This window comes from Talpa occidentalis, unplaced genomic scaffold, assembly GCF_014898055.3.
Source record: "Talpa occidentalis isolate TD23 unplaced genomic scaffold, MPIMG_talOcc4v2.1 talOcc4.12, whole genome shotgun sequence".
In the NCBI taxonomy this organism is placed as follows: Eukaryota; Metazoa; Chordata; class Mammalia; order Eulipotyphla; family Talpidae; genus Talpa; species Talpa occidentalis.
Genome location: NW_023601212.1, coordinates 7,054,922 through 7,193,127, shown reverse-complemented (window position 1 = coordinate 7,193,127; position 138,206 = coordinate 7,054,922). Strand labels below are relative to the sequence as shown.

Genomic DNA, 138,206 nt, shown 5'->3' with positions numbered 1-138,206 from the left:
TCCACGATGGCAACCCCCTTCCAGCCACCACTCACACTGCGGGTGCTTCCTGAATCCCCAGGCATCTCGTCTTGGCATTTGCACATTATGTGCCCACCCAAATCTAGGCTTTAGCGCGGGGATTCGTTTCATCTCGTCACAGAGAGGATTACACTGTCTGTAACTGGCCACCTTCATATTTCTTCTTTCATATAAATATGTCTCAGCTCTCTCCCCCTGTGGGGGCTTTAGAATCCCCCAGGGATTCACAAGCGCCGTGGATTAGGGTTTATTTGGTTGATCCGCTCTTCATACACTTAGGTTAGTTCCCTGCTCCTCTGCATGAGGAGATCTCAGCGTCTCTGTGTTGATACATATTAATCTCCTGCATCCCTCAGCGAGCCTGGGTTTATTTATTTATTTGTTGTTTGTTTTTAAAGATGTATTTATTTATGCATACAAGAGCTGGGATACAGGCCAGAGATGTGGGAGGTGAGAGGATTCACCAGAGACAGAGTGGGGAACAGAGCAGGCAGATTGACTGAAATACACTGCTGAGGGGAGCAGCGGGGAGCCAGGAGAGGTCTGCTGCGCCATGTGGGTAGCTCCCTGGCCGGGGATCGAACTTGTGCTGCAGCGGCTGCAGATAGTTTCATAAGTTGCGTCCCAAGCCCTTGCGCCACCAGGGGGGCCCCACCGTTTATTTAGCCAATCCCCTACTGATGGTTACTGAGCTTAGTTTTCTCCCGCTCACCACCCCCCCCCCCCAAAGAACTGCATCTCTGCTGTCTCGTTGGAACACATGAGTCTCACGCGCCTCCTTGTGTCCACGGGAGGCAGGGGCCACAGTTCATTCAGCTGACCTCCTATTGTCCGACACTCAGTCCAGTTCTCTGTTTCAAATGACATCAAGTGGTCCGTGCCGCTGTGTTCCTGCGTGTGAGATTTTCTCAAGGAAATCTTGAGAAGGAAATCTTGAGGATACGTCGCTGCTCGTGTAGTTGCATCACGCCAGTCTGTTGTCACATGGCTTCCTCCCCTCTGTGTCTGTGTCCAAATTTCCCTCTTCTTCCAAGCACGGCAGTCATTGGATCAGGACCTCGTCTAACGTGACCTCATTTTAACCTGATTACTCTGACAAAGTACAAGCTCTTCCCAAGGCGGTTCCCTTCCCGCAGTAAGCGCACGGTTCCTCGGGGCTGCGTGTGTGCACATTCCTGCCTTAAAGATCCGGGAGGGGAGGCAGGAACTGGCCTCCCAGTGTTTAGCGGATCCGACTCTACAGTCTGGGTCCACGGCGAGCCAGGCCGAGGGAACAGCGGGGAGCAGGCAACAGGCATGAGCAGAGGGAAGTAGAGGGATGCCCGGGGGGCTTCAGCTGCTAAGATGCCAAAAATAGCTGCCTGGCAAACAGGGCAGCCGCAGTCCAGCTGCCATCTGGCTGTTTCCTCCACACCCCTATCCTGCTCAACCCCAGGGATCCAGGCTACAGCTGAGCAGAGCTGAGGGGTGCTGGGGGGTCAGCAGAACCAACAGGAGAGGAGGAACAGCTCGGAACGGCAGGCTCGAAGACCCAGGCGTGATGGCCTCTGTTCCTCCACTTCCCATGCTCTCGGCTCCCCTGTGCCCCTCTCCCCCGCGCCTCCGCCCGAAGACTTGCCCGCCGCTCCTCGGGCCTCGGGGCCTTTGCGCTAGCTGCTGCCCCAGCCTGGAAGGTAGCCCCTCGACACCCACGAGCACTCTCCTGCTCAGCTTTTTGGTGTGTATCGTTTCCTGTGGGCGCCCTAACCAAGCACCACAAACTCTGGAACTTCAAACAACAGAAATCTATTCTCACTTTCTGTAGGCTGGAAGTTCAAAACCAAGGTGTTGGAGGGGATGCGCTCCCTCGTGAAGCCCCACAGAAGGGTCCTTCCTGCTTCTCCCAGCTTCTGTTACAGCCAGAAGTCCTCAGCACCCCTTGGCTTGTAGACAAGTCGCTCCAATCCCTGCCTCTCTTCACCTGGCCCTCTCCTGTGTGTCCTCGTACAGGCCCATGGAGACAACACCCTAGCCCGGCTGACCTCGTGTGAACTAATGGCATCTGCAAAGACCCTATTTCCAAAGGAGGTAGGTCCGCTCACAGGTACCAGGGAGCCCACTCTCAGCGCTCAGCTCAAGTGTCAGCTTTCCTAATCTGCGGTCACCCCCTGCTCGCAACCGGTCAGCCCAATCCCCCACCCATGAAGCTTCCCCTCAGAGCCTGTGCACACAAATAAACAGGTAACACAGGGAGGACACGGTGGGGGACCCCAAAAGCCTATTGGTGGGGAACTGCCTGTATCCCCCCAACTGATGTGCGCCCCAGGGGGACAGGATCTACCTTTGCCTTGTTCAGATGTATTCAGAGCCCACTATACAGTGGGCATTCAATAAATAAGATTTTTTTGGTACCCCAAACTTTTACATTATATTTGTTTTGATTTTCCACTTCAATAATTGCTTTCTTTTGCAATTTTTTGGCATAAAGTCCACATGACATAAAAGCCATCCTCTTTAAGTACACATCCAGTGGGTTCTAGTATATTTACAAGCTTGTGCAACCATTGCCATTAGCGCGAGAACATCCCATCACCCCAAAAGGAAGCTCTGTCACCATCAACCATCAACAATTCCCCAATGCGCTCCCCCAGGTCCTGGCACCACCAACCCACTCTCTGCGGCTGTGCCTGTCTGGACGTTCCTCACGGCTGGACTCACACCCGTGGCCTCGTGTGTCTGGCTTCTCTCCCTGAGCGTCGTGTGTCCAGGGCCCCTCCCCAGGGTAGCAAGAGGCAGAAATGCCCCCCCTTTCACGACCAGTGATGTTCCCTGGTGTGGGGGGGCCACAGTTACGCGTACCCAGTCATTCATCTGTGGGCATTTGGGGACTTTCCTCTCTGGGCTGCTGTGAACCGCGCTGCTGGCAACGGGCAGTGCCGGCTCTGCGGTGGCGGGTGCTCAGTCCTCCTGTCAGGTGCCCAGAGCGGGGGTGTCGCGCGGTGGAGAAGCTGGACCTCTGCGCTAACGCTGCCCCACCCGCAGGTGCCCGCGAGGATGGTGGCCCGGCCCTAGGCCCTCGCTCCAAAACATGACCTGCTGGCTGTGCGTCCTGAGCCTGCAGCTCCTGCTCCTGCCCGCCGCCCCGCCGCTGGCCGCAGGCTGCCCGGCCCGCTGCGAGTGCACCGCGCAGACCCGCGCCGTGGCCTGCCCGCGGCGGCGCCTGACCTCGGTGCCCGAGGGCATCCCGGCCGAGACGCGCCTGCTGGAGCTCAGCCGCAACCGCCTGCGCTGCCTGAACCCCGGCGACCTGGCCGCGCTGCCGCTGCTGGAGGAGCTGGACCTGAGCGAGAACGTGATCGCGCACGTGGAGCCGGGCGCCTTCGCCAACCTGCCGCGCCTGCGCGTCCTGCGCCTGCGGGGCAACCTGCTCAAGCTCATCCCGCCCGGCGTGTTCACGCGCCTCGACAACCTCACGCTGCTGGACCTGAGCGAGAACAAGCTGGTCATCCTGCTGGACTACACCTTCCAGGACCTGCGCAGCCTCCGCAGGCTGGAGGTGGGCGACAATGACCTGGTGTTCATCTCGCGCCGGGCCTTCGCGGGGCTGCTGGCCCTGGAGGAGCTGACCCTGGAGCGCTGCAACCTCACCGCGCTGTCGGGCGAGTCGCTGGGCCACCTGCAGGGCCTGGGCGCGCTGCGGCTGCGGCACCTGGCCATCGCCGCCCTGGAGGACCAGAACTTCCGGCGGCTCCCGGGGCTGCTGCACCTGGAGATCGACAACTGGCCGCTGCTGGAGGAGGTGGCCGCCGGCAGCCTGCAGGGCCTCAACCTGACCTCGCTGTCGGTCACCCACACCAACATCACCGCGGTCCCCGCCGCGGCGCTGCGCCACCAGGCTCACCTCACCTGCCTCAACCTGTCCCACAACCCCATCAGCACGGTGCCCCGTGGGTCCTTCCGCGACCTCGTGCGCCTCCGGGAGCTGCACCTGGCCGGGGCCCTGCTGGCCGTGGTGGAGCCGCAGGCCTTCCTGGGGCTGCGGCAGATCCGCCTGCTCAACCTCTCCAACAACCTGCTGTCCACCCTGGAGGAGAGCACCTTCCACTCGGTCAACACGCTGGAGACGCTGCGCGTGGACGGGAACCCGCTGGCCTGCGACTGTCGCCTGCTGTGGATCGTGCAGCGCCGCAAGACCCTCAACTTCGACGGGCGGCTGCCGGCCTGCGCCACCCCGGCCGAGGTGCGCGGGGACGCCCTGCGCAACCTGCCGGACTCGGTGCTCTTCGAGTACTTCGTGTGCCGCAAGCCCAAGATCCGCGAGCGGCGGCTGCAGCACGTCACGGCGGCCGCGGGCGAGGCCGTGCGCTTCCACTGCCGCGCCGAGGGGGAGCCGGCGCCCGCCGTGGCCTGGGTGACGCCGCGGCACCAAGCGGTCACGGGCGCCAGCGCGGGGCGCGCGCGGGTGCTGCCCGGGGGCACGCTGGAGATCCAGGACGCGCGGCCCCAGGACAGCGGCACCTACACGTGCGTGGCCAGCAACGCGGGCGGCAACGACTCCTACTTCGCCACGCTGACCGTGCAGCCCGAGCCCGCCGCCAACCGCACCCCCGGCGAGGCGCGCAACGAGACGCAGGGCGCGCCGCGCTTCCCGCTGGACCTCACCACCATCCTGGTGTCCACCGCCATGGGCTGCATCACCTTCCTCGGGGTCGTCCTCTTCTGCTTCCTGCTGCTCTTCGTGTGGAGCCGCGGCCGCGGGCAGCACAAGAACAACTTCTCCGTGGAGTACTCTTTCCGCAAGGTCGACGGCCCCGCCGCGGCCGCGGGCCAGGGGGGCGCCCGCAAGTTCAACATGAAGATGATCTGAGGGCTCCGGGCCCCGGACCCCGCGGGGGGCCTGTCACCCCGCGCGCGCGCGCCCGCTGATGACACCTATGCATTTTCTAGGGGGGCAGCCTCAAGCGGGCTCCCGCAGAATCCCCCTTTTTTTGTAGATACCCACCCCCGGGACTGGTTTTTTTCCATCAGGGGCCTCTTTTGCAGTTTCTCAAACGTTTTTGTAGGGTTCACTCACGTCTGCTCACCCCTGCCGCGGTGGCTGAGCCGGGTGGAGCCCCAGGGACCCGGGGCCTCGCAGCACACAGCTGCCGCCCTGCGCCCCTGGGGGATGGTCCCGGCCCGGGACACCCCACCCAAAAGGAAGGCACACGGAATCCCACACTTTCCACACGTGGGTCCCCCACCCTGCACTCCCAGAACACACGCGTGTCCACCCCCGGGACAGTTGCAAACCCACTTCTAAGCGGGACAGCTCACGCCCAGCTGGCGCGCGCCGGAGGGCAGAGGGCAGTTCACACCCGGAACACACAGTTTACACTTGGGACACTCAGCTCACGCCCAGGACACACCCAACCCCTGAGCAGATGGCACTGCTGGGCAGGCGGCAGCAGCTGGGCCTTGTGGGGCAGGTCAGGCTCATCCTGCGGGCCCAGCTCGCGGTTGGCCTGCCTGTCCCAGTCTCCCCCGGCCTGGAGAGGCCATCTCCCTCGCTTCCCCCACTCCCTCGCAGCTGCCACTGGCTTCCACAGGGCAGGCAGTTCCTGGGGTCCTGCTGTGTGCCCTAGAGGGACAGCAAGGACAGGGCAGTGGTTCAGGGAGGCCTGGACCGTGGCCATTGGAAAGGTGACCTTTTATCTGCGACTCTGGGGAAGACGTAGGGCCAAAGGAGAGGTCCCAGGCGGAGTGTAGCTCAGCTGAGGGAAGAGCTTCCCCAAGGCTGCCGGCAGCGTGAGCGCCCTGTCACCGGGGTGAGCGCGCAGGAGCTGAGCTTGGCAGAAGTGCTCAGACTTCGGACAGGGATCTTCTGGGGCCCCGCCCCTGCCCCAGCTCTTGCCCCACCTCCACCTGGCCAGCTGACCGCTAGGTCGTTGGGGGAAGAGGCCTGGGGGAAAGTGCCTCCAGGTGACCTCCCCTAGAAAGGAACCTGGTTGCCAAGAGCCGTAGGAAGGACGGTGATCTCAAGGACCTCGTGGGGAGGCTCAGAGTCGGTCCGGTTCCCGCCCAGTGGACGCCTGAGGACCTCTTGGGCCATCGCAGTCCTCATCTGTAACATGGCTCTGAGGCCACCCCCGCTGCTGTAGATATCGGGGCCCATGGGCATGCCTGACTGCTGACAAAAGTCCTGGAACGCTCTGAGAGGAACCGGAGAGAAAGCTGCGCCAACCGTGGAGGTTTGGAGGGAGGGGTGCAGACGGGACCCGGAAGGGGACCCCGGTGTGCTCCTGGGCTGTGACCCGAACCTGCTCCTGCCTCCGCAGAGCCAGACAGACCAGCAGGGCCGAGTGGCAAGCCACGGACCACAGTCCGCCAGGGTGGGGTCCCCAAGCCCAGGTGTGGGGGGACGTGAGCGAGGGCCACAGGGGGTGTCCAGCAGCCCCAAACCCCACCCAAGTCAGGCAGAACTCCTGCCTTAGCATCTTCCTGACCTTGGTTGCCATGACCACCCCAGGGGCCCTCAAAACAACATCCAAGTGCCTTTAGCATCATCGAGGAGGGAGGGGACACTTCTCAGCAGTGTTAGGACTTGCAGAGCATCCGTGTATCGGGATCTCCCAGCCCCTTTGCCTGCCCCTGTCCAATAGGAACCAAGACACACCCCCGTGCCTGAGTGCCCCCCGCCCCCCATGCTGTATTTGGTTGGAATCCAATAAAATGAAAACTATTTAATATCAAAATTCAGATCTTCTATTTCATTCTCATGGAGGCAAGAAGGAGCAAAGGAGAGAGGCTGCTGCGGCCCTGGAGTGAAGGGCGAGTGGGGCTCCCAGAGTGAGCCCCAGAAGTGACCCCGAGCCACGGGGCGTCTGTAGAAGGAGAATGTCTGCAGCGGGGACCTCGCGGTCACAGTTCGGGCACCCCATGATGCCCCCAGGGCTGTGGCGGACACGCCGCTACTCTCGCCTTTCTCGCTCAACCCGGGCACGGCTTGCAGAGCCCGCGCTGCGGAGAGGCGAAGGCGGGTTGGCGGGGGCAGCGGACCTCGCAGGAGGTGGGCCGCTAAGAAGCTGGCAGCGCCGGGAGGTGGAGAAGCCCCAGGCGCGAGTTGGGGCCAGGGCCAGAGCCAGAGGGAGGTTCAGCCCCCTCCCCTCCCACTCTCTCCAGAAGCTGCAGCTTCCTCAGGGTTGTGGGCCTGGGGGGGTGTCTCTTCTGAAGGGGGGCCCTTCCCCTCCCTGCTCTGAGGACTCTGGGAAAAGGCGAGAGCCTTGAGTGCTGGGAATGGTCCTAACGAGGTGCGTTGTCTGCTCTAACCCCAGCTGGTGGACGGGAACCAAGACCGGACCTAGTGCCCGGGCGCAGAGTCCCCACCCCCTGGCACGCCCGTGCTCTTTCTGGAAGGGGGGCCAAGCCAGGGCAGCCTGCAGAGTCCATGGCCAAGAACCGCCTCTCGCTTGCCTCCCTGGCCTCATTTCCCCATGTGAACATGGGAAGACGATTCCTTTCCTTCCTGCAGAAGACAGAAGCAGGACAGGGAATTACCAGGGGCTCTGGAACGACCCCTCTGTGCCTGATTCCAAAGAAGCCAGAGGGATGGGTGCTGGCAGGGGACCCTTCTTGGGGGTCCCAATTCCCCTTTTCCTCCTACAACAAAGGCAAGTGATTGCCTGGTGTGCCTCATTTTCCCCATCTGCAGGGGCTGCCCAAACTTCTGATTCAAACCAGGTATAAGGCCCAGGATTTTGGGGGCCCCCTGGTGGCGCAGGGGTTAAAGACAGAGCTATCAACTATTGCCAGCCACTGCAGTACGAGTTCAATTCCCTCCCGGCCAGGGAGCTACCCACATGGCGCAGCAGATCTCTCCTGGCTCCCCGCTGCTCCCCTCAGCAGTGTGTTTCAGTAGCTCTGCCTGTTCTGCCTCCAACTCTGTCTCTGGTGAATCCTCTCACCCCTGTACCTCTGACCTGTACCCCAGTTCTTGTATGCATAAATAAATAAATCTTTTTTTAAAAAAGGAAGATTCAGGATTTCCCGAATCCTATCTCATTCTTGGGGTGCTGTGGGAATGGGAGAGACCCCACATGGGGGTCTTTCTAGGGTAACCAAGGCCCAACTAAAGTGGGACCCATCCCATTGGCAGCAGGAAATTAAAGGGGAGGCCTCTCAGACAGATGTCAATGGGGTTCCAAAAAACACAGGAGGGGGGACCTCCCCTGGTGGCGCAGCGGTTGAGCGCTGGGTTCCGAAGCTGCCCGCAGCCTCTGCAGTGCCAGTTTGATCCCCGGCCACGGCCACCCAGCGAGGGTCCCACAAAAAAAAAAACAAAAAAACACAGGATGGGGACCCAGCCATCAGCACTCCCTGGGCTGGGGGAAACCAAATACCCTTGCCTTGATGTCCCCCCAGATAGTGCAAGGATGGTATGCTGGGTCTCTCCAGCTCGCCCCGCACACTCACACACCCCAAGCCCTGTCTTCCCCATAGACACGCACTCTGGGTGCGTCTCCCTCCCCCTCCCATATCCCCTCCAGCCAGTGTTCTTTCCAGAAGACTCCTCTTGTATAAATCAACTCCCCTCCCCTAAGATCCTTTGCAGTCCCTCTCTATGGGCCGCCACGCGTGGGGGGGCCATGCCCAGGAATGCAGCCTCATTGCTGTGTGGTCTCCGGAAAGCCGCTGCCCTTCTCTGTGTTTCCATCTGTTCATCTATGAACTGTTGTCCTGTTTTGTGCAGGGACGCAGACACGCTTCTTACGGCTGCTGTGACAAGACTCAGTGGCTTGGCCCAGCACGCATGTGTCCTCTCACAGCCTCGGAGGCAGGAGTCTCTCCGGGCTAACCCTGGGCGGGGCAGCTGCGCCTCGGGGCTCCGGGGCCCCTCTCCTGCCTGGTCCAGTTTCTAGAGGAGCCGCACCGGGGTCAGGCCCTTCCTCCCTCCTCACAGCCACACGCGCCTCTTTCCGGCTCTGCCTCGGACCCTCCTCCCTCTGTGAGGACCCTCTGGCGGGCACTGGACCCCCCCCATCCTCATTGATCAGCTGTGTGACCTCAGAGCCTTGGCACGCACGTCGCACGTTCACCGGTTCTGGAGAGAGACGTCTTTGGGGCCGTGACTCTGGCAGCCACAGAAAGGCCAGTGTCACGTGAATCCATGAGCATTGACCCCAGGCTCCGTGCCAGGCGCAGCCTGAATGCAGCAGGCTGCCCCCGGGGCTGGGGCAGACACGGGGGTCATTCACATGGTGGTGGCCATCTTGGGGGTGTGCTGAGGCAAACTGGCCCCACTCTGGGCCTCAGGGGAGCATTGTCCAACAAGGTACACATTAGGGTGTTTGCTGATGTCATCTGGCAAAGAGCCCTGGGTCGCTCCAAGGAGGGGGTCCCGTGCCCCAACTGCCGACCACCCTGGGATGTCACCCTATCCCAGCTGCCCCCTCCTCACCTCCTCAGCCCACCCCAAGCTTGGCCAAGTCTCTGCCACACAGGACGGGGGCCAGGAAGCAAGGGAGTGAGACACCTCAGGGCCTCAGGCATAAAATCTAAGAGGGGACAGACTCCTTGCAGCTGTCAAGTTGAAGGCCTTCGTGGCCCAGGATCTCACCGGGCCTGGCTCAACCCTGCCTGGCTCTCCTCACCCTAATCCCAGCCCTTGTTCCAACAAAACTGGATTTATAAAACCAGTGCTCGTGGGCCTCCCTGATGGCACAAGTGATTAAGATGCAGCACTATGAAGCTAGCCGCAGCCTCTGCAGCACGAGTTCGATCCCCGGCTAGGGAGCTACCCACATGGCGCAGCAGACCTCTCCTGTCTCCCCGCTGCTCCCCTCAGCAGTGTATTTCAGTCAAACTGCCTGTTCTGTTCCCCACTCTGTCTCTGCTGAATCCTCTCACCCACCACACCTCTGGCCTGTACCCCAGCTCTTGTGTGCATAAATTTAAAAAAATCTTTAAAAAAAATAAAAACAGTCCTTGAGCCATAAGTGGGCCAGTTGGATTTTGTAAATACTACATCAAAACCTGCTCCCTGAGGGCATCTGGGGGTCACCACTATAAATCCTGTGCCTAAGGTGAGCACCTTGCTGGCCTCAACCTAATCCTGGGTGAGCTCAGTGGGGCGACCCCCCACCCCCAGGCAACCCCCAGGTGTCACCGAGGGAACACAGCCCCCAGCTGGAGAAAAGCTGGACAGTAAAGAGCCATTTCTCTGCACTTCTGGCTCCTTCCGTGACACCTGGAAGAGCCCGGAGTTGAGTGAATCCACCCTCTTGTAATTCCCATTCCCTCCCCGGAACCGCTTTCCTTCCTTGCACCCGAATCAGCAGGTGCTTCACGCATTAAAACGCCGCCGACATAAAGAAGCCAGGGGCTGGAAAAGCCCAGCGAAGCATGAAGATGCTGACTCACGCTGTGGCGTCTTGCAGGCCAGCAGGTCAGCATTGCTCAAAACGTGGCCCAGGACTCCTAGAGGGGGTGGGTTCACGGTCCTTCTCGCACGGGGGGTCGGGGTGAGGACGGGGCCAGCCACGCCCTGATCACTTATTGTCCAGCCTGGACCTGCTGTGTGACCCCCGCCCTCTCTGAGCGCCAGAGGACACGGGGCGGGGTGGGGGGCGGGGAGCCCGAGGGCGAGCCCTCCCGTAGGAAGCAAAGCCATCGGGTTTGGAGCCACTTCTCGGGGTTCTTCGCACTGTGTGGGGAGAGGCTGGGTGTGGCGCGGGGGCGGCTCTGGGTGGCTCAGGCAAGGCCCAGAGCGGCCTGACGGGCACGAGCATCAGCTGGAGTCCCTGGATCCTCATCGTTCTTGACTGTCCGTGCTGCTCCCTAGATAGCAAATGTCCTTCAAATAAACGCATTGAGGTGTGGGGAGGGCTGTGAGAGGATTAGATTTGATAAAGACAAATCCAGCTACCGTGGCTGGAAGGAAACAGCAAGTCTGTTCTCTGGAGCACGGAGGGTGGTGCCGTGCCCGACGTCACACAGTGAGTCAGGACGGAGCCCCAGGCTGCTGGCAACCCCCTGCCCGGAGCTGAGGCAAGTCACTCCTCACTCAGCACAGGGTCCTGGGCCAGGAGGGACGTGGGGTGCACGTAGCTTCTCAGACACCCCACAGAACGGGAAGTGCTTCTGGAGGAAGTGAAAGCCGCAGACCTGGTGTTTCTCCCTAAACAGTCACGGCTGGGCTTGCCGCCCGCCCCACGGTGGGGACATCTGCTGTCCAGGGCCCCGGCTCCCCACTGCCGCCCCTCAGCCTGTCTTCTGTCTCCCTCGCCCTGCTCTCAGCCCTGGAGCTCTTTGCTCTGGGTCCCATCTCCTGATGCGGCCCAGACACCGCCTGTGAGGGGTGCTGGTCCACGCGGAGGGTGGGCGGGGGCGCCCGGTCAGTGGGGAAGTGATGCAGAAGGCCCGCCCGCGGCCTGCGCTGTGGTCTAACTGCTCCCCGGCATTTCCTGCAGCGACAGGTCACACTCCTCCTGGGAGGCCCGGGGCTGCAAGCTTCTGGGAGTGTGTCTCCGAGCCCCTGTTCCGCTGACCCTCCAGCCCCCCAGGTAGGGAGCCGCAGGGGCGAGGGGGAGGCTGCGCAGGGAGTGGGCAGAAGCGACTAGGTTTTGAGATTGGGTGGCCTGGATTCGGGGGGAAGGCTGGGGGTTGTGCTCTGGAGACAAGGCCCAAGAGCCCCGGGGTATGACTGCCTACCCCTAGCTGCCCCCCAACAGCCCATCCTCCTGGCTGGACTGTCCACACCGCACAAGTACAGAGTTCACGCCCTGAAAAGTTGCGGGGTGGCCCAGAAAGGGCAAGGAGCCCACCAGGGTCACACAGTGAAGTCAAAGCTGGGCAGGAAGACCCCCCATCCTGGATACCGCACCCCGCTCACGCGTGCCCCCCGAACTTCCACAGCAGCATGAGCAGCCCTGAGCTACCTACTGAGGCCCCCGGTCCCGATGTTCCCCGCTGGGCCGCTCAGCCCACCTACAGCAACCTTGGTGAGCCACTGAGAGGCGCCCCGGGCCTTTGGCCCGGGCTGGGGGTCTGGGCTGGGGGAAGCCTGGGCTGGGGGGGGGTCTGTGCTGGGGGGGTTGTGCTGGGGGTCCTGGTTAGGGGTTGGCAGGGGGTGGCTTGTGCCTCAGTGACGGGGCGCAAGGTCGGAGTGGCCCAGTACCGCTGGAGGAGCTCTGTGCCGAAGGACGCGAAAGGCACGACGTCCACGTCCCCTGCCTTTGATAACCCTGCGCTGCGTGAATAAGCCTGTTGCCTTCGCCCGAATGAGGCAACAGGTTAAAGAGGCCGTGTAGGGAGGCAGGGTCCCTGGAGCTCCATCGCAGGAAGTTTCTCTGACCCTGACTCTTCACTCCTCTGAGCCTCAGCTTGGCGCCCCCACCTCACAGGGCACCCCGCACTTGGGGCTAGAATGATTTCCACTTCAGAGAGGAGGCCGAGGTGTGGAGCCCTGGGCGCGGGCCCCACAGTGCAGGTCCTCACCCACTTCTCCCCACACAGGTGAGATCCGGGCGCACCTGCTGCCTGCCAAGGCCTGCCGCTCGCGGGCATCTGGGTCCCTCTCCACCGACCAGGAGTCCTCACCCCCACCCCTACCCAAGAAGACCCTAGCCAGGACCAGGTCCCTGCCCCCCCGGGTGGCCGGCACTCCCAGTCCCAATCCAGGTCAGCCTCGCAGGCGCTTCCTGGGGTCCCTCAGTGTCAACGAGAGCTGGGCAGGTGCCCATAAGGCTGGGCTGGCGTGTTCCCCTGCAAACCTGCCCTTCGAGTGGCCCGATGCCCACCTGGATCTCTCTCTCCGTGACCTGTCCCGCCTGGAGGCTGTGGACGCAGCGCTGGAGGCCCGGCAGCTGAAAGGCCTCCACACCATGCACGCCCGGCTCAAGGCCCGGCTTCTGGGGGGCCACCCTGGGCCCTGCCACCCAGGCCACAGCTTCCGCCTCCTGGACAGGTCACCCTGCGTGGAGAGTGGGGACACCCTCTACTACCGTATGGTGCGAGTGGATGAGGAGGCGTGGCATGTCTTGGCTGCCAAGGTGAGCCCTCCCACCCCTCCTTGGAAGGGTCCCCCATTGTCCCCCTTGGGCAGAACCCAGAATACCTGCATCTTGGGCCTCATAGTTTATTTTGCAACTAACATATGCATTACCGGTCGGCCCTCGGACTCGTGTTTCCAACATGTGGGGCTGCCAGCATCTGAATCACCTGGGAGTCTTGTTCAAACCTCCTCCCCATCCCCCAATGGCCCGGGAACCTGCATTTTGAGTCTCCCCGTGAATTCTGGCACTAGAAAGCCGCTGACTCATTAACCACCGCCAGCTGACTGCTCCCGCTTGAAATAATAACATTCAACCGTGCTGCGGGCACTCGCTTTGGGCCTCGTGCCGCTCTAAGGGCTTTTATTTTTATTATTTGTGTGTGGGGGACCCTCGCCGGTGGCCGGGGAACGAACCGGCGCTGCAGAGGCTGTGGGCAGCCCCGCAGCCCAGCGCTCAACCGCGGCACCACCAGGGGAGGCCCTCTAAGGGCTTTTAGACGGATTTGCTCATGTTAACACTCACCTACATGGGGTCGGCCAGGAGCGTGTCACTGCGAGTCATCCGGCTCCTTTGTGCACACACTAAGAATAACACACGACTCTGTCAAACGGACCGCACCACCGAGCGCCAGGTGCCCCCAGGAGCCCCGTCTGGGTGGCAGGGTATGCTGTGGGGCCCGTTTTACAGACCTGCAGGACCTGAGTTGCTGCTGACAGAGAGCCCTTGAGGGCGGCTCCATCCTGGTTGCCGATCGCAGCCCTGGGAGTTTATTTTTAACATACCCACCCCAGGAACTGTCATTGTTAAACGCCCCCCTTTCTCTCCCAAGGTGATCTAATATAACCCCAGAACTCCACCAAGATATTCGCTGTGGGCGCCGCGAGGCGCAGGCACACGTGACCCCTGAGCAGGGTCGGGGCAGGACCCACATGTGGCAGAGTAAACAGCTGGCTGCTGGCTTCACCCTGATGACCCGTCCCGTGATAGACAGGGGACAGATCAGGTTCTAGATTATGAAAATTAACTTCACCTATTTCTTTTCACTTTTTTTTTTTAACATGGCTTGCTAGGAAACGCTAAGTGAAGGCTGGCCCTTGTATTTTATTGGACAGCAGCTCCCCGTCAACCACCAGCTCCCAGGGGCAAAAAGCCGCCCCTTGGCAGGCTGGGAGGTCGGAGCCCGGCACACCATTCTCCCCGGGGCAGTCCTGCAAACCCTCGCTCTTACGAACACCCCAGTGAACACTAACCCTACTTCGGGAGACGCCTGGCAGGAGTCCCCACCCCAGCCATGAAGGGAGTGGGCTGGGGTGGGCTGCAGGCTTCGGGGAAATGCAGGGCTTCCCTGACAGGAAAGGCTGTTTTGGTGGGGGAGGGAGGGCTCCGTGGTCTGGCCCTGATGGTCCCTTCTGCCCTGCAGGTGCCCAAACCTGGAACCAAAGAGCCACACCCGTGGGGCCTGGAGCTACAGGCTTCACTGCCCCCGCATTTCAACCTTCAGGGGCTGTGTGGCCTGGTGCCCGAGGGCGCACTACCTGACACCCCCTGGAGAGGCCCCGTGATGCTCACGGCAGAAGTTCCTGAGCGCACTGTGGCCCAGTGGCTGGCGGAGGTGCACGCCCAGCGGCCCTCAGAGTTGGCATGGGCCATCGCCCTGATGCTGCTGCAGCTGAGCGCCGCCCTGGAGCACCTGGAGGATCGAGGCGCGGTCCTGACCGAACTTCGGCCCGAGAACCTACTGCTAGCAGTGCCTCGGGGCTGCCCGACTCATGGACCCCCGCGCCTGCTGCTCGCAGACTCTGGCCATGCCCGCCCGCAGCCTCCAGGACTGCCCGGCACCCACGCATTGCAGCTGGGCCGCTTGCTCCATGAGCTGCTTGGGCCCTCCATGCCGGTGGCCACACCCTTGGCCCTGGGCCTGAGGCACCTGGCGGCCCAGCTGTTGCACTTGAGGCCCTCAGCCGCCCAGACGCGCTGCGCACTCCAGACTCTGCTCTGGGGACCCGGACCGGAACTCAACAGTCACACGGCACCACTAGGCTCCTGGCTTCGGGTCAGGCGTACCTTGTTGGTTCTGCACCTGGCTGAGCGGGCCGCGGGTGGGGAGGCCCCTGGCCTGGAAGACTGGCTGTGCTGTGAATACCTCACCGAGGCCACTGAAGCCTCGTTGGGGCACGCCCTGGCCCTGCTGTGGCATTAACCTCTGCGGAGAGGGACAGGACTGTTCTGGGCATCGCCAAGACGCAGGCACCTTCCACAGGTCTGGTGCTGGTGGTCAGCATGGTGGGGTGGATGCCCACCCTCAGGGGGTTAAAATCTCATCGGCGATGCAGGGGTGTGCACCCCTCCCCTCCAAAGCCTGTCTTCTTATATGCTGAGGGCTTAGGCCCAAGGCCTCTCTGAGAATGCAGGTGCCACCCCACTCCTTTCAGATACAAGGGCCAATGCCTCCTGAGGCTTTCTGATGCCAGGGCAGCTCAACCCACTTCCGGGTGTGGACAACCCCTGCCAATCAACATCTGAGTATGCAGATCTCTCTCCCACCTTCCAGAAGATGCTGGGGTACTCTTCTGATGCCAGGGTCTGCTGGGCACTGTAAGAGTGGACACTGCCCTTCTGAGGCCAGCAATCGCAGTCTCTAGCCCAGGAGCACCCCTTGTCCTTAGTGCCAACATCCTTGTCAGGAACCGCCTGAGGCCTTCAGGGAGGTGGGAAACCCTGTGGCCCCAGCACAGACTGCCCTTTGGTCCCCAAGCCCTGCTACCTCCCCAATCTCCCTTACAGGCGTCCCCACACTGATCCTCTGTCGCAGGCTAAATTCTGTCCAGTCTCTACTCTAAGCCTTTGGATGAGATGCTCCATCTGACAGACCTTTCAATGTCACCTGCTCTAAATAAGTTCCCCGTCCCGGCCCTCTCTGGCTCATGAGGTGGCCTAGGGCAAGGACAGGAGCCCTGAGGGGTCCCACTGCCCTTGAGCGCAGTTTGCGCCCCAACACCCTCCTGGATGGGTCTAATCCCAATATAAGTAGATCCCTCTCCTGCTCAGACATCTATAGCTCCCTAGGGCCCTCAAAATAGACACCCTCTCCAAAGCTCTGCAAGCTGCCACCCCTCCTGCTCATTGCTCACCCCTGGCTGCGCTTTCAGAGCCGGCCCGGATTGTTTCCTCACCGGAAACACTGTTCCTTCTACTCCTCTGCTGCACACCTACTCATCAAACAACCTGGCCCTGCCCACATACTTGGGGACAAAGGGAGTCTCTGTCCCCGCAGACCTTTAAAGGCTGGTTCCATCATCACTCAGATGGCCCCCCACCTGCCCCCGCCCCCAACCACACACACCTGGGTATACTGGAATCCCTGAGCTGTTTCCCAGCAAGGCCCAGATAGCAATCTCTGGGCCACGTTCCCAGATGCCGCCAGCAGGTGGCGCCGCCACCCCACCAACTTTAGAGGAGTATCACTCACCACCTCCGCCTTCAGCTCCCCTTCTTCCCAGCCTGGCACCTGTGACCCAGCTACTTCCACCCCAGAAGTGCTTCTGCTCCCGCAAGCCGCTGCCAAGTCCAACGGCCACTGGGCTGCAGTCACACCCCGTGTAAAAGTCCCAATGGGCCCTGGCCCTACCCCAACCATCCCAAAAGGCCGAGTGACTGGTGAGATCAAGGGCACCACCTCCTGGTGAGATCAAGGGCACCACCTCGATCGGTGGGCAGGAACCCCCCCCCACCCCAGGGAGGAGTGGCACAGCTTGCTGCTGTGAGACCAGCGCCTCTGGGAAGGAAACTGCCTTCCACAGCCTTTCCAAGCCCCGGCAGCCCAAGGTGCAGTACTGGGGCGGATACCACTCAGATACCACTCGACCCGCCCTGGAGGCAAAGGGAGTGAGGCGTGGAAGCTGCCAGGAGTTCTGCCACAGCATGACTAAGAGCTGAAGGGCCCTGGAGTCCACAGAAACCAGCTGTAGCCAGGAGTGCAAGCCCTCAGCCACCCCTCTGAAAAATGGGGCCAAGTCAGCTCTGACATGCTGCGCAACCCCCACCCACCTCGGGAAACAAAGGACACCTTCCCTGGACCCAAGACCCACCCTCTTCCAGCCTCCCAGTCCCCAGGTTAACACCACTGAGCCAACATGGTCTTGGAGATGTCATCACTTTATTCAGAATTTTGATAGTAGTAATTAGTATCCATCTTTCCAAGTTAAGAGACCTAGGATTATTTCCAAAAGACTTCAAATAAGAAACTCCTCAAAGTACAAGGATAATCTGAATCACCTTAAACCAGCAATAAAAAAGTAAAATATAAATTTTTATTTAGAATTAAAGCAAATACTTCAGTATCACAAACACAATATTAAACTTCAAGAAATATACGGCTAATTTGGAGTGAGCGTTTATTTGCACAATTACAACATGCGGACAAACCCAGTAACGAGCAGGCCTGACGGCAGAGCACAGAGCTGTCGCCACCCCACAGAAAAGCTTGACAGGGAAGGGGCTGCAGTGAGGGTGCCAGCAGGGGAGGAGCCGGGCGGGCCTGTCCACTACCCCTCCTCCTCACCCGAGGACTCTCTCTCGAATGTGTAGGCCATGAAGCAAGCGTCGGGTCTCTTGGGGACAAGGGGATGCCCTGGTCTCACAATCTCAAAGCCCAAAAAACTGAAGGTACGGAGCAAGGCAGCTGCAGGAGAAAAGGCCATCAGAGCTGCCCCACCGACCCGTGCCAACACCCCTCCCCACACGTGCCCAAAGGCCCAGGGCGCAGCAGGACCCGGGCCTGCGCCGCCTTTCCTCCCTGCGGGGGAGGGGCAGTCACTTACCTCTGTCATCACGATTTTTGTGGAAGCAGATGAAGACGTGGTCAGCGTGGAGCTGCTCCTCCGCGAACTCAAGAAGAACTGCAAAGCTGAAGCCAGCTGTCAGCACCGGCTGACTCGAGCGCCCCACTGCCCCCTCCTGCCCATCCACTGGGTGCGCCCCCACTCTTCCCTGTCCAGTCTGGATCCCAAGGCCCCCCCACTCCCAGGACAAGATCACCTCTGTGGGACTGTGCTGGGCACTATCGGATGCCGAGCCACAACCCAGGCACCACCAACTCAACACCAAGACGACCCAGCATTCCCCCAAGGTGAATACTTGCGTTAGTCCACTGTTCAATAAGGGGTCCCCAGTCTGACTCTAGACCTGGGCGGCCCTCCTTCCCCAAGGGGTAGCAGCACACCCTCACCTGTCTTTGCTCCCCTCGGGCAGGGCCCCACCAGGGATCTCGATGTAGAGGCAGCCGCTGCTCAGCACCGCTCTCCAGTGAATGTGTTTGGTGTCTGTGAGCCTGGACTGGACATTGAGAATCCTTGTCTTGTTATTAGACGTTAGTTCCTCTGTTACATTCAGCCGATTATCCTGCAGAGGGAGCGCACCAAACCCACACTTGCACCCACATCCACGGGCAGATCATTCTCCCCTGCAGCTGCACCAAAATTTGGAAAATCCCCCCAAAGCACCCAGTCACCAGCCCCCGCAGTGCCGTTTGGCTGAGTGTGGAAATGCAGGGAGTGGGAGCAGAGACTACAGTTGTGTGGGACAAGGCCAACCCGATCTGCTGTTTGTGTCATGAACCCCGTGGGTACCTGGTAGGTACACAAGTCTCCAGCAAGTGGGGCCACACACCATCCTCTCCCCCCAACCTTGCAGCAGAGGACCCAAGATACTTACTGAGTAAAATAAATTAGCTGAAAGATTGTGATCCCTCTGACTATTCCCTCGCCCACCTGGGATCTTCAGGGGTGGGTGAGGGACATCAGGAGCACCACCGAGGCCCCGGACCCAGGTTACTACAGCAGTTGAGGGAGACCCTGGAACTGGAGAAAAATGAGCTGGTCAGCAGCAGGCAGGCTAGGCATTCCAGGAGTCCCTCCTTCCCTGCTGCCTGCTAAGTCTAAAAGTCAATGTCCACCTCCTGGGGCAGCTCAGGCTCCGCCCTGACCAGTCTGAGAAAGGACCAGTGACTGAGACAGGCCACGGTGGCGATATGGGTCACGGGCCCAACATCCCTTTAGCAGGTCCTTTATGATCTCAGGAAGATAAGCACTTGGTCTCCCCCCTCATCCCATTCTGCCTCAAGTTGTGTTCCTGAGCCTAACTGCAGGAAACACCTGACACCCCAGGTCCTGGGAGCCCACAAACTTGTCTTCACTAGCAGCCCCTGCCCAGAGCGGCTCCTCTGTTTCACAGGGTCACCAGGCAGCGCACACCGCAGACTGTCTGGGTTTGTGACCTCCAGCAATAACGAAGTGGGGGGGAGGGGGCAGGGCCCTGCGAGGTTGCGTCATTTTGGAGTCTGAGGCCCTGGCCTCGGGGGAGAGATTTTCACAATCGCTCGTTCCAGCACCAGCAGCCATTTGCTGCGCAACGTAAACAGGTCTCCCAAAGTCGCCTCCATTTTGCATGGCTACTATCGGGGCCCCCCCAAACACTCATCTTGAAGGATACCCCAGGGGCCAGGAAAGCGCTCGCAACATCTTGCCAACCACAACAGCAGCGCACTTCCTGCAGGCCCCTGGCCGACAGCACTTTCACCCGAAACCTTCTCTTCAAGAGACCGCGCACCCCGGGCTGGGACGCCCCGACGCCTCCCCCAGAATCAACGCGGAGCCTTTCCGGGGGCGGTGGCCGCCCGGACCCAAGGACTAACAGGGCGCCCGCCTCTTGGGCCACGGCGGGGCCGGGCCTTCTCCGCACCGCACGGCGCTCGCGAAACCCGCGGCCGGGGCTGGATGGCCGCGCCCGGAAAACGCAGATTCACGGGACTCGCGGGCCCGACCAGGCCTGGGGCTAAGTCAGCCCCCAAATCTGACCAGGTAGACCTCAGGGGCCCCCAACTCGCCTAAGTACCCCTGCCCTGCCCCCGCCCCCACCGGGAACCCGCCCGGCGCGACTGTGGTCTTGACAAAGGGGCGGCCCTCGCGCTCGGGACGGGGGCGGCATCGCGGCGGCTCCAGCGGGCCAGCGCTTCTGGAAGCTTCGGGCGGGGGCGGGGTGCTCACCTCTCGCTGCTGCGGCCGCCGCTGCTGTGCAAACTGAGGAGCGGCATGGTGTAGCTGGCGTGGACGGTAGCGCTGGGTTTCTCCCCCTCCTTCTCTCTGGCGAAGCAGTGGCTGTTGAGGATCCGCTGCAGGGAGGATTTCACCATCCGGCCGCTGGGGTCCGAAACCAGGAAAACCTCCGCTGCGCCTCTCCGCGCCGCCGCCGCAGCTCGCCGTTCGCAAAATGGCGCTGCCGCCGCCGCCCGCCTTTATAGGCAACTCGCCCAGGCCACGCCCCTCACGCCGCCGGGAACGCGGCCGCACGAGGGGGAGGGGCATCGGGGCCGCCGGGAAAACCTGGCGTGCCCGCCCCTCCTGGCGCCTGATAGGCGGACAACTTGAGATAGGCGCTGGGGAGGCGTTCAGGATTGGTCCAGATGTTTCGGGTCCGCCCCTTCTGTATGGCGTCGCTCTGCGGGCTCCTAGGGGGCGGAGCCATCCTGTCTCCGGGAGCGCGCCGCGCGCGCCCCGCCCTGCCCCCACGGCCGGACCTTGGAGCCCGGGTCTTCGTCGGGGCGGGTTTCGGGGACCCTCGGAGCGGCCCAGGCTTCGCTCTGGTCGCGGTCACTCTCGCCGGGGTCCGTTTCCCCAGCGGGACCCCTCCCGCCCCCGGCAGCTGGGAGCGACAAAGGCCCCGAGTATTTGGGGGTGGGGGGTCCAGTGCCGCCGTCCGCCGCGCGGGGGACACGGTAGTGTCCGGCCGCGCCCGCGCGGGTGATGGCGGGGCGGGTGACTGCTGCCTGGCCCGGTCGCTCGTGTTTTACAGAGATGCTGTGTAAATTTAGGAAAATTCTATGCATACCATTTGGATTTACCGAGCAAAAATATTACTCCTGGCAGGTGAAGTCAGATACTTTGTGTGAACTAAAATTTGCCCCAAGCAAAATTCACCTCAGATTCACTAATATTTCACGTCTAAACTAGATTTTGCATTTACTGAGCAAAAATATTATTCTTTTCAGGTTCTACTTTTTCTCATGGCTCTACTCTTTAGGGACAAATAGAAACACCAAAGTTGCGTAGATTTGAAGGAACGCCTGTTTTTTGTCTTTTTTTGTCCTCACAATTCCTGCCTCTGATTTTTAATTTCCTATCTACTGTGACCGTTTGGGTTAAAAACACACACTTTTTCCCCAAAGGGACCCTAATTATTACGAAACTAACAATTTCCTCTCCATAGTATGCAGCTGTGTCTCCAAGTTGCCTTTCATCTGGAATGCGGTATTTCTTATCTATATAGTATTTATAAGAAATAAAAATGCCTGCAGCTTTCATATAACGTCTCTGGGTGTATAAGAGAGAGAGTGATTAAACTCCACAGAAACTAATGATTGCAAATATTAGGCCAACCAAAGAAATTTCCCAGGGACAGAATATTTAATCATGTCATTGTTTATAATTGCTGCTAATGGTGAAAACTAAAAGTAGATGGGTTTTTATTTAACTTTATATGCAACTATTTCAATCTCTCTACAGAGGTATATGCATTCATCCAGGGCACTCAGCCACCCACCATGGGTATGTTTCACTATCCTCTGTATTTGTAGGATTAATATCTTTGTTATTATAGAGCCCTGTTTTCTGGAGGCTGAAAGTGCCTCCAGGTTTTGAAATCTGGTTTTTGTTTCTTGGTAGCTTTCTGGTGTCCTGCACAGATGGGCAGTTCTGAGGCAAGAATCCAAGATCCAGACCTGCCAATGACTGGCCACTCAGCACCCAATCACCGTGTTTAACCCCTAGGACTGAGGCCCTGTAGAGAAATTGAAATAGTTACATATAAAGTTAAATAAAAATCCATCTACTTTAAGTTTTCACCATTAGCTGCAATTCTAAACAATGACATGATTAAATATTCTGTCCCTGGGAAATTTCTTTGGTTGGCCTAATATTTGCAATCATTAGTTTCTGTGGAGTTTTAATCACTCTCTTACACACCCAGAGACATTATATGACTCCCCAGTACAGAGGGTGTGAGGCTAGATGCAGAAGTTGTGTAGTGGGGTGTCTCCAGGAGCTCCCCCTCACCCAGTGGGCCAGAATCTGGGGAACAAATTCAAGCAATAGCTAGGCCTCTTTGGTTCACAAAGAACCCTCAAAAGGACCAAGACTCCAGGTAGGGGACTTTTGTCACTGGCAGGCCTTGTGCCAACCCAGGTATGCTTTTGTTTGGACTCATTGTGGTTGGAGAGAAAATAATTAGCCTTCTGGTAAAAATCAAGCTGATCAGCTTGTTTAAAAAAAAAAAAGCCTCCCTGGTGGCGCAAGGGATTAAGCACCGCACTATGAAGCAATAGCCTCTGTAGCAAGAGTTCAGTCCCCAGCCGGCCAGGGAGCAACCCACATGGCCAGGCAGACCTCTCCTGTCTCACCCACTGCTTCCCTCAGCAGTGTTTTTCAGTCAAACTGCCTGTTCTGTTCCCCTCTCTGTCTCTGGTGGATCCTCTCACCCCCTGCATCTCCGGCCTGTACCCCAGCTGCTTGTATGCATAAATAAATAAATTTCTTTTAAAAAAAAAAAAAAAGGCAGGGGCTGGAGGACCAAAGGGAGTGCAGGGTTGGACAGGGAACTTCACCACAGGTGCACCTGAGGGCTCCCAGCCCAGGGTGGGAATGAGGGCAGTATCCCATCTGCCTGGTCAGGAGCGGGGGTTCTGACAGCTCCCTCTGGGCCGCCAGGGAGGCAGGATGTCTGGGTGCAGGTGAGGACCATTTTCAGCAGTGTTACTCACTGGGAAGCCGGGGGGAAGCGCCTGTTACCACTAAGATTATAAACACTGAGGCCAGAACAAAATCTTCCTGACGTCCTCCAGCACTAACAGGCTTACTTGTGTTGGGTCTCGGGTCTTGAATTTATGGTGCTGGGACACTGAGGTAGACATTAATTCCCACTTTCCACATTTGGGGCTGGTGACTCTGTTGGGGCTCTCCTGGACTGTGGGGTCTTGAACAGCATCTCTGACCCCCATCCACTTAATGCCAGGAGCACCCACCATTGCAATGACCACAGATGTCCCAGATAATACCCAGTGACCCCCAATGTCACTTTCTCTGTCTCACCTGAGGGAATAGGCAGATGACGTCACCTGTGCCTGTGACGAACTCAGCAGGCCATGCTGACAAGACTCCAGATCAGCACAGGTGTCCAAGGCAATCACCCAGTGGTCTTGGGGGCCAAGAGAGAAAGCAGTGTGAGTGGGGAGCATGTAGGAGGTGAAAGATCCTGGGCTGTACAAGGGATAGAGGGCTTCCAGGAGGTGGTGAGTGCTGAGTTGCTGGGAAAGGATAGCAGAGGGTATAAGACAGGCAGGTGGGGGGCCCAGCCTGATTGTCCCAGTATGGCCAAGTTAAGCATCTGGGGCAGGAGAGGCTGGGAATCTCATATGAATTTTTTTAAAGATTTATTTATTTATGCATACAAGCACCAGGTACAGGACAGAGCGGGGGAGGCAGGTGAGAGGATTCACCAGAGACAGAGTGGGGAGCAGAACAGGCAGATCCACTGAAATACACTGCTGAGGGGAGCAGCAGGTGAGTCAGGAGAGGTCTGCTGCGCCATGTGGGTTGCTCCCTGGCCAGGGATTGAACTCGTGCTGCAGTGGCTGCAGACAGCTTCATAGGTTGTGTCTCAACCCCTTGCACCACCAGGGAGGTTCTCATATGATTTTTAAAAAGAATTGATGAAGTATAATCAGATGAACAGTGCCTTCAAAGACACCCACAACATAAATGGTGATGTCACTTGATGTGGTAAAGGGATTTTGCAGGTAATATTGAGTTGAGGACCCTGAGATGGAGAAGGGTCTTGGATTCCTGGGGACCCAGAGTTTTCACAAGTGTCCTTACAGAGGGAGGAGGCAGACCCCACTGGAGCCTTGGAGGAACCAGCCTGCCACATCTGGGTTTAGCTCCAGGGGCCCATTTCAAACTTCTGATTGCTACAACGGTGAGAAAACAAATTTGACTTGTTTTAAGTCAGAGGTGGGTGACGGTTCCTTCCAGAACCCCCAGGACACTCCTGCATGGAGTGTGCAAAGTTTAGGCTCTGCCTCTGCGTGGCCCTCTGCGTGAAGACTTGTCCATCTTCCTCCATGGAAATCTCAGCAGTACAGCGAAGCCACGACATACATTGATCTCTATAATCCATGGTGTGTGCAGGCTAAAGTGTGTCACATCTGCAATGCCTTTAAAAGGAAACTTTAGGGGACCGCCCTGGAGGTTAAGTCTCAGCACTATCACCACTGGGGGCTGAGTTGGATCCCTGGCCAGGGAGCTGACCCACATGGCACAGCAGACCTCTCTTGTCTCATCCACTGCTCCCTCAGCAGTGTATTTCAGTGGCTCCACCTGTTCTGCTCCCCATTCTGTCTCTGGGGATTCCTCTCATCCCCTGTACCTTTGGCCTACACCCCAGTTCTTCTATGTACAAAAACTCAAAATAAAATGAAACTTTAAATGTAGCTGCATAGACAAACCACGAATAGGCGAGCACAGATGTGGCAGAGGAACACAGCAGGTATTTCTGGTGGAATCTTAAGAGGCAGGTGTTGGGCATTCACTGCGACATATTGACACTTCTGTACACATGAAAGTTTTCGTAATAAAATGCTAAAAAGTAAAAAGAATTGAGTCTCCTTTTATTGCCCTTCAATGTTGTTTTCCAGCTTGGCCTTCCTGCTGTCTTGACTCAGCGGAACAAATAGTCAGCAGGCCTCTGCACTCTCCAGCAAGCAGCAAGAAAAAGGGAAGTGAGCTAGAAGCAGCCATGTCTGATACGTGTCCAACAGCTGGGGCAAGAAGCAGGCTCAGGAAGGCGTGGACGGTGCCGGGCCCCACATTCGCACACACAGCTGCTGGCACTTGATAAAGAGCAGCCCCGGTGCCAAACCGTCTCTTGCCTCCTGACAACTGGTGAACCACACACTCACTCCTGGGGCAGAACCAACGGGTTTATCTCACGCTGGTGGCTTATTATTTTATCTAATTTACATTTTGTATTTTTTATGCCCCTTCGTACACTTTGCAACATTTGAAATGTCTTTCCAATGATTTGTCCTTTTCACTGGCTAAATGTAATTGCTCTGCCAGATTTCCTGCCCCCACATTCCCAGGCCTCTGCTTCCACAATCTTATCTTCATTTCCATGAAATTTTTATTACTAAATATAAGGACAATAGATGCTCTTTGAGAAATTAGATACAGAGTTACATTGTACTGGGTGTTTTCTTGTATGTATTTTTATTTTTAAAAAATTTATTTTATGCATACAAGAGCTGGGGTACAGGCCGGACATGTGGGGGATAAGAGGATTCACCAGAGACAGAGTGGGGAGCAGAACCGGCAGACTGACTGAGATACACTACTGAGGGGAACAGCAGGGAGACAGGAGAGGTCTGCTGTGCCATGTGGGTAGCTCCCTGGCTGGGGATTGAACTCGTGCTGCAGTGGCTGCAGAAAGCTTCATTGTGCTCTGTCTTAACCCCTTGCGCCACCAGGGAGGTCCTGAATCTGGTAGTTTTCATTGTATAAGTTCCTCATTTCCTGGGTTAGGTTATTCCTAGGTATTTGATTCTTTTTTGATGTGACTGTGATAGAATTATTTTTAAGTTTATTTCTCTTCATTCTCATTTGTACAACAAAATGCAATAGATTTTGGTATGTTGGTTTTGCCACTTTGCTGTCGTCATTCATTGTTTCTCATGCCTTTTTGGTAGCGGTTTTAAGATTTTCCGTGTATGGCACCGTAACTTCTGCAAATAATGAGTTTCACTTCTTTTCTTCCAACCTGGGTTCCTTTTTTTTCCTTTCCCCACCACCCTCTCTCCAGCCCCTTTGTCCCTTTTCCTCCCCACTCAGAGTTCCAAGCTAGTCTCTGTCTTCTCTGAGAACCGTGCCAAGATAATTTTTTTAAAAAGATTTCTTTATTTATGCATACAAGCACCGGGGTACAGGCCAGAGGAGTGGGGGTGAGAGGATTCACCAGAGATAAGAGTGGGGAGCAGAACAGGTGGACCCACTGAAACACACTGCTAAGGGAGGGTCCTGGGCGAGTCAGGAGAGGTCTGCTGCGCCCTGTGGGTTCCTCCCTGGCCGAGGATTGAACTCATGCTACAGTGGCTGTGGACAGCTTTATCGGTTGCGTCTTAACCCCTTGCATCACCAGGGAGGCCCCCCCAAGATAATTTTTCTTTTTCTTTCTTCATAGTAACCAAGGCCAGTTTGAGCAAAAGACAATGAGGTGTAAGAAATGTCATCTGTAGCCAACCCTAATTTTTGCAGTTCTATTCTTCTATCTTTTTTTTTTTTTAAGATTTATTTTTTATTTATGTATGTACACAAGAGCTGGGGTATAGGCCAGAGGTGTGGGGGGGTGAGAAGATTCACCAGAGACAGAGTGGGGAACAGAACAGGCAGACTGACTGAAATACACTGCTGAGGGGAGCAGCGGGGAGACAGGAGAGGTCTGCTGCGCCATGTGGGTAGCTCCCTGGCTGGGGATGGACCTCAGGCTGTGATGGCTGGAGATGGCTTGATAGCAGTGAGACTTTAACCCCAGCACCACCAGGGAGACCCTCTTCTATTTTTTTTCCTTTAAACTCCTCTGAAATAATGATCCAAGTAGAACATAATTTGGACTGATACCTGAGTTTTGCTGTCAAACAATATCAGGCCCCAACTGAACCTTATTATTTTAAGTCTTGTATTTTTCTACATCAACTACCATGTATGTTAGAAAAATGAACAGATTTTAAAAGCCACCATTTTAAGTTGCATAACTTTGACCACTGTCCATTTTCAGAACTTTGTCGTCTCTTACACAGAAATTCTATTCCTGCAAAGCTTCCAGGCTCACACCGCGCCCCCCGCCCCGCCATGTGCATTCCGTGTCAGACCCCCCTCTGCTAGGGACACGACCTGTTGGATCAGATACAACTCCCCGTTCCAGCGCCATCTCCTTGAACGTTTACGTTTACCACCCTGTGTCAGTTCACGCAAGCTGCTGCCACAGCCCGCCACAAACTGGAGGGACGACACGCAGCAGACATTTATTTCTCATGGTTCTAGGGGCTGAAAATCCAAGATTGAGCCTCCAGCAGATTCCATGTCTGGCGAGGAGCTCCCTTCCCCATTCGTAGAGGTTTTCTTCCTTGTCCTCCCACGATGGAAGGGGACAGGGCCCCTTTTAGGCCATTCCCAAGGGCCATCCCGTTCCCCATTCACCCTGCAAAGGCCCCGCCTAGTGATCTCGTTGCCTGGGTGGGGGAGGTAAGGACAAGAACATTCAGCCTCCAGCAGGCGTGTTCCCACATAAGGAAATAATCAACCCGCATCCTGAGGCTCTGGAGGGGAGACGCCACGATATGTTTTGGGGTTTCAGTGAACCCATAACACAGTAAGAGGAGTCTGGAAAATGAGCCTCTGACTAAAAAAAAGGCTTTGTGTCAGTCATGGGGGAGACCAAGAAATGGGCTACTTTCCCTTCCCAGGTGCCCCAACGTTGGAACCCCACTACTCCTGCTCTCCAAAAGCCAGTCCCGAACACTGCTTCTGCCTCCCCAGGGGTGAGGAGGGCTGTCTCCTCAGCTCCACGCCCAGAAGCAAAGGGATCTGGTGAAAGGCAAAGGAGGCCGTTCCTGCAGAGAAATGCCCTTTCCCTCGGAATCCCCCCAAGACCGAGAGTCCACACAGTCCTCCCTCGGCATGAACTGGACTCAAAATTGAGCCTCCTGCCGCTGGACACGGAGGCCCCCCCTCAGCCAGGTGGGCAGGGTGGACGGGTGGATGCCGGGGACCCCCTGGTGTGCCGTGACCCGGAGGCGCCTGCTTCCCTGTGGCCTTTCCCCAAACCACAAACCCGATTTGATCGCGAGAAAATCTCAGACCGAGCCGGCTCAGCCCAGACACCGGCCCAGCCTCACAGCTGCCCGGGGCAGGGAGACAAGGGACAAACGGGAAGCCTGTCCCGCCCTGGAGAGCGCCGCGGGTCCAGGACAGAGCGGCCGGCAGGACAGAGGCGGGGGCCCCAGGGTCAGGGGGGGTGAGAGGCGTCCGCAGCCTCCAGGGCGCTGTCAGGCCAGGTGGACGCGCCCTGGGCGCTCTGGCAGCTCTTCTGTAAACCTGAAGTTCCCTCCAAAGGAAAAGGTGATTAACACATTTCAGCCAGACCCTGCCCCTTCTCTGCCCACAGGCGCCCAGGGCCCCGCCCAGCAGGCCCCCCACCCCTCCCGCCAGCGCTTCCCGCCTCTCTCCCTCCAGCTCCCGCTGCTCCACACTCTCCTGTTCCTGGACGCGCCGGCCCGTCCTGCCCCGCCCCGGACCTGTGCCAGGGCTGTGCCTGCTGCCCGGGCACCTTCCCCGGACGTCCGGGACTCACTCCCACTGGGCTTTGTCTTCGCTCAGATCACAGCAGTTCCTCCGCAGCTGCTCCCTCTCCCCATGGGAGAAGGGGACACCCCCGCCAGGGCTTGTGTCTGTGTGTCCATCGCCCCAGCACCTAGAGCTCCAGGCGTCGTGTGCGGCTCCTGACGCAGCTGGGACAAATCACAGATTTCGTGCCTTGTCATCTCACGGTCCTGGAAGTCAAGAGTCTGACATGACCTCATGGGGCTACATTAAACCAGGGTGCGGGCAGGCTGCCCCACCAAGGCCCCAGGGGCCCGTCTCCCGCCTATCCCAGCTCCTAGGGGCTCCACATCCCGGGAGCAGGCCCTTCCTGCGTCCTCACAGCCAGCCGTGCTGTGAGTCCCCTCCCTACTCTCTGCCTTGGACACCCTCCTCCCTCTATGAGGACCCTCATGAGGACCCCACCCCCACCCCCACCCAGGAATCCAGGACCTTCCCATCTCAGGGGCTTCAACTCATCCCCTCTGCTAAGTGCCTTCTGCCACGTGTGGTAACGTGTCCCCTGGTCCTGGAACTAGGACATGGGTTGTCTTTGAGGCCTGTACTCCATACCACAGTGCATAATCAATACTCAAGTAACGAGGGCTTTCCTGGTGGTGCAGCAGGTTGAACGCAGCGGTTTTAAGCTGTCCACAGCCTCTGCAGTGCAGGTTTGATTCCCGGCCATGGAGATTCACACATGGCGTGGCAGATACCTCCTGTCGCGCCCTCCACTCCCCTCAGCAGTGTATTTTGGTCATCTGCCTGTTCTGCTCCCCACTCTGACTCTGGTGAATCTCTCACCCTCCTGTGCCTCTGGCCAGTACCCCAGTTCTTGGATGCATAAATTTAAAAAAATCTTTAAAAAAATAATCAAGTAATGAATGAGTGAGTAAAGGAAGGAATATTTGTGATGAAGCACCCAGTGAGAGAGGTACCAGGAAATGCTGAGTCTCAGATGACGCCTACATGAGGTTAATCCAGGCAGGCTTCCTAGAAGAGGTGGCATATAGGCTGGTGACATCAAACACAGCATCCCCAGTAGGAACATAGGGACACGTGTGTGAGCAGGCAAGGACAGGCCTGGAGATTCGAGTGAAGGGAGGCATACGTGCTATACTCTGTGGGGGCACAGGGGCTCCCTGAACCTTGAGCTTATGGATCCTGCAAACCCTTTCTCAGAGCTGGAGACTGAGACCGGGGAGGGTGGGAATGCACACTCCACCCTGCTCAGCATCGAAGGACACAGAATCTAAAGGAGAGCCAACAACACAGTTGTGGACAGAGAGAGTATTGTTACACAGCCTTCTTTAACCTAAAGATACAGAGGAGCGTGGGGCCTCCCGGTGGCGGAGGGGTTAAGTCTCAGCACTATCAAGCTGTCACTAGCCACTGCACCATGAGTTTGATCCCCAACCAGGGAGTTACCCACAGGGTGCAGCAGACCTCTCCTGTCTCCCCGCAGCTCCCCTCAGCAGTGTGTTTTAGTCAGTCTGCCTGTTCTGTTCCTCACTCTGTCTCTGGTGAATCCTCTCACCCCCACACCTCTAGCCTGTACCCCAGTTCTTGTAGGCATAAATAAATCTTTAACAACAAAAAAAAATCTGACTAGCATTACTGCAGAAGTCTGGAATTGAACCCGGGAGGTCTCCCTGGGAGGCCTGTATGTTGGGTTCAGTGTTGGAAAAACCTTACATTGCTTTTCTAGTACTTGTCATTGATCATGACCCTAATGAAGCCCAGCCTCGAGATCAGGTCCTGCAGAAACCTTTCCTCACCTAGCCGTTCCCATGATCACTCAGAGACGGGTGTGCCCCGGTATGTGATGCTGAACTTATACCGCCACAGTGAGAACTGATGGGGTCCCTTTGGCGTCTCTGACTCCAGAGCCACTGTCTTGCGCTCCCACACTGGCCCCAGGCCCTGCTTCATCGGGTCCAGCAAAGTGCTAGAACTTAGTAGCCAATTTCTGTTGCGATAGCATTTCATACCTTATCGTGTCTCCACCAGCTTACACAGGGGTTCTCAACCTTGACACTGTTGCCAATTGGGGGCAGATAACTCTTAGTTGAGGGAGGGGGGCTGTCCTGGGCACTGTGGGGTCTGAGCAGCATCCCCGCCCCCACCTGCTGGATGCCAGGGAGACCCCCAATGTCACGATCACACAAGTGCCGGGATATCACCCAGGGTCCCCTGCGAGCAGCGGCAGCCCTCATGGAGAGGCACTGACCTAAAATTATGGAAGTCAGGTCCTGTTACACATTTTAAAATATACAGTTCACCTGGAGTATTTAAAAATCTCTTGGTGCTTTAGAGGCAAGCTTGTCGCTTTTTACCTGGTCAGGGTTAGTGTGTACAGACAGGCCCTGTGGAAAGTGATTATGGCATTTATATGCCATCTTGGTAACTACCAATGGATATGGTAGTAATTACCAGCCAAAGTGGTATTTTAAGATTACACCTGAGGCCCTCCCCGGTGGCGCAGCGGGTTGAGCGCAGTGCTATGAAGCTGTCCACAGCCTCTGCGGTGCGGGTTCAATCCCGGCCGACTGGCAAGAATCCACATCACACAGCAGGCCTCTCCTGTCACGCCTGCTTCTCCCCTCAGCAGTGTCTTTCGGTCACTCTGCCTGTTCTGCTCCCCACTCTGTCTCTGGTGAATCCTCTCACCCTCCTGCGCCTCTGGCCTGTACCCCAGCTCTTGTATAAAAATAAATCTTTTATATATATATATATATAAAAGATTATACCTGAACTCACAGGGCTGGAGCTGTTAGATTTATTTATGCATACAAGAGCTGGGTACAGCCCAGAGATGCGGGGGGGCGGGGGTGAGAGGATTCACCAGAGACAGAGCAGGGAGCAGAACAGGCAGACTGACCGAAAGACACTGTTGCGGGGAGCAGCAGCAGAGACCGGAGAGGCCTGCTGTGCCATGTGGGTTGCTCCCTGGCCGGCCGGGGATCGAACTCGTGCTGCAGAGGCTGCGGATTGCTTCATAGTGTGGTGCTTAACCTCTTATGCCACCAGGGAGGCCCAGTTCAACCATATTATATGGAATTCATTGTTACGTAGCTCTCAGGCCATCTGAACTCTTCAATATTAAAAACTATGCTTTTTATAGGTGACGGGTATGACGTATGGATCAGATCTCACAAAACCGGTATTAAAAAAAGGAGAGCAGGGACTGAAGCCACAGACACCCGTGTGCAGAGTGGTGCACTCGCAACAGCCATCTGTGAATGGACACATGCAATGGACCCCCACATGGGCCCATCACTCAGCATGAAAGGGGGGGGCAGCTCTGACCCTCGTGACCACGGGAGGGACCCTGCACAGAAGATGCTCAGGAAGAGAAGCAGACACGCGAGGCCACGTGGTGTGAGTCCCTGACGAGAGACGTCCAGGACAGGCCCAGGCACGGGGAGAGTCCCTCCGAGGACAGGGACTCAGTTGGTCGAGCTGTTGCTGCGTCTGGCACCAAATCAGAGGGAGAAGAAAGGCAAGGCCTGGCAACTACATTTTATGGGTGTTGTCATCCATGGTACCCCCTTTTCCAAGGCTCAGAGACAGGAAGCAAGGGCTTCTGGGCCAAAGAGGCCAGCTGACATGGCTCTGTGCTACGTGGGCGTGGGGTCACCCCTCAGCTAGTGCCCAGTCATGGGGCCCTCCTCCCCCTCTTGCTCTGGCTGCCGAGCTGATTGGCCTCGCCTGCTGCCACCGGCCACCTGCTGCTGTCCGTCCCAGGCCACCCGCCCAGAGTTCCAGCCCGTCCATCCCGTCCAGGCGCGGAGGCTGCAGGGTAAGTGGGGCTGGGGAGGTCTAGGCAGAAATGGGGGTCCTTAGGGGCTGGGGAGGTCGTCTCCGAGGCCGATGGGAGTCCTCAACTCCTGTGACTCCCCCACCCCCGCCACATACACTGAGATCTGCCCATTGGGCCCCTCCCCACGGCTGTGCCCCAGCCCCAGGGGAGGGTCCCCTCTCTACTCAGGAAAGGGGTTCCCTAATGCTAGCAGCTAGTGGTGCCGGGCCCCCCAGTAAACAAGCTTTGGGAAGATGACAGGTTTGGGCTTGACCTCCTGCTCTCCGTGACCTCTGATCAAGCGGCCACTGCCGATCTCGGTCTCCCCGCCCCGTGGGAGAAGGCACAGCGCGGAGGCGGGGCCCCCAGAGTGGGATCAGGCGCCTCCCGGGGGCCCGCTCCTGCCTGTCACACAGAGTACGGCTGGCCCCGGCTGCCAGCACGAATGCTTAGAACTTGGGTTCCAGCTATGGCAGGTGATGATGGTCCAGGAGGAGACCCCTTGGGTCCAAGGCCTGGGAGAGGCTGGGCCGCGCGCCTGCGTGTCTTGCTGACCTCAGGCACCAGATAAAAATAGTCCCTGGTCTCAGAGACATGAGCTGACCCCAGGCTCGGGCTCCTGGTTTGCGATGTCTGCGTGCCCTCTACGGGCCCCCACAGCCTCTGCCGTAAGCTCAGGGGTTCTGGGGCTCTGGGAAGTCTGGCCTATAGGGAGGGGCCCCAAGGCAGGTGGGGCAGGAGCAGGGCCGCGAAGGCACCCGGCAGGCTGCTGGGCTGCCCCGTGCGTGTGCAAGGGGCTCCGGGCAGCGGGACAAGCAAGGGCTGGCAGGGAGGTGGGGACGGTGCAGCTGGAGGGCATGGAGCCTTTCCCCAGGCAGGCCAGGCCCCCCGCAGGGCTCAGTGAACGCCAGACACCTCTCCCCACGCTCCCCCACCCCAGCCTGACTCTGGACCTGGCCTTCTAGGAAGACACCATGGCAACCAGGACCTTGGAGGATGGCGTCCCGGGCGGCTGCCAGGCAAGTAAGGACCTCACTACAGTGGCTGACTCCCACCTAGGCCAGCCCCAGAGGACGGGTGGCGAGGTACCTGCAGGGGTGTGGGCAGGACGAAGCCCATTCTCCCCTGGGCAGGCGGCTCACCTTCAGAGGCCGGACTTGGACCGGCACACGGACGTGGGTTATGTTCTGCTGCTTTTTCCAACCTCTGTGCCCATTAGTGCCCGGGGGGTCTGCAAGGAGCCCAGGAACACAGGTGTTGGGTCACATGGAGGGGGTGCAACTCCAGCTTGCCAGTGAAGCTGCGTGCCTCGGGCAGGGCCGCCTCTTAGCCTGCCTGCTCGCTAATCTGGGACACGGGAGAAGGCACCCCCATTGCCCCACACAGCGCCAGAGGAGGGTGGGCTTGGCCTGGGGGACCCCACCGTCTTCAGTCTCCCTCTTTTCCCATTGACAGCGATGCCCAGACAGGCCACTTCCAGCCGCTGGCCCCCCGTGAGTAGCTGGGGCTGTCGGGCTTTAGCCCAGGATACCCCTGGGGTTGGGGACCCACAGGCCAAGGGGGTGGGTTTCTACCACCCACGGGACTGGTTCCGGGTCCCTCCAAGGAAAGGCCAACTCAGGACTCCCCATAGGATTCCCAGGAGCCGGCGGCTGAGGGCCGCCCCGCAGGAGGCACGGAGGCGGGGCTCAAGAAGACAGACCGGGAGCCTGAGGCCACGCTGGCCCGGGGGTCAGGGAAGGAGAAGATGAAAGCAGGGGCAAGTGGGTTCGCAGAAGGCAGGGTGAGGTGGGGCGGGTGGGCAGGGACTGGCAGGGGAGGATATGTGGACTGGGCCCTTGGGTCCCAAGGGAGTGGGGAGCCGGCCCGCGGGTCCCAGCCGAGCCAGCGTGTGGGGAGCTGTGCTAACCCAACCCCAGGGGAGCTGTGCTAAGGCACCTGTGCTAACCCAACCCCAGGGGAGCTGTGCTAAGGCACCCTCGCGCCAGCTGAAGTGCTGCCCAGCCCCGGCTAATCACCTCCGAGCCGGTCTCGGCACCTCAGTGAAGCTGCCAGACACCCACACGGGTGCGCAGCACAGCCAGCCCCGGGGAGCTGAGTGTGGGGCGCAGGTTTGCACTTTGCTGGGGGCTCTCAGCCCCGCACTTGCTCCCACAGCGCCCCGGAGCCCCGCGAGGAAGAGGACGCAGCCGGCGCCACCCCCGCAGCCACCGCTGCCCCCAGGCGCGGGCGAGGAGCTGCCCTGGGGAGACCTGTCTCTCAACAAGTGTCTGGTGCTCGCCTCGCTGCTGGCGCTGCTGGGCTGGGCTGTCCAGCTGTGCCGCGGTGAGCGGGGGCCTGAGCCCCAGAGGGGACTCCGCCTGGGCGCCCACTCCCCCCGCCAAGCGCCTGCACCCCCAAGGATGGGGTCTGGGAGCCTCAAATCCGCAGATGGGTCTTGTGCGGGGGTCCTACTTCTCCCTGCCCCGCCCTGTGCACCCCCTAATCAGGAAAGGCCCTCGTGTGCCCCATGGTCGGGCCTGGGCTTCTCTGCAGGATGGGTAGTGCGTGCCCGTTCCCCTCCTCTGTGGCCCTTCTGCACCCCCTCCGGGCGAAGAGGCTCTCCCGCGCCCCTGAGTCATGCAGTCCAACCCGGGTGCGGAGACCTTACCCCACCCCATCCCGTGGAGCGCCACCGTCCTCGCTCATCGGGCATTCCTGCAGCCTAGCGAGGCCAATGACGGATGGTTTTGCAATCTGGATGAGGGAGGTTTGAAGGGAAGGGGCACCCCCAGTGCAGAGACCCGGAGCCCCTTCAGAGGGCCGGAGTCCAGCTCGGAGAGCCCGATGGAGCCCAGCCGGCCCCCTGGCCCGTCCCCAGCACGGGGGCGCTAGGAATGAGGACCGGGTGGCCCGCGGGGTCGGCCCCTGCCCCTAGACTGACCCGCGTCCCTCCCCCCCCACCCCAGACTCCATGACGTGGGAGGCGAGCGCCCCTGCACCGGCCCCCGAGCCATGGGTCCCCCCAGCTCGGCCCCCGGGGAAGCAGAGTTGCCCCAGGTAAGCGCTTCCCCCACACGAGCGCGGCGGGGCGCGTGGCCCGGGCCGCGGGGCTCTGCCTGACCCTGCTCTTCCCCTCCAAGCCGGAGCCCCGCGCCCGGGCCCTGCCGGCGGGGCTGCCCGAGGCGGCCGAGCGCGCTGCGGGCCCCGGGAGCAGGGAGGCGGCAGAGAAGGCCCGAGGGCAGCCCGGAGGAGACGCGGAGGAGGGCGCTGAGCCGCGCGCGCGCCGAGGGCCCAAGGAGCGGCGGGCGCAGCCGGGGGCCGCGGAGCAGCGGCCGCGCGAGGAGAAGCGCCGGCGGGAGCAGATGCCGCGCCAGGAGAAGCCCCGGGAGCCCCCGGAGGCCCGGGAGGCGCCGCCCCGGCGCCGGGAGGCAGCGGGAGGGGGCCCGGGGCCGGGGGCGCGGGGCTCCGGAGACCGCAGGCCCAGGAAGAGGCCGGCGTGGGCCTCGGAGGAGGAGGACCGGCCCCCGGGCCGTCAGAAGCGCCGCCCCGGCAGGGGGAGGAGCTGAGCCGAGCTCCCGCCGCGTCCCCGACGTCGGAGGTTCCAGCACAATAAAGCGGTGAGCGGCTCCCGCGACGCCTGCTCCTTCGCGCCCGGCCCCGGAGCCGCTCTAGGCCCCCGACCGGGATGGGGAGCGGCGGGCGGGCGGGGCGGGCTGTGGGCGCCTGGGGCCTGACCCGGCCCTGCGCCCCAGCACCGTCGGGTGGAGCCCGCGCCCTCGCCGCCTCCACCGGCTCGCGACACCGGGACACCGCAGCGGAGCTTGCTGGGCTTTATTGATCGATCGGCTCGGAATAAATAGGGGCGGGGCCCCCTGGCCGCCGGGTCGGGGTCCGCGGCGGGGGCGTCAGCGGCAGCCGCACTCGGTGGCCACCATGTTGGGCACGTGGTGCGCGCTGATGCGCTCCCCCGCCAGGCTGACGAGCAGCTTCCCCGCGTAGGCCGTGGGCACGCAGCAGGGCGGGCGCGCCAGCGCGGCGCCGCGCGCCTGCATCTTGAGCAGCAGCACCACGTGGTTGCCGTAGCGCGGGTTGCGGTCGGACTGCGGCCACCCGCACGTGCCCTGGCAGTTGTTGGCCTGGTACGTCTCGGGGATGAGCACCGAGCGCTCGGCGCGCAGGTCCACCCGCAGCTCCCGCAGCGCGCAGGGCCCGTCCCCGGCCGCCGCGCCGCGCCTTGCCCGCAGGGGCCCGCCGCCCTCCCGCCCGCGCCACTCGGCCCGCAGGCCCTGCAGCGCCTTCAGGAGCAGCAGCGCGCGCAGCGGGCCGCCCGGGGCCCCGGGCTCCCCGGGCACAGCGCGAGCAGCCGCGCCAGCAGCGGTGCGGCGGCCGCCGGCAGCCCCGAGAGCGCGCGCAGCTCGGCGGCCAAGGCATGCAGCTCGGCGGCCACGCGGCGCGCCAGACCCGCGGCCCACGGCGCCGACGCGGGCTCGGGGGGCGGCGCGGGGCCTCCGGCGGCGGCCGCGGCGGGCGGCAGCAGCAGCAGCAGCGGCTCCTCGCCGTGGAGCAGGCGTTCCAGCGCTGCGGGGTCCGACAGGTTGACCAGGCCCTGCGGGAAGCCGGCCAGCGCTCCCGGGTCCAGGGCCAGGCGCGGCGGCGAGGCCCGGGCCGGGGCCCCGCGCAGCACGCGCACCAGGCGCGCGAGCGTCTCCAGGAAGGGGTCGGCAGTCGGCGGTGGCTCCTCAGGCTCCGGGGACGGCCTGCAACGCCGGTGGCGGGGTCGTGAGCCGGCGCTGGGCCTCGTCCTCCCCCACCCTCCCCGCCCACGCGGGGCCGGCGCGCACCTGGGCGGCGGGAAGGGCACGGTGTCCAGCCGACCGTGCGCCGGGAGCGGCGTGTGCCTGGACCAGGGCAGCAGGAGCAGGACCGGCGTCATCCGCCTGAAGGTGCGGGGGTCGGCGCCGAACAACAGCGCCTGCAGCTGGGCGATGCTCAGGGGGACACCTACTGGGGGGCGCCAGGGACGGACTCAGGCTGGGGAACAAGGGCGGCCAGCCCCACCCGGCCCCTCTTGACGCCCCCCTACCGTCTCCGCGGAGCCGCAGGGTCAGGGTGAGCCCAGGGCCACGCCAGGCTTCCGCGGGGCCATCCACGACCAGCACCAGGTAGCGGGTGTCCCGGGAAGGGCAGAGGCTCTGTGGAGACGGGCAACCGGGGCGCTGGAGCCTCATCCCGAAGCCCGCCTCTCAAATTCCCTCCCCTATGCTGAGGGCTCCAAGTGGTGCCCCCGCTGCCCCCTCAACTCCCTAGTACCTGGGTGCCAGGCAGCCCAGCCACGGTGATGGTGACCGCGGGACCGGTCCCAGGGTACAGCACCAGCAGCGCCAGCTCTGGGGGGCTGGGTCCTCCAGGTGGGGGCTCCTGGAACCTCAGGGAGGGTGTTGGCTTCCATGTCACTGCAGCAGGGACAGGACGTGGTAAGGGGGACATGTGAACCAGACGCCTGAGTCTCTCCCCTAAGCACATCAGGTAGTCCTGTAGGGAGCCCCCCTCACCCCCTAGCATGCCTTGGAGAGTCTGGTGAGAGGGCCTGGAGGGCTGCGGGGCACAGGGGCAGCCCTGGAGGAGAAACGTATGCAGTGAGACAGTGCCGGCAATCCCTGAGCCCTTGGGGTCGGTATGGGGGTCTTCTGGGTAGCCCCTTCCCTGGCAGTGGGTTCCCAAGGCCCTTGGAACCTCCCACCCCTGCTGCCTTGTGTGCGGAAAGGGGCACACCTCGGGGAACCCTGAGGTTTTACAAGCTCCATATCTTCCTGTGCGAAGGGGGCATGCAAGAGGAGCATTGGGGGCACCCGGCCTAGAGATGGCAAAGATCACGGTGCCCACCTCCGTGGTCACAGACTGGCAGCCCAGCCTAGGGAGCAGGCTGGGGTGGGGCCAGCCCCATTTGACCTGGCAGGAGGGTGGTCGTGGTGTCCTGAAGGAGCTGTTGAGAATGACAGCAAGACTCACCCGGCCACCACCATCCCTGCCAGCGGGCCCCAGACCTACCTTCTTCCAGGTGCAGGACCACCAGCGGTTGCCCCCCAGGTGCCCCCAGCCAAGTTCCCAGACGTTGTAGAGATGGCAGGGCTGCCTGCCTGTGGCCGGGGGAACAGAGCCCGAAGGTGGCCAGGTCATGCGGGTCCCAGTGGGCTTGCTGCACGGCCTCCAGGAAGGCCTGCTCATAGCTGCTTGGCACCCCCACCACCTGCAGGAGGGGGGTGCTGCTGCCATTGCTGCCCGGGTCCAGTGTCACTAGGCACAGGGGATCCCGCAAGTGGTCTGGCAGCCAGTTGCCTCCAGGAGGCCAGTCCCAGTCTTGGCGGAAGATGAGACCCCCGGTGTCCACGGCTGGCTCCTGGGACAGGGTCTGGGCCCCCGACACCGCTTCTTCTGGGACTGCAGCCCCCAACAGAGCCCCCATCGCCAACAGCACCAGGGCCAACAGGGAAAAATGCAAGCCCTGCATGGTGGGTGCTGTGAGGGGCCGTGAGCCCCAACTTATATGGGCTGAGCTGGAATGTGTGCGTGAGAAGGCAGCCCTATCTCCTCTGGGATGTGACCTTGGGGGACTGAGGTCCAGAGCCCCACTGTGAACCCTGCAGGCGCCTTCTCAAAGCCCCTCTGTTCCCCAGGGCAGCCTATCTCGGCAGCAGCAGCGATACAGAGCCCGGCCTACTGACCCACTCGTCCTTGAGTCCTTCCCTCCTGCAGTCAGGGCTGGGAATGGAGCGGCTATCAACACGCCTGGGGGCAAGGCAGGTGGGCCTGGGGGTGCAAGGCCCCAGCCCCATTGTTCCTACCACTGGGTAGGTGGGCAGACCCAGCTGGAGGGCAGCCACCTGCTCCTCAGCCTGCTGGGTGGGCCGGGGCGCAGGAGCACCAGCACCTAGGCTGCGGAAGCCAAGCAGCAGGGAGCCTTGACCGGCTCGGCTTGCCTCCCTGCCCCTGCTGGCAGGGCTTGTTCTCCAGTCAGCAACTTCCTGCCCAGGCCCTGAAGCACTACCAGCCCCGTTCCCCCCCCACCTCCCCCTCTGACTCCAACACAGCAAACCATCCAGGCAGCGGGTAACTGTTTAATGGGCTCTGAGGCACCAACACTTTTTCGTGGAAAAACACAGGGAAAAAAAAAGCCCAGCCTTGCTTGGGGGCAGCGGAAAGGAGCGTTTCAGTTGGTGGGGGGAGGGGGAGGAATATTCCCAGGGCCTTCGGAGGGCAGTGGGGGCCTCAGCATTGGGGGCATGGGGGCTGGGGGATGTACACCAGGGTTTGAGGGGTGAACTCCAGGAGGCTGAGGGTGGACCCCAGGAGCTGGAGGATGGACTCCAGGAGCTGCTGGGTGGACCCCAGGGGGTGGGGGATGGACCCCAGGAGGCTGGGGGTGGATCCCTGGGGCTGGTGGATGAACCCCAGGAGCTGGTGGATGGACCCCTGGAGCCTGGGGGTGAACTGCAGGAGCGGGTGGGTGCACCCCTGGAGCCTGGGGGTGAACCCCAGCAGCTGGGGGAGGGTGAACCCCTGGGGCTGGCGGATGGACCCCTGGGGCTGGAGGATGGACACCGGGAGCAGGGGGGTGGACCCCAGAAGTGGGTGGGTGGACCACTGGTGCTGGGGGGTGAACCCCAGGAGCAGGAGGGTGGACTCCAGAGGTTGGAGGGTGGACTACTGGAGCAGGGGGGTGGACCCCAGGAGCAGGAGGGGGTAGCTGGGGAGGGCCTGGGGGCCCCGAAGGAGCGGGCCCACTGGGGGGCATGGGTGGCAGCGGCAGGCCTCCCGGCGGGGGTGGAGGCAGAGACTCAGGTAGCGGGGGACGAGGGGGCAGGCCATTCATCAGCGGGGGTGGGGGCCGCTTCACCCCAGGAGGCCCGGCAGGCAGGCTCGGAGGGGCCGGGGGCTTCTCCATCTTAAAGTGGAACTGCAGGAAGAACTGGAGAAAGAACAGAATGAGCAGGAACCCTCCAGGCCTTGGGCAGGGGCAGTGTGGCCACTGGAAGGCCCTGGACCCAGAGCCACTACTCACCTGCTTGGTTTCCCGGTTCCAGTGAGTCCAAAATTTGCCTTCAGCCTTGTCAATCTCCCTGCTGGGCACCTGTGAGCAGGGCAAAGGGGATCTTTAGGGCTGCCCCCCTGCCCCAGAGAGGATCCACAGGAGGAGGCGGCCCTACTAAAAGGGGACAAGTCGCATTTTGGGGAAGTGCACTTTGTGCCGCTTTGTCCTTGCTGAAGTAATGCCTTCAAACCTCCCCCTTCGTGCCCTCTACACGCCTCAGACGCAGAGGCCTGACAGGAGGGGCGCACGAGTGGCTGGAGTTCCCGCAGGGCTACCTTGAAGGCAATGGTCTCATAGGGCTCAGCAGCCATCAACAGGTACTGCCAGCGCCGGTCCGGGGGTTCGATCCTCTGCTCATAGGCGGACATGAAGCGGTGGCGGGGCATGATGCCCTCGGCAATCTCAGGGTAGTCGATCTGCAGGGACACAGACAGTGGCAACAGCACCTTATGGGGGTCCAAAACCACCCCCCCCACGCCCGGACCAGGCCCCATCTCACCTGGAAGAGGAGACTCTGCTGGCCCATGTCCGTGTCCCTCTGCTTCGTCACTGCAACACCCAAGGGTCTTAAGTCCAGGCCACTCTACACCTGAAGCTCAGGGGCCCCAGGTGATCTGACACTGGGGAGGCACTGGTGGGGTGAGTGGAACTATCGCAGCAGGAAGGTGTTCCTGCTGGGCTGGAGTGGGGGTCAGCCGGTGGTGCAGGTACGGGGGGTGGGAATATGGGTTCTCTGTGGCCTTTACCCCCAGAAGCCTGGGACAGCACCAAGGCATGTGGGGCAAGCAAGATCTGTCCCCCAATTCCAGGAATGAGTACCCTTTGTATTGAAGTTCAGTGGCTTGGTCAGTGACCACCTGGCCCCCAGCTGTTCTCCACAATCTAGACAGGCCATGCACCCCTGAGGTCCTCCAAACCAGAACCACCCCTTCCCCCCAGCACCACCCCTGAGACAGACCACATGGCCTAATGTGGCCATCTTTGGTGGGCGCCCCCTGCTAGCCCGAGCTCATCAAGTACCCACCTCAGGACCTGGGACGCCAGTCACACAGGACGTGCCCACCATATTAGGAGCACTTGCCAGGGGCTTTCCTTCCTTCCTAATTCCCAGCAACCGTGTCCTGTATTCCAGCTGGGTCAGCCAGCTTCTGAATCAGGTGGCCCTCCTCGAGGTGCCGCCAACATAGCCTCTCTTCTGCCCTGCCTCTCTCTTTCAGGGTAAAGGGGAGCCAGTCTCCAGGTCCAGGGTCAAAGGAAAGGGATGCACCCTCTCCCCCCTTCATCTTCACATGGAGCAGAAAGAATTAAGAGCTTTTGTGACACCCGAAACACAGCCTGAAGGAAAGTCTACGTCAAGAAGATGGGGCCCAAGGCGAGATGGGATGGGTTCCAGGGCTGTGGGGACCCACAAGTAGGAGCTGCTTCCAGACAGGCTTACCTTTGTAGCCAGGGCGGCCGATCTTCACAAACTTCTTTACCTCCACCTTGACCTTCTCTGGTGCCGGCTGGGCAGGGGCCTCCTTAGCCTCCTTGGCCGCTCGCCGGGCCCTGCAGGTGGGATGAAAAAGGAACTGTGGCCTCTCCACAGGCGCCAAGGCCACAAGTCCAGGTGCTGGGAGCCAGCCCTCACCCCCACACCAGCCTTGGAGCTGTCTGAGAGGTGAGAGGGGGATGGGGCCCAGGCTTGAATGACAGCGAGGAGGGAGCACTGGGCACTGGAAGGGGATGAGGTACTCACAGGTTAGTCTGATGCTTTTTCCCTTGGGTGTGTGCAAGGTAACTGCCCTGGAGAAGGAAGAAGCCACAGTCAAGAAGACATGAGCAGGGGGCTGGATGCCCCTGGCCAGATCTCCCTGTCACACCTATGGGGACGAGGACCACAGAGCTGGCCTCTGTCCACAGGGACAAGTGACTGGGACCTGATGCTGGACACCCCCATAGCAGAACCACACAGAGCGGAAGGAAATGGACGTGGAGCCTGCGACGATGACGTCTCAGGTGCCGGGTGTCAGCACGCAGGCGTGGAGCAACCCCACTCCGGAGGGAGAGGAGCCAGCAGAGCTGCCAAGCTGAGGACACCTGGCAATGGCTGCTGGCGCTGACCTGACTCCAGGGAACTTCTCCCGCAGGACAGGATGAAACGTGTCGGGTTCCCAACGAAGGGACTGCTCTGACTGCCCAGAGGACACTGGACATGGGGACATCTGTGGCTGTCACGCTGGGTGTGCTCTTCACAGGTGGGTGTGTCAGGGACTCTACCCACACCTCACAGTGCCCAGGAGAGCTCCCCAGAGAGACAACCAGCCCCAGTGTCAGCAGTGCTGAGACGAGCCTGGGCATACAGAGAGGCCAGGCTAGCACCACCTGTCGTGTGGCTGTGACAAATGGAGTGTCGGACAGCGTGGAAACGGTGAGCGAGAACGACTCGTTGCTGCATGAATTAACCCAACCCAAGCATGCGTCCAGGCCATCTCAGTTGTTAAGAGAAACCAACTGGACCCACAGACTGATGGGATCTCAGAAGCACAAGGTGGTTTCTGGGTGGATGCCGCGTTCACAGACGCACACGCACATCGCAAGGCTGCCCTGGTCTCCGGGGACTGCGAGTGCAGGACGCAGACTGGGGGGACTCAGCCTTCCTCTGGTACGGCCAGTGGTTCTCCCAGAGATGCTCTCTGAAGCCCGTGCTCAAGGGACTGAGCGGCGCTTTGCGCGGTGTGCCAAGGCCAGAGCACCTACCCTCTCGTCTTCTGACTGAGATCTTGAGAGCCCTGCGAGCTGGACGGGACCCCGGGGCTGGCTGGACCGGCAGGGCCACTGGGATGGAATGCTGGACGGGCAGGGATGCAGAGCTGAGAACATACCTCGTTGTTGTGCAGGGTCAGGCAGAGCTTGCATTCGTAGGAGCCCAGGTGGTTTTTCATGAAGTAAGGGTCCTGGGGAGGGAACGCACCCCGTCAGACAGTGAAGGCGGCACCTTGCACCCCGCCTGTCTACTGTGCAAGGTGAAAGCCTCCATTTTGAGAAACATGGCGCTGAGTAGAGGTGGCCTTTACTTCAGGACCAATATTTCGATGACCATGGACGAGAACTCAGGGCTGGGGCTGGCAGGAGAGTCTAAGGCAGCACCGCGTGGACCACTAGGTGCAGTGGGAATGCAGCGTTCTCTCAGAAGGGCTGGAGTTCCTGACACTCTACCAGACCCCGCCCCCTACTCTGAGGAGTGAGGGCCTTTGGGAACCCTGGCCCCCAAGGCAGAGCTCCAACAGTACTGCTGGTAACCAAGGCCAAGGCTCCATGCTGTACCCGACCAGCATCCTGAGTGTTGCAGTGCGAGCTGGATGTGGGCAAAGCACATGAGTCAAACCAAAAACCATACAGACCCACAGCTGTGCGCACCCTGTGAGCAGGACAGGGGCTCCGGGGCTGAACAGGTGATGCTCCATAAACAGAGGTACCAGGCTGGGCACCTCTGACCTCAGGTGGGATGCAAATGGCTCGGGGCCCAAATTCTGCCTCCATGTCCCCATGGCTGTGTCATATGTGGCAACATCCCTCTCCCCGTTTCCTCATCTGGGACACAGGGGTACAACAGAACTGACCTCACAGTGACACTCTAGGAGTGCCTGGCACAGAGCAAACAGTCAACACATTTCAGTATCTAAGGGGAACCAGACACTGGTCCTGTCTTACCCAGGGTGATTCTGCCCCCGGGAACACAAGGGTGACTGGGAACATCTGTGGCTGTCAAGCAGGGTATCTATAAGGGGCCCCCTTGGCCTACCTTATTGATGTCGATGGTCTCTAGGGCCAGCTGACGGAGCCGCTCCCTGCGGTCCCGGTTGCTCTCAGAGGAGGAGGCCACCCCCCCACTCCCGGTCTTGCCCCCAGGGCGATGCTGGAAGTCCATGGTGACGGTCTTGGGGCTTTACTGGATGTGGTGAGAAATCTGTGGAGGTAAAGGGGAGTTCGTGATGATGTGGTGGCTGTCGATGAGGCTTGCCTGGATCTGGTGACGGGGGAAGGGTAGGTGGGAAGAAATGCCCTCTCTCATGTCAGCCTCTCACCCCCAATCGTACGAGTCTAACAAACAAGGACAAGTGTCTGATGACCCTGGGGTGGACTGGAGAAGAAATCACTCCAGCTGGAGGTGCACAAAGGCTCAGAGACTCATTATATAACAGCAATGAAAAAGAGCTATAAAAAGTTGCACCTCCTCCAGGAAGTCTTCCCAGACTGCCCCATCCCACAGATTTGAGTCTCTTCTCCCAGCCTCAATTCTACTTCTCTGGCTGAGCTGTAAACTTGTGGGAAGCCAGGAAGACATCTATGTTAGAGTCCCGACTACTTAATATACAAACGAAACTCAGGACATGCTTGTGAGGATCCCATTTCTGGTAATCAACAAACTGCTAGCTACAGAACCAGAGGGTCACTCCCCTTAGAGGTAAGAACTATTTCACGTGAGTTCATCTAGAGCTACCAGCTTTTTGGTGTTGTCAGGCAAAATATGAAAGACCACCGGGGTCAACTACTGCCATCACTTTGTAAGACAAACTAGAAAAAGAATGTCTTACTGAGACTAGAAGAGGCAGGACAGCAGGGAAACCATCCTTTGCCAGAAAGGCAAGCACATTCTGCTCCTGTGTCCTGCCGCCTGGCCAGATCCAATGGGTCCCGGGGAAACTGTACCAATCGCCTAAGGGGGCCCAACTGCAGTTGCTCAGAACAGTGATTCTCACTGCGAGCGTCCTCAGCAGATCCTGAGGCGAGGCCCTGCCTTCAGTGGCCACAGATGCATGTGGCCTACACTGCCAGTGAAGTGTCCAACTTTCCCTGCAGCAGCCCCTGCACTGCTGGTGAATGATGTGAAACTCGAACGGAGTACAGCCGTCCTCCAGCTTCTACAACAGCATGGAGCCAGGATCCCAGGAGTCAGCATCCCCGAGTCAGTCACAGGCCTCCCTGTGGGAGAGGACAGTTCCTTCCCAGACCACCAAAGGAGCCACTGACCAAAACACTGAAAACTAAGCGGGTGCTGACCCAGCAGCTAGCTGACAGGTACCTCGGCGCCTCAGTTAACTCTGCTCAACAGCATTTCTTCATAACGCCAATGAGAAAAAAAGAATCCCAGCTGATGTTAAATGAACCATTATTTAAGGAGCTGGTTTCTAGTTTCATTCCACATTCCAGTTCCCAGGAACTAAAGACACTGAGTGAGGACTTATTGTAGTGAATATGTACTCAACATCACTAATCATCAGTGCACTGAATGAAAATCGTGGTGAAATATCACCTCACCCCATTTAGGATGGCCATTATCAAAAACCCCAAAGACCACAAGCATTATCCAAAACGAGGGCTGCAGCTCAGGAGGGACCTGTGCCCTGTTCCTCTGTGAAAGTGGCAGAAAGTCTGGGGCCAGAAGAGTACCACCAATCCATGCTGATGTCCTTACTTCCTGTGACATTTCCAGAACATTCTATGGGCCAACAGAACTAGAAAAGTGATTCAGGAAACACATTAAGAATCAAGAATTCCAAAGAGTTTGGGGATGACCTGCTCCTTCTTAAATGGCCAGAATGAGCTCCTAGGTCACTTCCTGGATGGCTGGGAGACTCCATGCCATTGGAGTCTCAAAGAGCAAGAGCAACCACTAACAGAACCTAATTGGCTCAAGGAAGCATAAACAAATATTGACCTGCTCCCCAAATGAGAACAAAACAGAACCAACACTGTTGCTTACGTATAGTCCATTGAACACTGTCCCCTATCCCCCCAGTAAAGCACTGCCTCCCACCCCAATGAGATGAGTGCTTACTCATCAGAATTTCATTCTCAGAAATGCTTAGAGAGACAGGCACAGTGGGGTGAAAAAGCAGAGAAGAGGGGGATTCCATTAAAACCTGCCTACTGCACAGTAGGCTATCCCTTCCCCTACGTCACACACAGAAGGCAGCCCAGACCAGGGGAAGCAGGCTTGTCTGGAGAGAATGACAGAGAAAGTTTCTTAGACACTTACAGCAGGGGTTCCCCACAACTTAAAGAAAACTTGCTAGACTCACTCATGAGGAGCACAGTCTCACACGCAGGGCTGGCCACTAAGCACATACAAATGCAAAGAATCACCACGTATCCCAGAAAAAAACACAGCCAACAGAAACCTCCATGGAAGACGTTAAAGTTCTCCTTACTAACTGAAGAAATCAACGTACCTTGCAACCAGAATAGGATGCCAAATGTTAAGAAGGTGAATAAAAACAAAACCTTAGAAAAGAAAGATGTGGGGTCTCCCTGGTGGTGCAGGCGATTGAGCCAGACTGTGAAGTTCTCCACAGCCTCTGCAACGTGGGTTCCATCCCGGCCAGCCAGCGAGAATCCCACATGGGGCGCAGCAGACCTCTCCTGTCTCGCCCGCTGCTCCCCTCAGCAGTGTATTTCGTCAGTCAGCCTGTTCTGTTCCCCACTCTGTCTCTGGTGAATCCTCTCACCCTCCCGCACGTCTGGCCTGTACCCCAGCTCTTGTATAAATAAGTCTTAGAAAAGAAAAGAAAAGAAAGATGTGATGATTCAAGCAAATAACTGAATGCAACTTCAGAGATAAGAGTCCAATCTTTCATGGAAAAAAAAGATGAAAAAACAGAAAGCAAAGTAAGAAGCGGATGCAATTCCAAAAACAGGGAAAACATGTAGCATGGGGTAAAAGGAACATTATCAAAGAGATAAAAGAAAACATGTCAGGGCAGAGAGGACCTAACTCTTCACCCCCAAAACTTTAAACAAACTGTAAAATTTTAATGACATCCAGGAAGAGCTTAAATTTCTACTAGACAGAAAGAAAAACCAGAATTGGGTGGCCTTCCAGAGAAGCAATAGAAAGGTTAAGAAAAGCCACACTTTTAAATCTGTGAGAAAATACAATCTGTAGGCGTGTGAGTTGTTGGAGCGTCAAGGGAAAATTAACAGCTAATGGACAAAAGGGAAATTAAATTTACCCTAGAGGAGAAAATAATATACAAAAAAAGTAGCACAGATGAATGCTTTATTTACAAGGTTTTAAGCCTCAAAATAGGACTCCTATCTGACTAAGATGATGAGATTAAAAACTCTCAGGGTAGCAGAGAGAAGATGGGGTAGGTGGGTGGAAGGGAGGCAGAACTAAGACCTCACCAATCACAGTAAAGGTTAGCCTATCAAGTCTAAAAGTCACACATCCCCAAAAAGTTGTCTACTAAGGTAAAAACTGCCTTGCAGAACTAAGAAGAGGTGGTGGGCTCTGGGGAAGAATGTGAGCAGGGATGGAGGATTTGGGGGAACAGACCACTGGAGGGAAAATCTGGGATGATTCCCCCCTCACCCTCTTTGCTTTAGGCTGGCCTGATAATAAACTGACACAAGTGAGATGAGCATGAGAAATGACAAATTTAATGAGGTGGGCAGGACGGCTGTATAGTTTTTAGAATGGGGGTAATACATTCGGGAGGGGAAAAATGTAACAAAAGAAACGCTGCAACTTAAAGAGAAAGTTTTGCAGCCAGACCTCGGAAACTCTAGCCCAGGGTGATGAGGTTGTCTCTCACCGCCAGGAGGAGAGAAAATTATTTGCAGCTTTTAGGGAGATGGACACTTGGGCAAAGCATCATTCTTGGATCTGTTTCTTAGCTGCTTTCCATTTAGAATAGCCAGCACGCCAAGGGACACCCCTCCCTGGGCCGGGACACTAGGCCCTCAAATCCGGCAAGCACGGGGTCATCAGAGCCCCTCTCGGTTCCGCGCTGCCGGGGGCAGAGAGAAGCTGCGGCGCATCCGAGTCCGACGGGCGGGCCTCGCCTGCAAAACGAAGCGAGTCCTGACTCTGCCGCCCGGGAAGCGGTGCTGACCACTGCCCGCAGGACTCGGTCCGGCTCCAGCGACCGCCCGCGGCCCGAGCCGGTCCGTCACCCGCTCCGAGGAGTCCCGGTCGCACAAAGGCCTCCGGGAGCACGTGAGCGGCGACCACCGACGCCCCCCGCCCCCACGGGCGCTGGGGGAAGAATTCTGAGGGAGCCGGAGGAGTCGGGAGCCGCGGCCGCCACTCTTGCGTCCGCGCCTCCAGCCCACGTCCGCCTCCCAGCCAGGGACCCTGGGCGCCGCGGCCCAGCACCCCCGCCCCGCGTCGCACCTCACCCGCGCCGAGGCCCGCGCCGCTGTCGTTTTTTCCAGTTGCCGCCACGACTTCGCTCCGCGCATGCGCGCTGCGAGCAAAGGAAGCACTTCCGAGGGCAAATAGGGCGGGACTTCTCTCTTGCGCATGCCCGGCGCGGCCAGCGTCGCCCGCAGCTTCAAGGGAAGGGAAAGGGGCCGGGGCTGACGCGGCCCGGAAGGCGACGTGCGCGTGCGCGCCAGGTTGTCCTTGGCCTCCCCTGCGGGGTCCAGCTCGGGCGTAGCCAGTTCTCGCGGGAGGGCGGGCCGCATTTCTTTGAGCTCAGCGGGCTCCTGTCGGCATCAGTAAAAGAGCGTGGGGGCACTTTCTGTTTCCACCCTAGCTTAATTTACTTCATCCGTGAATGATAAAACAATCCACCTCGCTGCTAGTCCGTGAACCCCATGAAGCCTCCGCCGGGCGCGGGGGCCCCCGGGTTGTCAGCGCCACGGCCGATGATTGACAGGCGCAGGGGCCTGGGCGCACGCAGGCGCAGTATCGCCGTCAACGCTTCCGCCACCGCGCCTGCGACTTTTTTGGCGCCGACGGCGGCGCGAGCGGGGACGGCAGCCGGGAGGCTCTCGCGTTCGCGCCGTCGCCGTCGTGCCCGGCGGCACTATGCGCTACAACGAGAAGGAGCTGCAGGCGCTGTCCCGGCAGCCGGCCGAGCTGGCAGCCGAGCTGGGCATGCGGGGCCCCAAGAAGGGCAGCGGTGAGCGGGGCGAGGCCGGGCGGCGAGGGGGGCGGGGGTCGGGGCCGGGCCGGACTGGGGGCCGCCGCCGAGCCCGCGCGAGCCCGCACTGTGCCCGCAGTGGTGAAGCGGCGGCTGGTGAAGCTGGTGGTCAATTTCCTCTTCTACTTCCGGACGGACGAGGCCGAGGTAGGGCGGCGGGGCGGGCGGGGCCGGGTCGGCGCGTAGGCCGCGCCCGGGAGGGCCTGGCCCGCCCCCACGCCTCCCCATGCGACCCCGTGTGCCCCCAGCCCGTCGGAGCCCTTCTGCTGGAGCACTGCAGAGTCACCCAGGAAGAGCCCTGCGGCTTCTCCATCAGTGAGTGGGTCCCCTCGCCCGCCCCGCCCCTGCCCGGCCTCCTGCTCCTGCGCTCACCCTGCCCCGCAGGCGGCCCCCCTCGGGCGCGGCTCCTGTGCCTGGGGCCCGGCCGTGCGCACCTCCCCGGGGCCTCTTCCTGGCACCACCCAAACGCCCCACGGCTTTTTTTGCTCGGCGCGCGGTTTCAGGGCGCCTTGCTTTCATAATCCTTTCATAATCCTTCCTCGCCGCCCGGCCTGTGTTCCCCCGACTCTGTGAGGGATGAGCCCGCGGGGAAAGACCAGTGAGCTCTGCTCCTGTACTGGGGCGGGGAGCAGAAATGTATCCTCTTCCAGTCTGGAGTCCAAAAGCAGCGAGCGTGCCAGTAAGGCTGGTTCTCTTCTGAGGGAGAACCCCACGTCTCTCCCAGCTTCTGGGGCTCAGTGGCAATCCTTGGCTTATAGAAACTCCCTGATCTCTGCCTCTGCTGTCAGTTGGGGTTTTCTGTATGTGTCCAGACCGGGCCTTTTTGTGAGGATACACATCCTGCTGGATTAGGGCCTCCCCACTCCAATGTAACCTCCCTTTAATTACATCTGCAGTGATCCTGTTTCCAAATAGGAAATAGTGTCACATTCCCAGGTCCCAGGGATTAGGACTTGAACACGTTCTTTTTGCTTTTATTTTTTAAATCAAATTTCTGCATTGTGAACATATCCTTTAGGGGCACAAAGTTCAACCCACAGCCTGGGCCATTGCAAGAGGAGGGGACTCTTACGGACACTGGCCACAGGAAACAGACCTGTGGCTGGTGGGATGGGAGAGTGAGGACTAATGGGTGCTCCTTCTGCAGGCTTCGTGGAGAACCCTGACAGGAAGTATCACTTTGAATGCTGCAATGAGGAGCAATGTCAGGAGTGGATGGGGGCCTTGCGGCAAGCCAGGTGGGGCCGGGTTGACCCTTAGGGCCGGGGGCAGGAATAGAGCAGAGCCCTGTGAACAAAGTTTGCTTCCCTCCCCAGCTATGAGTTCATGCGGAGGAGTCTCATCTTCTACAGGAATGAGATCCAGAAGATGACTGGCAAGGTGCGTACTGGGTCCTGAGAGACGGGGCGGTGTGGGCCTCGGGGCTCTGGGCTCACCCTCTGTGTACCCACACAGGACCCTCTGGAGCAGTTTGGCATATCTGAGGAGGCCAGGTTCCAGCTGAGTGGGTTGAAAGCCTGAATCCTTCTCTGGGGCTAGAACCAGCCTGGCCTGCTTTTGCCAGACCCTGGGTTTTCTGGTCAAGCCTGCATTTGCAGTTGTTATGACTTAAAAGACTTCAAAATCAAAAGCTCAGGACTAGGTGAAGAATCCAGCCTCCCTCCCCTGCTTGGGGGCCCACTGGACTGGCCTGACTGGCAATCCCCCCATGCCATGTGCTGCTGCCTAGGGACCCCCCCCCCCCAGTCATGTCCATTCAGGGCCTGGCAGGTGCCCTGGGCAGCTCACAAACTGAATGTATGAAGCTAAATGATGCTGTGAAAGTGTGGGGGCCTGTCTGTCTCATCAGGCCGCTGTGAATTCTGCTGATGCGCAGGTCCTGGCCAGGTGCCTTGTGCTTCTTGCTCTGTTCAAATAAAGGTACCTCTTTTCCACATAGAATGGTGTACACTGCATGCAGCAAGGACAGGTGTCCTTTGCAGGCTCCAGGGGGGAAGTGAGGGTGACAGGGGACAAAGGTCCCCTACAGGGTCATGGTTTAAATACCTGGGCAGAAAGGGCTGGGCCACCAGCATAGGGAGAGAAGATGGGGTTTAGAGGTATAAGCTGGAAAACCAGGGAGTAAGACCCCTGGCCCTGAAGGAGATGCAGCTGTGGGTGTGGCACTCACCCAAGAGGACCCCTTGACCCGCCCTGGTTTATGGGCCTCCCTGATTGAAGACAGGACCCCGTGATGGCCCATATTAGTTGGTGGCCCTTTTGGGGTCCTCATCTGGTCAAGCTCTTATGGAGCGGCAGGGCCTCCCTGTTCATAGCTACCGTCTGGGAGTGACTGCTGTCCTCCCCAACCCAGGGCACAGTTGAGTTCAACCTGGTCTTCTTTGGGCCCTCTTCAGACCTCACCATGTCGTAATTGAGGGAAATACCACATTCAGACAAAGTTCAAGTGAAAACATTTTATTACAGCGTCTAAAGGTGGAAATGCAGAATGCAGTGGGATAACCTTTGGGAGTGAGGGTCATGCCAGCAGCCTAGAGAGTTGGGCATGCCAGTGCCCTCAGCTGTGCTGAACAGTTTACCACACAGACAGAGCCAAGCCTCAGGTTACATCACGGTGGAGATAAGAGAAACAGGCCAAGCTTGGGTGAATTGTGAACGGAAATGGCAGGGTGGTTGAGATCGGGGTGAGAAGTGGACACTTCCTACAATGGGCAGCGCGGGGAGATAAAGGCGAGGGTGTCTCAATTAAGTCACAATTCATAACTTAGAAGGAAGGCTAACTCCTCCTGGCCAGGAGGGTCCTTGAGCCCACTTCCCAGTGGGCCACTTTGTTGTCACAGTTTTCCTGAGCAAAGTTAATCCCAGGCCCGCTAGACTTCCCTGACGTGCCCACGGTTAACAGCACCACCAGTCAGCCTGGAGCTGCCAGAGGGAACCAGCATCTTGTCAACCCTCCCACAGCTGGCCTGCCAACAGGCCTTAGCTTACATGTCTGGCAAGGCCTAGGGCCCCCAGAGGACTAGAGGGTCAGCGCCAGTGTGACCCACACCTCCTCCAGCCACCTGTGGTGCAGGACACTCCCATGCTGACAGCTGGGGACCCAGCTCAGCCTGTAGTTGGGCACATCCCGAGTAAGTGCTGCTCTGAACCCCAAAGCTCGGGTGCACGTGCAGACAGTTGTATAGGAAGATAATTATGGCACGTCAGTAGGAAGTCCCACACGGTCACCCTATCGCCCCTACCCCATCCCTTGGGGTGGCAACCCGAAGCAATACAACGTTGTGTAAAGGGCCACTTTGTTCTAGATCAGGGACTCCTCGTTCTGACTTCTCTACAGTGAGCCCTGCAGCTTTCTAGAGCCCTGGCTTCTGGTGCCAAAGAGGGGCCCGAGGGCTGGAGGGGAGGGCACAAGGTTCATAGGGTGGGCACAGCACCTTGGCGCTGCCAACAGCACCGCCCAGGACGGAAGGGAGCAGGGCAGCTGGTTACAAGAGGACGGGCCGGGTCTAGAAACTCGTCCTAAGCACCATCTTCAGCCTCCAGTATTGCTCTGGTTGGGGTACACCCCAGGGGAAGCAGGCCTATTTCAGGCCCCTTGCCCAATGGGAACTAGAACTCCAGCAAACCTACTGACCCCGGCCAGGGGAGGCCTGCTCTGCACAGTGGTGGGAGGGCAGGAGCCTGCCCTGAGGGTCAGCATACAGTGGGGCCAGGCAGGAGCACCTGGCCTCCACTGGGGGATGGGGCCATGTTGACCAGCTTTCCCTTTAGTGACAAAATTCAACCCCTACACACACAGCCCCACTCCGAGTGCTCCTTAGTGGGTGCCAAGGGGGCCAGCACCTGAGTGGGTCTCCAGCTGCACCCTGCCACCTTGGGGTTGGCACCCCTGCCAGGGTCTTTGGCCAGTAATGGCCTGTTTCGGGGGGCTTGGGGGCTTCTGGACATGTCCTTAAAAGCTTGGGACCCAGGAACCATCACAGATGGCTGCCCTGAAGGGCCCTGAGAACCCTGCTAGCCACCTTTAGAAGCATCTGGAACAGCTCTACATGTCAGAAGCCCTGACCACGAGCCCTCTCGCCATCAGTGCACTGGGTCTCATGCACCACGGAGGCTGCCTGTGGGGAGGCAGGCATGCCCCTCTGGGGTTGGGGCTGCAGCTGGCCTGAGCCAGTGCCACTGTGTGCATTTAAATAAATAAAAAGGTCCCCCTTTACTTTTTTCTTCCTTTTTTTTAAGTTTACTGTGCATTATACCATCTAAAAATAAATGAAGTCAAGTCTATGAAATTTATAAATTTTCATCACATCTCTATAAAATACTGTCACCCTCAGCATGACTCTTCTGTACAGACACCAGGCACCAGGCTGACCTGCCCCATGACTGGACATGCCATGGTGGACTCAGAAGGAGGCCCACACGAGCACAGACGTACAAAGTAAATGCACTTATTACACGGCCAGCCACATCTTCCCACAAGCACCACTGGGAACGGTCCCCTTTTGGAACACACCTGCAGCCCTGCCACATGGATTGGAAAGGCTGACTGTCCCTGTCCCCCACCCCCAACCCGCCCATCAGCTCCAAGGCCAAAGACCCGATGCAGGGCCCCCGGTCTCACAGCGATGGGCAGGACTGTGGGTGCACCTCCTGGGAGAGGGCCTTCTCTGGGAACACCACTTCACAAGATAGCAAACTGCCCTCAACCTGGAGCAGGAGCCTTTGGTATAGGAAGAGCGGCGGGGGTGAGTAGGGCAGGTGCTGCCGAGGACTGGTTTTGGCGTTGGTCACCTGGAGAGTCAGCACCAGGAGAACGTGGAGGTGGGCGGGCGGGCGACCAGATAGCACCAGGACCAGCGTCGGCATCTCCGCGGTGGCCAGTCCTTCCCATAGACATCTGTATATAGATCCTCTCAGATATAGGTATGTACATTTCTCAATAGTTGCCTTTTACAACTTCAGTGGAATAAAATAAGTCAAAATTGTTTATACTTTTTTAAAAACGATAAATACTTTATCTAAAACTATCGACAGCAGGAGCTGGAGCCAAGCCCCAGCACCGCAGGTCTGCCAGCGCTGATTCACAGTAGAACCTCGTCTTCTGTCCTGTCTGTCCCCGTCCAGCGGTGAGCCCCATCCTTGCATAGGTCTCATGGTTGAGGTAGAAATCCTAGTTACCTGCAGAGACAGTGCAGGAGGGAAGACAGCACAGTGTCAGGCTTTCACTTGGAGACGCCCAAACATTTCCCCAGGTCAGGGAACCAAAGCCTCCTACAGACATGTGACAGACAGATGGAACAGTTGTCAAAGGACCACCTCTCCTGGCGGACCGCGTGTCGTGCCCTGGGTCCAGCCAAGGAGCAGAAGTCCCACCAGGAGGCCCTGGCTAGCATGAGGGGCACAGGGTCTGGACTCTCAAGTCACCACCTGCCAGGTGCTGCTTATGGTGGATAGGCCAGTGCTGCCAGTCGTAAGCTAGCTCCCTGCGATGGGCCCCGAGACGGGACAGGAGGGTGTCCACTGTGGACACTTCCACTGGCACGGCTAGCTGCTGACCAGCACCCGACGAGGCCCTGACAGCTCCCGTGGCCGCCTGTCTTCTTTCCGCCACAACATGTGGCAGCAGGGTGGCCCCACACCTGGCCCGTGTCCATTAGCACAGGTCCACCTTCTGTTCTTCGGGTCCTTGCCCTGTGAGCCGTGGACATGCCCAGGAAGGCTCTTTGCCCTGGGAGACCAAGTTGGAAGGGCAGAGTGGCGGGTGGTGTGCCCAGCACAGAGCACCAGCCCAGCTCCTGGGCTGAGGGAGTGGCAGGGGTTAGCCCTCTAATACTGTATCCCACCAGTGGAGGAGCAGACAGGGACCCTCCCTGAAGGCTTCACAGTCACTTTCTTGTACAGGCCCCACGGGTGGGCACCTCCTACACTGCTCTCCGCTGGCAAGGATGGCAGTAGCTGTGAGCTCTCAGTGGTCTGGGTGACTGGCTGAAGTACTGTCAGGTTCCTTGAAGGTCAGAGGAGCTGAGCTGTGGCCACAACTACGAAGCCTGTGCCTGCTGGTGAAGGCAGTCCCTGCTCTGCGGTCAGCTCCTGGTGTGCGTGGGTTAGCGCTGGCAGGTGGGACCTCTAGCTAAGGAATCCAAAGATGGACAACCCCATCTTTCAAAAGCTGTCTACCAACCCAGCGCCTCAGCCACAATAAAATTCTACAACCGTACAAGGTGCATTTGAGCAAACAGACTGAGAGACACCCCAGAGAGACTAACCACAACACAGGCTGTCCCAGATGGCTCCATGCCGTGGTGTCCAGGTCACCACCACTGCGGACACAGCCAGAGGGTGGCCACAAGCTGGCCTCGATGGGCCTCATCAGCATCTCCTGGTCTGTCCCCGGTGTTTAATGTGGCCACCAGCACCCATAGAGCAGGTGTGCATGTCCCTGGGGGCCTGGTGTGAAGGTCCACGCAGCAAAGAGGCTGGCTACCCTCTCAGGACCCTGCTGGTGCATGGCAGCAGTCCCTTCTCACAGCAGCCCAGGGCTCCCCTCACCGCCCTGGGCTTTTTCACTCTGCCTCTCAGTACCAGCTGCCTCCACCGTCCTCCTATCCCATTTCCTGACCCCCTGCCCTCGAAAAGTCCTGTGCCCGTCTGTCCTCTGCAAAGGAAGGCAGTTCAGTTCTTGCAGGGACCCCTGGTTGGTCTCTAGCCTTACCTTACAGAATACGAACTGCTAGCTAAGCAAGGTCTTTATCGTGGCTTAACCCCCGCAAGGCGCGTGGCATACGGAGGCGGCATGCCAAGGGAAACCCACACAGCGGACGGCCCTGTGGAGCTGGCCTGCGGGATCACGGGCGCGGCCTGCGCCAGGGTGAGCCCAGGCAGTGGTTGGTGGTGCACCGTGAAGGAGGGGTGGGACACCTTGTGCGGGAGGGAGGCGAGCTTGATGGACAAAGAGGCGTTAGCAGGCTGGAGAGAGGCAGCAGAAGAGGCGGGTAAGAAAGTTTTGTTAGCCGGGATGGACGCTAGGCTCTGCAGAAGCACGGGCTCAGAGTTAGACGCGAGCAGCGCGGGGGGAGGAGGCAAGGCAGCGTTAGGTGGGGGGGGTGCGTGGAGGGTGGGCTGCCCCGGAGGGGGTCGGCCCAGGTGCTGAGCAGGCGGGGGTGGGGGTGGCCTCGTCTCTGCAGAGGACGGGCCCTGAAAGGAAGAGGCGGGGGTGCCGGCCACCGCCTGCAGCGGGGTTAAGCTCAGCGTGGCGCTGCGACATGCAGCCCCGCTGCCGAAACTGGCTCCAAACAGATGAGAGGAGGCGGAAGGCACCGCGTGGTTAAAGACACCTGCAAACAGGAGAGAAAAACTCAGCTTCAACAGGTGGGCATTCTCCAGCAAGTGATAAGAAGCACGCGCACGCGCACACACGAGGGGAAGCAGACAGCAGCTGAAGCTCCACGTGCGCGGCAGGTGCGAGAACGAAGCAGCAAGCAGCGGGAGCTCAGGCAGCCAGGTTAACACTCACCTGCGGGATGGGCCCAGGGCCAGAACCCCCACCCGAGGCACGCCTGCCAGAGTCCTGGCTGCCCACGTCCAGCAAGCTGCTGGCTGCAGAGGTCAGGGACCCTGCAGAGGCCCAGCCAGGTCTGGCCCCATGACGCCTTTCCACGCTACTTTGGAGCCGCCACCTGCCGTGGGCGTTTGTGCCCAGCACTTCCCCAGCTCAGCCCCACAGCCTGCCCAGGAGCCCATGGCTGGTCTCTGACAGGTGACCTCCACGGGGAGGAAGGCAGGCCCTGATCAGGATGGGCTCTTCTGAAGGTGAGACAGACGCCATCACAACCAGAGAGCCCCCAAAGGCGACTCACACATGAGCACTCTGCCCATACCCGCTACGACTGCATCTTGTGAGAAGGAACAAGGTGGGGTGCCAAGTGGACACAAAGGGACGTGTGAGCACAGCCTGGCCCATAGGGGCTCCGAAAGGGAACCTGTAAGGCAGTCCTGAGTAACCCGGCATCCAGGAGGGCGGCGGCGGCATGTGGCACCACGCCCCAGACCCCAACACAGGCCTCAGGGACCCGGGGCCTGCGAGTCAGAGAAGAGACTCGCGCCTGCCTACCTCCAACTGCGCCACCGGCCACCCCGGAAGAGAAGCTGCCCATGGCGTGCGAGTTGGTCAGTCTGGTTGCAGCGGATGAGACATGCACCAGGCCAGCAGCAGCCGGCACGGAGCTGAACAAGGACTGTAGCACTGATGAGCCCAGGTTGGCCTGCAGGGACATGGGGCCCAGCGTGAACTGTGGGCCGGGGGCAAAGGTGCCCAGGAAGGGGCGGTGCGTCTGGGCGGAGGGCGCCGTACTACCCACAGAAGATGCCACCGTGGTGAGGCCAGGGCCACTGAGCAGGCCCCCAGGGGGCACAGCAGCTGCAGAGATGAAAAGGTTGTGACCGCTCTTGAAGTCAGGTTCTCGGTCCCTGCCCCGGCCAGCCTTGACACTGTGCGCCAGGGAGGCTTTCTCCAGGGGCCCACATGGGGGCAGACCCGGCTCAGTCACCTCCTTGCCCTTGCCCCCCTCGCCTTTTGGGACGCCCAGTCCATCCATCTGCCTCTTGTTCAGAAAGGGGCCAGGCTCCGAGGTGCTGCCCTCCTTGCTGCGAGGGGTAGGGAAGCTCAGGGGGGCACTCAGGCTGGCTGCCTCAGGGCCCTTGTGGGAGAGAGAAGCACCATCGTTGAAGCTGTGTAAACTGAGGTCAGCGGCCAGGCCCCCACTGAAGGCAAAGCCGTTGGGAGGGTTGTTGCTTGGGCTGAGCCCACCAGCCGACAAGGGGCCAGAAAAGCTTTTCCTGGGGTGACTGGCGAGCTTGGTGTCCGTCGGGCTGGGTTCCTCCATGGTGGGCCGGAAAGCGAACAGGGAGCCCTGGCTCAGTGTGGAGCTGGCCTGCAGTGGGCTGTCCGCAGACTTGGCCAGTCCAATGTCGGAGATTGGCGAGAAGGTGGACTTCCACTTGCTGCTGTTGACGGGCTCACTGGCAGGCATCAGCTTCCTGCCCACCACGCTGCCACCTGACAGAGAAAGGCAGAAAGTGAAGGCCGGGGCCCCTGAGAGTCTGAGCAACAGCAGATGCAGAGTGAGATCCCTGAGGGGGTCTGGGGCAGAGCCAAATGAAATCAGACCCCCATAGGGGCAGGAGTAAACCTGCCCACGCGTGGTTCTTTTGGGAGAACAGAGCTGCTCCTGAGCTGGTGACGTTTGGGAAGGCATGTGGTGCACAGAAGCCCCCACCTGTTCCCCAGGAGTGCCTGTTAGGGGAGAATGGGCAACAAGGCCCTAGGTGGCACTAACATCACGGGAGACAATCCTGGAAGTCCAGCCGTATTTCCTCACAGGTTGGGAATCAGGCCACATCACCCCACCTCTCACCCGGGAGAGAAGTGACAGGGAACGTAGCACTTACCATTTTCTAAGGTTTTTGGAGGAGATTTGCTTTCTAAGGAGATTGTTGCAATTTTTCTCTCAATTCTATCAAGGAAAAAAAAAAGGATGAAACTCATATGCATGCAGAACAGCTGCAGGAATACGGACAAGGAATTGCAGGGAAGCTAGGGAGTGGGCGACACAGCCTGCCTCCCCTGAGAAGGGCGCCTTCCTTGGAGGAGGAGCCATGACCACCAAGCATGGCACTGCCCATTGCAAGGACGGGGAGGAGAGTAGGCCGAGAAGAGGAGCCGCAAGCCACTGCCCAGCACGCAGACACATGGGCCCACAAGCATGCGCGCTGGCTGCTCCCTCCGGTGTCTGCCAGCATGCTGCCTCACACCACTGGCCCACAGGCAGCGGTCCGGCTCACAGTCCCCCAGCAGACTGCCCTTGTATTTGCAGCAGCACCAATTTATAAAACTGTATTTTATGTGTCAATAGTCTGTGGCTACCCCAAGGAACACTATGCCCTCCAGGGACACAGACTAACTCCCAGGACAAGCTAGGCACTGCTCGGCTGGGCATATCCAACTCAGAGAACAGCACCCATGTGCAAAAACTCTTAAATTTAAACGTAACTTACATAGATGAAAGAGGAACAAATAACAGACATGACACCAAAAGCAAACATGGTACTTCATCAGAATTTTAAAACTTTGCGGGTCAAAGGATGCCAGGAAGAAAACGATACCATGGGAAGTATTTGCAGGTATCGATAAGAGTCTTGTACGCAGATTATATAAACAACTCTTGTAATTTAGCAACAAAAAGATGACCCAATTAAACAATGGGCAAAGACCCCCAAGGGAACATTTCTCGAAAGAAGACACCACACAGGCCCCCGGCACGTGAGGCAAACCATCAGGAAGAGGGAACACAAAACCGCAGCGCTACCTCCATTAGAATGACAACTGTATTAAAAAAAAAACATGCTGAAAATAACAAGTTTTGTTGAGGAGGCCTGGCTGATGGGAATGAGAAACAGGGTGACCACTGTGGAAATGGGATGGAGGTGCTGCAAAGAGTTACTCACAGAGTCACCGTGTGACCCAGCAACTCCATTCCTCTGTGCTGAGTAAACTGAAAACCTATTTTCAAAGAAAACACGTATATGACCATTCACAGCAGTGTGAGTCACAGGAGCTAGAGACTGGAAACGACCCAAGTATCCCGAGACAATGAACAGACACACATATCCGTCCACACCCTGGACATCGCACAGCCGTGCCAAGGACACTCCGGCACACACTGCAACCTGATCGACCGAGGACACGAGGCTCACTGACATCAGCCAGATACAAGAACAAGCTGTGTGACCCACTCACAGGAGGCGCTGGCGGAGTCACACCCACAGAGACAGGGGGTTGATGGAGGTACTGGACAGTGGGGGGGAGTAGGAATGACTGGCAAGGGGTAGGGGCTGCTTCTCGGTGTGATATAAATGTTCAGATACCACATTGGTGCCATTTTCACAGCCCTGTGAATACAGCAAACACTATAGGATCGCACGTGCAAATGGATGGTAGGGGTGTGAATTCTATCTAACAAGGCCATTTCAGAAAAACAAATACTAAATACAACCCTTCACAATCAAATACATCAAACATGAAGCGCTGGCAAGAATCTGAAAACCGGGCCTCCGGTAGCACAAGGGGTTAAGACGCAACCTATGAAGCAATTCGCAGCCTCTGCAGCACGAGTTCGATTCCTAGCCAGGGAGCAACCCACATGGTGCAGCAGACCTCTCCTGCCTCCCCGCTGCTCCCCTCAGCAGTGTACTTAGGTCAATCTGCCTGTTCTGCTCCCCGCTCTGTCTCTGGTGAATCCTCTCACCTCCCCGCGCCTCTGGCCTGTACCCCAGCTCTTGTGTGCATAAATAAATCAATCTTTAAAAAATAAATGGCCATTTAAAGAATCTGAAAACCACCTTCTTAGCCCTCTCTGGCTGAAGTTAACAATCCTCCCTCCATGTCTTCTATATAGGGGCCGAGGAGCACTGGGGATGGGAAACAATGAGCCGCTAACCACACATAAATTCTCAGGTGGAGGACGGCTGGCAGACGGTCCCTTGTGGGTCAGGGGCAACTAACTGTCTGTCTGCTCAAGGACACCCCCTGAGGTTAATGTGGATAGTGGGTCAGGGCATCCAGAGAATGGATCATCCAGGACAGGTATCGCCTGGTCAGCAACCGCTGGGCAGGTGGAAGCTGCACGTCCCTGCCCCCCAGGGGAACTGCCCGACACGGGGGCCTCTCCTATGCAGGGAATGCCCACCCCATTCACCTGGCGCTGCTCGGTTCGTCCTCGGAGCCCTGCTCCTCATCCGAGGTCAGCGGAGAGTAGTGTGCCCCATTGGTCTGGCTCAGTGGCTTCTCCTTCTTGAGCACGGGTGGCTGGTCATTGTCCTGGTAAGGGACTGGGGAGCTCTTCAGGGAGCTCTCAGGGGACGAGATGGCCGTGATCTCCAAGGGCTGGTTGATGTTGTTGACCTGAGGGGCAACACAGACAGAAGACCCTGTCAATAAGTTCCTGAGGTACCAGCACACAAGGGCTTGGCCAGGGCTCCCAGAGCTGGCCTCCCACTGAATGCCCTGTGCTTCTGGGTGGTCCCTGCCTGAGTGAGAAGGTGGCACGTAGCCAGATGCCTAACTGCACCACAGTCCCCTCAAGGCAGGGCCCAGAGAGCAGCCAGGGCTGTAGGCCCCACCCAATCCCTTCTTATCCTTACCATGGAGTTGAGGTTAAGGGGCGACCCTGATGACTGCGTGAAGAGGCCAGCGACAGATGGTAGAGCCCGGCGCTTTGGGGACACACCCGAGCTCAGGCTGGGAGTTCCAGTTGAGGCCCGCTTCCTCCTGCCTCGCTTGCGGCTGTCCTGCCCGTGGCTCTGTGCGCTGTCTGCACGGGCACCCGAAGGTAGGGGGCTGTGCTTGTTGGAGGGAGACTGCTTGGCGCTACTGGAAACGGCCGAGATGGTGAAGATAATCCTCCTCTTGGCTTCACTCTCCGGGTCTGAGTAGCCGGCGTCTGAGGGAAGGTCTCCCTTACTAGCCTCGGGAAGCAGGCCCTGAGCGGTGCCACTGAGCCGAGGACTAGAGCATAGCTGGTGGGCAGGCGAGGCTGAGCCGGAGTTGCGGGATTGCACCAGCAGCGGAGGGTGCTGTGGGGTCGAGCTGCGGGACCCCATGGTGGCAAAAAGGCTTCCCGAGCTGGAGGACTCGTCAAAGGTGGCAGGGTCAGGTCCCGAGGCCAGTGGTGCTGGGCTGCCTGCTAGGGCCCCGCTGATAGCCACCGAGCCAGCATAGGAGAAGCCTGCCGGGAAGGAGACAGGTGTCTCAGGGGGCAAGAATCACACTGCCCCTAAGGAGGTGGGTGAGGAATCTTAGCACAGCCTTGCTTTTGGGTTGGGACCCCAAAGGGGAATGGACTGAGTGGAGATGGGGCTGGGAGGCTCCACAGTTCTGCCCTGACATCTGGCGGTTGGCTCCCAGCACTCAGGCACACCAAAGAACCAAGCCCGGTCCTTGGCAACCTTGCTGGGTGAGAGCTGCCCACCTATCCACCAGGACGGGAGAGGGCACCAAGGAACCGGAAGGCAGGCCCCATTGACTTCAGAGCCACTGAGTGTACCCTGCCCTGTACAGAATGGCTGCAGGCCCAGTGTTAACATATGTAGCATGTTAAGGATTGGACCAGAATCTGCCAGAAATCAGGTGTTAAAACCACTGCACGCTGGGCCTCAGAAGCCCCCATCCCTTGAGCTGAGTGAGCAATAAGAACACCATCAGCTCACAGGCCACAGCAGCCTCAAGGTGAAACGCAGCCAGCAGAGCATCAGCAAATTCAGGAGATCCACTGAGGGCCCAGCATAGGCCCCAGCCCAGGGCCGGCTGTGCTGCTGCTAACAGCCAGATGACAGATAGCCCTGACTCAGCTCAGACCCCACTCATTGCAGTGAGGTTGCCTCTGAGCACCCCTGCCAGTCTTGTTTTAAAGGGCAGAGGCAGTCTGGGAGGGCTGAGGACCAGTGTGAAGGCTGACCCGTGGGGAGAGTATGGGAACAAGAATATTACCTGAAGGAGCAGAGGCAAGGCTTTTACTCCCAGCCCCGTGGGCATTAGCAGTCATCTGCTTGTCTAGTGTGGAAGAGGCCTCCCGGGTCTGTGGCACCGGGCTGGGAGTGCTTCTCTGTGGTAAGAAAACACAGGGGAGTCAGCCATCAGTGCAAGTTACAAGGATCTGACACAAACCACAGATGTGCAAAGGCAAGGAGCACAGCAGGCAAGTGAGGTCAGTGCTCAAAAGGGGAGAGAGAGAACAAGGGGGAGTGACTTGTTCAAGTTTATTTTTTTTTTTTTAAAGATTTATTTTTTATTTATACAAGAGCTGGGGTACAGGCCAGATGCACGGGAGAGTGAGAGGATTCACCAGAGACAGAGCGGGGAACAGAACAGGCAGACTGATGAAATACACTGCTGAGGGGAGAAGCGGGCGAGACAGGAGAGGTCTGCTCGCCATGTGGGGTGCTCCGAGGCAGCGGGGATCAAACCGGCCCTGCAGAGGCTGCGGACAGCTTCACAGCGCTGCGCTCAACCGCCTGTACCACCAGGGAGGCCACTTGTTCAGGTTTAATCACAGTGAGCTGACCAGAGAGGGACCCTGAGCTATGAGCTATGAGAGATAGGGGAGTCGGATAAAAGGGACAGAGAGCGGCGAGGAATTGTGTTCATGGTGTATGCAGCAAGCCCACTCCTACACTGGAGAAAAATCAGCACTTCCACGCAAAACCCCCCACATGCTCATGAGAACACAACTCACAACTGCCAAAAAGTGGAAACTGCTCAAGTGTCCATAGCTGGGAGAGTGGATGGACACAACTTGTCCACCCACACACTGGAATATGAGCCCCCAAAGGGGGGCTCAAAGAATTCCAGACAAAATAATACCAAGCAGACATATTCCAAGACACATTATAAATGGCTGAAAGCCCAGACAAGGACAAAGCAGGAAAAGCATAGAGATGAAGAAGAGCAGCCCAGATGGGAGTCCCAATCAGACGGTCTACATATTTTTTCAATGGAAACTTTACGGCCAGATGGGAATGGCAAGAGTTAAGCACTCACAGAAGTTTTCCACCCTAGAGCACTTACCAGACTAGCACACAACAGACTTCCCAATTAATAAGTGGGTAACAGATATGAATAGGCAATTCACCAAAGACATCTAGAAGGTCAGCAGACACATAGAAAATGCTCATTATCGACTTTATAAGGGAGATGCAGGTCAAAATTATAATGGTGGGTCTCCCTGGTGGCCTAGGGGGAAAGTCTCAGTGCTATCACCGCGGTGGCCCAAGTTCGATCCTAGCCAGGGAGCTGACCCACATGGCGCAGCAAACCTCTCGTGTCTTGCCAGCAGATCTGCCTGCTCTGCCCTCCACTCTGTTTCTGGTGAGTTCTCTCACTCCCTGCACCTCTGGTCTGCACCCTAGTTCTTCTACACAAAAAACCGTAACGATGGTCACAAAACACCCTTGAGAATGGCACATACAAGCAAGACCCCCACGACGGAGAGGATATAGAGAAACAGTAACCCTATCACACTGCTGGTGGGAATGTCAACTGAGACAGCCTTTTTGGAGCACAATCTGGGTGTACCTTAAAAAACCAAAAATGGAAATTCCATACACTCCAGCAATCCCACTCTTGGGCATCCATCCAAAGAACACGAAAACAGCAGCTCACACAAATCTATGCTCCATGATGTTTGCTGCAGCGTTCTTTACAATAGCAAGGCCACGGACCAGCCTAAAGGCCCCCTAGACGGAGGGCAGGGCTGGGTAGGTGTGGGAGAGCCACACACCGCATACTATCCAGCCGTAAAGTAAGACAGATGTTACCACTTACAGCAAAATGGAAGGAACTGGGGGGATTATGTTTAGCAAAGCGCATCAGAACAGATGTTGATGGACGCTGACGTAAGGGATGACTGGACAAAGCCAAATGTTCGCAGTGACTAGCACGCACCACTGACTAGCGCACACCTAATAAATGACATGAAATTTTCGAGGTTACAGAGGTTACAAGGGAGTGGGGAGACAGAAAGGGTCAATGACGTATAATGGATATGAAGGGAAGGGAAAAAAAAACCAATACAACAGAACTAGGTCTGTTGGGGTAAGGGACAAAGACAAGAAAACTCCCCTTGCCTGCATGTGGCTCTGGGACACACTCTCAATCGAAGTTCTGGCCGACTGCAGACCAGACAGGTGCTCACACTCACCACTTTTTCGACTCTGCTGGGCAGCACCACGCTGGCCAGGGGAATGCTGACAGGCAGCTTGCTGGGCTGCACAGTGCTGAGCGGGATGCTGACGGGAAGGCTGGTGATGGCCTCCCCACTGCTGCCATAGGCGCGCTCCTTCAAACCCTGAAGACACACCAGATGGCCCTGCAGTCCCCAGGCACAAGCACCCCCCCCCCACAAGCACAGGGTCCCTCATCCCAGCCCCCACCCCCAAATGACCTGCCCCAGCTCCTGACCCCACTGGATTAGCAGGTCCTCACCTCACCTCCCAATGTCTCTGCCACATTTGAACCAGAGAGGAACCACCCCCTCTCTCCCGCAATGGTCTCCTATCTGGGCTCAGAACTCACAGCACCTCTCCTAATCTCCGCAGGATGGGGAGTCCTGTGTCTTCCACCGGTCCTGGTGGCTCCTCCTACCTCTACCTCATGTGCCCTCCAGGCTACACTGGGCCTCCCTGGACACCGTCTCCTCACGTGCTTGCTCAGTACTGTACCTGCGCCTCCCCCAGTCTAGGGAGAGGACAGGGTTGGGAGTTCTGCTCACCTTCTCACTGCCCTTCTCTCCTGCCATCTGTAAGGACACGGGGGATGAGGGCCGCGGGTCCTGCGGGCTCAGCTTGATGCCATTTGCCATGCCGGGGCTCTGGTATGGGAGACCGTTCTCCTTGGCATGCTCAGCTCTGGAATGAATTACATTTCTTGGTCATTGTTGGGGCAGAGTCCCTAAGAAGTGAAGTTTGGCTTTCAAAGTACAGGGGCCTGGGCCTACCAAACCTCTCAAATCTCTTCCAAATTGATGTGCTCCCACTGAAAGACCTGGTGCACTCACCGAGGATGCAGTTCGCCCGTAGTCACCTTGCCACTGGCCATGTGGTCCTGGCTCAGGTGTCGCCGCAGCACCAGCTTGGCCGGGGACACCCGGGTGTAGTCAGGCAAGGCCAGACCGGACAGCTTTTCGAGCCTCGGCCGAACACTGTGGCTGGGGGTACAGGGCACGACTTCCTGGTCCAAGGGTGAGGCCAGATACTGGGGGGTGTTTTGCTTGGATGAGGGCCGGCTCAGTGAGCTGCAGAGGTCATAGCTGGCTGCATGGCCGTTCATGGAGAGCTCGGGGCTCATGCTGTTGAAAGGAGGCAGGGAGAACTTGGTGCAGTCGAGCTCTAGATGCAATCGGCCAGGCTCCGTCTCCAGCTCCCGGCCCAGGTTACCCTTCCCTCGAAGGTGCACAGACAGGCTGTCATCGGGTGGCACGCAGGACTTGAGCTGCAGGAGTTCCTGCTGCCGCTGGCTCTTCTCCAGCTCCACAATGCTGATCTGCAACAGAGGAGGCATCAGGTCCTTTTGGGGTGGAGGCTCATCAACACCAAAGGTCCAGTCCCACCTATAACCTATCGGAAGGGACTGTCCAGGCTTGAGGACACCCCAGTGTGATTGCATGTGACAGAGAAGCCCAAACAGCAAGCGGCCCATGGTCGAAAGGCTCTGTGTAGGGCCTCCCCGGTGGCACAGCAGTTGAGCGCTGGGTTGCGAAGCTGCCCGCGGCCTCTGTGGCGCCGGTTCGATCCCCGGCTGCTCCCCGGCCACTGGAGGAGGGTCCCACATGGCGCGCAGACCTCTCCTGCCGCCCGCTGCTCCCCTCAGCAGTGTACTTCGGTCCTTCTGCCTGCTCTGCTCCCCGCTCTGGCTCTGGTGAATTCTCTCACCCTCCCGCGCTTCTGACTGTACCCAGTGCATGTATAAACAAACAAGCAAACAAATGAATAAATAAAACATGCCTCTATTAAAAAAAAAAAAGAAAAAAAACAAAGGCTCTGTGTAGACATGTGAACAGAGCTGGCTGATGAGCGCTGCCTGCCATGGAGAGAAAGCCCCAAGAACGCAGGGTTCAGAGGGTATGGAACCCACTTCTGTTAAAGGAGGCCTGTGAGCACAAAACAGTGGAGTACTGAAAGAGCATTTCCCTCGGGGGGACAGGAGGAGAGCATCTTTTTCTCTGCATGTATGTGTTTTGTATGGGTGTTTCCAAGTAATGAACATGTATTATTTCTTCCTCTCACAGAAGGGTCAGAACCCACTTCTTTCCCCTATGGGACTGATCCCGCAGGCACACATGGCAATAAGGTTAGCAAGCTCCTTTTTCCTGATATAGCACAGGCGAGAAAGAAGTAGGCCGGAGATCCCTAGTCACAGTCCATCGGAAGACAGCCCGGACTTATGTTGGACCTAAAAGCACTCAGAGCTGCCCCGGGGCATGTCTTCAAGGAGACTCGCCTGCACGGAGGCCGGGGCACAGGGAGGCTCACAGCCTGGTGTTGTGTAAGAGCACATAACTGAAGGACCAGGCTGGGTTGGGGGGGGGGGTGCGGAGGAGAAGAGACAGAATGGAACAAAAGGGCATGGCCCCCAAGGACACTCTGACCAAGAGTCCAACACCACCCACCTGACTTTTTTTCCCTTTTGTGTAAGTTAAAAGTTACGCACAGAGAAACGAAGTAAACTGGAGATAGTAGGCTTCCTCCTTCCTTCTCACTTCCCAGGTGACCTCCATGAACATGTTCTCTTACCAGCAAAAGGAGAACCTACTTTCTTTTTAAGTGCAAATACAAGTCTCCCCAGCAACTATTTCAGAAATGATTCCCTAGGAGGTGCTTAGGAAACCTGAGGCTTGGAAATTTGAGTGAGGAGGCAACCTTGTTCACATCCTCAGCGCCTCCTCTTCCAGGGCTGCTGAGGCAGATGTCTAGGTGGTTACGACACCTGGAACTAACACTGTTCAGGAAGACACTTTTGGTGAGTCACATTCCTGACACCTATAGTGTCCAGCCTGGGCCCTACCTGCAGCTCCAGGCAATGTCTCTGCTTCTCGGAGATCTGGCTCTTCAGCGCTTGCTTCTCCTTCAGCAAGTTCTCCAGGGACAACGTGGCCCAGTCGAGCTTCAACTCCTCACACCGAGCCTTGAGCTGTGGGGATGAGGCCACGTAGCCATGAGACCCCAGCCATTGTGGGGAGGGTGAGGAGAGCCCCTGAACTGCCCAGCAGAGGGCGCTGCTTCCCCCGAGATGGCTCTGGGGAGCGATGGGCCCCTCCCCACTACTTCTACTGCCCACCCTGGTACACACCAGCTGCAGGCTCTGGCCCCGAAGTGCCCTGTTGTCCTTCTCCAGCTGCTCTGTCTGCTCCCTCAGCTGCTGGTTGTGGGCCGAGATCTCCTTCTGTGCTTGAATCAGGTCATTGTAGGTCAGGGCCTTCACTCCCAACTGAGGACACACAAAATCAGGGTGGGCTTTCACCAAGGGGTACCAGTGGGATAGGCCTCAGTGGCCTAGGGCCCAGCTCTCACATGCCTGGACACAACCCCAGGACAGGAGGGGTGGCACTTGGGCTGCCCCTCACTGCAACCCCAAAACTGGGCCAGAGCAGGAGCTCTCTCCAAGTCAGGAGCACTGGAGAGGAAACAAGGGGTCCCCCACCTGTCCCCGTCCCACACTGGGAGCACACATTCCTAGGGCAAGCCAGGGTGCGGGAAAGGTCTCACCTCATCCAGCTTCTGCTGGAAGAGCCTCTTGATCTCCTCCTTCTGGGCTTGGCAGTGGCCAAAGAGCTGCTGCGCGGCACCCAGCAGCCGGGCATTCTTTTCCTGCAGAGATCGAGGGTGGCAACTCAGGGTGGCGAGGAGGGCACCCTGGCCACCCCTCACCCCAACACACTCAAAGGAAGGCCATTCCACACATCTCTATGATGGGTGCAGAACCTATCTGGCTGACGAAGAACTCTGCTCTCATGGCAAGTAAGGCCTCGTGTCTACTAGGCTACCAGTGACGCACGCCTGTGGGGAGACTGCCAATCTCTCCAGGACATACCCAAGGTGGTGCCAGCGATGCAGTTTGAGTGATTAACATACAAAGAGCCACAGAGATCAAGCTTCCCACCCTTGGAACCCAGAAAGGCTACCCTTCCATTTCTGCCCCTGGACCTGGCCAAGGACTACTGCTGCTCACAGCACCAGCTCCAGCAGTGAGGCAGCACGTGAACACAGAAGCCACCTGGGGCATCTCTCACTCTGCAGGTGACGGCGTCTCTGCGCGGGGAAGGCAGGTCTGGGAGCACCCCAAGCAAAGGGACCCACAGCAGAAGCCAGGCCAGTTCACCATCAAGCAGCCACATGACAGGGGCTGGGGGCCATTGGCGGCCAGCAGGTGGGAGAAGGGGGAGCCCCTTCTGGCACACTCCTCTCAGCCCTTCTGGAGAATTCTGAAGCCTCAAACCATATGAGATTAAACAAGAACGCATGCCGCTCCCGGGGGAATCACGACAGCTGGGCTCACCTTCTCCTGGTCCAGCAGCTGCTGCAGGTTGGCTTTGTACTGAGGGGTCTTTGTGTATGCCAAGAACTGTAAGTACTGAATCTTGAAGGATTCTAGGAGAGCCAAGGAACATGCTTTTAATGCAGCAATGGTACAAATTAGGTCATCAAGGTAAAGGGGCACATCTTAAACACAAGTACAGAACCCCATCTTTGTTGAAATCTGGGTTGGTCACGGTCAGATGTCAATGAAATGAGTCTTCACTGCCGTCAAGGTCTAAGGGACTCTGTCCCCAGATGTTTCCCCCATTTGAGAGAAATGATGGCCCCCTCCACCTGTCCAGCAGGAAGGCAGGCTTGGTGCCCCTCAAGGCTCCTGCCTACCTCATCAGGAACTTTCTATCTCCCCAAGACTACGTGGGGTTGAGTCATCAAGTATGCTACGTTTCTTTAATAAATATATATTATTGACGTTTACTTGAGAAACGAATGTTTCCAAAATTTGAAGAGCGAAGTTTCAAAGCTCTGAGAACCATGTCACCAATCTCTGCAGTGTGAGCAGGAGCCTGGCTTAGGCAAGACAAAGTTCTGCTCCCTAGGGGTACCAAGCCCTTTTTTGACAGAACCCTTCTCCTGTATTGTGGACACTAGGCCAGGCTGTTCTCCGGAAGGGGCTGCAGGCCTCCCAGGCATTGTGGGGTGTATAGCAGCACCCCGGACCCACCCACTTGATACCAGGCGACCCCCCCTGCCCTGGGACAACACACAGAAGTCCTCAGACATGGCACAATGTCCCCTGGGGTAAGAATCATGGTGTCAGATATACCACCTCTTCAATGTGCGTGCAGAGCCTCCCCCTGCCGCCCCCAACCTGCAGCCCCAGAGCCCACTCACCTAGCAGCTTCTGCAGTGCGGGTGGGGTGGGGGCCAGCAGCAGCTGGTCAGGAGGATGCCGCTGCACACTGGGAGGTAGCTGATAAAATGGGCTGTGAGGTGACTTGTACGCATCTGTGGAGACAGCAGCAATCCGGTTTCAACAACCCACCCGCACGCCAGAGAGCGCCTCAAGACTGCTGTGCAGAACTTCCCAACATTTTCAAGGTGAGTTGCAGTTTCTAACGTCCCATCACTGCCTCTTGGCAGTTCTAAAAATCAAGTTATCCACCCACCCAAGACCCAACTGCATCCCTCTCAGCAATCCCCTAGTACATTTCTGCTTCTGCTACAGAGCCAGGTAGGCGGGAGACGGGGGGAGAGCTTCCTGAAAGCTTCCTCTCAGGAAGACTGGAGTGAATCAAGGCCCTGGGACACCCCAACCTCAGCAGGGCAGAACTCAGGCGCCAACCCAGACAGCAAGTGACACTGTCACAGTAGCTTCTGCCCCTTTGCAGCTCCAACCCAGGCGAAGTCACACTGGGGACAGGAAAGTAACAGCAGGGAGGTGTCCGGTGACTCCCCACGCAGAGCGAGGGAAAGCAGGGTTCAGGAAGATCACATGTGGCCCGGTAGGGGGACTCACCCTGCGGCGAGGGAGACGCTGTCTGAGACACAGTCTGCGCGTGCAGGAGGTCCAGTGCAGTTTGGTTCTTCTTGGGCTTACGCTCAGGGTTTGCAGTGCTCATCTTCTTGGGACGCCCACGCTTCCGCCCGGCCATCTTCCGTCCTTTCTTGTTTAGCTTCTTCTTCCGAGCTTTGGAGGGAGAGGGCTTTTTGACAGAAGTCGTCCCCGCTTTCTCCTCCTCGCCACCAGAGTCCTAGTGAGCAGAAGAAGGGCCAGTGACAAGAGGCCTATTTTGGTAAGGACGCACCCCCACAGGCTGCAGGGAACCTAGGCTGGCACATGGACCCCCCCACACACACTCCAGTCATTGTGTGTCCACCCCCCTCCTGGCCCCCACAGGCCTGGGCAGGGTGAGGGAGCGCTCACCAGAGGGGTGTCTGCGGGTATGGCTGCCTTGCTTTCGGGCACCTTGGTGGGGGTGGTCGTGTTACTCTTGCTTTCTCGCTGCTGCCGTCGCCGAGCTGCCTCTTGTTCCTCCTGGAAAGGAGGCATCATATGAGTCCCAAAAGTGCTATGCGCGTGTCTGCTGTGTATGAGCACAGACACCCCCAGATCTCTCAGCAAGAAACCAGGCAGCCATCTAACCATGAGCCAGGAAATAAAATGACAGACAGGGTACGGGGACCCACTGGGGCCTGGGCACCCATGGTGACATGTTTTGTACACATGGCTCATGTTTACATTCTTAAGAGTGAGTGACACGAGTCTGAGTGTCCGAAAAGAAAAGCATTTGGACAAAGATCCTCTCAGCCTTGAAGGCGAGCAAACAGGTGGCCGTGGTGTTGGGAGAAGCTCATTCTAAGAGCAAGCCCTCGAAGAACCAGAGTGGGCCACTGAGCCCTGAATTCTGTGGCAACCACAGGCCACACCAGCACTGGCGGCCTCAATGAGCACGGGCTCCACAGCCACAGTTTCAGCTGCAACAGGGGCGCCTCACACATGCGGTTCACTTGTCCTGGACATCAGCACAGCTGCCACATTACCAAAACGTTTTCCAGAGACCATCACATTCAACCTACTTCCCAAATGTTGTTCACAAGAAGCGTGGCCCAGCCTGTCTGGTAAAGGTGGACATAGAGAGGGAGGCATGGAGCACGACAGGCCCGAGGGAGCCATAGCACCCACACCCTCACCCCTTATACAGCCACAGGGAACTTTATCAAGCATCTGGGAAGCAGCACACTCATGATGTCAAGTGAAGGGAAAAAAATCCTCTTACCCTGAGTTTTGGATTTTTCAGACTAGAAAAATAGTTTTCAAGCTAAAAATGGAAAAAGAAAGAAAAAGTCTTATTAGCAGTCAGTCCTGGGACACAAACCCTGGCTTCTGGATGGCTGCACACACACACCAGGGACACACACAGCTGACATCCAGGTCCTCCTCCATTTACCGGGGCCCTCAGGGTCACGGGCATTTTAAGTCTCCCAGATGCACAAGTATCTAGGAGTACAACTTTGTTTTTTCTTTGTGAGAACCATCCGGATTCTAGATTTATTATTTACATGGTCACAATCATTCTATATGGTGGATCTCACCTTGCACATATTTTCATTAATTTGGAAATCAAGTCACAGAGTGATTGAACCAGTTAAGAACCCCAAATTATTGGCAGAACTGCCCCCCTAATTTCCTTTTTTTAATTTATACCACCACTCTGTGCTAACTCTTTGTTCTATTTTTGCTTATTTCATTTAGCTTTGAGATATATTTACTTGTGAGCTTTCTTTTCAATAAAATTATAAGTGAGATCACAGAGGGCAGGAATTATACAGAATAAAGTTTTTTTGGTTTTTTGGTTTTTTTTTATCCTTTTTAGCACCAAGTAGAGAACTTTGGACTCTCAGTAGGGGAGTGCTGGCATGAAAGCTCTAATAGCTATAAGTCATCCCTCTCGAGGCCTGGTATGCCACGACTAGAAACACTTAGGTTTATGGATTTTTTTTTTTTGTAAATCAGCACTGATTAAGTAGAACATTACCCAAGGTTTGAGGGCACTTATGTGTGCAAGTCTGTGCCTATGTGTTACAAAAACTTTAGAATAAATACTTTAAAGTATTTTGACAAAACCAGCTTCCACTCAGGGCCTTTGCGCCTTGCTGAACCTACATGTGTAAATGAGATTAAACAAGCACGAAGCAGAGGAAGGGGAAAACTGCCCAGTTCTAGGTTACTGACTGCAAACTTGTACAGAATTTTGAGAAAACTTGTACTAAACATTATCAGCTTCCCCAAACTGGGTACAGACCTTTTGAATTTAGAGCTAAGTAATCCTTTCTATTGATGTTTTTTTTTTTTTTTTAAAGGCAGCCCTCTGTGACCACTTGGAACGCCGTCTGCCCTACACACGATCTGAAAGCAAGGAAGGGAGCGCAAACTAGCAGCCCTAAGTTGACCCACTCCCACTCCTGCTGAAGGGCAAACATATCACCTCGGAAGTGAGGCGCTGGGGAGAAGGGGCATCACCAGGGCAGGGTCCAGGGCAGAGACACTCACTATGGTGCGGTCAATAGTGTGCAGGTAGTAGGAGACCGGCTTCCCCGTCCAGGACACGGAACCTTTCAGCGGCGACAGCTCCACCACACGCATGATGGTGCCAATGTCTGCACGAACAGGCACAGGTCAGGGCCAGGTCTCCATGCACCAGGGAGATTCAGGTAAGGCCACTTCCTATGACTTCCTAGCACAGCTTCCTCAGAAAGTGGTAAACTCCATGCTACTGACAGGTAGGGTGGGGGATACCAGCACACACCACCTCACATGGGCCACCCAGTCTCAGGCCAGGAGGCACCTGGACACTAGCACGCTGGCCAACAAGGCACAGTGCATGCACTGCTCCTGACCGCAGTCCTGCCAACCCAAGGTGCTTATTTATCCAAGGGTAACAATGAGCCCAATGGGTGGATGGAAAGCATCTGGAGTGTGAGACAGTGAATGCCAGCACCCCACACAACACGAGCCCAAGTCTCCTCCACTGCCTTCGTGGAAGACATCACCTGGGCCCCACAGTACAGAGGGGTCAGTCCCTCTGTGCAGGTCCCCTGCACTTTGAGCCCTTTCTGCACCCACCGGCTACTGCCTACTCAGGCCAAGAGGTATGAGAAGGCGAAGCAGCTTTGTAAAAAACTCCCTCTAAGTCTTTACAACCTCCTATCAGGCTATGGGGGTCTCAGATTCCTACCCTGGGGACATGAGGCAACATCTGGAGACATTTGTAGTCACACCAAGACGTTCCTCTCCTGGCACTGAGTGGGTGAGGCCAGAGATGTTGCTTGCCACCCACAGGGAATGACCCAGTTCAGAGGTAAGGGGAAGGAGCCCGCACCGAGACATATCAGATGCTTGAAGCTATGCACGTGAATAATTCAGCAATACAAGTTTCTTACCACTCAAGTTTCTACTGTTGATTCTGAAGTTTAGTGGGGCAAAGGGTTTTGAGGACACAATTCTGCCACCTGAAACAGAAAACCCGATTATCATCATTCACAGGGAAATATCTGTGCCCACAAAATGAAAATGCAATTTGAATGGGAAAAAGGAAAAGCTCCAAAAAAAAAAAAAAAAAAAAAGCACACAGAGCACAGAAGAGTGCAAGGACTTTTTTGAGAGCTCTGTTTTCTCTCAAGTAGAAGCACAACTCAGGAACAACAGCAAGTCACTTTCCTACATAACACACCTGAGGCTCCACAAACCCATGGCCACGACTGTGGATTCAGCAAGCCCACCAGGGGGCTCCCCATGTTCAGACATGGCGGCCCAGACAGCTGATGCAAGGGCAGACAGGGGCATAGGAAGGGCATAGCCGCGCTCAGAAGCACTCAGGGCGGAGCCTGAGAGAAAGGGAAGACCCCATAACCCCCAGCCAAAGCCAGACTGTCGACCCGGTTATTTCAGATAGCCCTTTGATAAAGAACCGAGAGGAACCCTTCCTTCACTTATCATGGTCATGGAACTGTCGCGTGTGCTGTAAGAAAGCACTATTAGTACAAAAGTTAACACTGGGAGAAGCCAAACTTCTTAGGATAAGGAAAAAAGAAAGCCAAATATAAAAACCAAAAAAAGGGGCCTCCCAGGTGGCGCAGGCAGTTGAGCGCAGTGCTGTGAAGCTGTCCACGGCCTCTGCAGTGCCGGTTCAATCCCCACCAGCAACCCACATGGCAAGCAGACCTCTCCTGCCTCGCCCACTGCTCCCCTCAGCAGTGTCTTTCAGTCAGTCTGCCTGTTCTGTTCCCCACTCTGTCTCTGGTGAATCCACTCACCCTCCCGCGCCTCTGGCCTATACCCTGGTTCTTGTATAAATAAAGAAAACATTAAAAAAAAAAAAGATTTAAAAAAAAACCCGGGCCTCCCCTGGTGGCACAGGTGGTTGAGCGCAGCGCTGTGAAGCTGTCCACAGCCTCTGCAGCGCCGGTTCGATCCCGCCCGCCCAGCGAGGGACCCACATGGAGTGGCAGACCTCTCCTGTCTTGCCCGCTGCTCCCCTCAGCAGTGTATTTCATGAGTCTGCCTGTTCTGTTTCCCCGCTCTGTCTCTGGTGAGTCCTCTCACCCTCCCGCGAATCTGGCCTATACCCTGGTTCTTGTATAAATAAATAAATCTTTAAAAAAAAGAAAAAAAGTTACATTTAAGTTGGAAGAATTGGATGAACCCATCTAAGTGTGCACACACACACATGCACACAAGAACCTCTGCCCGTGTACATGACCCTCTGGCCCCCCAGCACCCACCCTGGCTCCTGAATACCATCCTCCTCAGGAGGAGGGGAGGAGGCTCCCTGGCTGGGGCGGGGGTGGGGCATGCCCAGGCACAGCCTTCCACCCAGAAATGTGAGTGCCTGGGGCACTGGGCCAGATGCCAGGGCACAGCCATGAGCCAGAGGGCTCCCACAGGGGGACTGGAGCCCCAGGAGTGCCTTAGGTGTCATACCACAGACACCGAACCCTCAAGTTGACTGCGCGCTCTAACCTGACCACCATCCCACCACGTCCCCACCACAAGGGCACCACTGAAGGGCCACACACTCAGTGACCTCAGTGCAGGCAGACAGCTCCACCCAGCAGGCTCCCCAGCAGAGCGTGGAAGGGCAAGGTCAGCTCACTCTGGGGGTGCAGTCTGGAATGGACAACATTTCAGGAGACAGTAAGGTCCAATGGCGGCATCAAAACTAAAGGACTTTTGATTGGTCCTGAGCAACTTGGGGCTCAAAGATAACTTGTGGAGGCTAGAGAAAGCAGCAGCCAAAAGCAGAGTTCTGACAGCTACAGAGATGGGGACATGCTTAGGGCAGACATCTGCAACACCTTCCTATGAAATTATTAGAAACAACTCTGTGCTTCTCACACACGTGTGCTCACAGCAGTTAGAAACTCTCAGGGCTGGTGCTGGGTGATCCTTCAACTCTTGCGCTTACTTGAAATATTTTCAGAAGTTGGGATCGTGCTGTTTGAGAGGCCTTCCCTACCCAGGCGCCCCTGGGGCAGATACATTAGGCTGCCTGAAATTCAGAATACGGCAGTGGGCTTTAGAAGCTACTCTGACTAACTGGGGAGGAAGGACACTTTCTGGGCCCCCCTAAAGGGCAGGTGACTCCCCTTGTATCATGGGATATACTCAAGAAGTATGGGGATAGCTATGGGCCACTAGGGTCCACCTCTCCAGCCATATCCAGGGCTTCCCCTAGACACTCAGGGCTCAGTGCACCCAGGCATGGGGCACTGACTACAGGGTACACATGGGCCAAGGCCACGGTTGGGGACCTGGAGGGGTTCCCTCACCCCCACACTGGGAGGTCCTGCAGGAGAACAGGTGTCAGGTCTGGGCTGCACGGAGGACGCTGGCCGCGCCCAGCCAAGCAGTGGAGGCAGGCATGTGCAATCCCGGCAGCTGGGGACCACGGGTCCCAGCACTTGGCTGGAAGCTGGAATGCACAAGCAGTGGACTCATTCCCATGTTCCTGACCGCCCAGATCTCAGCCAGAGTGGTTCTAGTGACCCCAGGGCTTCACTGCTCCTGACCTTCCCTAGGGAGAAAGTGACTCGTTGCCCAGCCTGCAGATCAAAGCCAGGCAGGAGGGTGGAGGGCACTCTGGACACCACCCACTTCTACCTGCTCAGTGACAGCAGGGACAGACAAGTTGAGGTTTGGGGTCTACCCATAGCACCTACAATAGTGCCCAGGCAGCCTGTGCCCGGAGAAGTCAGCTCTTCTAGCTGCCCTTTCCCGGAACTTATCGGGTATCTTCTCTTACACTGAGTCACAGCCCCACACACCCAGGACCCAGGGGTAGTTACAAAATCAGGGATGGGTGTTCAAATAGAACTAGTTAGCTCCTGTCTATTGAGAAGGATTCTAGAACTGGTGCTCTTATCCATCTGATATTCTGAGCACGTGAGGGATGTATTGGGCACAGCATAGGGAAAAAAAAAAAAAACACTTCACATTTGTCACCTGGGCCTGGAGGCATTTTAATTTTACTCCTGAGGACCTGGACAGAGTATCCTTTCTTCCACCCACATCTTTAAGAAAGATAAGGAGCAGGGCCTCCCCAGTGGCGCAGCGGTTGAGCGCTGGGTTGCGAAGCTGCCCGCAGCCTCTGCGGCGCCGGTTCGATCCCCGGCTGCTCCCCGGCCACCGGAGGAGGGTCCCGCATGGCGCGCAGACCTCTCCTGCCACCCGCGCTCCCCTCAGCAGTGTACTTCGGTCCTTCTGCCTGCTCTGCTCCCTGCTCTGGCTCTGGTGAATTCTCTCACACTCCCGCGCTTCTGACTGTACCCAGTACATGTATAAACCAAAAACAAAACAAACAAACAAATAAGTAAAGAAATAAGACATGCCTCTAGAAAATTAAAAAAAAAAAAAAGAAAGAAAGAAAGAAAGATAAGGAGCAGGCACTGCCCCTCCCTCCGCCACCCCAGGCATGGAGGGGATTCAGAGGCTGACCCACACCACCCCTATAAAGGCCAAATTCCAACAGAAGGACCTGTGTCACAAAAAAGCAGCAGCTCAATTCCAAACTGAAGGTTTTCATAAGCAAGGGAAAACAAAGTCTACCTAAGCCTTCACAAGTCCTTCAGGAAACCATGAGAACTGTGGTTTTCAAGCTGCATCAGTGGCTGGGAAAATCCGGGCCACAATTCTGACACTTAATGCAGGAAGGGCAGCCCTGCCACCTCACCTTGCCTGATACCCACCCAGGTCTAGACTGGTGCTGAGGCAGAAGGAAGGGAGCAGTAAGTATCCCAACTGGAAAGACCATGAGGCCAGGGGCCGGCCCGCATACCCTCATGTGCCACAAGGTAGGGTAGCCAGAAAAAAAGGGAATTCCACTCAGCTCAGAATCTCAGATGGATGATGAGAGAACCTCAGTGTGACATGGAACAGCCTTGCACTAAGAAGTTACACATGGTTATGGGCAATGCAAACTCCCTGCTTATTTGGCCAGCCCAGCCCAGGTGCCTGAGCAGATGGGATCAACCCACTCCCCAATTAACCAAGAGGGTCACCCCACCTAGGTGACAAGGAGCCCCTGCCTGGGGCCTTCTCATCAGATACCAAGACTGATGGCACTATTGCTTATAAGAACTCCGCAGTCCCACCGTCCAGGCGGATGATGAAGGGACACATTACCTTCCTTCATGTTTGCGAATCGCTCCTTCAGCTGGTGATCCACCTCAGGACCAAAGGCAAAGTTATTCACAAATATAACACTGCAAAATAATATTCCAGTTCAGTAAATTGAAGTTCCATTGCACAGCATACAGAGTTCCAGTACATACACACCCACTGACTCCTCTGCCAGCACAGTGCAGGCAGGCCTAGCTGCCATTTGCCACCTCTGACTGCACCACCTCCACCCAATCCTGCCCGCCCCATCTCTGCTGGTCCCACCTCTGCCCACCTGGCAACAGTCCCTGGCCCTGCAGAACCTAACAGGCTGCTCAGTCTGTCGCTGACTCAACACCTCAGAAATTTCCTGACAAGTACGAAGAGCCAAGATGGACATGTGCTGGCCAAAGTGACCCCCAGGTCATTGCTGCCCCTCCCCACTTCCTGCATCAACTGGTGGTGGCCCCACCTGCCCTTGGATCTCCCTGGGGTTGGGATGCAGGCAGCACAAAAGGTAACCAGACACCCAGGCAGGAAGGCAGCATGACTGGAGGGAGCCACGTGTGAGTGTAAACCACCACAATGCCTACAGCAAAGTGCTTGGAGGGTTTTCTCTCACTTTCTCGCAGTCTCTGCCACTAAATGACCTCAGGAACCTCAGCTAACAGCCTCTCACTAGGGTAGCCAGGACCCACTTTCTGTTCCCTCACCCCCACCCATTCTGGCCTGGTTCTTGCCAGCGGAAATGAATCCTCTCAGAAAACATCCATGCGACCAGTTCGTCTGAAACCCCAGAGATGAGGCAGGCCACCCTGGACATAGTACTATGGGGTTCGCGTCTAAGTGCCGAGACCTCTGCAGGCTAAGAAGTGTGCCATGGATGGCAGGACTGCAAAGAGGGTCATTGCCTCTTCTGACTGTGACCGAACACAGGGCTAGTCTGGAAGCTACTGCAGCAGCAAGCAAAGAAAATGGTAAGGGGGGCCTAATAGTGCAACAGATGGGGCAAAGTGAAGCCTGCAGGGAAGAGGCGCTGAAGAAGGACCAGCACACTCCCGGTGGTCCACCGACCTCGCCTGGCCAGGCCCCAGGGCAGCCAGTACCCACAAGATGCTCTGAGTAGACCCAGAGTCTCAGGGGGACAGAGGCAGTGAGAAGGTGTGAGCCAGGTAAAACCCTGACACAGGCTGCAGAAGGAGGTGCTGAGACACAAGGAGTCAGAGGTAAGCTGAGGCAACATAAACAGAGCACCCGGGCACACTGCCCTCCAGCCTCCAAGTCCTGGACATACACTGTTCGCAGAAAGAAGAGGTCCCCCCAGCCTGCAACGCAGAGCCACAGGCTACTCCCCATCAAGCAGACGACGGGCAAGGGAGAACAAGGGCAAGGCAGGTGCACCCTGTATGCTGCTGGCAGTGTGGGGAGGAGCCGTCCCTAAAGCAGGGTTTGGCCTACCAGTGTTGGCATAGCCCAGGACCCCACTCATGGGGTGAGAGGACTTCTCTCAAGGAAAGGGGGAGCACCTGGCCAATGGGGGACAGTGGGTCTGACTAGATAAGAAATTCTCAGGGGAATTCTGTTCCTAGCAACCAAACAAAGAAGGGGAAAAAGAGAAAGAAATTCTCAGGGAAGTAGAAGAGGGACCATATTTGAAAGATGAACACCTGTTCTTTCCCTGCCCCAAGAATCATGGTGGGGACAGAGCACACACCACAGGCTCAGCTAAAGCAGAGCAGGGAGGCCTGCCAGAGTCACTGCAACCATGAGCACCCCTCACTGCTCTGGGTGTCCCACCCGCTGAGGTACCCCCATGGAGTGCCCCCAGCCCACAAGAGGACCTATGTTAAGTGTCCCATGTGAGGACCCTTGCCCTGTATGAGCACCCATGAGAACACCCCCATGTAAGCAACCCGGGTGAGCACCCCCTGGGCAAGCACTCCTGCATAAGAGCCCCCAACCCTTGAGGGCACCCCAGTGTGAGCACCCCCTGTGCAGGCACTCCAACCCCCACATGAGCAGGGAAGGGCTCTGCGGTGGAACCTGGCCTCAAGGGTTGAGGCGGCCACTGCGGCAGAGGAGCTCAATGGCCAGCAAGCGTGGGACGTGAGCAAGAGGGCTGGGGCCACTCCAGGGGCTCAACACTGTCACGTGGAGAAACAGCCCAGATGCCAGGCCAAGTGGGGGAGGGGCCGCAGGCAGCGATGAAAGTCAGGTGGCACATCCCCAAGGGGGCAGGCCCAGAGACACCCCAAGGGACCCTGGGGGAGAGCAGGACCCGCTACTGCTTCCATCTGACCGATTCTGTGCTGGAAAGAAGCCACGCTGAACACCAGAGCCACCACACAGGGACCTATGGCAACCCTCCTGGCAGTCCTGTGCTGCCCACCTGAGTGCCCACTCACCCTGGACATACCTTGTGTTTGCGATCCGCTCTCTCCACTCTTCTGAGAGAAAATCGCCTCTTTCCAGCTGCAAGAAGATAACGTGAACAAGGCTTATTCGGGTGGGCCTCGCTGGGTGTCTATGCCCTCCACCCTGCCCCACCCAGCAAAAAATAGATGAAATGAGCAAAGTTGCTGAGGTGGGAAGGACAAGGTAACACCATGGCAGCTCTATGGGGAGGAAGGGACGGTCCGGGACAAGCTAGAGCAACAAATCAGAAGCTCCCACACCACACACGTGGTCACTCCTTGGCCACGAGAGGAGGGGCCCAGAGTTCCAGAGTCATCCTGGAGTGCAAGATGCAGGGACCAGGGAACAAAGAGGGCTGAGAGCACTTGAGTAACACTAGAGAAGCCTCCAGAAAGACATGGCACCACATCCTCCCTGCCAGCAGGGAGCCCCAGGGTGTGGTCAGCACCCCAGCCAGCATGGCAGCAAGGTGATGACGGGAACTCCCTCACGCCTGTAGAAGCGCCGGGAGCACCACCAGGCCACACACCTCCATGTGGTCTTCAGGGGCAGCACAACCACTGCTCACAGAACAGGAAGGGGGCCTGTTTCTATCAAGGACGCGTCTCTACTGTGGCCTTGAGGCCTGACCTTGGGTTCTACTGCTTTGTTTCCCACAAACAGCGCTGCCCTTGGAACCCCAACACCTGCTCTAGTATTTTATTAACAGACAAATATCATTTATCTCAGGGCCAAAATATGTTCAAGGGAACACAGTTCCTATTAACCTGACTGTCCAGACTGTAACATTCACAAATCAAAAATCTGCTTTTATGATTGTTCACAAAGGCCATCAGCACCACTCTTCGACGTCTACCCAGGAGAACTGAAGATGCACGTTCACAACAGCACACCTCACAACCACGAAAAAGTGGACACAATTCAAGTGTCCTTCAGGGAATAAATGGGCAAACAATGTACCCTGGAATATTACTCAAGAGAAGGGGGCAGCGCCAACACTCACCACCACAGGAAGGGACCCTGAAAACACACCGCTCAGGGAGAGAAGCCAGACACACGAAGCCGCACTGGGTGAGTCCACTGACAAGAAATGGCTGGGACAGACACAGCCACAGGGAGATGGCAGTTGTGGTGTCAGGGTACAAGAAATAACCCACCTCCTCACAGAGAGGGCAGGAGCCCAGTGCCCGCTCAGAGCACCTTTCAGGACACAGAGGAAAGAAGACCCTGTCCCACTGTACTGAGGCCTGAGGCCTGCAAACAAAGCAACTGTAAAACCTACATCCGTTAATGCGCAGAGAAACCACCATAGGTGGTATCTTCGGGAAGGCTGGCGGTAAGGTAGCCCTTGACAATGTCTGGGGACTGGATTTTGAGGGCTTCCTGCCTCATTAACAGGGTTCCCGTGGCCTTAACCCATCTGTGCAAACAGATGGTCCATGCCCAGCACCTGCTCTCCCCCTGCAGTCTGGGATCTGCCAGGCAGAGGCGCCTGCGTGACCGGCCCCAGTGAGCACCCTAGGCACTGAACCCCTCTTAGCCTCCCAGAGACCACACCTCCATGTGCTGTTTAGGCTCATTTTAAGGGAATTAAGTGTGTCCTGTGCAACCCCATGGGGGAGAACTCTGGAAATTTCTACTTGGTCTTCACAGACCCACCCCACACGCCGTTCCCCTTTGCTCATGTTGCTCTGTCCTTTCCCTGAATAAATCAGAGCAGTGAGGGTGGCCATCCACTTAGCTCTCGGGGGGGGGGGTCCTCTAACATCTCCTGTATCTGGGGTATAGCCTTGATGACCCCAAAATAGGTCCTCCTGATATGGCTGGCCTCTCTCTTGCCTTCAAATTTTCCTGTCCAAGTCATACTGTTTCAAGCCATCATGCCACTGCTTGACTCGGGCCTTATCAAGGCAAGGAAACTGCCACTCTCCTGCTCTGCCCACACCAGGGCTGTTCTCAGCACAGGTGGGCCAAGAGACCAGCCCAGGAGAGTGACGGCCAAGGCCGGCCTGCATATGAGTCAACAGTGTGCCTGAGTTAACCTGGCCTTCTAGTCCCGATTCCCTGCCCAGGACCCATGACTGGACCCAGCGGAACAAGACCCCATCTATGGAGAACCGCATGAGGGGAAAGGACATGAGATGCCACCATGCGGCCTAAAGCCCTCAGGGGTGTAGCCATCGTTCTGCAAGGAGGCCACGAGACGCTCTGGTCTGGGGTCAACAGCACAGGCATGAGGATCTGTCCCCATCGCCCTGGCTTACCAGACTTTTCCCAGATGCCTCCATGTGTTCTCTAAGTGGAGGGGAGAGTAAGCTCCCTGTGAAGCAAGCCCTCATAGGGGAGACTGAAGCAGGCACACCCTGAACAGTGAAGGAGCTGGATACACCACCTGGCGGCAGCCACTGAGAAGCCCTACAAGGATCCAAGGATCCGAGACTTGCCCTCAGCTGACCTGGGACTTGACCATGAGCACTACAAACCATACACTCAGCCTGGCTGTGTGCCCCGCAGCCAGGGGGTGAGTCCAGAGCGTGCAAGCGCACAATGCTCCAAAATGCCAGTGCCTGTCCTCAGAAGGCACCCACACAGGCACTCTGCACCTTCCCAACTGCCAGTGGGCAAAACTAGGCCATGCGAATGTGGACAAACCTTCAGGGGCAGCTCTTATCCCACAACCACCCAAGGAAGGTGGGAAAGGAGAAAGTGTCTGAGCAAGAGGCAAGGCCACAGCAGCACCAGCACCTTCCCCTCATGACACTGAGGCCACCTGTGGTGTGACCTCTCAACATCTGAGACCTGCCAAGTAGGACCCGCTCGCTCTGTGCCAGATCAAGCAGAAGCCACGAGAGACAACGGTGCGGGGAACAGGAAGGCTGCATGCTGTGTGGGCCCGGGGAGGCCTGACTGCTGCAGGGGGGAGGAAGTAGACAGCGCATCTCATGGGTAGGGGGGCACCCCGAGGAGCAAAGGGCCTACAGGCAAAAGGCAGTGGAAGGAGGAGGGACGGGGCAGCAGGAAAAGCCTGGCCACTGGAACAACTGGTGTGGGATTGGGAAGAGACAAGCAGAGGTTAATCAGGAGTTCCCTGAGGAGCAGAAGCCTGGAACATGAGGTTCGGGGAGGAGGGAAAAAACGGAGCCTATGTGGGGGAGGGAGGGAGAGGTGGGCCACGGGGGACCCTGGGTCTCAACCAGCAGGCTCTGGAGTACGGAAAAGTACATTTGGCTATTTTTAGGCAATTGTTGGCTTGCTTTTCTCTTCAGTTCTTAAGTAACAGGAGGCAGGACTCAGCTTGCCAACCAGGCATCTTGTCAAGCCACAGAAAGGAACCAGGATACACATTCCCGCCAATCTGGGCATCAAGGAGCCAGACCCAGACTCCAGCTCCCCCTCCCGGTACAGGGTGATATCAAACAGAACACTCTAGGAACAGAGAACAGGTATGAGGCGTCCTAAGCAGCTGGTTTCATAAACCTGTCACTGCCAAGGCTGGAACTAGCAGAGCCCTTTCAGCTGAGAGTTGCTCCCAGCCCTGTGAAGGGGCCACGTCATGGCTATGAGAACCCCACAGCCCAGAAGGCCCAAACAATCAACTGGTAACTGGTTTCCAAGCAGGGAGCCCTTCCCATGGCCAAGGGATAGGGATCACTGACTCCCAAACACCCCGAGACGGGTCACTGCCACCTGGTGGTGACCAGGAGAAATGACCAACCCAGGACGCGCAACCCACACCAGCCTCCTGGCATCCCCTCCAGCCACCAGGACCACACCAAAAGCTAATCCAAGCTCCAAGAAGCACTGGAGGTCCCTTGGGAATCCAGCGGAGTTATTCTAGGACCCAGGTCATAAGCACGTTTATATTACGTGAGTGGACCTGTTTGGCTCTCCAACCAGATGCAGGAAGTCTTCGGAACTGAAAAACACGTGTTTGCAGAAGTTATTAAGTCTGGGGGAAATGGCAGGCCTGCTAGGAACCAGCAGCTGGCACACCAGGGTCACGGGCCACCCGGTGGGAAGGAGTACCCCACAAACAAAAGCCAAATGGACTGACTGAAAGTGCAGCCCAAGTGACAAATGCCAAGAACTGCAGGTGCAGAGGACAAGAGTAGGCAGAGAATCATGTAAGAAATTCCACCAAGAAAAGGGAGAGAGCAGCCCTTATGACATGTAAGTCCTGGTCCAGGGAACAGAGAGAAGCAGAGGGAGCCCTTCCTCACTCACTCTGCAGGGCGGCTGCACGCTGACACCAAGACTGGACAATCACAGGAAAGGAAAGCACAGCCCAGGACCCCTAATGGACAAACGTGCAGACCCCTCAACAAAACTAGACCACACATGAGTTGCAACAATGTGAAATGCACTAAAGAAACAACCAAATGGACTCACCCCCAGTGTGGAAATTGGTGCTACAGGATACACCCTGAGCGGTGGGCCATGGGGAATAAGCCAAGAGGAAAAGCCAAGAAGAAAAGTCACGAGCTCATACCAACATAAGGAAAAAAGCGCTTGGCAAACCCCAGCAGGCTAGACTAGAAGGGACTTCTGCAATCTGATAAAGAACATGCATGAACATTATAGTCACCATGCGGCTTCCCAGTGAGAAAAACAGGCCTTCCCAGGAGGAGCGGAACAAGGCAAGGAGGCTCCGCACGCTGGACTGGGAGGCCCCGCCGGTGCAACAAGACAAGACGAGGAAACAGAAAGTCTAACAATTCGGATGCATCCTGCGAAAGACACCACTGCATGGGTCATCACTGTGCAAACGCTGCAAAGGGTAATGACACAAACCTGGATGGCACATCCTACCACACACCAGGCGCTTGGTACAGCCACTAAGGTCACTTATATGATCCATCCTTGGCCATCATCAAGCAACAGGTGACTGTACAGACTGGGAAGGAAGAAGTAAAACTGCCGCTGCTCATGATACAATCATCTATGTCGAAATCTCAATCAGCCAGAAAACTGGAACTATAAAGCAATCAAAGGAAGTTACAGGGGCCTCTCCTGTGGCACAGCGGTTGAGCGCTGGGTTGTGAAGCTGCCCGCGGCCTCTGCAGCGCCGGTTCGATCCCCGGCTGCTCCCCGGCCACCGGAGGAGGGTCCCACATGGCGCGCAGACCTCTCCTGCCGCCCGCTGCTCCCCTCAGCAGTGTACTTTGGTCCTTCTGCCTGCTCTGCTCCCCGCTCTGGCTCTGGTGAATCCTCTCACCCTCCCGCGCTTCTGACTGTACCCAGTGCTTGTATAAATAAATAGATAAATCTTAAAAAAAAAAAAAAGGAAGTTACAGGATAAAGGCATTACTAGGTAGTAATAAGGAAAATATAAAAGGAACAATGTTTTTCTATAGATCAGCAATGAACAAGTGGAGCTTGAAATTAAATATAATACCATTTCTCCCAGCACGCAAAGCATGAAATACTTAGGTACAAAACTAACAAAGTATATGCATCAACCTGTCTAAGGAGAATTTCACAGGAAGGGAGACAAAGAATGGAGTAACTGGAGGGATGTTTCATGTTCATGAACAGGAAGACTCAACAATGTCAAATTGTCAGTTATTCCTATCATAATCTACATATTTAATCAAACCTGTATTACAACAAGCAATTCAGAGGATCTCAAGAAACTGACTGCAGTTACGTGGAAAAAGACCCAGACAGGGCCTCCCCCGTGGCGCAGGCAGTTGAGCACCGCACTGTAAAGCTGTCCGCAGCCTCTGCAGCATGGGTTCAATCCTGGCCGGACGGCAAGAATCCCACATGGCGCGGCAGACCTCTCCTGTCTTGCCCGCTGCTCCCCTCAGCAGTGTATTTCAGTCAGTCTGCCTGTTCTGTTCCCCACTCTGTCTCTGGTGAATCCTCTCACCCTCCCGCACATCTGGCCTGTACCCTGGTTCTTGTATAAATAAATAAATCTTAAAAAAAAAAAACACTAAAAAAAAAAAAAGGCCCAGATAATGCTGAAGGAGAACAAAGCCAAGAACTGACACTATCCGACTCCAAAACTTCCTGTGGAACCACAGCCAGATAGTGTGGTGTCGGCAGAGAACAGACAAGTCAACCAAAGGAACAGAACAGAGTGCAGAGGCCATATAAATAGATCCAAGTATTCTGACAAAGGAGCAAAGGCAACTCAATGAAGGAAGGTAGCCTTTGCAACAAGTTGCACCGGGATACACACAGAAAGAGAAATGAATCTAGACACAGACCTAACACCCTTCACAAAAACTAACTTAAAACAGGGTCTCCCTGGTGGCACAAGGGGTTAAGTCTCAGCACTCTAAAGCTATCAGCAGCCTCTGCAGCATGAGTTCGATCCCCAGCTAGGGAACTGACCCACATGGCACAGCAGACCTCTGCTGACTCCCCACTGCTCCCCTCAGCAGTGTATTTCAGTCAGTCTGCATGTTCTGCTCCCCACTCTGTCTCCGGTGAATCCTCTCACCCTCCACACCTTTGGCTTGCACCCTAGTTCTTGTATGCATAAATAAGCCAATCTTAAAAAGAAAAACAACACAACTAACTTAAAACAGATTTCAGACCTAAATGAAAAACTCCCAAAAGATATTATAAAGCAAATCTAGATGAACTCAAGATTGGCAGTGACTTTTATTTATTTTTTTTAAAGATTTATTGATTGATTGATTGATACATACATACAAGCACTGGGTACAGTCAGAAGCGCGGGAGGGTGAGAGAACTCACCAGAGCCAGAGCGGGGAGCAGAGCAGGCAGAAGGACCGAAGGACACTGCTGAGGGGAGCAGCGGGCGGCAGGAGAGGTCTGCGCGCCATGTGGGACCCTCCTCCGGTGGCCGGGGAGCAGCCGGGGATCGAACCAGCGCCGCAGAGGCTGCGGGCAGCTTCGCAACCCAGTGCTCAACCGCTGCGCCACAGGGGAGGCCCTGACAGTGACTTTTAAATACAATACCAAAAGCACTATCCACAAAAGAAACTATTGGGGTGCTCTAAGCAACAGTAAACCTCTTCTTTCCTGTCTCCCAATCCATTTGCAGTCTACAACCACGAGATTTATCCTGTCTCCCTCACAATATAAGGAACATCAGTTCCAGATCGACAGTCATCGTCCCATGGGACAGACGTTCTAGCCTAGTGACCAGGTGTCAGAAGCCTTCAAGACAAAGCACACACTGGCTGTCAGCACCCAGGTTAAACCCAGGTAGTGGCACCTAATGAATGGAGATGAGAAAAGAAAGGCCAAGGATTGGTCTGGACAGTGGTCTGGTCTTGACAGTCACCTGGCGGGTAGAGAATGCGCAGCGGCTATTTCCAGGCAATACAAGAAACTGGTAGAGGTCAACGGTGGCCTCTCGAACACGGAAGCGCATTTTAAGAAGTGGATACAGAATCCCAGGCAGGAGGAGAAAACAGAAAATCCAGGAATGCAGCCCAAAGAACCTCAGCAGATGAAGGCCAGGCTGAGTGAGTGAGACTGAATGGCAACCAGGAGCCAGGGGAGCTTGCTCCCCAAATCCGAGTCTTGCCAGAAAAGGAACTTTCACGGGGCTGGTCCCCCAGGAAGACAGGCCACCCGAGGGGCAGCTCAGCACACACAGCAGGTGCAGCTAATCTCAAAGAGTACATTGTTCCCAGCAGAAGCAGGACCCCTCAAGGTTCTCCAAACACGGACCCGGACTAAGAAGCACAAAAGCAGTGGAGCAGCCCCAGTCAGGCCCAAGGTCCTGGGAAGCAGCAAGAGAACTACTTTCCTTCACACTCTCCACTTCTGCACACAGCACAGAGCACCGCGCACTGATTACAAAGGTCGTAGATAAAGAATGCAGAGCCCATGGGAGGTGGAAGCACTCGAGGCTGCCAGGAACAGACCATGTTTGTAGGAGTGTCACTGCCAGGGCTAGGGCAATTGGCCACACCAGGGCGTGGAACCGCTACTCAAGTGTAAGGACACCAAGCTTTCTGGTTTTTTTTTAAGTGCAGGAGGTATGAAAATCCAAGTGGCCAACACCGTAACAGGAGTGGTGAGCTTGTCACCAAAGAGTATCCCATACTCAGGACCACCAGCTCATCTGCACAATACCAGGTTGTGGTGCTGAAGAAGGGGCACAGAGCAGGAAGGAGCCTGGGAAGACAGCAGCGCTGCATTACTTCTAGAAGCTGTCTGGAAGGAACCTGCCGCTTCCTAAAAGCTTCCCCTTTCTGTCCACCACCGGCCCACAAACAGGTTAGAGGCTGTTCCTGCCACATCCTGCCTCCTCTACAGCAGCTAACACTTGTGCACAAGGCTATGGGGAACGACCCCATAAGAGCTCCAAATATGACCCACTTTTGGTGGGCACTGTGGAGGCATCAGCCATGTGTACCAGAGAAGAAAAAATGCACAAAGCAAGTGTTCCCCAAGAGCAAAGGGCAGCAGGAGCTGGACTCCCCAAGAGATCCCCTGAGAAGGAGAGGGAACCAAAAAAGTGGTCAAGAGGTAGAAAGGGAGGAAGGAGGGCTTCCAGCACTCGATCCTGGAGGGGATGAGTGGCCTTTGTCCATCCCCCACGCCACACCCCCGGCCAGGGCCAGGGCTCATGCGTGGCCTGTGTGCCACACACGCTGCTCCACGTGGGACCGGCCCAGGGGGCCAGAAAGGATCCCATGGGAGAAGCACGGCGGGTCAGAGGGGATGCAGGGGACTTGGGCTGGCGAACATTAGCCACAGGGGCATGGAGCGATGGCACTCACTGTGTATTCTGCATGCTTTTTTCCATACCATTTCATCCACTTCCTGAATTCTCGGTCCATGGTCTACAAGGGAAAGAAAAACCAGACAGCCTGTCAGAAACCTAGGCAGCCAGGAGACAGGGGAAGGTCCTTCGAAATAACCCTGCAGTCTTCAACGTCCACCCCAGCGGCCCCATCCTCCATCCACAATTCCATTTCTGCAGAATCAGGCAGAAGTGGTAAGAGAGTACATGGGGAGAATGAGGCTGCAGCCCTTGGTTGGCAGGACCATTAAGCACACTCTGGAACCGCCTTTTGAAAACACACAGAACTGAACTTCTCTTTCTCACTCATGCATACACACACACACACCAGCACCCTGGAACACTCACCTCCGCGTACTTGGCTGGGATGTCAGCTTTCTCGACGCCATAGTGATGTTTGCAGTTGGTGGCCGCGGCAACCTGTAGCACAACCTGGCCAACACCTTCAGAGAGAGGGAGGGGGTGCCTCAGACAAGGTGACAGGAGGGGAAGCCCACACCACTGCTGGGGCCTGGACCAGGAGCGCAGCGGCCATAGGGCTCAACAGGCAGATACATGGAGATATATAAATGACCCAGATCGTGAGCTGGGCACACATTAGGGAGTTTCAATATCCATGGACCACTCCATGCTCCTGACAACAAAGTCCATTCTTTTTTTTTTTTTTTAAAGATTTATTTATTTATGCATACAAGAGCTGGGGTATAGGCCAGAGATGCAGGGGGTGACAGAGCGGGGAACAGAACAGGCAAATCCACTGAAATACACTGTTGAGGGGAGCAGCGGGCGAGAAGGAGAGGTCTGCTTCGCCATGTGTTGTTTTTCTCTCTGGCCAGCCGTGGGATCGAACTCGTGCTGCAGAGGCTGCGGAATGCTTCATAGTGCAGTGCTTAACCCCTTGCGCCACCAGGGAGGCCCCTGGAATCCATTCGTGGCCAAGGAATTCCAGTCCTAGGTAGTCTAACTGTTCACACACAGAAATGAGACTCAGTGACATGAGACTCAGTGACACCTAGGTGCACTGTGAATTACCCATGTGGCTGAGCCAATCTGGAAGTGCCTTGACAACACCTGGGGTCTAATGTGGCACCTGAGAGGCAGCAGGAAAACCCCTTCAGAGCATGGTCATCTTGTGACACCACGTGCAGCCTGACCAGCAGGTCCTCAGGCTCAGAAACAAGAGGCAACACCTGGCACACACACATCAGACGCTGGAGGCACCAGGAAGGTCTCCTTGCCCGTCAGGTTGGCTTGTATTTTAAGTAGTATGTTATGAGACATTTGAATCTCAGGTTTGAATAGAATGTAGTCAAGGGCCTCCCTGGTGGCGCAAGGGGTTAAGACGCAACCTATGAAGCTGTCTGCAGCCTCTCCCACATGAGTTCGATTCCCTGGCTGGCCAGGGAGCTGTTGCCCACATGGCGCAGAGGCCTCTCCTGACTCGCCTGCTGCTCCCTTCAGCAGTGTATTTCAGTCAGTCTGCCTGTTCTGTTCCCCACTCTGTCTCTGGGGAATCCTCTCACCCTCCCACACCTCTGGCCTAAACCCCAGCTCTTGTATACATAAATAAATAAATCTTAAAAAAAAAAAATAGAATGTAGTCAAATAATTTTTTTTTTCTTTTAGGAGAGACCCAGGGGCGTCAGGGCTGCCCGGGGCCAGCGGCCACGAGCGGCACCCGCGAGTGTCCGGCTACCAATCACCCGGCGGCCCACCCAGGGTGCCTGGCGTAGACCAGCCCGCTGCTGTCCGCCACCTGACGACGCACGCGCGGCACGGCAGCCCCGCCTGCAACGCCTCCAGGGGCAGCTCCCTAGTTTGTGTATGTATAAATATATAAATCTAAAATAAAATAAAATAAATAAAATAAAATGCAGAGGTCAAGTGGGACAGGAAAGGTAATGCTAGAAATTTAAATTTTTTTAAGCTTTTTAACATGAAGATAAAAGTTACCTATCCTTCCATAAAAAGGATAAAACTTTATAAAACTGTCTTTTATAAAACTGACTTTTGAATTATATGCACCCATATCAAAATATGGACTGTATGCTTAAAAAGAGCTTCAGAAAAGTTGACACCACCACCAAATAATCTTCCTGACCCTTTGGGCCCATTTTGGGAACAGCAAGACCAGGTCTGTTAAGGTAGAACTCTCAAACCTGTAAGCACAAGGCACTTGTGCCAAAGCAAGTTCTGCATCAGGGATAGAAAGTCATACTAGAGGAGGTTTATGCCCAGGCTCCAAATGTAGCGAGTGACGGCTTCACAGCCAACCACATCATCAGCCCTGTCACCTGGACCGGACTGCTCCCTCAGGAGTTGTCAGATGACGTGCCACCTTGTACCTGTCTCCTGCACATACAATGGCCAGCTCTGATGTCTGGCTACAGACAGGCCCAGCTTTCAGGGGTCTCGGTCTGGTACAGGGTGCCCCACAGACACACAGGGAGACAACAGCTGATCAGGCTGCTGAGTGCAGGAGGATTGAAGTATGGTAACTTCCAGGGCTACCTCTGCAAGAGCAAGGGACTCACCCCAAACAATGAGGGAGGGCATTTCTGGGAGCCGGGAACTGGTCTTCTAAACTGATGCTGCCAGGAGGGGCAATTCTGACAGTTGATATGAGGCTACAGGGCATGCTGGGGTGGCTAAGGACTGAGCTCCAGGTAGACCCAGGGGTCTTGTCATGGCCTGGCAGAACAGCAGGAGAGCAAGGGTGCGGGGGACAGGGGAGGGCTATTTCTTCCATCTCTCCATGGAACAAGCACTGTGGGAAGGTCCGGGCCAGGGCTAGGGCTAGGGAATGGGCCCCACATTCAGCTGCTGAATGCTCCCGGCAACCTCACCACATCCCCTTGGACTCTTCTCCAAGGGAAGCACAGGTGGCATCCGTGACAAGGACAACAGAGACAAAAGACTAAGCACTGGTGGACATGTGTCCCCACTCACCACTGCCCAGGTCCACAAACAGGTCATCCTCGGTCATCTTGATCTCATCGATCATCTGTGCCACAAGGTCAAAGGAGGTCTCCCCATACACCTCGGGGGAGAAGGGCTCATAGTTGTTGAGCTTCTCGGGGTCTGTCACTGAGTGGTTGTAGACCTGCTGCAGGATGTGCCGCAGGAGCCCGTTGGATGGTCGAGTGTTTAGCTTCATGGGCTGGGTAGTTCCCTTCCACTGGGATATGAGGAAAGCATCAGAGCATGTCACGCAGGTGATGTCCACTCAGACTTCACCCCCACACTGGCTATGACCCACCAAGGGACGAGAGCTAGGCCCACACCCTTCAGCCTGTGCTGGACTCCAGGGAGTCAGTCACCCACACCCTCCTCTCCTGCACTTCTGCCTCGTGCAGCCTGGTGACAGCAGTGACGGCTACCGAGGAAGAGTTTTAGGCAAGGCAGTGGACTAGATGCCACACAGCTGACCCCAGCAGAATCCCTCCAAGCCCTGTCCCTGATACAGGAAGCCCTGTCCTTACTGAGCCTCGCCTTCTTCCTGGCCATAGTAACAACAATGAGAACAACAACCTGTGCCAACCCGGACCAGCTCATTCCAGGGGCTCCAACTACTACACCAGTTAGGTCAGGGACAGCCAGCCAGCTGCAGGCTCCGTGCTGTGTGTTCACCCACCCTGCTCAGTCCCTCACCAGGGTCCTGCTCTGTCTATAGTGACACCTTCACTCCCAACCCACTTGGTAGATGAAGCCTCACGCACCACGGGGAGAAGCAGACCACTTCCAAGGCACTGCATACCCAGAGCGCCCACGGGGACCAGAGGACACTCACACGTGACTGGTTGAAAGGCAGAAGAAGCTCCCAAAAGGTCTAATTACTGCCTGCCCAAGGGACAGGGTACCCAAGTGAAGGTTCATGTGGACACAAGGGCCCCAAGCAACCTTCAGAAATAAACCAGGTCAGGGCCTCCCTGGTGGCGCAAGGGGTTAAGACACAGCCTGTGAAGCTGTCCACAGCCTCTGCAGCATGAGTTCGATCCCCAGCCGGCCAGGGAGCAACCCACATGGCGCAGCAGACCTCTCCTGACTCACCCGCTGCTCCCCTCAGCAGTGTGTTTCGGTCAATCTGCCTGTTCTGTTCCCCACTCTGTTTCTGGTGAATCCTCTCACCCCCCCCCCACACCTCTGGCCTGTACCCCAGCTCTTGTATGCATAAATAAATGAATCTTTAAAAAAAAAAAGAAAGAAAGAAACCAGGTCAGCCAGTCACAACCGTCCAGTGTACAGCGGGCACAGGGCCTGCGTGGATGCTCCCTCACCCCCGTTCATGACAGCTCCCTGAGCACCTCACACTGGAGGTCAGGGTTCCCAGCCCCAAACTACACGTTCCGTCTCTGGAGGACTTTAATGGGTCCCAGATCCCCAGAGGGTCTGGAGGCAGTGCACTGAAACCACCAGGTGACACAGCAAACAGGGGTCACCAACCCCAGTGTGGGCGAGACTAGGAGCAACCGAGTGGAGGAAAAGGCCACCTACCAGCTGGTGGATGCTGTCGATGGCCCGGTTGTACTTGTCACAAAGCCTCTGCATGCTTTCAAAGCTGAAAACGCAAGGAAAAGGCACTGTCACTGCCACACTCAGAACAGGTCCCCGGAGGTGAGGGATGAGGCACCGGGGAGAAGGCAGCAGTCACAGGGCACCCAAGCTAGCTGGGAGCTTCAGGCTGAGGCAGTCCTTGGTTCCTCGTGCCTCAGGTAGGCACGCAGCAGTGCTCACAGGTCAGAGCAAGGTCGGGGGTACGCAACAGGTTAGGTCTGCAGAAGGCCATTGGCTATTCACAAAGCAGAGCCAAGGCTGCCTCACTCCCCACCCCCACAGTGCTCCCCAAGACAGGGTGAAAGCAGTGTGCAGTCCGGAATCCCTTTCACAGCTGGGAGCACCTCCAGGGGACACTGGGACACTTGGGGCCACTAGTCTAGAGCAGTCCCAACAAGCAGAAGGGTCCACCTCTCAGGATCAGGCGGAAAGGCACCAAATGACTCTGGGAAAGGTGTCTCTCATTCATGACTGTCACTTCTGTTCACCAAAGCTTCCTGGACACAAGGAGCAATGTGCACTGAACACCTGGCAGGGGCGGGGCGAGGAGGGGATGCAGCAGGTAGAAGTTTTAGGTTCTCTCAAATATGATCATCTGTATTTTAGGTGTCACTGCTCACTGGAATTTCCTAGCCCAGGGGCTGCACCTGAGCGATCCTGCCCTCAAGGGGACAGTGGGCAACATTTGTGGAGGTGCTTCTGGCGTCTAGTGGATGGGACTAGGGATGCTGTTCACGCCCCACAGTGGCCAGGATGGTCTCCCCAGAGAATGACCGGGGCCTATTGTTAGCAGTGCTGGAAGGGGAGGAGGGAGAGCCCTGGCCACATGGAAGGGGCAGCACCAGCAGACTACGTGGAAAGGAGTGGTGAGCAGGGGTTCTTTCTAGGCCACCTACATGCACAGCAGCTGAGCAGCTCTCCACAGTGAGACCCCAGGAGACAGTGGATGACACTGGCTGAGTTGTAGGATCCTTTGCACATAAGGATCCGTGAGCATCCAGACCCATCAGCCCCCTACCCTCCACTGCATTTTCATGGCCCGCCTGACCCGCATCCTCGGCCTGAGCTCTGCCCGAGAGCTGGGGAGCACGCCACTTTGCACCTGCCCTTAATAACAGAAGGAAAGGAACTCCACCACGACCCAAAGTCACACCAGCTCAGTTTTCTGGATGGTGGCTGAAAAAAGTAAGCGAGCCTGAGAGTGGGAGAGCCCTCACCTGGCGAGTCCTGACGGAGAATGACAACAAGGAGACTCATGACCCAGCAGGATCAGGGGGCACAAGTGCAGGGACATGTGAGGAGACGTGAGTTGGGCCATGCTCCAGACGAACTAACCACACACGCAGACCACGGCCAGCCTGGGCAAAAGCTCTCACCCCGGGGCTGGGGCCACACTCCCTGACTCTCTGCTATGGCCGGCTCTCCTAATTTGTGAAATGATAGGGTTTTATTTCCTCGCCTTCTACTTTACATCTCTCTTTCAACCCAGCACCTACGACCACCCAAGGTCTCTGAATACCTCCAGGAGAGACTTTCCCTGTGATGATGAGCAAGTTAGAAGCTCACAGGATCCTGGGCTGCCCTAGGCCCATCCTCACACCTTTGCCTTGATGGGATTTCATCCACAACAGGTGGCTCTGCCGGCCCACCTTGTCTAAGACAGAAGTGAGGATGCTCTTGGGCCTCCCCTGGTGGCGCAGCGGTTGAGCGCTGGGTTGTGAGGCTGCCCACAGCCTCTGCAGCACCAGTTTGATCCCCGGCCACCAGCGAGGGTCCCACAAAAAAAAAAAGAAATGAGGATGCTCTGCATACACTCGACCCCAAGATCACACTGTCCCCATCAAGCTGACATTTCCAGCCTCTAACCTCCTTCCAGTCTTTTCTAAGCTGACTTGACGTGGAGGGGAAGAACAGCAAACACTCACCTGTAAGAGCCTTGCAGCAAAAGCATCTTTAAAACACTGGCTCTCTAGTGCAGGCACAACAAAGGTGTGGCTTCACCAACCATGTGGAGGGTCAGTGCCCACACGTCAGGTGGAGGGCCACCTGACACTCCAGGGACCTGACCGCTCTGACAAGAGTGACCATGGTGATGATTATTAAAGTGGGGATAGGGCAGGATCAGGGCTGGCAAAGCTGGAGACTGCTAGCCAACCAGCAGTCCTCCAAATACAACAGTGACACCGAGTCAAAGACTGGGTGTGATGCTCTGTAGGCCTCAGGCTCCTGGTGTTGCACGCCTGTCAAGATCGAGCCACCCAGCCCACAGACACCACAACCCTCAGGGAAGTCTGCCAAGGGCTAAAATAGACATAAGCAGGTAATGGCATCTCTCATTCTCCAAAAAAAACCAAAACTCCCAGGCAGGCATTCCAGAAATGGCCTCACCCACTCCACCCATGGACTCTGCTCTCAAGTCCCGGATGTGCCTGCAGGAAACTGCTAGAAGCAGCCAAAGGGTTAGATACAGTTACTTCCCAACTGAGCTGAGATCCAAGCCAGAGCCTGAGGCTCGGAGGCCAGGTCTGGCCAACCCAGCAGCAGCTCACGGGCAGGATGAGGCCCTGGCAGCTGCCCACCATGACAACAGCAACTACTAGCTTCACACATACTAATTCCAGTCTCTACAGCGGGCATTTCCAACTGTGTCCTCACTCTGACAACCTCTGCCAATACTGGATAAACAGTTCCTACAAAAATAACTACATGGAGACTATGGCCCGCTATACAGAGAATTCCAGATCAGTCTGTGTCCTCAAAGAAGAACCAATTACAGGCCGTGTCCCCACAAAGAGCTGAGCCTGTCCCTGGTGGAGCTATGGACGCAGACAGAGTCCACTTACCTTTTGGTATCGTAGTCGATTAAAACATAATTTTCCATTGCAAGCTTGAGATCTGGGATTTCTTCACAGACCCAACTGAAAGACAAAAGCAGAAAAAGCAATGAAGATTACGATTAATGCTCCATTTTCACTCTCCATTTTCTTAAACTCTGTTTACTCCCAAATATAAAATCAAAACATCCTCATTACTCAATCCAAAACATGAGAGAGAAAAGGAAGGCATTACATCAAAACAAGTGCTGTAAAGCTTATGACGAAGCTATGGTAAATTATACAAACTTCATGCCGCTTCAAGTTTGAACAAGGTTGATTCTTAGGGGCTAAAAGGAATTACAAGTGACAGGGCCAGGGCAAACAACTGTCTCAAATGAGAAAACCTGAAAAGTTACTTACCAGCCAGAAACTAAAGAAAGCAATTATTTGCTAACTAATCCCAAAACAAACATGGGCTTCTTCAACACACACACTATAAAGATACAAGATGTTGAGAAGTAACTTACAGATTAAGAGACAGAAACAAATGTCAACCACTCCCAGCGAAGGCCTAACTGGATGTTGATCCATCTCAAGAAAAATATTGAAAGGGGAACATCACCCTTTACACTACAGAGCCCACAGAGGCTAAGAGGAAGACAAGGAACATATAGGAAAGATGGTGTGCCAACATGGCCAACATCTTACAGGAAACCAACAAGCTCTTTGATGACACAAATTACTAGAACGCACAAGAACGAACATCAGCAGAGCATCACACCCACTGAAGACCTCACCTCCAAATGAAATTCCTTCCCACAGAGAAACCACCAGGCCCAAAAGATTTTCCTGGGTATTCTATCCTACCAAATTCAATCTTACCAAAATGATATAGCCCTCCCAGAGAATTCAATACTACCAAAACTTTTTCAGTTTTATGAGGGAAATGTTACCCTGATACCAAAACCAGCAAACACAAGGCCTTATAAAGACAGTCACTACAAGGAAATCTACAAAACAACATTCATTACAGAAACACAAAATACCTTAACATACTATTAAAGTGAATTTTGCAGTACATCTCAATCAAGTGGGGTTATCGCAGGAATGGAAAGTTGCTTAAAATTTAATAGTAATCACCATCATTCACCCATTAACAGAATACAGGAGAAAAAGTAGTAGTAGAATTTCAACAGATGCAGGAAACGCACTTGACAAAATGCAATCCCTATTCATGGTAAAAACTCAAGAAACCAGACAAGGACTGAATCCTCCCCTCCCTGGTAAGGGAGTGAGGTCGCTCCTGAGCTACTATCTCAGCAGCACAGCCACTCTCTCTGCAGGCTGATGCCCTGCGGGCTCTGCCTAGAGGCAGAGGAGACAAGACACAGAAGGGTGAGGAATGGTTCCCTCTGCCTACTGTGCTGTGTCATCCCAAGAGGCTTCCTCCCAGCAGGAAGTAGCTACTTCTCTTGGCAGCTGCAACCCCAGCTGGCAGTTCTCTTCATCCAACTTTCCCACCCCTGTAGCCCCAAACAGCCAGCACCCATGGCTCAGAGATCTGTAATCTCCATCCAAACTCAAGTCCCCAGTATCTCTGTGCCTCCCAGGGTCACCTCTCCCTAACTCCCTCAGCCCCAAGGGCCCCATGATCACCACCTCACTACCTTCGCTTACCGAGCTTTATGCCTGGTGACCACTTACGGTAAGCTCTTTGTTCAGCAGCATACAAGGTTTCTGTCAGGAGACAGACACGTGAGCCCTGCAGCAAATACCAAACTGGTGAGGAGAACTTGAGGGTGAGGGCAGGCCAGATGGCTGGGGCCACTGCCTTTCTTCAACACTATTCAGGGTCCTAGTCCAGCTCCTTACAGCAAGAAGATCCAATGAACAGTCTAAAGACTGGAAAGGAAGACACATCTCTATCCGCACACGATTCAGTACATAGTCTGTCCTAAGGAACATATATAGAAGCTTCTAGAACTTTTGTTACTTGAACAATATCATAGAACACAGGATTAACGTGCAAAAATAAATTATATTCACAATTACTAGCAACAAATAATTTTTAAAGAGAAATTTAGGGCTTCCCTGGTGGCGCAAGGGGTTAAGTACTGCACTATGAAGCAATGTGCAGCCTCTGCAGCACAAGTTTGATCCCCGGCCGGCCAGGGAGAAACCCACATGGAGCGGCAGACCTCTCCTGACTCGCCCGCTGCTCCCCTCAGCAGTGTATTTCAGTCAGTCTGCCTGTTCTGTTCCCCACTCTGTCTCTGGTGGATCCACTCACCCTCCTGTATCTCTGGCCTGTACCCCCGCTCTTGTATGCATAAATAAATGAATCTTTAAAAAAAAGAGAGAGAAATTTAAATGCCATTTAAAATTAGCATTCAAACACAAATACTCAGTGATAATTTTAAGAAAAGATTGAAGACAGCTATGTCAAAAATTATAAAACATAGCTGAAAAAAAGACAATATAAATTTTAAAAATACATACTATGTTTGTGGAATAGACGACTCAATATGGTTAAATCTTGTCCCCAAACTAAATGGCAAAATCAAAGCAATTCCTATTTAAAGGCCAGTTGGCTTTCTGTGACAAACTGACAAAATGATTCTAGAAGAGACAGATCAAGGCAGAGGAACTGAAAGAACCAAAATAATCTGTTTAAAAAAAAAAGGATTTATTTATTTATGCATACAAGACCTGGGGTACAAGCCAGAGGTACGGGGGATGAGAGGATTCACCAGAGACAGAGTGGGGAACAGAACAGGCAGATTGACAGAAGTACACTGCTGAGGGGTGCAGCAGGCAAGTCAGGAGAGGTCTGCTGCGCCAAGTGGATTGCTCCCTGGCCGGCTGGGATCGAACTTGTGCTGCAGGCTACAGAGGCTGTGGATTGCTTCATAGTGCAGTGCTTAACCCCTTGTAACACCAGGGAGGCATTCAAAATAATCTTTTAAAAAGAACAATAATGGGGCCTCCCTGGTGGCACAGGCTGCTGAGCACAGCGCTGTGAAGCTGTCCACAGCCTCTGCAGTGCCGGTTCAATCCCCACTGGCCGCGGAGCAACCCACATGGCGTGGCAGACCTCTCCTGTCTCTCCCGCTGCTCCCCTCAGCAGTGTATTTCAGTCATTCTGCCTGTTCTGTTCCCCACTCTGGTGAATCCTCTCACCCTCCCACACATCTGGCCTGTACCCCGGTTCTTGTATAAACAAAATAAATCTTAAAAAAAAAAAAAAAAAAAAAGAACAATAATGTTGCAATGATGTGGTGCACAGAATCCAGATACAGACCATCATTTAAACTGGCTTTTGACAAAAGCATCAAGGCACTTTGATGGGGAAAGAAAAGAATTTTCAACAGATGATGTTAGAACAAATGAACATCAAGTGGGAAGATGAGTCTTGACCCCCATAAACATAAACCCCCACCTGATACAGGCAAAAATTAATTCGCAATTGATCTTAAACTTGCATGTGAAAGTTAAAACCACAAAGCTTCTTGAAGAAAACAAGAGAGCATATTTCTGTGACTCAAGAAGACAAAGATATCCCAGACATGACCCACAACTAACCACCAAAGAATGAACTGGAGAGAACCCCACTCACCCAGACTTGGGGTAACGCAGCCCCTCACCAGGTGCTGCTACGCACACCCAGGATGGGCCACGAACACCCACAAGGGGGCAGAAGACGAACAGCCCACTCTCAAAGGAGAGTAACCACGTTCCAACCAGAGAACCAGAGCTCCCTGGAAAAGTGTCTGATTCCAGGGGAGCATCTTGCAGTTCCAGAAAGTGGAACTATGCTCCCCAAGATGGATGGGGGAGGAGGCACAGGGACATGACAAACTGCAACAGCACCGACAGCAACAGAGAACAATCTGAGTAACAAAAGCAAAAGACACAGTAGCAGATTATAACCCAGAGGATGCAGTCAGGACCCTTGAGGGAGCAATTCTTCCCCACAGAAGACTCCCGATGAATAAACAGGGCCATGCGGGGAGGCAGAATCCCCTTCACAAGCACTACCGAACTAAGGATGCCACTATCAGAGGAAAAAAGCTCAAGGGGAAGCAGCACATTTGCACAGCTCCTCGAGCATCTCCCCATGACACTAATTACAAAGGGAAAACAGCAACCTACACTGAGAACACCTGGCAGACCCAAGACTTCACCAGGTGACCACGCCTGGCACAGAAGGCACAAGCCTCCCTGCTGAGAGCTCTCACTGGGACACTCTTTGTCAAGTGCTCCTTCGCACCTACTCCATGTTACTCAGGAGCAGACCACAGACATTACATTGTTCCATTCATAAATACTTCAGTATTCATCTGTGAAAGGTAAGGACTTGTTTTCAGCATAACTATAATGCTACGGACACATCCAGGAAGAGTGACTTTAAGAATAGTAGGGAATTTCCTCCAACTCACACAAGTCATCTAGAAGAACTCGTAGCTAACATCAGCTCAGTGGTGAAAGACTGGCTACTTTGCCACCGCAGTCAGGAAAAGCAAGAAAGCCAGCAGTTACCGCCTCGCAAAATCGCATCAGGGTCTCAGCCAACGAGTAAAATTGTCCCTACTTACAGATGATACCATTATTTCCACTTCAAGTTCCACAAAATCTACACAGCAACTACTAGAAGCAGTGAATTTAGCACAAGGTAAAGGCGGATATATAAAGCCAACTGTATTTTTTTTTTTTTATGAGCAGCAGGCAATTGGAAAATAAAATTTAACACACAATCCCATTTATAACAGTGTCAAAAGCCTGGACTATCTGGGAGTAAACTAACAAAGCGTTCAGAACGTCCACACTGGAATACTACAGAGCACAGCTAGAGAAGTGATGAAAGCCCTAAGCAGAAAGGGCCATGTCCCCTGCACTGCACAGCTCAATGCAGACGGCAAATCTCCACAATGACCTACAGATCCAAGGCATTCCCAAACAAAGTTATGTAGAACTTGACAAGTTGATTCTAAAATTTATATGGAGGAGCAAAGCAGGTGGAATAACCACACCGAGATTTGAAAGGGAGAACAAAGGTGAAGGACGCCATCTGATGCCAGAGCTTGTATCAACTACAGCGAACAGGGTTCTGCACTGGGCAAGAGACACTGACAGCACAGATCCTAGAAATAACCAATTCATAGGTTGTCAATGGATTTCTGACAAAGTGACAAGGGAATTTCAGAGAGCGGACAGGCTCGTCACAGAGCAGTGCTGAGCTGCCGGACATCCACACGCAAAAACAATAAACTTCAACCCACACAACACCTTGCAGCACACGTGCACATGCACTCGAGCGGCTGCAAGATGTGTGTGAAAGCCCGAACTATAAACTTCTAGACAATAGAGGAAAAAATCTTCATGACTCTGGGAAATAAAAGTATTTCTTAGGAAAGGTAAGAACACAAAATATGAGTCAATAAACTGGAATTTTATCACAATTTAAGACAGAATTTGTGTCTGTGCCACAAAATACACTGCTGAGAACATGAAGAGATGAGAGGCAGACTAGAAGCGACATCAGCAAAACACACACCCAGGGAGGACTGGCAACCAGAATATGCTAAAAACACTCTAGGTTCAAAAACAACCAAGTTTTAAAACAGGCAAAAAGACGATGAACATGATTAGTTTTTATAAAATGCAAAATAAAACCACAGTAAGATGCCACCACCTGGCTCACATTAGATTAGGGCAAAAAGCTGGTCACCGCCACAAGCCGGGTCTGCGGGGGAGCCTGGGGGCTGCTGGGGTGCAGCGAGGACTTCCCTGTGGGAAACGCGAGCAATGTCGCTAAAGCAGTCTGCCGTACCACTCCAGGGTGGGTACCCGGCAGAAAGGGAGACCCGGCCACACGAAAGCCCGTCAATGTTTTTCGCAGCTGTTTGTCATTGCCAGAACTCCACAACGTGTCCACCGTCTGACAAGCGGTGAACAAATTACAGTCCAGCCACACAACAAAGCACTCCGCGGTTCCGAAAGAACCAGGGACACGGAGCCACAGAGGCTCTCCAAACCGTGTCCTGAGTAAAAAGCAAAGCAAAAAGCTCCTGTCCACTTATGTAAAATTCTATACGGTGCACACGGCCCCGGGAGGTCAGAAAGCAGAGCGGGTCTGCCCAGGATGGGAAGGGCGGGGACACAGCCGTGGAGGCCAGGGAATGGGTGACGGGCACATCTATCACCGTGGTGAGTGCACAGGCGCACTGCCCACGCAGCTCAGACTGCACACGTCACACGTGTGTGCTTTCTTGTACCTCAACTGCATCTCCGAATATAGTGCGATGGGAAAGAGAGAGTGGATAGAGGCACAGTGAGAGGAAAGTGGCTTGAGCGGGGCGATGGAAGCGCGGGGCTCATTATGCCCTGCTTACCTCTGCGCGTGCTGGAATGTCCCCATTCTAAGAAGTAAAGCAGAGAAAGGACAAAGTCAGGTTAACAAACCCTGTCTCCAGGGCCAAGAAGAGAGAAGGTTAATTTGTTTCAGGTCCAGAAGATGAGGAAGAAGTCTGTCAATCAGCAGCCATGCCAGCCTGGGAGATGACCAGACCAACTGGGGGTTCCAAACAAAGGGCTGGCCAAGCAGCTGCTAACATTCACTTACAGAAATCAAATCGAACAGGATGTTCAAGTTATTTACAACAGATGTCCTCATGAGCAAGCGTAAAGGAAAGTGTGGGGGTATTTCTTTTCATGGGTGGGGTAGGAAGGTTGGTCTTCTAATACATGATGATACCCAAAATTCATTTTCAAAAAATAAAAGCTTAGCAGCACTCCGTCTGCCCACCTGTGACTATGCAGGTGCTTCTTTTCAACCAACTCTCTCCCTCTGCAGGGCAGCAGCCTCCCTGCCTGCCTGTGACCTGCACTATGCCGGGTCTTCTCCTCACTGACCTCCTTCAGTGGGGGCAGCTCTCCTCAAGGCTGCCCACCTGCAACCATGCAGGCCCCTCTCAGCGATCCTGTCCCTTTCAGGGCAGCTCTTCCTGCCCGCTTGTGTCTGTGCAAGTGTCTTTTACTCTTTTGTCCCTTTCCCTAATAAACCTGTTCTTTAAATATATATATTTAAAAAAGAAAAGGCTTACTTTAAAATTCACCCTGTTAGCAGGGGAACCACCCCAACACCACCAATAACTGGTAGCACAACAAAGAAACCACTCAAGGGGCCTCCCTGGTGGCACAAGGGGTTAAGATGCAGCCTACGAAGCTATCAGCATCCACTGCAGCACAAGTTCGATCCCTGGCCAAGGAGCTGACCCACATGGCGCAGCAGACCTCTCCTGTCTCGCCTGCTGCTAGCCTCAGCAGTGTATTTCAGTACATCTGCCTGCTCTGTTCCCTAATCTGTCTCCCCTAGGCAGTGTGTTTCGGTCAATCTGCCTGTTCTGTTCTCCACTCTGTCTCTGGTGAATCCTCTCACCTCCCACACCTCTGGCCTGTAGCCCAGTTCTTGTATGCATGAATAAAAAAAAGAAATCTTAAAAATAAATGGGGAGGGGCCTCCCCGGTGGTGCAGCGGTGGAGCGCTGGGTTGCGAGGCTGCCCACGGCCTCTGCGTCGCCAGTTCAATCCCCGGCTGCTCCCCGGCCACCGGAGGAGGGTCCCACATGGCGCGCAGACCTCTCCTGCCGCCCGCTGCTCCCCTCCGCAGTGTACTTCGGTCCTTCTGCCTGCTCTGCTCCCCGCTCTGGCTCTGGTGAATTCTCTCACCCTCCCGCGCTTCTGACTGTACCCAGTGCATGTATAAACAAAACAAACAAACAAACAATAAATAAATAAATAAAACATGCCTCTATTAAAAAAATAAATAAATAAATAAATAAATGGGGAGGCCTCCCTGGTAGCACAGCGGGTTGAGCGCAGCGCTGTGAAGCTGTCCACAGCCTCTGCAGCCGGGTTCGATTCCCGACCAGCCAGGGAGATTCCCTCATGGCGTACAGACCTCTCCTGTCTCGCCCGCTGCTCCCCTCAGCAGTGTATTTCAGTCAGTCTGCCTGTTCTGCTCCCCACTGTCTCTGATGAATCCTGTCACCCTCCCACGCCTCTGGCCTGTACCCCAGCTCTTGTACATAAATAAATAAATCTTAAAAAAAAAGAAAAAGAAAAGAAACCACACAAGCCCCACCTGACACCACATGCTCGCTAAAAACCTTCTGAAACTCCTGCTGGTGTCCTGGAACTCATCCCACCTCCCCAAGAACACACAGCAGGGAGCAGGCCCAGTGCAGCAGTGGTCTCCTGGAACCTGAAGCAACAGCACCCCTGAGGCACCCACTACCCCCGCAGGACAGAACAGCCGGGCTGGAGAAGGTGCCCCCCAAATAACACCACGAGAAGCCCTTCCCAATTAATTCAATTCAGAAAACATCTCAACATCTCTGCCCAGAGCAGAGAGCGCTATGACGCCTGCTGGCGAAGAGTGAGGCGAGCGTGTGTATATAAGAGCACAGCAGTGTTTCTGAATGAGAAAATGAAAAGCCACACTTGGAGGCCTCTGTTTTGATGCTGGTGAAACAGAGCGAACAGAAGCTCTGGACAGGCAATTCCATTCCAGGAGCCCTCTGCCCACCCCCCAGATGGGGCACTGCACCTCAAACCTGGCTTTCTGCCCACCCTGCCAGGCAGGGGCCTGGGCTCCGGATTCCTTGAGAGAGCCCAGTGATAACTGGGCCCTCTTCCCCCAAAAAAACTACGATCATGTGTACGCAAGGCACAGTGACATTCAGACCACTTGGCTTCACAGAAGGCAAACATGGATCAACATCAAGACTTAAGCTGACCTAGGCAGTGCGTGGAGCCTTCTCCAACCCCAGGTGGCCATCCCCCAAGGGCAGGTGATTCTCCCCTGCAGACCTGAACACCTGAGTCACACAGCTACAGCCCTCTTAGTCATTGAGGCCAGCTCAATTCTTTCCTATACTAGGACCCTCCTCCAGAAAACCATTGGGCACCACTGGCAGCGCTGGTCGTCCTGCACTGCACGTGTCTGTTGGGAGTCCCTCGGCCCAGACTGTAAGAGACAGCCCAATGCTTCTGTCCATTCTCAAAGACACCAGAACACACCAAGGAAAGAGACTCGTTTTTTCAGAGCCCTGTTCCCGTGGGTAAGAGAATCAGGCAGGCGAATCCAGAGAGGATGGGACGCTCACCTTGTCCTGGAAAATCAGAAGATGTTAATAATCTTGAATGCAAACATTAAAATTTGCCAAGATGAAATCGCAATCAGGAGCAGGGACAAGAAGCCTGGAGCCAGGGTAGCTCAGGAGCAAGGAAAGGCCCACAGCCCACCCCAGGGCAGCCCACCCGCAAGGCTCCACCCCAAACCCCTACCTGGGCCTGCTTCCCCCTGCCCCCGCAGAAAACCCTCTCCAGTTTTTCAATGTCCCTCCCACCCCCCCAAAGCCCAGGACTCACCCTTCCATAAGGACCAGCACCAAGGTCCTGCCTGTAAGCCTTGCCCTGCAGCCCCCAATAACCCCACCCTATGAAGCCCTGCCCCACCCACAGTCCCACCCCAAGGTCCCACCCTTTCCCCTAAATGCAATCCAGAAACCCCCATCCACCCAGAGGGCCCCCCCAGGCCCGGCCCCAGTAGGTGCTGTGCTCACCGGATGGTCTCGATGATTTCGTGAGCAGCATCATGGTGTTTGTCCTGAAAGACAATGGGACAGGGTTCAGAGCTGGCGGGCTCAGCGGCCATCCAAGGAGCAGGGGACAGGTGCTGCCGCGCTCACGCTCATCCGTCCTGGCTCTTCGTTTCTCCATCCCCAGAGTTCAAAAGCCCCTTATCCACTCAGGGACCACCAGAGAGCCCCGTCTGAGCAGGGGATGCTATTCCAGGATCCCTGCTATGGGCACATCTGGCCTTGGGAAGGACCTGTCCCCGCCCTGCTCCCTCCTCAGCATGTAGCAGAGAAGGGACCTGGGCCTATTCCCTCCCTGCCCATGGGCAGCGGCGCCCGCAGGGGCAACTCCTGGGGTTCCTATAGCCCACAAGCCACAGGCCTGATTTCAAGTGAATCTCCCCAAGCCTCCATTTCCTAACCAGAAACACCCACCCAGACAGCACAGGTGGTGGTCCTCCTGCCCTCCAAGAGAAAGGTCAAGAGTGGGGCCAGGCAGCGAGCTACTCCAAGACTGGTAGAAACTGTTACAGATTGGCTCTCCATAAAAAGGAGAGGAGCACAGCAATGCAGTGAGCAGGCACCACTTTCCATGCCCCGCTCGCATGCAGCCTCCTTGAACTATAAGCCCCAGGGGGCCGTGAGCCGGACTTCCTGGGCAGGTGGGTCTATGTCGCACAGAAGGCAGGCTGCCCCCTCTCCTGCCTCTGCAGCCACATTTGCACCCTGGTACTGCCGGGAAGGAGACCTGGAGGAGAACTATGGAGGAGGGAAATGTAGAGACAGTTGGAAGAGGCACCGGGAAGAGACACGGGGGTGACGTGCGGAGAGGCTGTTTTCAACTATGGCAAGACAGTAACAGTCATTATTTTGACCTCATGTTGGGTTATGTGGTTCATTTTTAATTCTGTATTTTTCCTTCTGTCCCAGCTCTCTGGGATCTCCTTAACCCTTTTTTTTTTTTCTGGCTCCTTGCCAAAAGGTACCACAGACTTGTGGCAAGCTTCAGCAGTCCCTCTTCAGCAGAGCCTGTGTGGCTGGGCATTAGCCCACCAGGGGATGGGTAATTCTCAGAGTTCTGTTAAGAATATCCTTTCTCCTCTTCTCTCTCTACGCACATGAATTATACTGAAATCTTTCACACTAAGAGTCTGCTTCCTGGGGCCTCCCCAGTGGCGCAGCGGTTGAGCGCTGGGTTGCGAAGCTGCCCGCGGCCTCTGCAGCGCCGGTTCGATCCCCGGCTGCTCCCCGGCCACCGGAGGAGGGTCCCGCATGGCGCACAGACCTCTCCTGCCGCCCGCTGCTCCCCTCAGCAGTGTACTTCGGTCCTTCTGCCTGCTCTGCTCCCCGCTCTGACTCTGGTGAATCCTCTCACCCTCCCGCGCTTCTGACTGTACCCAGTGCATGTATAAACAAAAACAAACAAACAAATAAATAAAACATGCCTCTATAAAAAATAAATAAATAAAAATGAAAAAAGAGTCTGTTTCCTGTGCCTTTGGACGGCAGATGGCTGGACTCCTTTTACAGCATGTACCCCTTAACCGTTTGGGGTCCCTGGTGCCCCCAGGTTATTACTTGGTTATTACTAACAAGACAAGGACTGGAATTTAATGGCCTGGCCTCTCTGACTTGGTCTCTCGGCACCCCATGAAGGATCTATGAAGGCTGGATGGTGGCCAGAGCTGGGGGGTGAGTCAAGAGACTGGGCAACGGAGCAGCAGACAGTAGCCTGACTTCAAAAGGTCTCAAATGAAGTGCAAGAACTGGCACAATGAGAGCAGCAGTGCAGGCAGCAAGGACAGAAGCCCCAACCCCAGCACTAACAGCCCCCCTTGCTTCTGGGCGGGGCCCTCTGACACATGGCCCCAGCTTCACCTGTGAGACGCTGCAGCCACATAGCACTCAGGGTCCCTTGTAAACAGAACACCAGGATCCCTCCAACACACTGGCTGACAAGAACACCTGTTGCTCGCCTTGCTGCCCGCACACCTGCAGGTTCATCAGCACCTGAGCACCGAAAGACCCAGAAGGACCCAGACCACAGCCTCGGAGCCCCACAAATTCCTCAGGGGCATCTCCTGACACCTCAGCAAATTTACCATAAGAATGAGACAAAGAGACAGTGTCCCAGCAGTCATAGTATTTGGTGACTGAGCAAGACAGCACAACTCCTGCCCTCTGGTGGCTAAAGCCCAGGAGCCCAGAACAATAAGCACCAACACACAGTTCCCACCCGACCTCTGCAGCACTGCCCTTGTCCGGGCCCCTGGAGGTGCTGGCTGGTCAGCTCTGCCCTGACCCTCTCAGTCCACCCACCATCAGGGCACGAAGGGGTCTGAGTGTCGACAGCCAGACCAGTGCTCAGGAGCGTGATGCCACACGGAGAGCGGAGGGGACCTATCTCCTGAGCGCAGGCGGTGCCGAGCACTGCGAGCGTGGCTGCGATCCTCCAAATGGAGGATGTCTCCAGAGGGAGACAAGGAGCACAGACTTGGGTCAAGAGCCACAGTGCCAGAGAGCCCGGGCCCTGAAGCAAGGCCAGGTACACCACAGCACTGCTGCCTGCGTGAGGGCTGTAGAAGGAGGGAGGACGCTCAGCCTCTGGCTGTCTGCTGTGCGCCCACCGCATGATAATCACTTCAAACTTTAGGCTTGGAAAAAAACAGGTAAGTTTGACTTCACTAAACACTTTATGTTTCAAAGACATTGAGAAAACAAAAAGTCGCATGAGAGAAAAAAAGTTTGCAAATTACCTGGAAAAAGGTTTGTATCAATTATGTTAAAAACCCTAACTCAAGGGCCTCCCCCGGTGGTAGAGCGGTTGAGCGCTGGGCTGCGAAGCTGCCCGCAGCCTCTGCGGCGCCAGTTCAATCCCCGGCCGCTGGGCGAGGGTCCCACATGGCGCGCAGACCTCTCCTGCCGCCTGCTGCTCCCCTCAGCAGTGTACTTCGTCAGTCTGCCTGTTCTGCTCCCCGCTCTGTCTCTGGTGAATCCTCTCACCCTCCCGCGCTTCTGACTGTACCCTGTGCTTGTATAAATAAATAAATAAATCTTAAAAAAAAAAGATTCCCTTAAAAAAAAAAAAACCCTAACTCGGAAATAAAAGGAAAAATACCTGCACTATTGAAATTGACGCTGGCACAAAGAAGATACTTGACAGCCAGTAAGAACGTGAGAAGAGGCCCATCCCTGAGACACAAAGGACACACATGCCAACAGGAGGGTGACGAGCGCTGGCACAGGCGTGGCAAAATCAAAACTCCACACACAGCAGGTGGGATGTAAAATGGGACAGCTTCGAAACACGGAGTGATCACACGACACAGCAATCCCACGCCTATGCGTCTGTCGAGGCGGAACAAGAATGCACGTCCGCACAAAAGCCTGCACGTGCACATTCACACAGTGTGACTCATTGTCGCCATGAAGTGAACATAGCCCAAGTGTCCACTCACACACTGGAGAATCACTCGGCCATGAAAAGGGGGCAGCTTGGACACATGAGACTACAGGGAGGGCCCCTGCACAGACGATGCTCAGGGAGAGAAGCAGACACACAAGGCCACGCGGTGTGAGTCCACTGACAGAAACATTCAGGACAGGCACAGCCACAGGCAGAGAGTGGGTTCATGGTGCCAGGGGCTGGCAGTGACTGCTGGTAGGGATGGGGCTTCTCTTTCGGGGGATGGAATATTCTGGAATTAGAGATGATGGTTACACATTACTGTGAATGCACTACAAACCAGTGAATTGCACTGTAAATTAGTATGTGAGAAATTATACCACAAAGGAATGGTGAGTTAAAGTTGTCAAAGGAGTTGTCCACTAGAGTAAACACCACTATGATTAAAATTGGCCCTCACCCCGCCCCCCACCCAAACAGGAAAACAGTGAGGTTACAAGGCCTGCACACAGCTGAGCGCTCCGACAGAAGTGCTATGGCCCCTGCTCCCACGGACCCTGCAGTGGCAGAAGGGACACTGCTGTGTCACAGGTGTGCAGAAGAGACCACAGATGCGTGAGCAGAGGAGAAGGGATTCACAGGGCAACGAGGGGAACTAGCAGGGAACTCACTCTGGGGAAGCTAGCTGCCAGCCATGAACAGAGGCATGGAGAGGCTTCTAGGGAAGGGAGGCAGGGAGCTGACATGGCCAGGGTGCCTCCAGCCCAGTCAAGCCTTCAGAGGCAGTGCCCCAACGTGGTGACAGCAGCACCTTGTGAGGCCCCCACCCAAGACCCCCAGCAAGTCTGCTCACAACTGGGAGATAATCAGTGTGTGCTGCCGTGAGCTGCTAACTACGGGGTGATTTGTAAGGCAGCAAAAGATAACCACGCGGACTGTGACAGCTGATAAACTGCGCCAGGAGTACAGCCCTCTAAGAGGAACCTGCAGTGACAGGAGGACTTGGTGCTGGCAAGGAAAGCCCTCACCAAAGGTTTCTGATCAAGTCATCACCAGGGCATACAGCTGACAGGGCATACAGGTGTGAAGCACCCCCAAGTGGTGGGCACACCCTGGCCGGCAACAAGGAGTGCCTGCTATTCGGAGGCTGGCGAGGCACTGGCCTGGTATGCCCCTGTCCTCACAGACCAGGGTGCCGCTGAACCCACCTGGCCTGCTGCAGGAGCCACGCAGGACAGTCAGGACAGAAGCCCCTTCTCCCAGACGCAGCCTTGCTCAAGGGCCCTGTCTGGGAACAATGGCAGACCTGGGGAGGCAAAGTGCCTGGGTCTTGCTCTCCTCTGTGAGGGGGTGAATCGCTCTTTCCTAACCTTTAGAACCAAAGAGGGGCCTCCCTGGTGGCGCAAGGGGTTAAGACACAACCTATGGAGCCCTCCACAGCCACTGCAGCACAAGTTAGATCCCCAGCCAGGGGGCTACCTACATGGCACAGCAGACCTCTCCTGGCTCGCCTGCTGCTCCCCTCAGCAGTGTACTGCAGTCAGTCTGCCTGTTCTGTTCCCCATCTGTCTCTGGTGAATCCTTTTACTCCCTGCATCTCTGGCCTGCACCCCAGTTCTTGCATGCATAAAAAAATAGTTTTTTAAAAAATAGAACCAGAAGAAAAGGGAAGAATTACAGCTGCAGCTCCTAAGATCACAGAATGATCCTTCAGGGCCTGGCCAGTTTCCATCACCACCTTGAGATGAGTAATCGAAGACACTCGACACCATCAATGATGCAGAAGGCCACGATGCTTGGCCAAGGCCACAACCGCTCAGCCACAGCCTCTCCATGCTGCTCTCGGGCTTCAGAAGAGATGCACTAGCTAGAGAGGTTGGGGTGAAAGCAGGCCCCAAGAAGCCTGGTTTATGAGCAGCTCTGTCTTCTCACACAAGGACCCCTCCACTGGCCACACTGCCACCCACAAGGGACTCCTGTTTCCTCAGACAGAAGGAATCCACCCTCTCCCCATGAACTGCATCCAAGCACCCACAAGTGGCACCTGATAGAGGGTCTCCATATAAAATCTGTTTAACGGAGAAGGGGACTCGTAGATGCTCCAATAGGGGTCTGTGAAAATGTCCTCAGGAGACACTACAGTCTGTCAGTGGCACACTGCATGGGGAGGCCAGTCACCCCCCATGTGACACTCTCCACCCAGGTGAGGGTGTCGGGTCTATGCCTCATACTTCTATAGTCACTGACCCCGATCCTTGTACTGCCCACAGGGACTGTATGGGGAGACATGCAGAGACCAGACGCCCCAATGTCACACCAGCAGTGACAGCTGCCTCCTTCACAGAGCGCCGTGTGAAAACAAACACCAATGACAAAACCTGAGGGAGGGATGCGGCCTGTCTCAGCTAGCAGCCCGCCCCCAGCACACGGGGACGGTCTCCCGGGGCACTCTGCAGCCAGTCTGCATGAAACACAACTCTCATCATTCCCATTCTGCAACAAGGACAATGAAACACATCGGGAATCAGTCTCAGTCGAGGGCAGATCCCCAGTATCCCTCTGGGCAGGGTCCTCACACTACAAGCATCAGGCGTCCCTTGGTCCTCTAGCCTCAGAGCAGAGTCCTAGGGCCCACCCACAAAGTTTCAGATTCAGCAATTCTGGGCTAGGCCTGGGAAGCTGCCTCCCTAACCGGTTCCCAGGTGATGTGGAGCTGTGGGCCCTGGGAACACACTCTGAGAAATGCCATCCTGAAGAATCAGGGGCTACATTATGTACAGTCACAAGCTTGGGGCACAATGCACAACCGATCATTCCAATGTTCTCCTCAGAGAAGCTGAGAGGCTACTAAGTAGCAAGTGAGGACAAAGGCCCTCCCTGGTGAGGAGGGTAACTGGTTATGAACACAGGGAGAGGAATAAAACTAGTCTGGACCTTTGACCAGCAATCCCTCCTCCCCACCCCACCCCCACCTCCCCCAGCCAGGCTGCAGCTTTGTAGTTTTTAGGCTCTGCTAAAGCACATCCCCCAGCCCACCCCTCTGAGGAGATTCTCCTAATTACCGAATAGTGGGAAAATTTCCTTCCACCTTTCACTTGACAGAAGATGATGAAGATATACGTGGCATACCCAAAGTCTTCTGAAGAAAATAACTCCATGGATTTCGCCTGTGCTGCTCCCCACTGTCTCTGGTGAATCCTCTCAACCCTGCCCCTCTGCCCCACCACCACCACCTCTGGTCTACACCCTAGCTCTTATATGCATAAATAAATAAATCTTTAAAAAGAATTCCATGGATTTTATAACTAAAATCTTTCATTTCTGAATGCTCATGAATAAGGAAAACATACAACATGAACATCCACATTAAGTCTAAATCTATTTAAACACCTCAACCCCAATGACCACTTTGCTCTTTGAATCATCACCTGAGATTCAATCCAGAAGATTGCCTTTCACAGATATTATGACGTGGCACTGCAGAAAAAAAATTAACTTTCAATTTTGATGACTTTAAACCAGAGAGCACCACATCAGTCCATGTTCATGGTTAAGCTTATCAAGTAAAGACAATGAATTTATGGTTCATTCTTTTTTTAAATATTTATTTATGTGTGCGTACAAGAACTGGAGTACAGGCCAGAGATGCGGGGGGGGGGGGGGGGGGCAGGACAGAGGTGAGAGGATTCACCAGAGAGAGTGGGGAACAAGCAGGCAGGTGTACTGAATTCCACTGCTGAGGGAGGCAGCGGGCAAGACAAGCGAGGTCTGCTGCACCATGTGGGTCAGCTCCCTGGCCGGGGATCAAACTCGTGCTGCAGTGGCTGTGGACAGCTTCATAGTGCTGAGATTCAACCCCTAGTGCCACCAGGGAGGCCCTTCTGATTCATTCCTAATATTCAAGAGACTCCACCCACAATGTGGCAGAATAGAGAGGTTGGGATCACCCTCTCCCATAAAAACAAGCATAAAAAAAAAAAAAAACATTTACTCATAGGAATATCCAGGCGCTCTGACCTACCTACCTACCTAGGACTTCCCCACAGAGATTTTGAAGTAAGGTTGGTGACAGCTGAGGAGAAAGAGTGGGAGGGGGGCATAAGTGGGCTTAGGGGACACAAGCAGTGACAGGGGCAAGCAGGGACGCTGAAATTCCCCTGAGGAACTCTGCTGACACAAAAGTGGGCGCAGACCTGACCTGGGGCAGCGGGGACTCTGCAGGAAACTAGGAACTCTGGAGTTCCCTTGGGCACTAGAAGCAATCAAGGAGACACCTGACTAAGCCAGGCTGGACTCCATGAGAAGCCCAATAGCAGAGAGAAGGACTCTAACAGATCCTCTTGGAAAGTTAACATCAAGCAGACATTGCAGCCCCACAGAAAGAGAGGCAGGGGCGGGCCGGCGACAGTCCTTGTGGAAAGCCACAGTGACAAGTCGCACAGGCCTGCCTACCTCACAGGAAGCGCCGCCTCCTGGCCAAGTGCAAATTAGTCACAGAGCTTGAGTCTGGTAGCCCAGCCCCAGCTCCTCCCACTGGGAGACTAGAGCTTCAGAGCACAACCCTCCACAGAAAGGAGCAGCAGGAAGGCAGAGAGGAGGAGCAGGGAGGAGATGGGGGAAGTCATGACAAGCTAAGTGCAGAACACCACATGCTGTGAAATGAAAGAGGAGGAGGGAGAGGTGACCAACTTCACTCCTCAGACTGAGGTAGGAGTAATAAAACCCTAGACATCCCTCCTACTCTCACCTCACACCAAGTACACTGAGAAACAAAACTAAATCGCCAGCACCCCAACCACCACCACCCCCACCACCACCCCCACACACAGAGAGAGCAAATAAGGCAATACACAGGCCTAGGAAGCAAGGAACATCTGAACGCAAGATGGAGAAGCAAAACGAGAAGGACAGAAGTCCTGGGACAAATATAAAGGAGACAGAAATAGAGGAACTATCAAAGACTTCAAAACAATATTAAAAACGCTAAACGAGCTACTAACAGGTCAGTCAAAGGCAGGTAGGCAGGTGCCAAGATCTTAGATTCGGGAATGAAGAAAGTTCTTCACCAAAGAGACTGAATATCTAAAAAGATCACAAAGACCGTGAATGAAATGCAGACAAATTTAGAAAGCACTTTAAATAGAATTAAACTGACAGAAGAATGTTAGCTGTAGTAGACTCAAATGAACAAATCGCTCATTTAGAAGAGAATCAAGATAAAGGAAAAATGAGGAAACACCGCAAGAAATATCAGATCCCAGAAGACAAGGAAAGACATAGGAGCAGAAACCCTATTCAAAAATAACTGAAAATTTCCCAAACCTAAAGAATGAATTAAATATGGGTGTCCAGGAAGCAGAGAGGACCCCTCCATTTTAACATGGCAACAGACCTGCACCTAGACACACCACTGTCAAACAATCAAAAATCAAAGAGAAAGGGAAAAAAAAAAAAATGGCAGGAAGCGAGGGAAACAAAATAACTCACAAAGGCTCCCAAATTAAGATGTCCCCAGACTTCAGCCCAGACACTCTCCAGGCAAGAAGAGGGCGGAAAGAAGGGTTCACAATCCTAAAAGACAAGAACCACCAGCCAAGAATTCTCTATCTTGCAAAATTATCATTCAAAAATGAAAGTGAAAGGTGTTCCCAAAACACAAACTGCTGGAGCTCCCCACTACACCTGCCCTTCAAGAAATGTTGAAAATTCTAAAAGGAAAGAAAAAAATGAAACAAATTCCTGAGCAAAATGACAGCAGCAATATAACACCATAATGGCGAGCAAGAATACCATGAGTCAGGTGGGAGGAAGAAATGGACAGAACCTATCTAGTTCAACGTCAGAGAGAAAACACCAGCTCATAAAGGACTAAAACACAGGAATTTAAGTAAAACCCCATGGTAACCAGTAACCAAAAATCCAGAACAGGGCCTCACCGGTGCGCAGCAGTTGAGCGCTGGGTTGCGAAGCTGCCCGCAGCCTCTGGAGTGCCGGTTCGATCCCTGGCCGCCAGGCGAGGGTCCCACATGGCGCGCAGACCTCTCCTGCCGCCCGCTGCTCCCCTCAGCAGTGTACTTCGTAGGTCTGCCTGCTCTGCTCTTCCCTCTGGCTCTGGTGAAATCTCTCACCCTCCTGCACTTCTGACTGTACCCCCAGTGCTTGTATAAATAAATAAATCTTTTTTTTAAAAAAATCCAGAATAGAGACCCACAGATGAAGAAACAAAATTGACAGAAATACTAAGGAAAGTAAGCCAGAAAGAGCAGAGAAAACAAGTGGAAAACAAGAAACAACAGAAAAATAAAACAATCAAAAACAAAATGAAAATGAACAGTTCATATCAGCAATCACCCTAAAGGTGAGTAGTCTAAACTCATCAATAAAGAGATACAGCTTAGGGTCTCCCTGGTGGTGCAAGGGGTTAAGTTGCAGCACTATGAAGCAATCCGCAGCCACTGCAGCAGAGTTCAATCCCTGGCCAGGAAGCTGATTCACATGGCGCAGCAGACCTCTCCTGTCCCGCCTGCTGCTCAGCAGTGGATTTCAGTCAGTCTGCCTGTTCTGCTCCCCACAATGTCTCTGGTGAATCCTCTCACCCCCGCCCTGCACCTCTGGCCTGCACCCAGCTCTTGTATACATAAATAATAAATCAATCTTTAAAAAATAAAAAAACCACAGCTTAACAATGTTGGTGAACACTTCAGCCCTCTATTGTTTACAAGAGACTCATTTGAAACCTAAAAACAAAAACAAACTAAAAATAACAGAGTGGAATAAGGTCATGCATGCTAATAACTCAAAGACTAAAGCAGGAACTGCTATTCTCATCAGATAAACCAGACTTTCCACTAAAGGTGATCAGGGACAAAGATGGACACTTTATAATGATCAAGGGAACAAGTCACAGTAAGAGGTAACTGTTATTAATATGTACGCACCTAACAAAGGAGCACCTAGTTATATAAAGCAGCTATTAACAGGTCTAAAACAACATATTCACAAAAACAAAATCATCAGAGACCCCAACACACCACTGGCACAAAGGGTGGATCAATCAGACAGAAAATTAACCAAGAAATATAGGCCTAAAAGGAAGTGTTAGAACAGATGGATCTACTGGACATTTATAAAAGTTTCCATCCCCAAAGAAATGAATACAATTTCTTCTCCAGTGCACATGGAACATTCTCAAGAAAAGAACATAAAACATGTCTCAGGCAATATATAAAAATAGAAATTATATCAAGCATCTTCACAGACCACAATACTATAAAGCTAGAAATTAGCCACAAATAGAATCCTGGAGCAAACCAAAACGTGAAGGCTGAACAAAATGCTTCTGAACAACTCCTGGGTCAGTGAAGAAATCAAAAAATATCCAGAGAAAAATGAAAATGAGGACTCCCCGGTGGCGCAGCAGTTGAGTGCTGTGTTGCGAAGCTGCCTACAGCCTGTGCAGCACCAGTTCGATCCCCAGCAACCAATGAGGATCCCACATGGTGCGCAACCTCTCCTGCCACGCCCGCTGCTCCCCTCAGCAGTGTACTTCGTCAGTCTGCCTGTTCTGTTCCCCGTTCTGGCTCTGGTGGTCTCTCACCCTCCCCCGCTTCTGACTGTACCCAGTACTTGTATAAATAAATAAATCTTTTTTAAAAAAAGAAAGAAAACAGAGACACAAACTACCAGACCCTCTGGGCTGCTCTAAAAGCAGTGCTGCGTGGGAAGCTTATATCAATACAGGCCCATGTTAAAAAGAGGGGGGAGAAAATTCTCAAATTAACAGTCTAACTCCGCAGCTGAAAGAACTAGAAAATGAACAAAAACATCCAAACATATCAGATAAACTCGACTTTCCACTAAAGATAATCAGGGACAAAGATGGAAACTATATAACAATAGTTTTGTGGAGGGCCTCCCCGGTGGCGCAGCGGTTGAGCGCTGGGTTGAGCGCTGGGTTGCAAAGAGCCCGTTCGATTCCCGGCTGCTCCACGGCCACCAGAGGAGGGTCCCACATGGCACGCAGACCTCTCCTGCAGCCCGCTGCTCCCCTCAGCAGTGTACTTTGGTCCTTCTGCCTGCTCTGCTCCCCGCTCTGGTGAATTCTCTCACCCTCCCGCGCCTCTGACTATACCCAGTGCTTGTATAAATAAATAAATAAATCTTTTAAAAAGAAAGAAATAGTTTTGTGGAATGATTATTTTGTGGCAGGAATAAAACAATAAAAATTAGAGTAGACATAAATGAAACAGAAAACAAAAAGACAGCCTAAAAGATCATTGAAACCAAGAGTTGGTTCTTTCAAAAAATAAACAAAATTGGGCTTCCCCTGGTGGCGCAGGCACTTGAGCACAGCGCTGTGAAGCTGTCCACAGCCTCTGTAGTGCAGGTTTGATTACGGCCGGCTGGCGAGAATCCCACATGGCACGGCAGACCTCTCCTATCTCGCCCGCTGCTCCCCTCGGCAGTGTATTTCAGTCAGTCTGCCTGTTTGTTCCCCGCTGTCTCTGGTGAGTCCTCTCACCCTCCCATGCATCTTGCCTGTACCCCGGTTCTTGTATGCATGAATAAATAAATCTTTAAAAAGAAAAAAGAAACAAAATTGACAAGCCATTAGCTAGGTTTACAAAGAGGAAAAACCCAAATAGAATCAGAAATGAAAAGCAAAACTACAAGATTGAGCAGAAAAACACAGCAGCATAGCAATCTATTACAAAAGTCTCTATGCAAACAAACTGGACAACCTAGAAGAAATGGACTCATTTGTATCCTCCCAAAACTGAAGGAGGATGAAACAGACAGCTTCAGCCATCCAATCACAAATTTGCACATATCTGACAAGAAGCTAACCTCCAAAATTTACAAGGTTCTTATACACTCCCACAACAAAGAAACAACCTAATCAAAAAATAGGAAAAGGGGGCCTCCCTGGTGGTGCAAGGGGTTAAGTCTCAGCACTATGAAACAATCCACAGCCACAGAAGGATGATTTTGACCCCCCGCCAGGGAGTTACCCACATGGCCCAGCAGACCTCTCCTGCCTTGCCCGCTGCTCCCCTCAGTAGTGTATTTCAGTGGATCGGCCTGTTTTGCTCCCCACTCTGTCTTGGTGACTCCTCTTACGCGACCCCCACACCTCTGGCCTAAATCCCAACTCTTGTATGCATAAATAAATCTTAAAAAAAAAAAAAAGTAAGGGTCAGGGGGCCTCCCTGGTGGTGCAGGGGTTAAAGTCTCAGCGCTGTCAAGCTGTCACCAGCCAGTGCAACTTGAGTTTGATCCCTGGCCAGGGAGCTGACCCACATGGCGCAGCAGACCTCTGCTATCCTGCCCACTGCTCCCCTCAGCACTGTATTTTAGTAGATCTGCCTGTTCTGCGCCCCGCTCTGTCTCTGGTGAGTCCTCTCAGCCCCTGCACCCCTGGCCTGCACCCCAGTTCTTGCATGCAGAAATAAATAAAAATAAATCTTAAAAAAAAAAAAAGTAAGGGTTCAGGACAACAGATATGCCCTCAGGACAGAATGGAAACAAGACAGGGCAGGAATCCAGGCAGGCTGCCGCAGAGCTGGGCAGTGGCAGCCAGAGTATCCAGAGGGTGGCTGGGCATGAGCCAAGAGAACGCTACTTCACCACTGGTGAGTGCTTCAGGCGGCACCAAGTTCAGCCTTCCCATGTGGAGGCTCGCAGTCAGAACAGGACCAAGTCTGAATCCAATTGCGCTGCTTCTAAAAACCAGGCCTCCATTGAGTCCAGAGCCCCTGGGCATGGTCCCTCACCCATAAACTGCCCAATAGGGACAGGCCTCCATGTGTCCTGGCCCTTTTCCCAGACCGCTGCTCTCCTGCAAGACTTACTGGGCAGAAAGCTCCCCAGCACAGCTAGCCCTAGTCATGGCCCCTGTGTCAACAGGGCAATGGCCATCACGGGTTCAGGTCTGCTGTCCACAGAAGAAGCAGCGCGGGAAAGAAGGGGATGAGACAAAGCACCTCCACCAGACTGGAGGACCCACGCTTGACTATGGCAATGCTGGGGACCGAGCTGATTCACGACAGAGCACAGTGTCAGGGGAGAAACGGTACCCTAGAAGCTGTAGGAAAAGTCAGGTTCACGCAGTCACCACTTTTGAGTTCCACTAGTATTAATAACTGTGCTCACATAGCCCCCAAAATAGTGTCACGCAGCAAAAGGGGACAGAGGGGGCAGCTGATGCCGAGCCAACTCATCTGTCCCCAGGGAGGAGGGTGCTGAGTCAGCCCCATCACCGTCACCGGGCTTTTCCATCCTGTACACCCATGAGTCAGGGAATGTTCTCAGATAAAGACAGAGCCACAGTGACTCACAGGAAGGAGGATTTCTTCCACCACCCCCAGGACACCTCTCTTCACAGGTCACACACAGTCACATCTCTGATCAGCGTAGGCCACATGACCACGGAGGCTGGCCCCAAACTGCATTGTTCCCAGTTCTGTGGGTCCCAGCACCGTGTACCACGGGTCAGGAAGTCCCACCCAACACACCCTTTGGCAAAATAAAAATGAATGCACCTTTAGCAAAAATCACAGGCACTTGAGTGAAAGCAGCAACACCTAAGTTTCCCTTGAACGTGGAAAACAGAAGAGGGCACCGGGATCCCCTAAATCCTAGTGGAGGAGGCCGGGGAAGGTGGGAGAGGACATCCTCAAGAGAACCCCAAGGAAGGCTCTTAAGGCAGAGTGTGGGCACTGAGTCAGACCTCTCCCTAGCACTACTGCCCCCACCCATGAGCAAGCCACCACATGATGGCGGGGTCTCTAGGCAGCAGTGGCACCCACCATACACACACACTGCCTTCTGTGGACCCAAAAGACCACAGGTCTTGAGGAATGAACCCCCATGGGAAATGGGGGTCTAGAGCCATGGGCCCCCAACAGAGTGGGGGCACTGGAAACATGGCCATCCTGGACTGAGGTGTGCAGTGAGTACCAGATAGACATGGGATTTCGAAGAGAGAAGTGTGTGCGCGCACACGCACACACAGCACCACCACAGTGAAATCACACACATGGCTCCTGTCACCAGTGGTTACCTCAGACTACCTGACTCTACCTTTACAAATGATGGCACTTTTAGGGGTGACCCTGAATCTGAGGTCTAAGGAGGGCCTGGGCCCTTGCCCAAGACTTAAAGCCAATCCACAGCAGAGCTGGGGTCATCCTGCTCTGGCCAGACACCTTCCTGCAGTTTCCTGCAAAAAGTATAAACTGAGGCCCACGCCAAGCACATAACCACAGGAGAGAGCACACGGACCACAGTCTCTCCTCAAAGGGACGCACCCCAGGAGAACCCACACACCTGCCAGCACAGACTCTGTCCCAGGGCACAGGAGCCAGGATGAGAGCACATCTGAGGATCCCCACTCCGCCCCATCTCCAGGAGTGGCCGTGGCTGGTTAGCACCACACAAGTTCATCTGATGTCCCGCTACCCAAAGGTCAATAGTTCGCAGGGGCCTCAAGACCACAATCTGGTCCATCCATAAAGAGGAACATCACCTGGTCATGAAAAAGAAGGTATCTGACACTCACTACCACCGTTCTCTCCTGGGACACATGACGCACAAGGAGAGAAGCCAGACACACGAGGCCACATGGTGTGAGTCCACGGATGAGAAATGTCCAGGACAGGCCCAGAGAGAGAGTGGGTTCATGGTGCCAGGGGCTGGGGAAGAGAATGGGAGTGACTGCTGATGACTATGGGATTGCTTTAGGGGAAGAGGGCTGCAGCACCCCAGATGCCATGCTGACAATGGGGAGAACGCAAGGCATGCAGGGCACCTGAGCGTTGCCACAGAGAAAGCCACATCTAAGAATCAGACAGTGGATGGGCTAGGGGAGAAGAGAGAATCTGGAAGTGGAGAAAAAAGCTAGTCAAGAGGAGGGGAAGCAAAGAACACGAAGCAGAGGCAAGCCAGTCAGTGAGAGAGCACCCACGAGCACAGGGGACTGCAGAGAGCCATAGACAGGCTTCTGGAGAGACAGCAGGGCCTCAGAGTGACATGAGCTATACCCTAAGGGACACGAAATGAGTCAGGTCCCAGGCAAATACCTCCTGAATTAAGCAACACCAGGGAGTGGGGCTAATAGGAGTCCCCACTGGTAAGAATAGCAAGGGCAGCTTCAAAGGACAGAGAAGGCAAGGAGAGGTCCCTGGTGCACAACCCTAAGAAAGAGGACTAGTAATCCCCCAGCCAGTGGCCCCTGGGAGACCACGGCACCCAGGAAGGGGAAAGCAGGCACAGGAACTGCAAGAGGACATGTCAGGAAGAAAAGTTCCCTGGGGCTCACCAGGGCCCCCGGACCCAGGCATGCCAATGCAGGAGGTCCTCTCATTCAAAAGAGACCCCAAATGCTCTGTAGCTTGACAGCTCCAATGTCAGCAGTGCAACGACACATTCTTCAGTTGTGTCAAATGTTGCCGCTGGGGAAACGGGCGAAGAGAACACAGGATCTCTGGCATCTTACAGCAGTGAGTGAAATCTACAATTCTCTTAAAATAAAAAGTTTAATTTTAAAAAAAGGGATGGAGCGTCCAGAGGGAGCCTGGGCTCGCAGACCTCCCCAGGGAACAGCCCGAGCTCCTACGAGCTCCGACTCCCTGCAGCACCTGTCCGGCACGGCGGTGAGGCGCACACACCGATTCTCAGTGACCAGGGCGTGAACCTTAACGGCCAAGCTTGGCACACCAGACTCTTCCCACCGTTCTCTCCCCTTTTAAAGCAGCTTCTTTGCCACAGAGTCAACAGGGATTAATGTGCCTTTTGCTTGAGTAAGTTAGTCAGTCCCTCACACAGCGGGGTCAGCATCAAAGAATACTCTCTGAGTCACAGAGGGATTGCTCACCCACCCACCTCAACCACACGCAGCACGAGGCCAGGACACTACTCAGTGGGCATTCGTCAGAAAGTCGTGGGCTCCCCGGGAGGAAGCGAGGTGGGGACAGTCACCCTGAGGCGGCTCCCCCACCTACAGCCTCAACGAGTCACAGAGGGCGGGGAAGAACCGAACATACTACTCCCTTCTGAATGGAGACCTGGTTTTCCCACCAAAACAAAGGGTCACCCTGCTGGGAAATGCCACCGTTGCGTGGAAGTGGGCATCTGGAAACTCTCAGTCACCCCTGAACTGGTCAAAGCAGAAAACGCCCATTTCCCACGCTGGACACTTCTGGGTGCAGAGCACTGTGGCTGTTTGCACTGCCTCCCCACACCTCTCCTGGGTGAAACCAGCAGCCCCTCTCTCTGGCACCTCAGCAGGTCCACTCTCCAGCCAAACCGGTGGCCATAAATCACCTTTCTTTGGTTGTAAGGTCGTGAGGATAAGAATAGTGTCTACTGTCCTCGGTGCCCCCGGACAGTGGAAACACTAAGTAGGTGCTCCCAGAATGAATAAAATCAACCAATAAATGAGCTCAGCCCTTCCAAATCTGCAGTCACATGAGAGCTGGCCATTTGACATTAAGTTCTGAAGTGGCCCTTTCTCTCCCTGTGATCGTCACTGAATCACCAGGACATGAACTCATGAAGTGCTGCCCCCAGGTTTCCCAAGGGAAAGCAGAATTCTTCAGTGGGAACAAGAACGGCTCTTGGAGACGTCACTGCAGTTCTCAGCAAACCCACCTGGGAAGCGCAGAGAGGGCGAAAGTCTGGCAGGCCGAGCCCCCCGCCCAATGGCCTGGTGGTAGAACAAGCAACCAGGAGCAGGCCTGCTGACCACGCACAGCACCTGACTGGCGTGGTGGCACAGCACACACTCACTGCCGCACCTCTCAAGAGCCAGGTCCTACCAGCTCCTCGCGAGACCTCGCTCTGCCCCAAATAAAAGACTTTAATCAGGCAACCAAGTCCCTATGCACTTTCACCTCAGTATCAGAGAGGGCGCAGCAACTCCACCTGGGTACAGGCACAACGGATTTCCTAGCTCTTCTAATATTCAAACCTACAGATTCCCAAGATGCGGAAATGTTGTCAAACATAAAGGCAGCAAAGGCACAGCAGTCCTACTCTTGAGTATCGTCTCAGGTGAAAAGCCAAGTTCACATCAAAACCTGCTTGGCGGTTAAGAGGGGCCTTATTTGTAAGTCTTCTCAAAACTGTCAACACCGGGCCTCCCCGGTGGCCCAGCGGTTGAGCGCTGGGTTGCGAAGCTGCCCGCAGCCTCTGCAGCGCCGGTTCGATCCCCGGCTGCTCCCCGGCCACCGGAGGAGGGTCCCACATGGCGCGCAGACCTCTCCTGCCGCCCGCTGCTCCCCTCAGCAGTGTCCTTCGGTCCTTCTGCCTGCTCTGCTCCCCGCTCTGGCTCTGGTGAATTCTCTCACCCTCCGGTGCTTCTGACTGTACCCAGTGCGTGTATAAATAAATAAATAAATAAATCTTTAAAAAAAAAAAAACTGTCAACACCCCACGTCTTATCACTACAGGCAGGCGATGGACAAAGACGGTGGTGGAATACAACACAGCAATGAACAGGAACCCTTTCCGTACCCCACCACTAAGGATGAATCTTAGATAAGCTTTGCTGAGTAACAGCGGACAGAATCGCAAAGCTGCCTGCTATGGTAGCATTTGTTCGATTTTCAGGGAAAGACAAACCCCAGGGCCAGAGATTAGCCTTGTCCAAGAGGTGACAAGCAGGTTGACAACAATGGCGGCAGAGGGATGGCCGAGCGGTGACTGGTCAGTCCTGTTGTCGGATTGCAATGGGTTTGTCAAAAACTAGTTTAGCGTCCTGGACACCAAAAGGAGTGAATTATACTGGACGTCAACTAAAGATAAAGAAATGCCACATTTTCTGAAGTGCACTGGCCAGCTGCTAGGCAGAAGTCTGTAGGATGGTTGGCGTCTGGAAGGTTCCCCCGCACTTTTCAGTTTCCGAGGCCTTGGACGTCTTCCCGCCCTGCCCACTGTTCGGGATGCCGGCCCGGACACACACCCTGAGCTGCCCAACCGGAAAAGCCAGAGCCAGGGCTCAGCCTCGCCGTCAGCGCAGGAAGAGCAAAAATAGAAAGCTCCTGCGCGCCGTGCGCGGCTGGACGCAGCTAACCCCGCCGACCGCGGCGGCCCGGGGCCGGCGGCCAACACCCGCGCGCGGGCGGTCCCTGCGCCGACCCCGCCCCCGGCCGCGACGCTTCCAAAAACTGACACTCGCGGAGCGCGCGCGAGGGGCGGGGCGCGCGGGCTTCCCCACCGGTCCCGGCCGCAAACCGTGGGCGCGAAAGGGCGCCCCGGCGCCCGGCACCTGCCGCGTTCTCCCCCTCCCGAGCGAGCAGCGCGCGGCCCGCGCGCGGATCCCGGGCCGCGGCCACCCGCACCCCGCCCCGCCCGGGAGCCGAGAGGCCGGCGCCGACCCCGGCGCCCTGGCATTTCTGGAATCGCCGGGGCGCGCCTTTGTAAATTTCCGCCCGGCCTGTCATTTTCCAAGGGGCGCGCTCCGCGGGCGGCCCCCCGGGCCGGGCCGCGCCCCCACTCGCGCCAGGGAAAGAATTCTCGATTTCCAAAGTACTGTCAGCCCCGCCACTCCAAGCCGGCGGCGCAGAATGACTACTTCATAAAAAACTGGAAGCAGCAAAGTGTGCCCCGAAAGGCTACAGAGCCGAGCACACCGGCAGCGCGAAGAATTAGGAAAAAGCAGCCGAATGTCACGACGCGCGCTGCGGCCGCAGGACCCGGCTCCGGGCCCGGCCAGCAACGGCAGCGCGGCCGGGGCGCCCCGGGGCGCCGAGGGACCGGGCCGCGCCTGTGCCCCGGAGCGGGCGGCCGGCCGCGCCCCTTCCACGCGGGAGGGAGGGCGCCTGGAAACTGCCGCGGGACCCCGGGGCGGGAGGGCAGGGGGTCCCCGCGAGGGGTGTCGGATCCCAGGCGCCCGGGGTCTCGGGGGGAGCCCGCGGCCCGCGCCGGGAGGGAGGTACTCACATAGACCGGCAGCGGCCACGGGTAGACGGCGGGCTCGGCCCCCACGGGCGACTTGAGCCTCAGCTCCAGCTTCTCCCCCATGTCGGCGCGCGCGACCGCCGCACCATGCTAGTCGGGCGGTTGGGGGAGGGGCGGGGCGCCGCGGGCGGGGGCGGGGCGGGGCGGGCGAGCGGAGGAGGGCGGGCGGGAGGGCGGGAGGCTGAGGGAAGGGGGCCTGGTCTGGGCCTCGGCCGCCGCCGCCGCCGCCGCCGCCGCGCTCCCGTCCGGCCCCCGGCTCCCTCTTTGTGGTCACAGGCCTTGGGCCTCCAGCGCCGCCGCCATCTTGGGCCGGCGTGAGGCGAGCACAATGAGCCGGGGACCGGGCGGAACCACTCGCAGCGCGCGCAGGGGGGAGGCCTGGCACGAGGAGGCGGCGCGCGCCCGTTGCTCCGCCCGCCGCGCCACGCACGCCCCCCCCGCGCCGCCGCGCCTGTGGGCTCGCCCGCACGGACGTACGCAGGCACGCACGTCCTCGGCTGCCCTCGGCTGCCCCCGCCCGCCCGAGGCGGAGACCCCGGGAGAGCCCGCGGGGCGCGCGGTCGTGGGGCGCGGACGACCGGGACCCCCGCCCCGCAGGGAAGAACCAGGTCGCAGCCCTCATCACTGGTCCCAGAGAGTGCGGCCTCCCTGCTGCGCGGTGCGCGGCTCGCTCCGCCAGAAAGCTGTTGACGGAGTGCAAACTGGGCGCCAGACCCCGGGCACCCGGAGATTTCAGCGCCGAACCTCGGGGAGCTTTCGGTTTCGTGGAAGTAGTCACGACCGACTGGGGAGGAGGGGCACGGGGAAACTCTAAATGCCAGAGATGATTCATCTTAGGTGTCCGCTCAGCTGGGCCACAGCTCCCACGAGAGTATTGCAGCGCCGGGGAAGGTGGTTCCAGATGAGGTGAACAAGCCAGTCGCCCACCAGCCCATGGGTGGACCTCGTTCAATCAGTTGAAGGTCCTAAGAGGGAAAAAATGAGCTCCTCTGGAAGGACGGCACAACCAGCAGTGGCCTTCCGACGCCAACTGCAGCCTCAGCTCCCTCCTGGGTTTCCATTCTAGGGTCCTGTGCCAGCCCCAGCCACACGAGCCAATTCCTTAACATAAAGTTCTTTATAGATCTGTAAAACGTACATATATTGTATATGCCCTGAAAATACACACCTGTGTGCATACATGTATGTGCGTACATGATGGGTACGTGTTATATGTGTATCACTGTATGCACATCTGTATGCTTATAAGCATGTGTATTGTGTGTAGTTGTATATATTATACATGTATATAGACCTATGTTTATATAGATTGTATATATGTGTGTGCGTGTAGTATGTGTCTTGTGTTATAATGTGTATATATGCATGTATACACACCTATACATTTACAAGTGTGCATGTGTGTACACATATATATGTGTGTATATGCTGTATGCACACCTATATGTTTTATATATATTTTATGTACTGGTGTGTATACTGTATGAATGTGCATTCTAAGTATGCACATGTGTCTATATAACCTACATGTGTAAATGTGTGTATTATGTGTATAGACCTATATCTACACATATGTACTTGTTATGTGCGTGTCTTTTTTTATGTGTGATATAGACATGTGTATATACAATATATTGTAGATATGTGTATGTGATAGATACTGTATATACACACATCTATATTTTTATATATAGGTATATAATATAGTACTATATATACCTGTGTGTATTGTATATATTATATGTGTGTATATGTGTTTACATATCCCCATGTCTTTTTTTTAAAGATTTATTTATTTATGCATACAAGAACTGGGGTACAGGCCAGAAGTGTGGTGGGTGAGAGGATTCACCAGAGACAGAGTGGGGAACAGAACAGGTGGATTGACTGAAAGACACTGCTGAGGGGAGCAGCAAGCCAGACAGGAGAGGTCTGCTGCACCATGTGGGCCACCTCCCTGACCGGGGATCGAACTCATCCTGCAGTACCTGAGGATTGCTTCACATTACTAATGCTTAACCACTTGCGCCACCAGGGAGGCCCCCCATCCCTATTTCTTTGACTCCTGACATGATGATATATAGAGAGATACATGCATAGATCATATCTATTCATCTATGTGTATATATATATATATATATATATATACACACACACACACACACAGCAGTTATTTGTTTCTGTTTAACAAACCACCCCAAAACCTAGTGACTTCAAACCATCATCTAACATGCTCCTCATTCTGTAGGTCAGCATTTTTGGTCTGAACCCATCAGGGCAGTTCTTATGCGGGTTTTTCCTGAGGTCACTCACATATAACTGGTTACTGAGTTGGCCAGCTGCTGGCTACCTGGGCCACAGGGCTTCTATCAGGCTGGTTCCTGTCTCTTCTCTGGGCTCTAATGCTTCAGGACATGAGCATGACTCCGCTTAGTATGAGGTTCAAATGGCAGTGATGGAGAATAAGAACAGAAAACTGGAAAGGAGAAACAAGGTCAAGAACCTAACTCACACAAGGAGGAAGGGGTAGAAGGGATTAGCATAAGCCATTAACCCACTTAAAGAAATCAAGACCCTTAGCCATCAACACCCAGATCAGGAGATGCAACACCCAAAAGCTATCAGACTACAAACCACCCACCCACAAAGACAAGCCATTGCCTACCAAGAGAAGAGGATAAAGTCTAATGCTGCTCCCACCAAGGGGCATCTCTTCCTGCCCTCTTGTGTCTATGCAAGTGTCTTTTACTGTCCTATCCCTTTTCTCTTTTTTAAAAAAAAAAGATTTATGCAAGACCCGGGGTACAGGCCAGATGTGCGGGAGGGTGAGAGAATTCACCAGAGAGAAAGTGGGGAACAGAACAGGCAGACTGACAAAATACACTGCAGAGGAGAGCAGCGGGCAAGGCAGGAGAGGTTTGCTTCACCATGTGGGATTCTCCCCCGTCGGCCGGCATCGAACCCGCGCTGCAGAGGCTGAGGACAGCTTCGCAGTACGGCGCTCAACCGCCTGCACCACCAGAGGCCCTGTCCTATCCCTTTTCTAATAAACGTGCCCTTTAAATATAACTACCGTCTCTGCCTCGTGAAGAAACTAGCTATGTGCCACCGAAACTGGAGCTCTGGTGAAACCTTTCCCAGAGTGAACCCAAGGACCCAGCACTCTACAAAACCCCATCAGCAGTAAAAGGAAAGAATGGAAGCTTCCACACTCTTGCAACCCTCTTGGCAGGCTTTAAGGACCCATTCTTTCTTCCCTGTGGAGTGTTGGCTTAACACAGGGTCTAATCTGACCTATCCCTTGTTTTTGTAAATAAAGTTTTATTGGAACACCATCACACTTGTTCATTTACACATCACTCTGACTGCTTTTCTACCGCAACAGCAGAGTTGAGTCACTGTGACGAAGACCTCCAGCTTTGCAAAGCCAAAAACACTTACTCCCTGATCCTTTACAGATGTTTGTCGACCCCTGACATAAGGCAGAAGACCACTCCATTTTCTGAATCAGCTTCCTAGCTATGCCCACTAAGCTTCTTGATTGGGGCCAAGCCTCCCAGCAGCCCCCAAACCTGACATAAACCTCAAGTGGTCCTGCTGGATTTGACCAGGGAGAGGGTGCAGTCTGCCGAGCCTCTGATTAGGTTACTGAGGTCCCGAGCACAAGAAACCTGACATGCTTTTCTGTCCTCTAACGCGTCACCAGCCGTGTGCCCCCATTACACAAGTATTTTCTTCCACTGGACGTGTGCTTATGACCATGTGACTGTGGGGTTGGCCTTTGTGATATCCCCCCACAAGGCCCATAAACAGGAACTTTTTTCTTGGCAAAGACAGGCGGGCAGAGGATAAGCTCTCACAATCAGGCAGTCAGGGAAATCTTGGTGATTTCCCCAAACTCCCCTCTCAAGGGGAGTGGCATTGCTGCCAGGTCTTTGAGGTGCACCTCAAAGTTTCAGAAGTTGCTACGGCAATGGCTGCAGAGAACAGAATTCCTGCAGGTTCCTTCTGCTCCAAGATCCAGGTCCTGACCCCTCTGGAGCCCAGGGTTTTTGAGTTTCCTGCTGCAGAACACTCTGGCAATTTAACCACTTCCAATTACAGTTGACCCTTTAACAACACTGGAATTAAGGTTCCTGCCACAGTGATGGGGGGGCGGTTTCCCAGGAAAAGGGGAGGTTCCTGGTTCCCTGCCCCACCCAAGGAAGGGTGATGCTGAGCAGGGAGAAGCTGGAGAAGAGACTAGAGAAGGATGGAGAGCAAGGAGACCTGGAGGAGGTACATGGAGCAGAGATTTGTGGAGAAGCTGCGCTTGCTTCTTTTTTTTTTTTAAGATTTATTTATGCATACAAGAGCTAGGGTACAGGCCAAAGGTGTGGGGAGTGACAGGATTCACCAGAGACAGAGTGGAGAACAGAACAGACAGATTGACAGAAGCACACTGCTGAGGGGAGCAGCGGGTGAGACAGGAGAGGTCTGCTAAGCCATGCGGGCTGCTCCCTGGCCAGCTGGGAATTGAACTCTGCTGCAGTGGCTGCAAACAGCTTCATAGGTTGTGTCTTAACCCTTGCGCCACCAGGGAGGCCCCCTGCGCTTGCTTCTTGACCACAGGTTTATTATTGATGTAGTTTTCATGGAGTTAGTGCAGGTCCTTGGGTTCACTCTGGGAAAGATGTCACCAGAGCTCAGGTTTCAGCGTCAAGCAGCGAGTTTCCCAGGTGAGTTTCTCCAGTCCCAGCATAGTGCAGGTCTCCGGCAAGTGCAAGTCTCCGGCAGGCAGGAGGCTGCTGCCTGAGGAGGGAGAGAGTTGGTGAAAGGAAGCACTTGCATAGTCACAGGAGGGCAGAGTGCTGCTGCCTGTTGTGAGGGCTGTGTTAGGTTTTATCATCTTCAGGGAGGGGCTCATCCTTGTAGGTGGATGGTCTGTGCCCCTGACACTCCCTATAGCAGTCTGATAGTTTCTGGGTGTTGGGCCTCCTGATCTGGGCATTGTTCCCTAAGGGTCTTGGTTTCTATAAATGGGTTAATGGATTATGCTAATCCCTTCTACTCCACCTCCTTGTGTGAGTTAGTTTCTTCACCTTGTATCTCCTTTCCTTCATCATTATCAGAGTTGGTAGCTCAGGGGTCTCCTAGGGAGTCAAGATGAATTTGTCAGGGGTGCCCAGGCCCAGGGTCATTTCTGGGCGTATCTGAGAGGGAGTCCAAGGTTGAGATTAGCATCTGAATCAGTAGCTCAGTAAAACAGAAGCCCCTCCCCAAAGGGAGGAAAGAGAAGGAGCAATTCACCCTTTTTCCTGTTTTGCCAGTTGATCTGGGATGTTTCATCATATCTTCTGCCATCAGGCTGGGATTCAGGCGGGCTCCCGGGTTCTTAGGCCTTGAGACTCAGATGGAATCACACCAACAGCTTCCCTGGGTCTTCAGTTTGGGGATGGTAGATCCAATTGGCTGGACTTCTCTGCTTCCATAATCACAGAAGCCAATTTCACCTAATAAAGAAATAAATATATGTGTTTAAGGTCAGGGTCAGCGTTAGGGTCAGGGAGAACACTTACACACTGGCCTAATTTCAAGGTATCAGCAGAACGGAGTTCCTTTCTGAAGATCTAGAGGAGACTCCACTTCTTCCCTCTGCCAGCTTCTGAAAGCTGTCAGCATGCCTCAGCTCTTGACTCTTTCTCATCTTCAGGTTCAGCAGCATCAGACTGAGTCCTCCTGATGCATCTCTCCGACCTTCTACTTTTAGGGAAACTTGTGATTGCATTGGGCCTAGTGAAACTGTAACAGGGGGGTCCCCAGGAAAGGGGGAGTTTCCAGGTTTCCTGCCCCACCCAAAAGGAGGGTGGAGCTGAGCAGGGAGAAGAAGCTACAGAGGATACAGAAGAAGGAGGAAGAGATGGAGAACCAGGAGACCTGGTGGAGTCACATGGAGCCAAGAGACATGTGAAGAAACTGCGCTTCCTTTCGTGGACTGGGTGACACAGATGTGGGTGAGAGATCCATAGGGAGGTGACAATGGCATTTTTTGACTTGATGTTGATTTTGCTCTTTTCCTCCCATACTTGTCTGGTTGTTTCTGATCCTTTTCTGTGGGTCCCAACACTGGAGGATGCTTTAGACTTGTGGCAGGCTTAGGGGCCTTGCTCTGGGCCAATCCTGATTGGGTAGACTTTCACCCACGAGGGCATGGGTTACTTTGGGTGCTTGATTTAGAAACAATATTCTTTGCCTTTCCTTTATTGTTTGCTAATTGTATTAAAGTTCCTTTTCATTAAAGTCTCATGTTTTGTGTTGATGCAATGGATGCCAGAATCTATTTAGAGCAGGCAGGTTTGCGGGGTCTGGGGTGCCCCTCTCCCTGCCCTGTAACAATTCCACCTGTAACTTTAATTCCCTTTGCCATGTAAACTCTCATGCTTCTGATAAAGACAGTCTTGGTCCCAGAAGGTTAGGGACATTAACTTGCCACACCAAGACAGAATTTATAATAAATGCTTGATAGATTTGCCCATTATTATTGTCAAAGTGAATATGATGAACAACTTTGACCTTCTTTCTTCCAGTGATATTAGACCAGCAGGGATACAATAACCCAACTTGATAACTGGGGAAACTGAGGCTCACAATAGTGCTGTGAAGCTGAGCTCTTGGTGGAGTGTTGGATAGACCTAGGCCCCTCCAGATTCCTCCCCGGCAGCCAGATCACATCGCTGTCTCATCAGGAGTCGTAAGACTGTCTGCATCCTCCCAGTAGACCTGTGGTTACCAGGCCCACAGGTGATGCAAGATAGTGCATTCATTGCTGGGATGTCCTCCCCAGCCATGGGAGGCCCGAGACAGACCTAATTGATGTCTCTGGGCCTAGAGGTGCCCAGTTGCTCATCCGGGCACCAGGCCCCTCCCTTAGGAGTCTACCCATCCAAGGCAGATGGTGTTTCCTGACTCTGAGCCAGATGAGTGATCAGGGCAATCGCCTCCCTCCTAGATCCTGCTTCCTCACCTGCCGCACAGGCGCCACAACAATTGCCTGATGTGTGTGCATTCATGGAGTAAACACTGTCGACAAAACCAAGTGCTGGGGAGAGTATGTTGCATCAGCAACATGGCAGTGATAAAGAAGAGAAACAGGTGTGGTGGGGCAGGCTGCAGGATGCAGGATGAAAGCAAGATCCTGACCTTTTTATTGGCAGAGAAGGGTGGATCAAACTAAACACTGGATTTTGGCTTTACGGAGGGTGAGTCCAATGATACACACCCAACTCCCACCCATGGCTCCAATCTTATTAACAAGGCTTTCCTCTGATCAGTTCCCCCCCACCCCCTGGGCGTTTCTGGTCATACCTCGGGATGTATGCCTATTTCCCCAGGGCAATCAATCATCCTATTCTTGCCTAACTTGAAAGGAGCCTTGGGGCCTCCCTTGTGGCACAAGAGGTTAAGTCTCAGCACTATGAAGCTATCTGCAGCCTCTGAAGCACAAGTTCAAACCTGGGGCCAGGGAGTTGACCCACATGGCAAAGAAGACCTCTCCTTTATCGCCCCCCTGCTCCCCTCAGCAGTGTATTTCAGTCAGTTTGCCTATTCTGTGCCCTACTCTGTCTCTGGTGAATCCTCTCAAGCCCACACCTCTGGCCTGTATCCCAGTTCTTGTATGCATTAATAAATCTTAAAGATTTATTTATTTATTTATACAAGCACTGGGTACAGTCAGAAACGCAGGAGGTTGAGAGGATTCACCAGAGCCAGAGCGGGAAGCAGAGCAGGCAGACTGATGAAATACACTGCTAAGGAGAGCAGCGGGCGGCAGGAGAGGTCTGCACACCATGTGGGACACTCACCTGGCGGCCGGGGATCGAACCGGTGCTGCAGAGGCTGCAGGCAGTTTCGCAACCCAGTGCTCAACCACTGCACCACCAGGGAGGCCCTGCATAAATAAATCTTAAAAAAAAAAAGAAAATACACATTCATCCAAAAAGCTGTACATGAGCGTTCACGACAGCATTATTCAGAGCAGCTACAATGTGAAAGCAGCCCACAGGGCAGCCGGCAAAGTGAAACTGTACGTAGCATGTCCAGGCAAAATAATATTTGACAAAAAATAAAATAAAACAAAAATCAAAAAAAAAAAGGAAAAAAAATATTTGACAATAAAAAGGAGTGAAAAGGATGTTCATGGCCGCAGGGAGGGAGCCTGAACACACAACGCTTGGAGAGAAGCCAGACAGTGCGAGGCCACTGGTGTGAGGCCACTGACGAGAAACATCCAGCACAGGCCCAGCCACGAACAGACGGTGGGCTGGCGGTTGCCAGAGACTAGGGGAGGAGAACAAGGAATGTTCTGCCAATGGTTGTAAACTTTTTTTGTTTTGTTTTGGGTGATGAAATTGTTCTAAAATTAGATAGTACTGATGTTTGCACATCATGTTTGAATATACTAAAAACCACTCAATTGTACATTTATGAGGTTTTTTTTTTTTAAAAAAGATTTATTTATTTATTTATACAAGCACTGGGTACAGTCAAAAGCGCGGGAGGGTGAGAGAATTCACCAGAGCCAGAGTAGGTAGCAGAACAGGCAGATCTACCGAAGTACACTGCTGAGGGGAGCAGCGGGCGGCAGGGGAGGTCTGCGCGCCATGTGGGACCCTCGCTGGCGGCCGGAGATGGAGCCCGCACTGCAGAAGCTGCAGGCAGCTTCACAACCCAGCGCTCAACCGCTGTGCCACAAGAGCTGGGGTACAGGCCAGACGTTTGGTGGTGGGGGGGTGAGGATTCACCAGAGACAGAGTGGGGAGCAAAACAGGCAGACTGTCTGAATATACTGCTGAGGGAAGCAGTGGGAGAGTCAGGAGAGGTCTGCAGCGCCATGCGGGTAGCTCCCTGGCCAGGGATCCAATTTGTGCTGCAATGGCTGGCGATAGCTTCATAGGCTGCGTCTTAACCCCTTGTGCCACCAGGGAGGCCCTGAATTGTATACTTAAAAGGGCAAATTTTATGGCATATAAATACCTTGAGAGGGCCTCCCTTGGTGGTGCAGCAGTTGAGCACTGGTCTGCGAAGCTGCCGCAGCCTCTGCAGCGCCGGTTCCGTTCCCGGCCACCAGCGAGGGTCCCACATGGCACGACAGACCTCTCCTGTCTTCCCGCTGCTCCCCTTGTTGTAGAGCAACCTGGGATTAACTCAGGACATCACTTCCCCCTAACACCCTCAGCAGTGTATTTCATCAGTCTGCCTGTTCTGTTCCCCGCTCTGGCTCTGTGAATTCTCTCACCCTCCCACTCTTCTGACCATACCCAGTGCTTGTATAAATAAATAAATCTTTAAAAAAAGGTAATAACTTGTGAAATAACAAAATATACATTGGTCTCAGTTCCAGTTACTGGCCAGAGCTCTGAAATTCTCAGGAATCTCCTAGGTGAAACTGTTGTAGAGCAACCCCGATACAAAACGGGGTGCCTGACTGTGGGTCCTCACCCGCGCGCTTAAAAGGACTTATCAATGCTCTACTGCAGGCACACGTGAAAGGTTAATAAAAGGTTTATTTACAACGGAAAGGGAAATGAGGAAATGTACAGCTCTGGGAGAAAAGTGGGAGACAAAGTTTTAAATGCGTCCTACCCGATCCGCCGATCAGGAATCCCAAAATGGCGCTCTCAGAGTTGGCCGCCAGCCAGGAGCGGTGAAGCCAGGAGGCGAGCGATCGCGAGCCAGAGAGCGCAAGGCCCACGTGTTTGGTTTTTATATCCAACCTGGCTGCCCAACTCCACCCTCAGGTCCCAGCCACCCTCCCCTTGGTGGTGATGGGATTTGTCTTTCCCAATGTCCTGATGGCTTTAGTCTGGAGTGGGGGTGGAGTCCACAAAGCCTGTATGAGATTATCTCAGGACATCCTTTCCCCCTAACAATTCCCCCCTTTCACTTTTTGCCACCATTTACTCAGGACATCCTTTCCCCCTAACAATACGAGTATCTTTTGTTCAAAGAGGCAACCATGGATCGGTCTGGTCTGCAGAAAGACCAAGCTGTAATAGGGCCTCCCTGGTGGCACAAGGGGTTAAGTGTCAGCACTATGAAGCTATCAGCAACCACTGCAGCACGAGATCAATCCCCAGCCAGGGAGGTGACCCACATGGCACAGCAGACCTCTCCTGAATCCCCACTGCTCCCCTCAGCAGTGTATTTCAGTCAGTCTGCCTGTTCTGTTCCCTGCTCTGTCTCTGGTGAATCTGTAACAGGGTTGTCCCCAGGAAAGGGGGAGTTTCCAGATTTCCTGGCCCACCCAAGGGAGGGTGGAGCTGAGCAGAGAGAGAAGAAGCTACAGAGGAGACTGAGGAAGGAAGGAAGCAGGATGGAGAGCCAGAAGGAGACCTGAAGGAGGCACATGGAGCAGAGAGACTCATGAAGAAACTGTTACAGGGCAGGGAGAGGGGCACTCCAGACCCCGCAAACCTGCCTGCTCTAAACGGGTTCTGCCATCAGCCGCATCGCATCCACACAAAACATAGGAGACTTTAATGGGAAGGAACTTTAATACAATTAGGAAACAATACAGAAAAGACAAAAAATATAGTTTCTAAATCAAGCACCCAAAGTTACCCGTCCCATCGTGGGTAAAAGTCCATCCAAATGGGATTGGCCCAGAGCAAGGTCCCAAAGCTGCCACAAGTCTAAGGCATCTTCCAGTGGGGACCCACAGAAAAGGGTCAGAAACAACCAGACAAGTCTGGAGGGAAAAGAGCAAAATCAACATCAAGACGAAAACCGCCATTGTCACCTCCCCACGGGTCTCTCACACATCAGTATCACCCAGTCCAGGACCAAAAGGCAAGTGCAGTTTCTTCACATGTCTCTCTGCTCCATGTGCCTCCTCCAGGTCTCCTTCTGGCTCCATCCTGCTCCTTCCTTCTCAGTCTCCTCTGCAGCTTCTTCTCTCTCCTCAGCTCCACCCTCCCTTGGGTAGGGCAGGAAACATGGAATGTCCCCTTTTCCTGGGGACCACCCTGTTACAAAATTGTGCTTGCCTTTTGGTCGTGAACTGGGTGACACAGATGTGGGTGAGAGACCCGTGGGGAGGTGACAATGGCGGTTTTTGTCTTGATGTTGATTTTGCTCTTTTCCCTCCAGACTTGTCTGGTTATTTCTGATCCTTTTCTGTGGGTCCCCACTGGAAGATGCCTTAGACTTGTGGCAGGTTTTGGGGCCTTGCTCTGGGCCAATCTCATTTGGATGGACTTTTACCCATGAGGAGACGGGGAACTTTGGGTACTTGATTTAGAAATTATATTCTTCGTCTTTCCTGTGTTGTTTCCTAATTGTATTAAAGTTCCTTCCCATTAAAGTCTCATGTTTTGTGTTGATGTTGCAGATGGCAGAACCTATTTAGAGCAGGCAGGTTTGTGGGGTCTGGGCTGTCCCTCTCCCTGACCTGTAGCAAATCCTCTCCTCCCCTGCACCTTTGACCTATACCCCAGTTCTTGTATACATAAATGTCGCGGACCAGCACAGTAGTGAACGATGAGGCCGTCTCAGGCTTGAGAGACTGCACAGGGTGGTCAGGGATTCGGCTGAAGAAAAGACAAACAGACACACTTCAAGAGAGAGTGTAAATCTGAGTGCGATTTTATTTGAGTTAGTTGCCAGTATATATACAGGAGCAGTGAATGGATTTAGCTTATCGCTGAGTGGTTTACATCTGGACCTAGCCTCTTTCTTAAGTAGATAATCCATTAGTTTTGTTTTTAAGCTATATGATCGCATTTTTTTGTTTTACTAGCTACTTTTTCACTTAAACTATATTTTAATTATTACAGGGTTTAGTAACGTTTCATTTGAGTCAGCCTTGTGTTAAGGATTTCATATGATTTTTTAGTTAACAACAAATGACCTTTATAGAAGAAGGAAGTTTTAGAAAGACAATGAAGGGATAAAGTTTGTAGTTCTAGAAAGACGAGATAAGGTTTTAGCTCCTGGTGGTCGTAATCCTTTGATAGGCTTCTGTCTTATCCATGTCTTCAGGGAACTTTGCTGTACTCCCCTGCCTCAGGGAGTTTTTGCTGTTCTCCCCCTGCACGCTGGTTCCTTGCCCAGCCGGACCTAGGGACCTTGGCGATAGCCATTAGCCCTAAAGGTCACTGCAGGGGGAGGTGCAGCAC

General features: G+C 55.3%; 8 protein-coding genes and 1 non-coding gene across 14 annotated transcripts; 4 read left to right on the top strand and 5 right to left on the bottom strand.

Moving 5' to 3' along the window:
- The first annotated feature begins 1,829 nt into the window (after window positions 1-1,829).
- Window positions 1,830-4,867, top strand: LINGO3 (leucine rich repeat and Ig domain containing 3). Its single transcript, XM_037505010.2, has 2 exons — window positions 1,830-2,088; window positions 3,043-4,867. Exon 2 carries the CDS (start codon window positions 3,089-3,091, stop codon window positions 4,865-4,867), a length of 1,779 nt encoding a protein of 592 aa, XP_037360907.1. The 5' UTR covers window positions 1,830-2,088; window positions 3,043-3,088.
- A 6,644-nt stretch (window positions 4,868-11,511) lies between these two features.
- On the top strand, window positions 11,512-15,273 carry PEAK3 (PEAK family member 3). The gene is made up of 4 exons (XM_037505007.2): window positions 11,512-11,540; window positions 11,893-11,978; window positions 12,493-13,028; window positions 14,452-15,273. Exons 2-4 carry the CDS (start codon window positions 11,897-11,899, stop codon window positions 15,229-15,231), a joined length of 1,398 nt encoding a protein of 465 aa, XP_037360904.1. The 5' UTR covers window positions 11,512-11,540; window positions 11,893-11,896; the 3' UTR covers window positions 15,232-15,273.
- A 2,046-nt stretch (window positions 15,274-17,319) lies between these two features.
- OAZ1 (ornithine decarboxylase antizyme 1) lies at window positions 17,320-20,306 on the bottom strand. The gene is given in 6 exon segments (XM_037505009.2): window positions 17,320-17,712; window positions 17,852-17,937; window positions 18,259-18,431; window positions 18,744-18,830; window positions 18,832-18,889; window positions 20,075-20,306. Coding segments are annotated over 6 exon segments (687 nt in total). The 5' UTR covers window positions 20,221-20,306; the 3' UTR covers window positions 17,320-17,575.
- A 12,962-nt stretch (window positions 20,307-33,268) lies between these two features.
- On the top strand, window positions 33,269-35,842 carry JSRP1 (junctional sarcoplasmic reticulum protein 1). Its single transcript, XM_054692938.1, has 5 exons — window positions 33,269-33,317; window positions 33,965-34,057; window positions 34,452-34,611; window positions 35,243-35,333; window positions 35,417-35,842. Exons 1-5 carry the CDS (start codon window positions 33,269-33,271, stop codon window positions 35,840-35,842), a joined length of 819 nt encoding a protein of 272 aa, XP_054548913.1.
- A 241-nt stretch (window positions 35,843-36,083) lies between these two features.
- Window positions 36,084-39,033, bottom strand: AMH (anti-Mullerian hormone). Its single transcript, XM_037505002.2, is given in 6 exon segments — window positions 36,084-36,606; window positions 36,609-37,033; window positions 37,118-37,277; window positions 37,360-37,468; window positions 37,587-37,729; window positions 38,325-39,033. Coding segments are annotated over 6 exon segments (1,722 nt in total). The 5' UTR covers window positions 38,785-39,033; the 3' UTR covers window positions 36,084-36,181.
- A 326-nt stretch (window positions 39,034-39,359) lies between these two features.
- Window positions 39,360-48,628, bottom strand: SF3A2 (splicing factor 3a subunit 2). Of its 3 annotated transcripts, none has more exons than XM_037505005.2 (9): window positions 48,527-48,628; window positions 44,150-44,314; window positions 43,230-43,301; window positions 42,104-42,150; window positions 41,804-41,913; window positions 40,865-40,914; window positions 40,641-40,781; window positions 40,336-40,404; window positions 39,360-40,242 (listed from the first exon to the last, which is right to left on the bottom strand). In XM_037505005.2, exons 2-9 carry the CDS (start codon window positions 44,273-44,275, stop codon window positions 39,484-39,486), a joined length of 1,374 nt encoding a protein of 457 aa, XP_037360902.1. In that variant the 5' UTR covers window positions 44,276-44,314; window positions 48,527-48,628; the 3' UTR covers window positions 39,360-39,483. The 3 variants fall into 3 exon arrangements, with proteins under 3 accessions (XP_037360902.1, XP_037360901.1, XP_037360903.1); XM_037505004.2 differs by having other exon boundaries at window positions 48,532-48,628; XM_037505006.2 differs by lacking the exon at window positions 48,527-48,628 and adding an exon at window positions 47,946-48,229.
- A 447-nt stretch (window positions 48,629-49,075) lies between these two features.
- On the top strand, window positions 49,076-56,117 carry PLEKHJ1 (pleckstrin homology domain containing J1). Its single transcript, XM_037505001.2, has 6 exons — window positions 49,076-49,259; window positions 49,360-49,427; window positions 49,529-49,595; window positions 50,428-50,518; window positions 50,597-50,660; window positions 50,736-56,117. The coding sequence occupies exons 1-6, from the start codon at window positions 49,166-49,168 to the stop codon at window positions 50,799-50,801; spliced, it is 450 nt and encodes a 149-aa protein (XP_037360898.1). The 5' UTR covers window positions 49,076-49,165; the 3' UTR covers window positions 50,802-56,117.
- DOT1L (DOT1 like histone lysine methyltransferase) lies at window positions 51,704-126,152 on the bottom strand. Of its 4 annotated transcripts, none has more exons than XM_037504998.2 (29): window positions 126,034-126,152; window positions 106,671-106,714; window positions 97,072-97,146; window positions 94,169-94,232; window positions 92,624-92,852; window positions 90,023-90,117; window positions 89,652-89,714; window positions 80,939-80,994; window positions 78,547-78,626; window positions 74,307-74,375; window positions 73,417-73,523; window positions 72,143-72,184; window positions 71,290-71,400; window positions 70,882-71,116; window positions 70,257-70,370; window positions 69,385-69,476; window positions 68,595-68,696; window positions 68,179-68,316; window positions 67,894-68,019; window positions 65,888-66,372; window positions 65,603-65,738; window positions 65,033-65,179; window positions 62,824-62,938; window positions 61,479-62,062; window positions 61,034-61,239; window positions 58,728-58,792; window positions 57,391-58,335; window positions 55,993-56,614; window positions 51,704-54,458 (listed from the first exon to the last, which is right to left on the bottom strand). In XM_037504998.2, exons 1-28 carry the CDS (start codon window positions 126,112-126,114, stop codon window positions 56,028-56,030), a joined length of 5,193 nt encoding a protein of 1,730 aa, XP_037360895.1. In that variant the 5' UTR covers window positions 126,115-126,152; the 3' UTR covers window positions 51,704-54,458; window positions 55,993-56,027. The 4 variants fall into 4 exon arrangements, with proteins under 4 accessions (XP_037360895.1, XP_037360896.1, XP_037360894.1 ...); XM_037504999.2 differs by having other exon boundaries at window positions 51,704-56,614; window positions 57,391-57,541; window positions 57,638-58,335; XM_037504997.2 differs by having other exon boundaries at window positions 51,704-56,614.
- LOC119242460 (small nucleolar RNA SNORA17) lies at window positions 91,358-91,484 on the bottom strand. Its single transcript, XR_005124469.1, has one exon. It is a non-coding gene; the product is annotated as a small nucleolar RNA SNORA17 (small nucleolar RNA).
- Window positions 126,153-138,206: the final 12,054 nt, after the last annotated feature.

Excerpts from the sequence above, each read along its gene's own strand:
- PLEKHJ1 (XM_037505001.2), top strand. The coding sequence starts at position 49,166 with ATGCGCTACAACGAGAAGGAGCTGCAGGCGCTGTCCCGGCAGCCGGCC. Across the intron at positions 49,596-50,427 it reads GCCCTGCGGCTTCTCCATCA|GCTTCGTGGAGAACCCTGAC; the intron begins GTGAGTGGGTCC and ends CTCCTTCTGCAG. Across the intron at positions 50,519-50,596 it reads GGGGCCTTGCGGCAAGCCAG|CTATGAGTTCATGCGGAGGA; the intron begins GTGGGGCCGGGT and ends TTCCCTCCCCAG.
- PEAK3 (XM_037505007.2), top strand. The coding sequence starts at position 11,897 with ATGAGCAGCCCTGAGCTACCTACTGAGGCCCCCGGTCCCGATGTTCCC. Across the intron at positions 11,979-12,492 it reads GCCCACCTACAGCAACCTTG|GTGAGATCCGGGCGCACCTG; the intron begins GTGAGCCACTGA and ends CTCCCCACACAG. Across the intron at positions 13,029-14,451 it reads GGCATGTCTTGGCTGCCAAG|GTGCCCAAACCTGGAACCAA; the intron begins GTGAGCCCTCCC and ends TCTGCCCTGCAG.
- SF3A2 (XM_037505005.2), bottom strand. The coding sequence starts at position 44,275 with ATGGACTTCCAGCATCGCCCTGGGGGCAAGACCGGGAGTGGGGGGGTG. Across the intron at positions 42,151-43,229 it reads TGACCCTGCACAACAACGAG|GGCAGTTACCTTGCACACAC; the intron begins GTATGTTCTCAG and ends TTCCTTCTCCAG. Across the intron at positions 40,915-41,803 it reads CGGCCGCCCTGGCTACAAAG|TGACGAAGCAGAGGGACACG; the intron begins GTAAGCCTGTCT and ends TGGGTGTTGCAG.
- JSRP1 (XM_054692938.1), top strand. The coding sequence starts at position 33,269 with ATGGCAACCAGGACCTTGGAGGATGGCGTCCCGGGCGGCTGCCAGGCA. Across the intron at positions 33,318-33,964 it reads CCCGGGCGGCTGCCAGGCAA|GAGGCACGGAGGCGGGGCTC; the intron begins GTAAGGACCTCA and ends GCCGCCCCGCAG. Across the intron at positions 35,334-35,416 it reads GGGAAGCAGAGTTGCCCCAG|CCGGAGCCCCGCGCCCGGGC; the intron begins GTAAGCGCTTCC and ends TTCCCCTCCAAG.
- DOT1L (XM_037504997.2), bottom strand. The coding sequence starts at position 126,114 with ATGGGGGAGAAGCTGGAGCTGAGGCTCAAGTCGCCCGTGGGGGCCGAG. Across the intron at positions 68,317-68,594 it reads TCCAGCAGAAGCTGGATGAG|TTGGGAGTGAAGGCCCTGAC; the intron begins GTGAGACCTTTC and ends GTGTGTCCTCAG. Across the intron at positions 65,180-65,602 it reads GAGAGAAGGGCAGTGAGAAG|GGTTTGAAGGAGCGCGCCTA; the intron begins GTGAGCAGAACT and ends GTGTGTCTTCAG.
- LINGO3 (XM_037505010.2), top strand. The coding sequence starts at position 3,089 with ATGACCTGCTGGCTGTGCGTCCTGAGCCTGCAGCTCCTGCTCCTGCCC.